General features: G+C 42.3%; 2 protein-coding genes, 1 non-coding gene and 1 pseudogene across 7 annotated transcripts; 1 reads left to right on the forward strand and 3 right to left on the reverse strand.

Moving 5' to 3' along the window:
* Positions 1-3582: 3582 nt before the first annotated feature.
* On the reverse strand, positions 3583-55443 carry RPN2 (ribophorin II). Of its 4 annotated transcripts, none has more exons than XM_040247356.1 (18): positions 55402-55443; positions 51330-51523; positions 42516-42611; positions 41810-41985; positions 35034-35109; positions 33885-34019; positions 31578-31754; positions 30010-30128; positions 29177-29282; positions 19174-19265; positions 17354-17468; positions 14783-14977; positions 13418-13504; positions 11804-11899; positions 10395-10470; positions 8378-8507; positions 6698-6745; positions 3583-3904 (listed from the first exon to the last, which is right to left on the reverse strand). In XM_040247356.1, exons 1-18 carry the CDS (start codon positions 55418-55420, stop codon positions 3892-3894), a joined length of 1950 nt encoding a protein of 649 aa, XP_040103290.1. In that variant the 5' UTR covers positions 55421-55443; the 3' UTR covers positions 3583-3891. The 4 variants fall into 4 exon arrangements, with proteins under 4 accessions (XP_040103290.1, XP_040103292.1, XP_040103293.1 ...); XM_040247357.1 differs by having other exon boundaries at positions 3589-3904; positions 55124-55436; XM_040247358.1 differs by lacking the exon at positions 6698-6745.
* Positions 44040-44170, reverse strand: LOC120869598. The gene has a single exon (XR_005722569.1). It is a non-coding gene; the product is annotated as a small nucleolar RNA SNORA38 (small nucleolar RNA).
* Positions 54984-111784, forward strand: MROH8 (maestro heat like repeat family member 8). Of its 2 annotated transcripts, XM_040247353.1 has the most exons (23): positions 54984-55270; positions 59844-59962; positions 62253-62398; positions 66367-66489; positions 73846-73925; positions 74691-74835; positions 75945-76040; positions 79930-80034; positions 84915-85050; positions 87008-87126; positions 89806-89958; positions 91629-91789; positions 95670-95805; positions 98445-98635; positions 100172-100309; positions 100770-100884; positions 101196-101336; positions 101683-101847; positions 102898-103053; positions 105151-105273; positions 106759-106858; positions 107116-107181; positions 111582-111784. In XM_040247353.1, the coding sequence occupies exons 1-23, from the start codon at positions 54984-54986 to the stop codon at positions 111728-111730; spliced, it is 3150 nt and encodes a 1049-aa protein (XP_040103287.1). In that variant the 3' UTR covers positions 111731-111784. The 2 variants fall into 2 exon arrangements, with proteins under 2 accessions (XP_040103287.1, XP_040103288.1); XM_040247354.1 differs by lacking the exons at positions 79930-80034; positions 98445-98635; positions 100172-100309; ... (6 more) ...; positions 107116-107181; positions 111582-111784 and having other exon boundaries at positions 95670-95817.
* Positions 94458-95043, reverse strand: LOC120868638 (annotated as a pseudogene).
* Positions 111785-121503: the final 9719 nt, after the last annotated feature.

Genomic DNA, 121503 nt, shown 5'->3' on the forward strand with positions numbered 1-121503 from the left:
CCTGGTGGTCCAGTGGTTAAGACACGGGTTTGATCCCTAGTCCGGGAAGATTCCACATGCTGTGGAGTAACTAAGTCTATACACCGCAACTACTGAGCCCAAGCTCTAGAGCCCACATACCAAAACCACTGAAGCCCATGCACCTAGAGGCCGTGCTCCACAGCAAGAGAAGCCTGAGCACCGCAAGGAAGAGCAGCCCCCACTCCCTGCAACTAGAGGAAGACTGCGAGCAGCAACAAAGACCAAGTGCAACCAAAAGGGAATTTTAAAAAATTCCATGTATATGTATTTGTGTTTCCCTGTGGCTCAGCTGGTAAAAAATCCGCCTGCAATGTGAGTGACCTGGATTCGATCTCTGGGTTGGGAAGATCTCCTGGAGAAGGGAAAGGCTACCCACTCCAGTATTCTGGCCTGGAGAATTTCATGGACTGTATAGTCCATGGGGTGGCAAAGAGTCAGATACAACTGAGTGACTTTCACTTTCACTTCACTTTCAAAAGAGACACAGATATAAAGAACAGACTTTTGGACTCTGTGGGAGACGGTGAGAGTAGGACGATTTGAGAGAATAGCATCGGAACATGTATATTACCACACGTAAAACAGATGACCGGTTCAAATTCAATGCATGAAGCAGGGCACTGAAAGCCGGTGCCCTGGGACAACCCAGAGGGACAGGGTGGGGTGGGGGGGGTTCCGGATGGGGGAACACATGTATACCTGTGGCTGACTCATGTCGATGTATGGCAAAAGCCATCAAAATATTGTAATTATCCTCCAATTAAATCAATTTTAAAAAACCCCTGTATTTGTTCTAACTTCCAAGGATACTCTCCTCCTTGCTAACTCTGCCCTGTTTACACTGCCCTGCTTTCAGAGCCTTCGCATAGGTTGCTTCTCTGCCTAGAATGTTCTTCCCCAGCTCTGCAGACTGCTCCTTTCCTTTCATTGTCAACTTAGTCTTCCCAACCCCTCTAGATAAAAATTCCTTTTCAGATTTGGGCTCATTCTGCTCCCTTTCCCCTGTCCCCTCTGGGATATAAGTGAACTGAGGGCAGAGAAGGCATCCATCTTGCTCACTGCCACAGCTCAACCAAGCCCAGAACCCGGCATGTAGCAGATGTCTGCTATGCTTTTTTTAGTTATTTATTGATGGCTATGCCGGGTGTTTGTTACTGCACACAGGCTTTCTCTAGTTGCAGGGAGCAGGGGCTACTCTCTAGCTGCAGTGAGCAAATTTCTCGTTGCAGAGGCTTCTCTTGTTGCAGAGCACAGGCTCTAGGGGTGGTGAGCTTCAGTAGCTGTGGTACGCCAGCTTAACTGCTCCACCACGTTGGATCTTCCTAGACCAGGGATTGAACCATTGTCCCCTGCACTGGCTAGCAGGCTCCCAATCATTTAATCACCAGGGAAGTTCCTCTGCTGTGCTTTATTCTCCAGCCCCTCTGGCTCTGCAGACCAGCCCCGAACCAGTCATGGCACCCCTGAGCCCTGCCAGCCCCTTTTCCAGACAGTTGTTTCCTTACTTCCTCCCCTCCATCCACTATATTTCTGTTCTCAGGCCCTACTGCTCTGGCTCTACACCTCTGTCCAGCAGGCTTCAATCAGCGTCTTCCAGAACGGTAAACATCTGGTTTCAGTGTGAAACTCCCAGGTGGGTGGGCTCTCCTGCTTTCCCCTCTTCCCCACCACTCTGAGCTGTTGAGGTCCCAGCATCCTAAGTAGGGACACCAGGAGACACCCCTTGGACAGCAAGGAGATCCAACCAGTCCATCCTAAAGGAACTCAGTCCTGAATATTCATTGGACTGATGCTGAAGCTGAAGCTCCCATACTTTGGCCACCTGATGCGAAGAACTGACTCATTTGAAAAGACCCCGATGCTGGGAAAGATGAGGGCAAGGGAAGGGGACAAGAGATGGTTGGATGGCATCACTGATTCAAGGGACATGAGTCTGAGCAAACTCCAGGAGATAGTGAAGGACATGGAAGTCTCGCGTGCTGCAGTCCATGGGGTTGCAGAGTTGGACACGATTGAATGACGGAACAACAGCATGGGAAACCAACATCACCTTTTCCCATCAGAGTGGGTCTCCAAGTCATACGTCTACAGCAGCCAGGCAGGTGCCAATCCCATGAAGTTGGTGGGACGAACAGGGCCAGGGTAGGTGGAACTGACACCATTTGGGGTCTGGTGGGGGTGGGGTGGGACTCCAGCTGGCTGGAGAGTGCAGGCTCCACTCAAAGGCAAGAGCTATTCAGCTTCAGCTGATTGTTGCCATTCAGAAATCAGGCCCAATGTTGCCAGCTCCGATTTGCTTTTTCCAGAGAATCCTAAATGCTAGACCTGGATTTTTATATGAATTTTCTCAATTTGTGAATGTTAGCAACTGACTCAATTTTTAAAAAAATTATGGATCAAATAAAACATGGGTCACAGGTTTGCAACCTCTGGGAAAGGTGAAGTCACCTTTCCATCTTAGAGGCAGTCCTGTAATTGCCCATATGGGCCTCTCCCCTGCAGAATCCCATTCAGAACTAGCCCAGAGTTCCCAAATCACCTTTCCTCTCCCCAATCAAAATTCCCATTCCCTCACTGTAGCGAAGTCCAGCTAAGTTGGAAAGCAATCTGATTAAAATCATTTCTCCCCCGACCCCAAACTCAGTAAATACTCTGAGGATTACCTGTATTTCAAAAGTCACCTTTTATTATGCTATTTATTTAGGCTGTGCTGAGTCTTCACTGCAGCTCGCAGACTTCTCCAGTTGCAATGCACGGGCTCAGAAGTTGCAGTGCTTGGGCTTAGTTGTGGTAATGTGGGCTCTTAGTTCCCCGACCAGGGATCGAACCCGGGCCCCCAGTACTGGGAGTGCAGAGTCCCAACCACTGGACCACTAGGGAAGTCTATTATTTTCAGTTAATGGAAGTAAAGGCAATGAGTCCAAGTGTGTAACCATGGGCCAGTTTGGATAGATGCCAAGTACTAGGCCAAGATTTCAGATGCATGAAACTCCTTCAGTCATCCAAGAAGGAATCGTCATTATCTTTTACAGAAGGAAAAAAAAGGAAACTTAGCGACATTAAGCCACTTGCCCAAAGTCCTTCACCCTGTGGTGAAGTAGGCTTGCCCAACACTGAAGTTTGCACACTTGGAATACACAGTTCAGTATTACTTTCCTAGGTGATACCATATGACCTCTGTGCAACGGCGGTCCTGGGCACAACTCCAAAGGGGTATTTCCAAGATGCGTGTGTCCGTCTCAGCACCTAAGATGGTTCATGGACTCATCCTTAAGATATTCCCTTCCCTTGCCCATTGCATGCCAAGACCAAACTTTCCAGAAGGCAAAAGCAGAGGGGCCTTCAGGTATCAGCAGGGCATAGTTGGTACCCAGTGCTAGACATGAAGAAAGGATGCTGGCTTTTCCAGGCAATTCTCAGTTCTGTTAGGAAAACAGGACCAATGTCAAAGGTCCTGGAGAATCACCCCGCCATCATGTCAAGCATACTTTCCAACTAAGGCCTCATGTCATGTGTCCTAGAGACCCCACCAGACCCAAAGTACCAAAAAACCCTCTCAGGTCTTTGTTCCTGTTACTCTCTTTATTCCATTAACAGGTTAAGTACAGATTTCAACTTTTCAATGCAACAAGTGGGTAAGTTAGAATATTCACAGCATCTTGCTAGGGCACCATGCCAAAGAAACGGAGTATCTGGGTACCTGCTCTGTGCTGGGGATATAGAAAAACAAGCAAAAGTATAACCACAATTTTGACTTTCTTCTTTTTAAATAAAGGGGTTTTTCATTCCTCTTTTCAAACTGTGAATTGTCCTTAACTCCTTTTATCAATATTCACTTCAGCTTTCAGAACTTCCTTCCTTTTTCTGGAACTAATGTGCTGTTCTGAAAGAAAATGGAGACAAACACAAAATTATCAACAGTTCCAACTCACTGTCACAGCTCCTAACTTGGTGACGACAGAGAAGCCAAGATCCTCTCCCACTATGAGGTCCCATTTGTAAGGGGATAATCACTCCTCTCTTAGTCCTATTGATTTACTTCCCATCTCATTTCATGAAAAATGAAAGACAGCTCAAACTAAAGCTGATGACAACTTAAATAAACAATGAAACACACCTGATGATGCCTAAGTAAGCGTGATAAGTGAAAACACAAGATGAGGTAATTAATTCCAGGCACACCCCTCACAGTGTAAGGCCAAATGGACAGTGTACACTTCAACTAGATGAAGGGTTTAAAGAATGCTCATCTTCAACTTCCCAGACTCTGGGTCCACCAAACACATGGCCCTCATGTAGCTTGGAGACGACATTCCGACCTTTTGGTACAGAAATCTGCACCATATTCCTGCCATGTGGTCATGTTCTTGTCAATGATCAGGCTGGATGTCTAAGCTTCACGAAAAAAATTAAATCTAAATCTCACTAAGTCTCTTTAGCCTCCCCTAGACTTCAAGAAGTAACAGGGCAACACAAGAAGGAAAATGATAATCTGGACAGATATTGTGTGATCAGAGGGTGACAGCACCCAGGAGGTGATCAGGACGGTTCTGGTGAGCAGAGGCGAGGGGCTCACACACACGCTCTCCTCACAAGCAGCTGTCCCCAGTGGTGAGAGCTGATGCGAGGACAAGGAGGTCTTGCAGAATGGCATGCTCCAAACCCAATAACCAACAGCCCCAAGGGGCACACACGCACAGGTGTGGAACTTATCCTGAGTGCCCCTAATTCTGTGCCAACATTCAGAGGTTCCCAGGTACATCAAAATGTGTGTGGCCCAGGAATTCCCTGGCGGTACAGTGGTTAGGACTCCTCACTTTCACCACAGGGGGCGTGGGTTCAATCCCTGGTCAGGGAACTAAGATCCTACAAGCCACATGGTTCAGCCAAAAAAAAAGTGTGTGCTCTGAAATATTTATGCAGAGAGGACAGTATAATTATGAAATAAGACCAGGTGAAAGGGTGGTGACCCACAAGCTTTCACTGTGGCTAAGAAGATAGTCCTCTCTTATGCCTAATCAAATCGATACCTGTCCTCAGATCAAAAATGCTTGGCTACCAGGGACTCTCCAATAAAAGAAGAGGGCCCGACATCAGGAAGCCCCAGATGTCCAAATGATCAAGCGACTTTCCTCTTTCTCAGGCAGCACAGTTTGGGGGTAGTAGGGTGGGGGGTTGACTATCTAAAAATCAAGAAAAACAAACAAACCTAATCCAGTTAGTCTGAAAGAAAGAGCTCAATATGCAGGACTAGTTCCAAAAGCAAATCTCAAACAGAGCAACTATAATTCAGGACAAAACCAAATGGGTAACGCTGAGGAATGGGGCAGGAGGGGCAGGGAGGGACAGACCACAAAGGGACATGGATGGAAACTTGCTAGAGGGTGGAAATAAGTTTGTACCTTGTTTGACATAGTGTTTACTACAAGATTGTCTTCGTTTTTCACGATTCACAGAGTATACACTAAAAATGGGGTGAATTTTACTGTATATGATTTAATACTGAAAAAAAAAATCAAAACGTGGTTGCTTTCTATGTTAAGAATGAGATGGTTCAGCTTCTGTTCACACATCAGTGCAAAGGCTCTACATTCTATGCTCTTGTGAATTTCTCCTGTTTCCAGAGGAGTGAAAATTAGATGGCTCCATTGCTTTGGCAGGGAAAGCCGTCTCCATGGCAAAGGACAAAGGGGAACATGACCTGAAAACTCAAATACCTCCCCTCTCTTTGTTGTTCCAGTTCAGGGGTCAACACGTTGTGCCCCAGGGGCCAAATAAAGCCCACCCCCCGTTTCCGTAAATAACGTCTCATTGGAATATGGCCACGCTGGTTTGCTTACGTGGACTGGGCTGTCCTCACGCTATGGTGGCAGAGTTCAGCAGTTGTAACAGAGACCGAATGGCCTACAAAGCCTAAACTACTACCTGGCTCTTTCCAGAAAACTCCTGCCAATCCCTGGACTACAGGAGCTGATCAGTGAAGCATCAGACATTCTTCTTCCCTCCTTTCACCTTGCCTCCACTCCATCCTCATCTGAGGACATGACAAGATGGAGTACAGGTGGTACTTCACTGGGCATTGTGGTCACGCAAGGAGCACCCCGAACCATATCCTGAGCTCTAGGAACGTGAGTTTGGATGCTGGCTTGGATCTGTGGCCATCAGTCTTCATAATTTAGTGTCTTACCAAACCTCTCTGTTTGGCCCAACCAGAGGATACTACTACAAAAAGGCCTAGAGCGTGACCAGGTGTGCCGGGATTTTCCATGGGACTATCATGTAATGAATTTAGATGTCCTGAGTCGGGGGTGGGAGGGGTCCCCTTTAAGAAGTCCTAAAGTTAAATCAGTCTTTTCCTCAACTCTGCTCTCCTATGAACACAGAAAGGGGCTGTGTCTATGAAGCACCTGTGGGACACAAGTGAGAAGGAAGCCTTACAGTCAAAGCCAGGTCCAGGCTGCTTCACTGCCAAGTTACCACCAGCTAGTCTAACTCAGGTGGCTTTGGTTTTTGCCCTGGTCCAGGAGGTGGGGAAACGGCCTCACAATTCAGCTCTGGGGTAGGGAGAGATGGGGAGGAAGAAGTGAGCTGAAAATAGGGAAGTAATTGACATGCATGGACGTGGGCAAGATGGAAAAGGGGCCCTGCTCCTGGGGTGAGTGCCCCTCATCTTTACCGTAGTGTCCTATATTTTGCCAATCTACTGCTCTGCTCTGCAGCGATCCTGCCAAAGGAAAGAGGGTTTGAGAGTCAAGAAAGGACAGTAAGAAGAGAAATAAGCTGAGGAAAGAAACGGCAAACAACCAACCAAGAGTTTCTGTTAAAGTCACCGCTTTCGCCAGGGGTAGAGCCTGATTCTAGAACTCGTGAACACAGCAGCAGACAGCTGCAACTTTCTATACAGGATGGAGGGGGCGCGAGAACCATGGTCTTCCTCCCCAGATAATGTACTTGATTTTATCTGTATTAGGAACTCCTGCTGAGTGGGATCTAAATAAAATGGTTTCCACTCCTATCTCCCCTCAATCTTGTTCATCGTGTGTGAGCAACTTCCAGAAAAGAAAGAGCTCAGCAGAGGACAGCCTTTTGGCTCCCCGGGGCCTAGACGGGCTGCTCTGAGAGAACAGGGTTCTGCTGAGAGAAAACAGCTGAGCCCCTGGTTCTCTCTCAGATGCAGCACAGAGCTGCCAAGTTAAGGCTGCTGGAGGGGCTGAGAAATAAGCCAGCTGCCACTGCTGGCGCTCTGGGAAGCCCCAACGGAATGCGGGCGACCCCAGGAGAGGCAGGGAGCACCCTGGGCCGGTATCCCCAGGGAGACCCTCAGAACACTTACAATGGATACCCAGGCAGGAAGGAGACATGTGGCTCTCCCACCCATATGGCTCTGAGAAAGCTGCTCTTTTGATCTGCCCAACTTAACCAGCAGCTGCACTGAGGGTACATTGAGGGTACTAAGTTATACTCTTCTAGCAAGAGTCCTGGAGAAGGAAATGGCAACCCACTCCAGTGTTCTTGCCTGGAGAATCCCAGGGACGGGGGAGCCTGATGGGCTGCCGTCTATGGGGTCGCACAGAGTCGGACACGACTGAAGCGACTTAGTAGTAGTAGCAGCAAGAGTCCTGGAGAGAACGCAGGGCACGTCTGAAATTGTTAACTTCCAAAGGTGAAAGCAATTCTGACCTTTTCTTATTGACCTTTACGTGGTTTAAATCACCCAAGTTCTAATAAAGTCAAATCAATGAGAAACACCAATGTGACATTTAAATTTACTTCTAATCCAAGTTCGAAAGTCAAGCTGCCAGGCAGCTGCCATCACGTCGGGCCCTGACTCTTTGTGTGAACCGAAGCTGTCTGGTTCTCGGGGACATGATGTGGGCCCCTGAGCGGTGCTCCCTGCCAGGGGCCTCTGCCCGATGCTGTTTCTTGTCGGGGAAGAGAATGGACCTCATGCTTAGGGGGAAAAGCTCTGGGAGGCTGTTGGAGTTACAGAGGAGTCCCTCTCTGGGGCATGGGAGAGGCGTGGAGAAGGATTCTCTGTGGCAGCAGAGGAGAAAACAGTTACACTGCTAGCTCTTTAACCACAATCTTCTGCCACCTGTCCTGATCCACTTTAATCTTCACGAAGCAATTATTTTCTTCTCTCACTCTAATATGTCAGGGCATAAACTGTTGTGGTTTTAATATATTGAAAACTTATCATCACAATGATTTAAAAGGCTTCTGTTTCAGGCTGGACTGAGGTGTCACAATGGCCCCTCAGGATATGAATCTTTTCACTACTCAAAGAGCTGGGTGGACAGAGCTGACAAAAATATTTCTAAACCACTCTGGGCCCCTGACTTGCCCCCAGCCTTACCTCTTGATTGCCTGCTGCGCCAGCATCCGATTGCCAGCCAGAAACGTCACACTGCCCAAGATGGCCAGGTACTTCAGGGTTTGGAACATGTTGAGTTGCGTCCAGTAGACATACATGAGCCCCAGCATAGCTACAAGGACAGGCATCATGAGAACCAATTGAATCAAATAGTGACATTGCCCAGGGCAGAAGACAACTAGAAGCCAGTAATTGCGGAGCCCGAAAAGGTTTGTATTTATAGACCAGCTGGTTTTATTCCTTTCCTCTGATGCCAGAAAATATGTAACTCAATATACTTGCTTCTCAGTCTTGGTTACCAAGAAATTCAGAGGTAAGAACCAGATCTCAGTGATCTGGTTCCACGTTTTTGCATCTCTGTGCTTAAATGATGGTTTTGTATTTGTTTTTTAAAATTGCTATCAGGTTATACTGGGTTGGCCAAAAAGTTCGTTCGGATTTTTTTGGTACCATCATCTAGAAAACCTCCAATGAACTTTTTGGCCAACCTAATAACTGGCCAAATAATTCAGCTATTGGCCTAATAATTCAGCAGATTTTTCAAATTCTGAATGAAAGCCCTCAGAATTAAAGAAATAAATCCTTTTCCTTTTTACTAAAAGTGAGAAATAGAAAAAAAATTAAGGCTAATTTGCCACTGAGACTAGGAAGGAAGCAAGGAGGGCAGCAGAAGGGTTTAGTCCAAAGGGCTCAGGCCCAGGGACTTCCCTGGTGGTCCAGTGGTTAGGACGTCACCTCCCAATGCAGGTGGAGCAGGTTTGATTCCTGATGAGGGAGCTAGGATCCCACATGGCTCGTGGCTGAAAGACCAGCACATAAACAATGCCAGCAGTGTTGCAACACATTCAATAAAGACTTTAAAAATGGTCTGTATTAAAAAAAAGGAAAATATTACCCCCAAAAATCAGCTCAGGTCTGGGCACTGAGAACCCTGGGTTCTGACCCAGCCTCTGCCCTTCACAGCCACTTAATTTGTCTGAGCCGAAATTCTCTCACCCGTCAAACCAGGATCATAACTCCTGCCCTGGTCACCCCCATCAGGGTTGTGATGAGTCAAATGAGGGAATGTGCGCAAAAAGCACTCTGGCACAAAAAGTCATGGCTCTAAACAAATTTATATTCAGGTTTTGTTCTCCCTGACCCGGGAGGGCTATCACTCAAATTCAGTTACTGGGCTGGAGAGAAAGGTCATCCTGTCAATTCTGCCCAGAAGGATGATGGATGAACTACAGTAGAGGTTCTTAGCCATTTTTGAGGTCATGGACCATTGTCAGAATTTTGATCAAAGAGACAGACTCTCTCTTTCCCCAGGAAAACAGAGATACACATTTGCCTAGTTTCAAGGGGTTCATCTGTGGACCCCTAAGGAATCTGAACACTACAGAAACGTAGAGGGCTCCTACAGAAGTCAAAGGAATCAGAAGAGAATATTGAGGTCCTGGTGAAATGCAGGGGCCACCAATCCAATAGTGTCGGAAAGTTTCTGAAACGCTTAACTAATTTGTGAATTTACTGTCTTGTAACGTTTAGGTCCTAAGTTCTCTAGAGGACAATGCAGGACAGCGTGTTTGATTGTGGAAGGGACTGTTTTCTATTACTGTCCGGACATAGCCACCAGCAAATGTGAAGATCGATAAGGTGGGGGAAGATAATCTTTGGAAACTGCATTAATGCTCTCCATCCAGGAAGATGGCTTAACGTAAAGATGCGATAAGTGAGTAATCTCTGGAAATGAACAGAGCTATTAACTGAGGGTAAAATGGTCTGCCAATGGCAGCCTCATACAATGAAACCCGATATAATGACAGCTGTTCTAAGCTGATGGGCCAAACAGGTTTATCATCATATTAACTGTCGTAAAAGGCCAGGAGGAAGAGGGAAATGTTACACTATTAAGTCATTATAGTTAATAGGTTGTGGGTCTACTTAACAGGGTTTTTGTGTGGGCAGGCGAAATGTCAAAGGAGGTCAAATGGAATTAGCAGCCTGGGGCGCTTACCAGCATGCCCCAGGTGAAAGACAATCGTGCTGGGAGCAAAAGTGAAGTTGGAGACATTGGCACCAATCCGGATCCACTGAAAGATGGGGAGAAATAAATTAAGAAGACATTAGAAATTGAAACGGAGGCAACCCACACTGTGCCATGCTAATCCAAAAAACAGCCCTAAGGGCTTCAAAATTCATACATACCTGAAGGACAGGGAATTTCTCCAAGTGACAACCACCCTATTGTGAGTCCTAAGGAAAAACCGTTCCCTTTTTTTCTTTAGAAAGGCATTCCAACACCTGTTCGCAAAAGTGCTTGACAATCATTTTTAATGACAGCAAACTTTTCTATTTTAAAACAGGTGAAGCCATGAAACTGAAAGGTCCAAAATTGTATTGATGATGAAATAACTAGCACCCCTGCTAATGTCTCTAAGTTTTGGTAAGATAAACCCACCGGCAGCTGGGAGGAGGTGCGCTCACTATGGGTTCTTGCCTTTTGAAATTCTGATTACTCAAAATAACAGGTGCCTAGGATTGGTTTCTGAAAGCTTGTGGCATGCCTTTCAGATTTTGACCAAGCAATAATTCTTTTATTAAAATCAGAGGATTAGGAACATCGACAATTTTCCAAAAGTAAGATCTAATGAGTTTTCTATATGGTTCTCAAAATTCTCTGAACTGCATCTATGTTTATAGATTTTAAAGAGACAAGGGGAAAAAGAGACGGTTAAAAAAAAAATTCAAATAGCATGTTAAAATGGTAAAAATGTCCTTTCTCTATACTCCCTAAAAGGCCTTCTCCTTAGAGGTGACCAACACCAATAGTTAATGCCTTTTTAAGGTTTTTAAACATAGAAGATGATACTAAACACCCTGTCCTACCACTTGCCTTCTTCACTCAATAGGACATTTTTAACAACCCTGTCGTATCAGTTGACAAGTACATAAATTTATCCATTGTTTTAATGAGCTGCATATTATTCCATTGTGTGGATGTACCATAATTTATTTAACACTTTCTTTTATGAGGACTTTAGGTTGTTCATAGTTTCAAGCTCCAAAGACTGTTGAAACGCATGGCCTCTGTACTCATTTTTTTCTACAGCTATCAGCATCAGGTCTTGCTTTTTTCACACTCGGCTTCATCTGAACATTTGTACGGAGCACCCGTGTCCATATTTTGACCATTTATAATGGCTACACATCATGCCCCTTGTTAAGGGATCAGTTTTTTTGGCAGGTCCCCTATAGCAGGTAATTTTATTTATTCTAAACATTTTGGACCGTCGGTTCGGGTCACAGCTGCTGGACCCCTTTGGAGCTGTGCTGAGGCCAGAGCACACAGTCTCCTTTGGAACGGCTACATCTGTAGAGTCTGGCGCCAGACACACACTGCCCATGCTAATTACTGCAACTCACCAGAGCAAAGAGCAGGAGCAGGGGCGAGAGGATCAGGGCGGTGAATGTATTGGACACCACTGTGGGGGGCCTCTTCTCAGGCTCGCGGAACAGGTGCTGCCAAAAGAAGACACACCAGGAATATTCTACCATGTGTTCTTCCCAGCAGGGACTGCCATGTACACTAGGAGCCAAAACCCCAATGACAGTCAAGAGGAGGAAATGCCTCCCAGAGGCTGAGACTTCCTGGCCATGAGCACCCAGTTAGCCTTTTCCCTCTTCCCAACACTGGCCTCTGCTCCCACTGGTCTCCTTCCAGGGACATTACACCAGTCCCAGCTCACAAATGCCCAAGTCTTTTTTCCCCTCCAAAACTCATTGCCATTTAGAGGCTAGAGGATGCAACCTATCAAGCGGCATCCACCTGGTAACAAAAATGGTACCCAAGCATCTGGATGACTGTGGTGACACATCCCAGGCAGGACGCTGGATTTCACAATGTTTCTGGGTTCCCAGGGTGGTGTCATCATATTTTGCTGACTTAAGTTAGCTAACTGCTGTATTAACAATTTTAAATTTTGAAATTTTCTTGCTTGCCAATGTCCAGTCAACCCAGCTCCATGACAAGGCAGCTCCATGTGAGATTCCTAGTCCCAAATTTTTAACCTCAGCTCCTCTTTGCTGTCACTGCCACGAAGGGACTTCTAACATGGCCTGTGGCAGCTGCTACTGCCTACCCCACCCTACAAAATCAGTCAGCACCCTTTGTCATCATGGTTATACCTTCCGGTGTTTAACTGCATTCTACATTCTTAAATGATGCTATAGCAACATCAGGAAGAATTTTAAAAAAGAATCCTACTTCTCTACCTTTGGGGCCCTTGGCCTTTTTCTAACAGTGGAGTAAGAGTCAGTAGTCTGCTTGGAACACTTCAACATTATTTCAGATGTGAGTTTCCCTGTTACTGCAGTAGAATCATTTCTGAGGACTCCTCAACAGTCCACTGAGTGGATCCATTCAGTTTCCTTAACCAGGGATCCAACTGGTTAACAATTATTGTGTTCATTTTGTACACTGCTTTAGAAACTTTTCAAAGCTATTCTTTCCTTATCTGGGAACTATTTTGAGCCTCACAACAGTCCCATGGACTGGGCTGGGCAGGGATTTCTAATATTTGTGTGCAAGGAAGGTGAATCCCGGGAGAGAGGAAGGGCTGGCCTAGAGGGTGAAAGCCCTGTGCTCCAGTTGAGTTGCCCACCTGTGGGGTCCACTGGCCCTGGTCTATGCAGGAACACAGAGGAGCAAAGTGAGACCCATCTGTGCTGTGGCATTAAGCAGTGATCTGAGGACTGAACCTCCTGCATGTTTAGGAAAAATAGACTCAGGTTCTGATTTTGTCTCTAGTTATCTGCTTTCTGGGAACTGGCTGGCAGGCAATCTGAGCCTGTTTTTTTAAGCTCCAGGATGGGGCTGATATTTGCCCTGCCTGATCCACAGGGTGACAAAGACCAAGCTACAACGTATCATATAAACAGGTTAAAAAGGGCACCAGAGCCAGCGCCTGGGGCTCTGCGGCCCTCTCTCATGTGTCCATTTTTCCTCTGTGTTTAGCGAAGAAGCCCTTTGGGATGTACCTGAATTTCCTGTTTGGGGGTGAAAATGTTCTTGGACAGGACAGTTGATGGAACATCATCTTCAGGGAACCTGATGACCACATCAGCCTAGAACAATAAAAGCAGCAATGAAAGGCCCAGGGGCAGAGAAAGGCGTGAAACTCATCACAGGACAGTATCTCCCAACTCCCGTCCAGGACTGTGACTGAAAGGAGCTCCAAGCAGTCCAATCACTTCTGAGTCATTAGCCAACAAATTGAGGCAGTAAAAATTTCAAGAACAAAACAAGTATTTGTTGAAAATGCTTTTTAGAGCAAGAGTTCCAATTTTCTACTGATCTGGTGAGCCCCACAGAGCTGCTTAATACAAAAATCCCAGTTGGTACTCAGGCTGTTACAGTAACAATCAGAAACTGCTCCTGGGGAAGTATAATTTAGTCTCAGACAAAGAAAAAAAAGAAAAAGAAATGAAAAAGTGCTCTCATACAAAAAGCAGCCCAAAATCCAAGAAGAAAAGGAGCTTTGAATACAACATAAGAAAATGCAGCTGCCCCTTTGTCTTGCACAGGGAGCCACCCCTCATTCAAGGCCTGGAATCTGGCCTCTGCTACCTTCCCCACCTCACCGCCTCCTGCCCGTGACCAGATTCAGGTGCTCCAGCAAAGCGGACCCACTCATATTTCACTGAAAGCACCTCCAACTTTCCTGGAGGCTGTCCCCGAGTGATCATCCGACAGCCCCTCGGATACAATCCTGAAAAACCCCCGCAACTCTCCAACCCCTGGCTCAAATGTCATGTCTTTTAAGAAGCCTCCTCTCATCCCACCAGCCCAAAGTGAGTTATGTAAGTGAAATGCACTATGCAAACTATGAACACACCATGCAGATGAAGGGTATCAGTTTATCCTGGTTATCCTAGATGGTTATTAGAATACCCTGCAATTCATTAGTCCACACCATGATGAATTGGAACTGGATTCCCAATCTCAGGCCCCTCTCCAGCCTACCCTGCAAGGGCACACTGTACCTCAAAAGCTAGAGCCTTTATCTCTTATATCTGTGTATCCCCTGCAGCGTTTTGCCTGTAATATGAAAACCTTTTTCAAGTACAACTTTTAAAGAAATCTGCTAGAACCCATTAGGGCAAATCTATATACTTCACTCATTCACTCAATCACTATTTATGAAACCCCTATGACATGCCAGCCAGGCCATGTGCATGCCCCTAAGACTACCAATGGGACCAGCATGATGTGTACTTATTTATGGCCCTCTGGGTGGCATGGGAGAGGCCTGGGTACAAAGCCCACACCCTGGAGAAGGGCCATCTTTGTCTGACTGTGGCATAGCCACTCTTGTCTGGGTGAAGATACAAGGAGGCACATACCACATTCCACAGGATTGGGTTCTTCAAAGTTGCATCTCCAATGATCAAGTAGAGAGTGTAGGTGCCAGATGCGGAGTCAAATTCGAGCTTTCTCTCGGAGGTGTCCAGTTCAAACTTGTACACATTCTTGCTGTCCGGCTCTGCAACAAACACCACTTCCTGGCCAGTCTTCTGGTTGTGGAGTCGGACAAATGTCTGGATGGGATAACAATGCAATTTTTCATCTGATGATTTCAAAACTCCCTCCGGGCCCAGATCCCTGAGGCAGCAGGCTATCAGCTCTTCTGTCCCAGTGGGAGTTCTGGGGTCAGCCAGGCCTGTCTGAGAAAGCAGGAGGAACGGCCACCCCACCCTGCTTATAGCTCCGAGATCAGAGAGTACTTTTTACGAGTACAAGAAATTTAACTTAGGGGTCCGGCCAAATCTCAACAACTCGTAGGCTGAATGCCCAGTTTGTGAATGATTTAAGCCCTTTGCTGAGGCTGTAATTTCCTCTTCCTGCCAGCCTTTTGCTGCCCAATTAACTTCTTCACTAGAGGGTGAAAAGAAGGGAAATGAGATGAAACTGTAAGAAGCCCATTTTCAACTTCCTAATGCCTCCAGCTAAAGATTTAGGAGAGGAGACATGGGGATGGATAGCAAGGCAGAGTTCTCATCGTGCAGGGCAGCCCAGTGTCAGAGAGAACACAGGCTTGAAGACAGTCAGATCTGATTTCACTACTTAAAAGCTGAGCAAGTTATTTAACCTCCTTGAGCCTTGATTTCCTCATCTTTAAGACAGATTTAACTTCTACACGTGTTGTATCTGTATGAAGACTAACAATAAAGTACACAATGCATTTAGCATAGGACCTGCTATAAACTAACTGGTCAACAAACATTTATCAATAAGATGATACAAGTCTAACCACGTTATCCCCCCAATGGCATAAGAAACTAAGGTTTCTGCACAAAAGATGCAGCAAAACTTAATACATTCAGCTTTGCTTTCAGAAGTTTCCAAATAAAGAATTCAGCAAAGCCAGTAGATTGGTTCCATTTTACAGACCATAAGGCACGGAGGATTAAATGAGTTGCTGTGGTCACAGAGGCAGTGCTAGAGCCACAAAAAAAAAATCTAAATCTCATTCATTACTCTACACCTGGGCAACAGACAACAACCATCTAAGTATTTAGGGAAAGAGACCCAGAGTTGTGAAGCCTCCTGGCTCCTGCAACTGTGGCCAAGAATGGGATATAGGAGCCTGGATGCATGATCTTCCTCCTGTCACAGCCAAGTACAGGCAAGCAGCCAGGCTCACCCGCAAAATGCCATCTCTACCTAGGAGGTCTGTAAGCCAGGCTTTCTAGGATCTTGGATGAGACAAGTCTTCAGTTCAAAGGTTTACTTCCCTCACTAGCTCTTCCTGCACTAATCCTAATCCCACCAATTTTGTTTTGTAAAATAATGACTTCTCTTCATATTCCTTCTTCCCTTGGGCTTTCATTGGCAAGGGTCATTTTGACAAGGACCTGGGAGCTGCTATGGACTTGAAGCGATAGTCATGGCTAAGTGGGACTGACTCAGCTCTCTGGAGATTGGGGGTGGAGGGGAGAGAAGCCGAGAAGGGCAGGGATGGTGGTGCCAGGGGCAACCACTCTGGGCCTGGGCACAAGTGCAGCAGCTGCAGCAACGAGAAACAGAAAGCAAAAAGGTTTCCAAGTAATCCACTCACCTCCATGGTCTGTTTTGACGCTGCCTCTCTGCATGGATTTAAGTCTGCTAGCTCCAGCTCAAGGACTACTACAAAGTACCTAAGCCAAGGCCACTAGGGTCCAGGTTCCTTCCTATTTTTCCACACTCAAAAGTATTTCTGGCATTTCCCTTTACAATACAACCGTGGATGAGGCAGTGCACAGAACAGTTATTCTCAATCAAGTGGGAAGACAGAGGCAGGAAAGGAGGGAGTCTGAGAGGACAAAAGCCGTATCAGATTCTCCGGGAAAAAGATATGGTTTGAGAATCTTTTCAATAATAATCATTATTTTACATATGGAAGACAAAAATGAAGCCTATTGCTTTCATCATACTTAGTAGGCACAAGTTAAAAAGTGCTGTTTTTGGACTTCCCTGTTGGTCTAGTGGTTAAGACTCTGAACTTCCAACTGGGTGGGGGGCACTCCAAAAAAAAAAAAAGTGCTAGTTTTCAGATTCTTACAAAATAGAAAATCTGCTTTAGCCAGAGCAAGACATACTGTGGGTACACTGCCTAAGTTTTCCTTTTTGCAAAATTATTTCAATATATGTTTTTATTACAGTCAGAAAGAAAAAAGCTTCAATTAAATGCTAATCTGCCTTAAATATATCTTCCCTACCCCAGCTAATCTCTCTAAAAGAAGGTTCAGGGTTACACCCAGTATGAAAGGGCAGAGTGTCACAGGGGAGAACCTGATGGACTGTGAGGGTTCAGAGTGAAGATCTGAAAGCAGGGATTCAGAATTTTCTTGACTCGGTGTTAAAGACCACGTCCACACAACTATCGTGTACAGCAAGGTTTCAGGCGAAGAGAACTGCCTGGGCTTTTTCCTGACCTGGTGAGGGGTGAGTTCAGCACCAGTGTTCACATCTACCAGCTGGAAGAACAAGGCAAAGTTCTGGTGGCTGTCCGCGATGAACGTGCCCTTGGCTTTGGCTGGGTAGGTCACCCTGAAAGAGACATTTATATGGTAAGTCTTCAGAGAGGATCTGCAGATCTCTGAGAACAGAGGGAAGGAGACCAACTTCGCTTCATTGCCTAATCTTCTCTCTCCCAACTCTGTCTCTCAGTTGTAACACTTCTGTGGAGAACTGTCTACGGCCTGAGGGCAAACAGGACTGAGTTTTTATAAAGCTAAGATGGAGAAAAGCACAGAATCAGCTTCCATCAGGGTCTGGGGAAAATGCTTTCACTTCAAGGATCTAAGGATTCAACCAAGCCAGGCATCAGAGAGACTCACACGCCCTGCTGGAGGCTCCCAGGCAAACTGGAAAGCTGGGCTAGCAGAACCACAAAGATTAAAAAAAAAAATAACAGGATGGACATTAGCAGCGTATGTGAGCATGGTTGGGAGACCAGGAGGTGGGAGATGCAAAAAATGAGGGCTATTGACAGCTTTTTCTTTTTTTTAATGCTGCATCTTTTTTTTTCCCCCTTTCACACTGTTTCAATTTATTTTTCTGCCTGAAATTGAGCTTTAAAAAGTCATTCGCTCCAAAGGCAGGAGTGATGAGAAAACTTTTTTCTCAGCTATCCCCTGGGATTTTAGGTTAGGATGGCCGGAGGATAAAAAAACAATCCAAATGGTTATAGAGCTCACAACTGGCCATATTTCCTGCTTATTTACTTATGAGTAATACCAACTCTTCATCTATATAGAGCATTAAACTCTGGAAAGCACTCTTACAGACATCATTTCAGTGGATTCTCAACAGTGCTCTCATATCTAATGTCACTATAAAAATATCCAAGCCAGAGACAAAGTCTAGCCCTTTCACATGACTTAAAAAGAGTGAATGCCTGGCTTCTAGTCTCTGGCTAACATCCCATTTTCAAAATGACCTTGAGGGTCCCCCTCCTTTTTGTGGGATCTACAGCCACCCCAGTTGAGTAAACTTGGGGTATGAACTCTACCCAGAGGTCTAGATGGGCCTTCTACCAAGGATCTGGAAGAGAACTAAGAAGTGGGCTTCATACAATGTTCCAGACCAACTCTGATCAATTACTAATGGTGACCTAGAAGTGTGTGCTGAAAAAGATGCTGAGTTACACAATCACCAATGCTCTGACTGATCAGTGATCTCCATGGACCGGAGGAAAGGAATCCCAGCCCTAGCGCTGGGTATCTGCCATCTCATCTCTAAGGACCTCTGAGACATACAACTGATTTCAGGCCCACTGTGGCCCACGGAGTGTGGCCATGAGGACCCTAAAAGCAAGTTCAAGATTGTGAGGAAAATCAGATAACACTAGAAAATCAATTAATACACTGCTTCCTCCATCAATAAAGTTTTGTTTTTTTTTTAATTATCATCTGAACTAAATAGTGTGCTTGGGAATAAGTCTGATGCAGACTTACATTCTGAGGCGAGCTCCTTCCCAAATTGTGGACTGTTAATAGTTTGCATAATGTATACAATATACATACAATAGTTTGTTCAGGGACTGATTGCCAATATAGACAAACCCCAAGTTTGTCTGGATGCCAAGCAGCACGCCTGGTGCATTCCCAGAAGAATAACAGCCTCTTTAATTTGGAGTACAAGCTGGGTCACTGCTGACACGGAAAAGACGGCTGGAGGGCCTCAGGGCCTTGGCATGGTCCTCCCAGCTCAAGCCTGGGTTCTCCCTGGGCCCAGGGGGCATCCCACCTACCGCGTTGTTTTGGGGGCGATGCTCTGATCCTTATCCACAGTGGAGAGATCAACATTTGTGATACCAACTTCAGTGGAAATCTTGACTCTGAGCTAAGGTGAAACATGGAAGAAAACCACCAAGTCAACTGGTGAATATGCCAGTAATCAACACACATATCCAACGTTTTCTCTTACTGGTGAGTCAAGGCATGAAAAAAATCCTAGGACAAGAATCTCCAATAATTTTAGTAAAACTGACCCAGCTAGGTAGTATTGCCATCTCTTCAATCCAAAGGCCTAAAAGTAACTCCTGGATTCTTATCCTACCTTCCGTTCTTTGGCTTTGGATGAATGGGATGTATTAAAAAAGAAATGAAAAGAAACAAAGTAGATCTTTTCACAGGTACTTTAAAAAAAATAAGGGGGTAAAAAGTCCTTAAGTAGTAACCTTCAAATAATTTAAATTAACAAGTACTCAATTCTAAGCCACTGAGATTTGGAATTTATTACAAGCATAACCAATCCCTCTTGACTGTATCAGTGTTTAAATTCTACACACTCCTTATAAACATTTTCACAAAGAGGAGCTAGCCAATGCTATTAAACAAGAAATTTTTTTTTAAATTAGATTCGAATAAATGTAAATTTCCAAAAGAGAAAACACGCTAAAAGTCTACTCAGGGGAACTTTTTTATTTGCAATCCCAAAGCACTTCTAATCTGTAAACATATCTATGAGACTTTCAAATATTTGAAAAACTTGAATGTAATGCTCAAGGTAATCCTTGCCAAATCCACTGGTTTACAGCCTAAGTCAGGATAAAGGAACAGACAGAGAAGTCTGGGCAAATAACTGAAGCAAAGCTTCAGCATTTTTCTCAAACACACTATGAAGGTGTGACAGCCTCAAATCAAGGGCAAAGAAGAAAAATTAAAAAGGGATAAAGCTAGCTATCAAGTAATTCTTTTTAACAGCCTCTCTCCTGCCTCCATAATAACTATTTGGTGACAATAACCTCAATTATCAGATTGAATGGGGGGGGTGTTCTGTTTGGCTCAAAAAGAAAAAAAAGAAAGCCCTAATAAAAGATTTATTACCAAAGGCCATAAGGATATTATTATCTGCTACTTTTGAATACAAAGCCACCTATTGGCAGAACTATATTTAGCATCGTAGTCTGTCACTGAATCTAGGCAACAGGGTGAATTATGGTAGGGGGAGGGGAACCGCTGGTCTTCAAGTTGAATAAACCACCAAGAAGAGAGCTAGAATCCTCTACTTTGGCCCTTGGGTGCTCTGCTGAGCAAACAGCTTCACAACTCATACAGGGCTCGGAATCAGAGCCAACTTTGCTATTACAAAGCTCAATCCAGAGAGGCACTGACAGGACTTCCATTTGGAGAAAACCTGGAGTGGAAGGCTCAAGCGAAGTAGTCAACGAGCTTTGGTTAGCAATACACCCCACTGAGATCACTTCCCCACAACCCCCAAGAGCATCTGGAGCGCCCAGGTGCAGGGAGAGACAGAGACAGCAGGATGCACTTCCTGTCCTAGAGTGAAGCATACAGGCAGAGCTAAATTGCAACAGAGCAGGCTGCTGCTTTGGTGGAGGGAGGGACAAAGCACTATAGAAGCACAACAGGATCAGTGACCCAAGTCGGCAGCCTTGGATGGGGAGGGAAATGGGTAGCAGGAGGGCTTAGGCAGGCCTCCAGTTTAGGGAGAGGCAGGACCTGAGCAACCACTCCATGCTATAATCTGTTTTCATAGGTAATTACTTTGCAATCTTCATCAACTAGATAATTCCCTCTTCACTTCTCACTCTCTTACAGACTCATTTAATCTGTAAATGTGCTTTTAAAATCATCCCACCTAAATGTCCATAAACAGGAGACTAGTTAAATAAAGAATGGGATATTCACATACACTTTGAATTACTCTGGAGCAATTAAAAAGAACACAGTAGGTATCTATGGACAGATAGGAGATATATCTCCTACTTTTGAATACACAGTCACTGATTGGCAGAATTATATTTAACATTACCTGTCACTGAGTTCTGGCCACTGGGTGAATTATATGGCAAGGAAGCATGGGGGTGGGGAGTAGTGGGAGGCCATGAAGCTGAACAGACCCCAAGGGGTAAGCTGGGAACCTCTACTTTGTAACAAAAGCAAAGAATATAACTGTTTATAGAATGATTGCTTTTGTGTAAATAAGAAAGAATGTGCATACATTCAATGATATGGGCATTCTTCTTTTTCAAAGTAAATACAGTTAACTGTTACTAAAGAAGAGGGACTGGATCGAAGGGATGAGAGAAGGCTTTTATATTTCATTACATACTTTCTTACACTTTGAATTTTTAAACTACATGCATATTCCACTATTAAAAAAAAAATAGGGGTTACCTGAGCAATGACACTGTGTGACAAATACTTTCTTCTTTGTAAACAGTTTTGTATTAAAAAGTACCACCCAATAAATATAATTTAAAAAAAAATCACTCTCCCTTTCAACAGATGGATAAATACAAACAGATGGTTAAAGATTTGTATAAGGTTCCTCAATGTATCCTAATTATAGTGATAAGGAAGCCATCAACTTGTGGGGTTTTACTCAGAATCCTGACTATAAGCTTTCAATAATAACATGGTCACTAAGGCCTGCTAATCAAGATTCAACTGTGTGTTCATTCGGAAGACTTAAAAGCATTCACAACGGAATAATGAAAGGGCAAACTGCAGTGAACTCCAGTCCTTTTGGGATTGCTCTCAGCCCTAATTTTAAAAGGCCCCCCCAAGTTACAGCTTCCTGTGTTGCACAGAAACCATAGGGCTGCTCTTAAATAGGGAACAATTTAAAACAAGTCCTTCTGCCCCTAAAATCTTACTGCAAATGGTTCTCTGGAAACATTTAAAAGAAAAGCTTTTTTATGCTACTCTCTTAGAGCAAACTGAGAAATAAAAATCACCATAACTTGTTTCAAAGCCCTGTTGTAAAGGGTTCAGAGGAGGATCCCTGTCGATTAGCCGCTCCTTCTTCCTTCAAACTAACACTGCAGGATTCATTTTTTTTTTATAATAGGAAAGGGACTTGTTTAGCTACTTTAAATGCCACTAAGCCTGCTTTACAGTGAATCCACCAGTCCTTCCTTTGCCTGTGCTGCACACCACATACACCTCAAAAAGTTTTAAGGCCAGGAAATGCAGTCTTTCTGCTGAGAGTAATAGCCTCCCTGTTTAGCTCATTACTGTCAAAAATAATGGTGCATTAGGGGCAATTAATGCTAATGACAGCTTCTAAAACCCATGCTTCCCCTGACAGCAAGTCCAATGTCAATGAGTGCTATTACAGGCCGTCCACACCAAACCACTGTTAATGCACTCTGACCAATGTCAAGCATCTCTCAGGAGAGTAAACAGGACCTGCTGACCTGCTCTGAGGTTCTAAGTGTGACTACTACTGAAATTACAAAGTGAAGTTGCGTATGTGACAGAAGTCAGAGCATGCACACAAACACACACACACACACACACAGATAAAGCTTAATAAAATGAAGAGTAAGAGAGGAGATTTGTAACACTTATTCCATCACCGAGAAGAAAAAGGACAGCAGTGGCCTCAATGGGAGCTTATTATCATTGCATGAGTAACAGAGCTATAAGGCATTTCTGCTATTCTGTACTTACTTAATTTTTCCACCAACCACAGAAATATTTGCACAAACACCAAATTTGATGTTACAAAAAGTCAAGCTGTTCTAACAATCAAGACAGCATAGTACTGATATAAGGATAAAGGTATAGATTAATGGAATAGAACCACAAGTCTAGAAATTAACTTTATATTTACAGTCAATTGGTTTTTGACAAGGGTGCCAAGACGAATAGAGAAAGAACAGTCTTTTCAACAAACGGTGCTGGAACAACTGCTCATCTACATGTAAGAGGAGGATGCTGGATCCCTACCTCACACCACATAGAAAAATTAATTCAAAATGGATCAGAAACTTAAATGTAAAAGCTAAAATGATAAAATTCTTATAAGAAAAATAGGAGTAAATCTTCATGATCTTGGATAAGGCAACAGTTGATTAGACATGGCACTTAAGTCAGTGTTTCTTTCAGTGAAAGAAACAATTAAAAATATTGGGACTATTGAAATTAAAACCTTTTGTGCATCAGAAGACAACATTAAGAAAGGGAAAAGACAACCTACAGATGGTGAGAAGATACCTGCGAATCATATGTCTGACAAGGAACTTGTATTAAGAATAGACACAGAACTCATATCTCAGGAATACAAAAAGACAATGGAGTAAGAAAAGGAAATAAGAGTTCTACAGATTAGGAAGGAAGAAATAAAAAGACAATTTTTAATGGGGAAAAGATCTGAATAGACATTTCTCCAAAAAAGATATACAAATAACCAATTAGCACATAAAAAGATGTTCAACATTATTAGATATCAGAAAAATGCAAATCAAGTCACAAGATACCAATTCACACCCACCTAGGAGGGTCAAAATGAAAAAGACAGAAAATAAATAACAAGAGTTGGTGAGGATGCAGAGAACTTGGAATGCTTATACATTGTTGGTGGGAATGTAAAGTGGTACAGCTTCTTTGAGAAACAGTGTCAGCTCCTCAAGAAGTTAAATGTACAGTTATCACATGACTCAGTACTTCCATTCCTAGGCATAAACCTAGAAGAATTGAAAACAGGTGTTCAAACAAAAACCTGTACACGAACGTTAGCAGCAGCATCATTTATACTATCCAAAATGTGGAAATATCCCATGTCCATCAACTGATGAACGGATTAAAAAATGCAGTATATCCACACAAGGGACTATTCGATTATTTAGCCATAAAAAGGAATAAAGTACTGATACATGCTATAACATGAATGAACTTTAAAAACATTATGCTAAGTTAAAAACACAAAAAGCAAGATATTGTATTATTCCAGTTATATGTAATGTCCCAGATAGGCAAACCATAGAGATACAAAGTAGATCAGTAACTGCCAGGACAGAGAGGAGGATATATTCTTATAGAACATGGAGTGTCTACAAATAGACACAGGGTTGCTTTTGGGGGTGATAAAAATGCTGTGGAATTAGATGGTAGTGAGGGCCACACAACTCTAGATATACTAAAGATGCTGAATTATCTACTTCTAAAAGGTAATTTTCTGGTATATCCTCAATAAAACTTGTTTGAAAGAAAAAAGAAAGCTGCTTTGTACAGAATAAAAGGCTCACCCCCCACTAAAAGATGAATTACCACAGTTCTAAGGGCCTTGGAATGCGGGAAAACATCTTTAATCTTCAGACCACTCCATCCTTTTCTTCTCTTAAGTGGGCTGAGATGGAAGCTAAGCACTGAAAAAACAAGAGTTGGTCTCTGCCCATAGGGAGCACCCAGCTCAATGAAAAAGCAATACTTACAAGCAAACAATGGTAATACAATGCAGTAAAAACAATTATGGACACAGTATAAAATACTATAGCAACAAAATAAGCCAAGTAGACTGCAGCCCTAAATATAAGGGGAAAATAACTTAAAAACTCTTGGAAGAAAATACTAGGGAATACTTTTTGGATCTTGGAGCAATGTAGAATTTTTAAAAGAAGACACAAAAAAATACAAACAATCTAGGGGGAAAAAAAAAAGACTTTTAAATTAGGCTTCATTGAAATTAATTTCTGGGCATCAAAAGACGCCATAAAGGAACATTAGGGAATTATATCTGATGCTTATGACTAAGGATTTACTAATACATACTGCTTCAGAATATATGCAGCGCCTAAAAAAAAAATCAATAACTAAAAGACTAACAAATGAAAAGAAAAAGACAAGAGAGACATGGCAGTTCAGAGAAGGAACCTAAATGGCCACTAAACACAAGACAATATGCTCGATCTTACTAGTAACCAAAGACAAACATTAAAGCAACAAGATACCATTTCATATTTAACAGATTATCAAAACTCATCATACCAGATACTGATAAGAATATGAAGGAAACAGCAACTTGGCAAAACATAAGAGAGCTGGAAGATGAGCATACCCTATGATCCCACAACTTTACTCCAGATAAATAAAATGTGCACGAAAAAATGTACCAAGATGTTTACAGCAGCACTGTCTGCACCAGTGAAATTCTTAAGTGTCCATAACAGAAAATGAATTAATAAATCTAATGCACTCATAAAAGGAAGACAATTTTATGACAATTATTTATATTTGTGCATATAGCTCTAAGTTTGACATGCATAAATATGGCTAACTGTCATAAAATTAATATTGAGTGAAAACAAGCAAATTGCAAAAGGATGCATATAATGAAGCATATAAATCTGGGGAAGATGCAAATCAATGCACTATACTGCTTAAATATACATATGTTGCAGAAACGTAAAAACTGGCGTTGGAACATACACTTCAAATGTGGGGAGAGGGGAGAGAAAAAGAACATACAGAGAGCTTAAGTTCAATCTACAGGGTTTTATTTCTTACCAAAATAAAACTAAATGAAGGAGAGGGGTTTCCCTGGTGGTCCAGTGGTAAAGAATCCACCTGCCAATGCAAGAAACACGGGTTCGATCCCTGCTCCAGGAAGATCCCACATGGCAGGGAGCAACTACGCTGTGCGCCACAGTTACTGAGCCTGTGCTCTAGAGCCCAGGAGCTACAACTACTGAGTCCGTGAGCTGCAACTACTGAAACCCATTTGCCCTAGAGCCCATGCTCCACAACAAGAGAAGCCACTGCAGTGAGGAGCCTGCCTGCCACTACTCAACAGTCCCCCCACTCTCCACGAGCAGAGAAAGCCTACGCACAGCAATAAAGACCCGGCACAGCCAAAAATGAAATGAATGAATAAAATAAAGGAGAAAACATAGCAAAATGTTTGGGTTTGAGGGAGACAAATAGCTGGTAGGTATATAACAATGATACTATTCTCTATTCTCCTCTGTATTTTTATTAGTCTAAACTGAAAAAATAAAAATAAAATTCTAAGGGAGCACCGGAGAACAAGATTTGAATTAGATCTTACAGGATGAGTACTTCAGCAAGGGAGGGGAAGAACATTCCCCATGGAGGAAAGAACAGATGCCTAAATGCATGTGCACGTAGAGTACAGATGAGGACCAGTATGCAGCCGAGAGCAGCTAGAGCTGAGTGGATGAGGATGTAACCACAATGAAGGACGCCCGTGTGCCTCGCGTGGAGGGCCTTCAAAAGGCACACCGAGAAGTCTAGACCTTACTCATGCGCAATAGGGAACCAAAGAAATGTCTAACCACAGGAACACTGTGATTTTGATCATTCTAGTGGTGTTTATGGCGCTTATGAAGTGAAGGGGGCAGAGACGGAAGACAATGAAACTTGCTGGAAACTACCTACCGAAACTATTTATTTGGGATCTACCGAAGTGGGACCAAGGAACGAAGCAATCATGGAAAAGCCACTTAAAGGTGGACTCAGCAGGACTCGGTGACTGACTGAAGTCAGAAGTGGAAAGGAAGAGAGAGATTAAGAACGGCTGTGATGCATGGGTATGGCACTTAAATTGGGTATATCGGTATCAAGACTGTACAGGTAGAAGAAGGAAGAGGTTTCAAGCAAAAAAAAAAAAAAGCCTGCCTTTCAATGAGTTCAGCTACAAATAACAAAAATAAGGCCCCTTACAGAAGGAAATTAAAAGTGAAAGAATCTGAATTTTAAAGGTTCAAGGCACACACTACAATAATTTCTAACCAAATCCGTGTTAGTGAATGGACTAGGATCAGATGTCTCCTGCCTAAAAAGGTCAGACATGAGGTAGAGAAAAGGCAGAGAGATTAGAGTTCCAGAAAACATCCTCCTTTCTGCCAAACTTTTAATCTAAATGTTGAATCTATGTTAAGTAATGGCCCACTTTTGAAAAGGTCAAACTTTCTAGCTTTGTGTCCTTTCATTAAAGAAAAGTGACACCAGGCCAACCAGAGGAGCTCTCCGAAGGCCGAATTTGGGATAAAATGAGCTAAAAAATAAATGATGACAGTAACGGATTATAAAATATAGAGCAAAATAAGAATCCATGAATAACTAAATGCAGGGAGAGGTGGACATTTTTTTCTTACAGTGAAAGTCCAACTAATAAATGTAGACAGAGTGAAAGGGAAAAATCACCTTTTGGCAAACACCGCATTAATAACTCTTGCAGGCAAAATCATCAGGGTTATCTACATTCTCAAAATATCACTTCAGCAGACACTTAATTACAAAGCAGAAAAACAGCAACTTTACAATAGAAAAACCTAGCAGACGCCACCTTAACCAGGAGATGAAGGTTAACATCACCAGCAATGAGACATACCAACAGCATATACTTCCTAACACTATACACTGAGAAGGAAAATTGCTTTTAAAGTATTTTTGCATGACCTGAATACAGCAGACAAAATCAAAGTAAGGAACACTGTACAAACTAACTGGCCAGTACTTTTCAGAAGTGTCAAGGTCACAAAAGACAAAATACCCAAAATACCCTGAAGGAGGGTAAAGGGTCATGGCAACTGAAGGAATATGTGATCCCAGGTTGAATCTGGGACCAGAAAAGGGACATTAGTAAGATACTTAGTGGAATCTGAATTAAGTCTATACAGATCAGTTGATAGTATTGTATCAGTGTTAATTTTCACATATTGAAATTGTATTAGTTATATGAGGTATACATTTGGGGCAGCTGGATAAGGGGTACACAGGAATTCCGCATACCATTTTCGCAATTTAAGACTGAAATGATTTCAAAATGAAAAAGTTTAATTAACAAAGAAAAGTCAGTAGAAAATGACATTTGAATAGTGAAGAAAACAGCTGTCACAAATAGCATATAGATAACTATTGAAAAGGCACCGTAACACCACAAGTTCCCCTGACCCAATAGAATGGGGGACAGTGTGGCCACGTAGATGCAACAAAGACAGTGGCAGAAACCTGAAGAAATGACAGCTCTCAGGACAAAGCAATATTATGAACAGGCCGGCAGCTACAGCTGCACACAGGTCTCAGCCTCTAAGCTAGCTCAACAGTCACCAGGGCACGTAACTAAACCAGTACTGTGCAGGGGATTCACCCAAGCACAGATAGGCTAGAGGTTCTGGACAAATTACTTTACCTCTCTGAGCCTCATCAGTGAAAGGAAAAGGACTCCACACATCTGTTAGGACTGTTGTAAGAATAAAATAATACAAGCAAAAGCACAGAGAACTGTGCTGTGCATGTCACATGTTTTTGTGCTGATGACCCTAAGCCAGAATAAGAAAGGTTAAACCGTATCTCATAGTTCAAGAAAGTAGGAAAATGTGTAATTCATCTTCAATAAACTTTTATCCAAAAAGATAAAAATGAAAGCCACAGTGCCTGAGTGGCAAACTTCAATTACCTGAGAAAACCACTAATGTGAAATAGCTCATTCTCACAAAGCATCAGATAAATAAGGCAGAGCTTTCCACCCTTAAAACCACTCGGATCTTCAACACAACTCGAGACAGCTAAACATCTGAAACACAGTTCATTAGGAAGGATTACTGATTTCCTTTTGTACTTCACCCAGACAGCCTCGCTATGCTGCTACAGGTCACTTGATGCTTCTGGTCCCCTTAATTAGCACCAAGCCCATTTCTAAATCTATCAAGGCCAACTGCAGCAAACATCTTAAGAATATTTATATCTCAGGGGAATTAGGGATGATTTTAATTTTTTTCTACTTCCTAAATTTTATGTTAAGAGAGTAATGCTAAGTTACAATGCAAAATGAATAATTGACAAATCCAGCTGCCTATGATCAAGTTCTTGGCTGAGCCTGTCAAACAGCATAGTTCAAACCTACCTCTCTCTTAACATATTCATTTTAACTGGGTCATAAGTGAGGTCAACACATGTAAATGGTTAATGCCATGTGCCTGTATGGTCATTTCCTTGGGTATATTAACACGGCAATGGGGATGACAAGAAAGCACTTACCTCTACAGTATTTGCAATGTAACGGTTGTCACCTTCAACTTTGACAGAAAAGTCATAATAACCACTGGAAAATTTGACATTCATGAAGTTCAGCTCAAAAACATCCCTGTTAAAAATGACAGTGGGGTTAGCGACAACTCACACAGGAAAATCACAAATGGACACAACAAACAAGCTGCGAAGTGCGGCATCCCAGGGTGTTCCACGTTTTCACTTTTCCACTTCCCACCCATCTTGGGCCACCTCCTGTTCAATCACATATTATTATGAGGGGCAAACTTCAAAACCACCTAAAATGACCTTCTCTTTCAAGTCTCCGAACTCTTCTTTTTCTATTCCCTACCCACCCCTCCTCCCAGCTCCTAAAAATCCCACCTTCTTCGGGCAAGTCTTCCACAATTAAATGCAAAATAGGTAAGTCTATAGTAGAATACCAATTACATTTTTTTTTAAGTGGAAATGTTCAAAGAGGTGGGCGGAGGGTAGTATAATTGTAGGTAATTTTCTGTATTATTTCTCTTTTCCTGTGCTTTTTGAATTTCCTTAAAAAGGGCATATCTTACTTTAACTTACTAATTCAAAACTTAAAAGTTTCCTATAAAAACTAACCCTTAATTTTTTTTAAATTACCTAACAATAACTCACAGCCACTGAACAGAAGACTATGGAAGTGTTTTAAGCCTATGGGGGAAACGTTCCTGACACACTGTTATTAATAAAGCATAATCCTAAATGTAGGCAACTTTGGTTTTATGATCTGGGTTATACTGGCTGCAGGCTAACTTTCCAAAACAAGTGTGTTGGCACTCTGCAGAGATATGCTCAGGACTTACCCGATGGGGGTGAACGATGTCTTCTGGAGGACTGTAGCTCTGGAAGCAACAGATTTCGCATGTTCTAGTTTAACAGTGGCCTGAGTCAAAGGCTGGGACAGAACGTTGGTGACCTGCAACTGGAAATACATTTCAAAATTATCTGTAGCCACAGAAGCTGAGGGAGTACAGATTTTCGCTTCTAGGGGTGAAAGCTTTATCCACAGGGAGCGAGCTCTGCTGGGGGAGAACCATTTCATTTCAAGAACCGTCTCTGACCTGTGGCCTACTATCTCTGGGGGAATCAAACAGAAGAAAACACAATTAGTTCGGAATGGCATAGATTATAGAATGTTAGGGGCGGGGGAGATCTTAAAGATGATTTTACCCAATGATCTCATTTTTCAGGTCAGGAAACCAAAGTCTAGGGAAAGACAATGACTGGCTTCAGATCCACAGGCAACATTTCCTTCTCTCTGATCCCCTGATCTTCCCACTCTACTGCTCTACTACAGTACTTAAAAAAAAAATTATTAGCAAGAAAAATACTTTATGAAGGTATGGGCAATGAGAAAACTGAAGAAATATGGATAATGTTAATAACAGTCATCTGTTGAAAGTAGACTATTTGCCAGATACCAGGGTAAGCACTTGTATCTATCCTATCACCAACTGTCTGAGACAGCTGGTATAATCTTCACTTTACAGATGAAGAAACTGAGGCCACAAGAGGATATGGGGCAGCTGAAGGCCACACAGCTAAGGACTGAAACCCCAGGCTATCTAGCTTCAAAAGCCAGTACTGTTTCTACTTTGCTTTCTTAGCTCCCCTGATTCATGGTGAACTATATTACCCAGGTGAGTTCTCACCCCAGTCTTTGCTGAGGGGACGTGACATTTAAGTAGAGGAACAAGAGGCAACTCTGGAGTCTGGGGCACTTCTCCTGGAGAGTATCTGAAGGGCCCTGCAAAGCACAAGAACTGATGGGACAGGTGGACAGTCCGATGTGAACTTGTGTATTTAGATACAAACAAGATGCTAATTTCTTATGCAGATTTTAGTTTCTCACTGGTTTCCAAACAATAGCAACAAATCCCTCATTGGAATGGAAAACTCTTAAAGTGTGTGCATTTTGCTCTGTTCAGACAGTTAACACACACAACCGTCCTTGCTTACTGCTGAGGGGACGGAGTGCTATGTTATGAAGAAGTGGAAAGATACACTGTCGGCTCCAAGGAATAAGAGACCTGACATTGATCTTAACAATGTAAAAGAAAGCTATCTTAAAATAATGGATTTAGAAAGTCTGGGTATAGGAAAATACAATTTAGAAGTAAGACTTCTCTATACATCTGGACTTATGAATCCATAAATGCAGTTTTCCAGCACTTCATTGAAAGCTATACTACTTCAAATACTACCCCCCCAAAAAAAGATCCTATGACTAGTTTACAGAGTGGTCATCCCCATTTGCTCTTCATTTAAGAGATCTGTCCTCGTGGGGGTTATCACTGGCTGTGTAGATTTCTGGAAGCCTAACACTGGAAACGGCAATCAGAGCAGCACTCTGGGGACATGGAAGTCATACCCGCAGGATAGCCTGTTCCTGAGTGTAGGAAGGAGAGCCCTCGGGCACAACCACAACGGGCACGTGGTAGCGATTCTCAGAGAGCGCAGCAGCAGCAGAGGCCACACTGAAGGCTTCAGAGAGTGACTCAAAGTTCTTCTTGCTGAAGATGGCATTCATGAGCTGGATGACCTGATCCTGCAAGAAAAGGAGAACACAGCTTGAGATCTTCCTCAGTCAGGCAGCGGGGACAGCCACCCCTCCCTTTCCACTTGGGCTCAGTCATTCCTCTTCTGTTTCCAAGTGTTCACATGAGAAGTCTTTCAGCCACTAACCAGTTTGGTAGGGGTGGGGGAAGCAAATATCCTGCATTTAAGCATAAAACTTGAATTTGGTTGGTTTTTTGCATCTTCTAGTACAAACTGAAAGGGATACATTTCTTTGTCAACCATTTATGAATGCTTGCTGTACAAATGTAAGCAACTTCTAGACAACTACTGAGATGTAAAAGTTACTATACTGTACCTATCGCAGTACCCATTTGTTCCATGTCTATGTGTGCCAGGCACTGTTACCGGTGTATTAACTCAGATCATGACAAAGAGCCTGAAAAGACTGCTCTCAATCCTTTCCAAATAAGGAAACTGAGGCTAAAGGAAGTTAATTAACTCTTACAAGTTAAGACAGAAAGAAAAAGAGAAGAAGAAGGACCAAAATTCACATGTAGGTCTGTTTGTCTCTGAAGTCTTTTCATAATAAAGTATGTCCTTTCCTATTTCCCCTCACCCTCCCAGCTTAGCTCCCCTCCTACCCAGCCCACCTCCACACAGGATGCTGGGACTAAGTTGGTGTTTACAAGACCAAACTGCACAGCCAAAATGTACATTAGAAAGAAACTAAAATAACTCTCCATTAAGAACTAATGGGCTGCTTAGAGAAGAGGACTGAAAGCAATTTTAAAAAAAAGTAGAACCTAAAAGGCATTATTAAAATTCTAGAGGTTGTTTGCTTAAAAGGAAACATTTTCCATTTCAATCAGTTTTGTTTTTTAAAATCTACCATCTAACAAAAGAGCTCCCCTTGTTCCCGACAGTGTTATTCACAGTCGACATGAAATAATTTTCTTTAATTGTACCAATTACATTTTCCATCACTAAGCTGTTGACATGTTAAAATGGGGGACTGTTCACCAGAATGGTTATATCAAAAGCAGTGACAGCAAAATTATCCCAGCCAAATATCTGGTTGGTAGAAGCCTGGGAATAAAGCAAAACAAAGTTTAAGTTGTTTTATCCAGAATATCACCAATTCATCAACTGCACTGTGTACAGGAAAATCTCTAAATGATTTGTACCATAAGACCCATGTTCTTGTACTTTCACCCATAATGGAAATTTAATGTACTTTCACCCATAATGGAAATTTAATAAGAGTTGGTATCTCTAGACCTCTAAAAACTGAGGATGAAGGAGAAGACCACATAAAAATGCTAACATGTGAATAAATTATTAGATCACAGCCTCCAGAGAAAATACAAAATTAACCCAAATTACTCGAGAAAGGTAATTATTTACTGCTTAGTTGAAACTCGGCACACAACTCACAATGCATTTCTACCACACAAAAGAAGTGGAAGTTCTAACTGGGGACCCAAATCTTTCCTCCTCAAATTAAAACAGCAGCAGCTTGTATTTGAAGTCCTTGAGATCAAGGGTTGGTCACCTTCTTACAAACAAGGGGTATCAAGAGGGTCCCACTCTTAAGACTTCCCACACACATTTCAACTAAAGGTTCCTTCAGGTTAACAAGCTCCTCTTGAAAAAAGAAAGAAAAGAATTAACTCTTGGTGGATGTCTGGTAGACAAACGCCTCTCAGTGAACTATGTCAATCAGCACAGATTAGCTCTGATTGAGCCATTGCCGAGGGTCGGAGGGAGAGAGAACAGGCAATTTTGACATATAGGGCGCTTCTCAAGAGAAACAGGATGTGCACAGGCCACCAGCGTGGAAAGAATTCACGAGACAAGCAGTTAGGAGCACTGGGAAGGAAAGGGAGGTGGACAGAGAATAATGTACTTGGCCTTTGTGCCACTACCTCATGACAAAACCATATTCCATTTAAAACAAGTGTAGCAGTTTGCTTTCATGCCTGTCCCACTGACAACCAGTTTCTCAAGAACAGGCTTCACATTTTTCTTTCTCATTTCCATGCTGAACCCAAGATAGCCCAAAGCGAACCAAATAGCCCTCTCTGAAAAGCTATCGTTAGGAGATAATGTCAGGACGCCTTTGAGTTTCATGTCAGAGAACCATGACGTAGGCAGGCACCTCCTTAATGGATGGCTCCGTCTCCACATGGTCCAGAAGCCTGTAGGTGGCAGCTATAAACAATGCCGTTGTTTCCAGTCCTTCTTCAAACTGGAGATACACACCTCCCAGTTCATCCAGGCGAGCAACAAGGTCCTGTCATGACAAAAACGGAAGCTGGTTGGAAGTCACGGTATAAAACAGGTAAGATGGACAAACCACCGTCACCCCAGTGCAGACAAGGTTTTGGGAAATGTCAGTCTGCAGACCACTTCAGTCACTCAGTGCTTTCTCAACAAAGGTGCTTAGGCAGAAAGTGAAGTACAGCATACAGGCATCTGAAGAGAACGGTATCTTCTGTGGCTCTGAGAGTGCTCCTTTCCTGACCCCTTCAACTTATGCCCAAGCCCAGGAGTCAGGACACTCAAGGCACCAACTGCTCTGGGCAGAAGGCCAGTGGGCCAGGCTGCGGTGTAGCCAGAAAGCATTGTGACATGGATGGATTCAAAGGCCATCCGTTTGGATACAACCTCTAGAGCTAAGCCTTTCTCCTCCTTAATCAATGCTCTAAAGGATGGAGAGAGACACACTGCTCTCCTGTGGAACATGATGAGCCAGCTAACGTGCCTGCGGGGCAACCCAGTGACAACACTGTCAGACTGCCTGTCATCACTGGCTATGCGGTCCATGAGAGCAGGCTCTGAGCAGCACGAGGGCCTGGGCAAAGGATGGAAGAAGAGCAAAAACCACAGCGACCACTTGCTGAGTGTCAATTCTGTACTAGGCACTTTAGAACTCCACTTGTTCCTAACTACCACCATGTAGGGAAATTAAGGCTCAGGCATTAATAATTTGTCCGAGATAACAAAGTAGTAAGTAAAAAAAAAAAATCGAATTTCAGGTTTGTTATGTTCTAAAATCTGTGGACTATGAGACCATACCTACAAAAGTAGGATGAAGTAGTTTGTTGTCTCATTGATGGTGTAACTATACTTGCCTAACCAATATTCCCTATGAAATATTGCTTTGATACAAAGAACAGAAGTGTGCCATGGATATGAAAAGAAAGGTAACTGGCTGTAACAAATGATTCATGTTTATCTGCAAGACCCTTCTAATGGGTTTCAAGGACAGGAACTGGGAGATTCCCTTGGCAAAATAAACTTATACCTCAATCTCCTCCACGATGCTTCTCAGGTCAGCCTGCTGGGACAGGTAGGAGGCCGTCTGCAGAGCCTGGACTGTTCTGGAATGTAAAGAGTAGAACCCCAATGAATGGCAAGTCTCTATGCATCCCTTCCTGTATCAGGATATCTGCAAAAATATCCTGCTCTTGTTCTTTAGAAACGTAAGACAGTCTCGGGCCTGAAGGAGCTGGTTTATAATCTATATGGGAAAGAGGCAACAAAGACCATTACATTACAAGGAGTTCCCTGATGGTCTAGTGATTAGGACTCAGCGCTCTCATTGCTGGGACCCCAGGTTCAATCACTGGTTGGGGAACTAAATCCCCTAAGCCACATAGTACAGCCAAAAAAATAGACCATTACTATCACAAAGTTCACTACAGCTAGAGAGAAGGCAATCTGGGCAACAGGATCCACAAAAGTACTGAAGGCAGAGAGAAGAGATGGAGCACTAGTGAAGCCCCTTCTGAACCTCCGTTTGGTTCCTAATAGCACTGCACTGAGAACACTAGACTAAGACTTCATTAGCTCTAGAAGAGATACACTCTGAGAGAGAATGGGAGTCAATTCAACCAAGGTATATTGGGCATCCCCATGTCATATGAGGTACAGTGCCAGGCAGAGGCTAGCTACCTGTTAACTTTCTACTTTTCTTGCTCCAAGACCAAAGAAACTCTGTGGAATGTACATATGTAGGTTGCTGGTAGAATCTGGAGCAACTTTTCTGAAACCAGATGAATGCAACTGAAACAGGAAGCATTTGGTAAACACATAGCTGACACTTTTGCTGTCGCCATCCTGCTAGGAGACCTGAAAGCTGCTCGTCCTTGAGGCATTAAATCAGGTGAAAGGAATAAAAGATCTGGTTCTCAAACCAGAGTCTATTCTTTTTTTTTTTCCTTTTCTATTTCTATTACCATTTATTTCTGACTATAAAAGTACACATTTGTCAAAAATTCACATAGATTACTAAAGAAAGTTACATTTCTTTAGGTTATTTAAGAAAGTTAAAATTCTTGTAATGCCTACCCCTAAAAGATAACTGCTCTCCAATTTATCTTTAATTTAATAGACTGTACACACTTTTCCATGAGTACATGTAAATGTATTTCATCCTTATTAACAATGACAAAGTATTATATTGCTTAGATGAACCATAATTTACTCACTTAATCTTCAACCGATGCATTTATGTTTTACTAGGTCATATAGTGATGTAACTGTTAACCCTCATCCATGGTTGTATATGTATATATACAATTTAATTCACTGAAGTGAAATTCATGTGAAATTAGCCATTTGAAAGTAATCAATTCAGAGGCATTTAGTATGTTTGACAATGTTGTATAATCACCACCTCTATATAATCTTAAAGCATTCCCATTAGTCCAAAATATTACCCCCATATCCATTAAACAGTCTCATTCCATTTCCCATCCCCACTCTCTCCCTGCCCCCTGGCCCTGGCAATCTGTGTTCTGTCTCTAAGGATTTACCTATTCCGGATATTTCATATAAATGGAGTCATACAAACGTGACCTTTTGTGTTTAGCTTCTTTCATTAGCATAATGTTTTCAAGGCTTGTCCACTCTGTAACACAATCAGCACTTCATTCTTAAGGTGCGATGTAGTATGTATGTAGTATGTATGTCCGACAAAGGTTTGCATAGTCAAAGGTTACGGTTTTTCCAATAACTACTGGAAAACTATTGTATGGACGTGACAGCTGAGCGCCAAAGAACCGATGCTTTCAAAATGTGATGCTGGAGAAGACTCTTGAGAGTCCACGGGAATGCAAGGAAATCAAACCAGTCAATCCTAAAGGAAATCAACCCTGAATATTCACTGGAAGGACTGATGCTGAAGCTAAAGTTCCAACACTCTGTCTACCTGACGTGAAGAGCCAATTCACTGGAAAAGACTCTAATGCTGGGAAAGATTGAGGGCAAGAGGAGAAGGGGGTGACGGAGGAAGAGATGTTTGGATTGCATCACTGACTCGACGGACGTTGAGTTTGAGCAAACTCCAGGAGTTGGTGATGGACAGGGAAGCCTGGCATGCTGGGGTCACAGAGATGGGCACGACTTAGTGACCGAACAACAAACAACAAGTAAGTAAAGTATGTCCATGTAAGATATTTTATTAGGTTCTATTCTCTTAATGTGGATAACTTGGAATGGAAATGGTGCTTTTAGAAGAGAAATGGAGGGAGCTGAGGACCCCTGGTGGTGAAGCTGATGCTGCTCAACCCCAGAAAGGTTCTCTAATTCTCAAGAGATGACCAGGCCTTTGTGTAAAAACACCATTTATCAAGTCAGTATTTTGGGGGATGTAAGGAGATTGGTCCTGGGTGTTCTTTGGAAGGAATGATGCTGAAGCTGAAACTCCAGTACTTTGGCCACCTCATGCGAAGAGTTGATTCATTGGAAAAGACTCTGATGCTGGGAGGGATTGGGGGCAGGAGGAGAAGGGGACGGACGACAGAGGATGAGATGGCTGGATGGCATCACCGACTCGATGGACGTGAGTTTGAGTGAACTCCAGGAGTTGGTGATAGACAGGGAGGTCTGGCAAGCTGCAGAGTTCATGGGGTCACAAAGAGACGGTCGGACATGACTGAGCGACTTAACTGAACTGAACTGAGAGAGAGAATCTGTCTGCTTTCGTTGTGATCATAACAATTTAGATTTTCTAAAAGCAAAAATAAACAAATGGGATCTAATTAAAATTAAAAGCTTCTGCACAACAAAGGAAAACATAAGCAAACTGAAAAGACAGCCTTCCGAATGGGAGAAAATAATAGCAAATGAAGCAACTGACAAACAACTAATCTCAAAAATATACAAGCAACTCCTGCAGCTCAATTCCAGAAAAATAAACGACCCAATCAAAAAATGGGCCAAAGAACTAAATAGACATTTCTCCAAAGAAGACATACGGATGGCTAACAAACACATGAAAAGATGCTCAACATCACTCATTATTAGAGAAATGCAAATCAAAACCACAATGAGGTACCACTTCACACCAGTCAGAATGTCTGCGATCCAAAAATCTGCAAGCAATAAATGCTGGAGAGGGTGTGGAGAGAAGGGAACCCTCCTACACTGTTGGTGGGAATGCAAACTAGTACAGCCACTATGGAGAACAGTGTGGAGATTCCTTAAAAAATTGCAAATAGAACTGCCTTATGACCCAGCAATCCCACTGTTGGGCATACACACTGAGGAAACCAGAATTGAAAGAAACACATGTACCCCAATGTTCATCGCAGCACTGTTTATAATAGCCAGGACATGGAAGCAACCTAGATGTCCATCAGTAGATGAATGGATAAGAAAGCTGTGGTACATATACACAATGGAGTATTACTCAGCCATTAAAAAGAATACATTTGAATCAGTTCTGATGAGATGGATGAAACTGGAGCCAATTATACAGAGTGAAGTGAGCCAGAAAGAAAAACACCAATACAGTATACTAACACATATATATGGAATTTAGGAAGATGGCAATGATGACCCTGTATGCAGGACAGCAAAAAAGACACAGATGTGTATAGCGGACTTTTGGACTCAGAGGGAGAGGGAGAGGGTGTGATGATTTGGGAGAATGGCATTGAAACATGTATAATATCATGTAAGAATCGAAATGCCAGTCTATGTCTGATGCAGGATATGACACGCTTGGGGCTGACGCGCGGGGATGACCCAGAGAGATGTTGTGGGGAGGGGGGTGGGAGGGGGGTTCATGTTTGGGAACGCATGTACACCTGTGGTGGATTCATGTCAATCTATGCCAAAACCAATACAGAATTGTAAAGTAAAAATTAAAAATAAATAAATAAATTAAAAAAAAAAAAAAAAACAATTTAGATTTCCTCCATGGAAAAAAAATTCCATTAAGGTGGCAAGCTGGAAAACAGAGGAGTCAGAATTCACGGAGATGCTTGTTAGAATGCACGTGAGAAAAGGAAACCTGAATTTCCAAACAAGACAGAAATCCCACATCTGCCCACAATAAAAGCTGAGCCCAGAAGAGACTGCTAGGAGAGCCAAGAAGACAGAAATCCCACATCTGCCCACAATAAATGCTGAGCCCAGAAGAGACTGCTAGGAGAGCCTAGAAGACAGAAATCCCACATCTGCCTGCAATAAAAGCTGAGCCCAGAACAGACTGCTGCTACTGCTGCTGCTAAGTCGCTTCAGTCGTGTCCGACTCTGTGCAACCCCATAGACAGCAGCCCATCAGGCTCCACCGACCCTGGGATTCTCCAGGCAAGATCACTGGAGTGGGTTGCCATTTCCTTCTCCAATGCATGAAACTGAAAAGTGAAAGTGAAGTTGCTCAGTCGTGTCCGACTCTTAGCGACCCCATGGACTGCAGCCTACCGGGCTCCTCCGTCCATGGGATTTTCCAGGCAAGAGTACTGCTAGGAGAGTCTGGAAGATAGAAATCCCACATCTGCCCACAATAAAAGCTGAGCCCAGAAGAGACTGCTAGGAGAGCCTAGAAGATAGAAATCCCACATCTGCCTGCAATAAAAGCTGAGCCCAGAAGAGACTGCTAGGAGAGCCTAGAAAGAACTTTTCAATTAAGGTATCATTTTTCTCTTCTTCGGAACAAGAGAGCGTCACGCTGGTAACAACCTCAGAAGTTTTCAGAATGAAATTAACCCACTTAGCTTTTATCATTGGCTTCACTTATTCCCCAGTCAGCAACTTCTCTCCCTCTGGAGCACTGTATGCAAACACTAAGAAAGCAGATCCTGTCTCACTAATATACTGTTGATGATTCAAAGACACTGGCTTATGAGAGACCACAACAGCATCTTTTTAGATTGTTCACTCAAGCTTACAATGTTCTTTTCCTGTTCTAGACAAGTTTATGAACATTCATTTCCTAGAATAAGTTCAATTAAATGTAGAAGGCCCATTTAGAAAAGTCTTAATTTATATAAGATTTCCTAAAACAGGCCAATCAAGTAGTAATATTATACAAGGCATTCTGCCAGTTTGATCTTCACAATAACCCATGAGACAGATATCATTCTCCCTGTTTAACATATGAAAACACTGAGGTTTAGGGAGGTTAAACAGCCTGCTCATGGTCACAAAGACATTAAGTATAAGAGGCTGGACTTGAACATTTCTCTCGCATCCCAAGCGTGTGGTCTTCCTACCTGAAGTTTTTTACAAGAGGAGAGAACAGAAATATAAAAATATTGTTTTGAACTTAATTCTTTCTTGGGCACCTACCATGTACCAGGCTCTCTGAGCACTACAAATAAAGCTTACAATCTAATCCAGAAAAAATTACAATACAATCAAGGAAGTAACCAGCTCCCTAAGAAAGGGCCCTGAGAAGGACATGCTCTAGCGAGCACGAACTCCATGTGGCCCATGCCCACTAAGACCAGGCACTGCACTAAGCTCTTCACAAGAACCATATTATTGAACCTTGATATTTGTTCTATGATGTAAGGATTACTGATCTCATTTACAGATGAGGCTCAGAGAGGTTAGTAACTTGCCCAAAGTCACACAGTAAGAAACAGAGCTAGTATTCAAACTCAAGTCTAACAGACCCCAAAATGGATGTACTTTGTACTTCTTTCTGTTTGGAGTTTAAAGGAGGGAGATTTCCCTTTTTCCTCAGAGGGCAATGGAAAGATTTTTCTGTAGAAGATGGCATCTGAGTGAGGCACCGACAAATGGATTCATGACAGGAGACACAGCGGTGGTACGTCCTGTGACCTAAAACCAGAGGACCACAAGGGCCAAGCCCTGGGCAAAGTGTGCACAAAATTTCATTCCTAGGAAAAGTCCCGGCCCCCAAGTCACTGATTACTGACCACGTGAAAATGAGTGGGATGAGAGAGTGACAAAGAGAAAGGCAACTGACTGTGAACCTGCTCTTAACAAAGCTCCAAGTTTAGAAACATTTCAGTTCTTAGCAAAAACCAAAACCAAACCAAACACTGGGAGACAACTGAACTATTCTGCAGCAGGGCACTGTGTCACTAATGTCTTGCTGACGATAAACAGGAGTCCAGGTACTCCAATCCCTCTCAGGGTTGCAATTAAATGGGGGACATGTAGAAAATGAAATATACATATACTGTGATTAATGAGGAGTTTCAGGATCAAAGGGGGAAAAAAACCATGTGCAACTTTTAAGCTTAGTAAACAAGCTGAAGTCAGTTACAATACATGTATAATAAATGTATAACAAACAGAGAAGTTGCTCAGCGTTCCTTCCTAGTGGGTGCTTCTCCTTCACCTAAGCCTTTTGTAGATGAGCAGGGTTGGATCCCTAGGATACTCTCCCCTCTGAGCCTCTACTCCCCCGCTGGGTGCTGTCACCCACAGCTCTAAGGGACCCCATGAGCCCTCCTCCAAGGCAGTCTCCACCATCACGCTGTGGCCTGGCCAAGCCTCAGCATGAGACGCACATGGCTCCCTGGCCTCCCTCTCCCTTGGTCACTCATACCCTTGCTTCAGCCCCTAACCTCAAATGCAATCGTGTCTCTCTGTAGCAGCACGCTTATGTTCTGACGCAGTATTTGCCCTGGCCAGAGCAGCTACGGGGGACCATGTCTTGGGGAGCTGCATGATGACATGGACCTTAGGACAATACGATGTCTGCAGTGCCGACAGAGCGCCTGGAGCACAGCAGGTGCCCGGACGACACCTGCAGAAGCAGTGCACGAAGCCTCTTGGGGAAGCACCTGAGAAGCGCTCGAGATGAGGACTTACGCTAGCACAGTCTCCTCCTTGCTGAGGCGGGCAGTAAGGGCACTGAGCGCTTCCTGGGAAGCCAAGGGGAGGCCAAAGCCACTCAGGGCTGCCACTGCGTGGTAGATCTGGGCCACCGAGGAGTCTTCACTCACAGCTGCCAGCAGCAGGTCTTTGGTCTCGTTTGAAACAGAGATCTAAGAAAGGACAGGTAGACCCAGAGTTTAGAACAAGTGAGGGCAGCCTGTGGTGGCAGAGCAATCGCCACAGCCACATCACCCACTTGGTCTTTGATCACTCTCTTCAACATTTCAGAAGCCAGAATTAAATATCTGGGAAACCTCAGCACAACACTTTTGAAAATATTCTGGCAAGTCACTAGCCTACTGATAGGGTTCTCCTGTGATCAAAAAATGGATTTCTAGAAATCTGGTGTGGGGGTATTCATCTTTCACTTTAAACATTTTGAAATGTTAAAGGGAGACTGTAAGAAAAAAAGCAAGACTTCCCAGAAGAGAGGCAACTCGAGGAAGAAGTTACGTAAAAATTCATGAAAAGTGAAAACTTGAGAAACATAAACCAAGGCCATTTCTTTAGAAAAAAAAAACCCACAAGAATGGAATTCCAGTAGTCTCCTTGCTAAAAAAAAAATCTCACGTGACCACCTCTCTTTAAAAAAGGACTTGATAGTTTAAAGAAAACACAAAGATGAAGAAGCTGAACTCACCTCACACCCTGAGAGGGCCTGGCTGGACTGGGCGGCATAGAAAAGGGAATCCACGTTGCTGGGATCAAGGTTTGATTTAATGAAGGTGCACGCTTTCTAAACAGAGGGAAAATCAACGGTAAGTAGTGATACACATGATGACTGGGTCAACTGTACCTTTTTTTTGAATGATGAATAAAATTCTGAGCAATCTATGATGGCTTAAAGGACCAATTACACAATATTTCATTTTTTAAACGTATTTTTCACAGGAAGCTGTCTTACTCCCAAATGCTAACTTCATAGGGCTTCCCAGGTGGCTCAGATGGTAAAAAACCTGCTTGCAAAGCATAAGACGTGGGTTTGATTCCTGGGTTGTGAAGACCCCCACCTGGAGAAGGGAATGACTACCCACTCCAGTATTCTTGCCTAGAGAATCCCATGAACAGAGGAGCCTGGTGGGCTTCAGTGCATGGGGTCACAAAGAGTTGGACATGACTAAGCAACTAAGCATACACACACACAGTCCTTCTAAATCTGGAAGTAAGGAAAGACAAGGTGGTCACTCCACTGACCACCTGCTCTGGCTGCAACCTGTGCAGGGTGCTTATGATGCTCTTCCTCTTAATGAACATGAGCACCCCGTGGCAGATATTATCATCCCCAGTGAAGAGAATAAGAAACTGAGGTTCAGCATTGGTAAGTAACCTCATGAAGGTTACAAAGCTAATAAGTGGCAAGGTCTTCACTCAGATGTCTCCAAAGGTAAGTCAGTTTCAACATATCTAAAAAGGATTTGAAGAAGAAAACAATCTATTCAAGAAATCAGCGGAATGTGGCTAATTGATGTGTGCTTTGTCACCACCTGGTGCTTTAACAACAGAACAACATCCAAAGGCCCAAATGATGATGGTCATTGTTACCACTTTTTGAGCACTTAAAATGTGGCAAGCAGTGTTGACAAGCGCTGTATAAGTGTTTCTCCTTTAATAAGAGCATCTATGCATTGCTGCTAAGTCACTTCAGTCGTGTCCAACTCTGTGAGACCCCAAAGATGGCAGCCCACAAGGCTCCCCCATCCCTGGGATTCTCCAGGCAAGAACACTGAACTGGGTTGCCATTTCCTTCTCCAATGCATGAAAGTGAAAAGTAAAGTGAAGTCGCTCAGTCGTGTCCGACCCTCAGTGACCCCATGGACTGCAGCCTTCCAGGCTCCTCCGTCCGTGGGATTTTCCAGGCAAGAGTACTGGAGTGGGGTGCCATTGCCTTCTCTGATCTATGCGTTAGGTCCTCCTATCACCTGAATTTTACAGCGAAGAAAACTGGGGTATAAGGTCACTCAGCTCTTAATGGAGTAACTGGAATTCAGACCCAGGCAGCCTGGCTTCAGTCTGAGCTATACAATCTTTCTAGCGACTACAAAAAGGACCAGTTCCTGTGTAAAACCAGCATCATGCCTACTGTACTTGCTTTGCAGAGACAGATCTACCAGCAGTCTGTGATTTCAAAGCTCAAAATGTCAGCAGCTTGTTTTTGCTTTCTTTCCTATGTGGGATGGTTGATCTTGAGCCTGCAGGAAGGAAGCTGGCCCCAGACTTCTCCAAGTCCACATTTGTTTGCCTCCAATTCTTACGTGTCTAAAGACAGGAAACCACAGACACGCCTTTGTAGGAGGGTCATGCATGCTCAGTCATGTTCCATTCCTTTCGACCCCGTGAACCACAGCCTGCCAGGCCCCTCTTGGGGAAAATTCCATGAATATGGAGGCAAGAATCCTGGAGTGGGTTGCCATTTCCTCCTCCAGGGGATCTTCCCAACTCAGGGATCGAACCTGCATCTCCTGCATCGGCAGGCAGATTCTTTACCATGGGGTCACCTGGGAAGCCCTGCATATACAGTGCTTGACCCAGAAATGAAAGATGTTCATAACACCGAAAATCAACTCTCACTCCACACTCCACTGTCCCAGAGCTGTGCTCTCCTCTCGTACTTACTTAACCCCATTCCTCTCAGTTTTCCGGCTGAATCTGTTATGACAAAATAACCAAAATCTCCCCTAATGATCTATCTATGAGAGCAACCAACTCAGTGGATCTAACAGAACTGAGGGAGTTCTCCCTACTCACTGAAATCAACAGCTGAGCAGGATACACCCCTCTACAGTAATAGAGACTCTTTCTCAATTGGTTTATTTAATGTGTATCTCTAATAAGGAAATCCACCAGCTCCTAAATGTCCATACAACTCCCTTCCTTCCATGGCTTACAATGTACACATCACACCCTCACCACAGCATGTTTCATAAGTGATTAGAAGAATGAAGTATGTGATTAAGCCATTTATTTTCTGATTAAGAGGCACATTTAGAGAGCTTTCATTTCTATTACACTAAAGTTTACAATTTATTCATTCAACAAATATTTGTGGAACAACTTCTGTTCAGTAGGCATTAAGCAATGTGGATGGCAGTTTGATAAAAAAAATAAGACGTCAATGTACATGAACTACCACTATTACATAATAGTACTTTTAAGACCTAATACTGATTACACACGTATTACCTGCCATCACCATACTAACCACCCTACATCCATCACCCGTGAGCTGCGTACTCTAACTATTTCCATGTTACAGATGAGAAAACAAAGATTCTGAAAGGTTCGGTAAGCAGCACAGGTCCCTCAGTGGTGTGGTTGTGAAGCCAAGATCTTGAAGCCAACCACTGAATTAGGAAGAAAAAGCCACAGCTAAACGTACAATTTGGAGAAGGAAATGGCAGCCCACTCCAGTATTCTTGCCTGGAGAAGCCCATGGACAGAGAAGCCTGGCAGGCTACAGTCCATGGGGTCCCAAGAGTCAGACACAACTTAGCGACTAAACCACCACCACCACCAATCACACAATTAGCTGTGGTTCTAGAGAAGACTCTCGAGAGTCCCTTGGACTGCAAAGAGATCAAACCACTCTATCCTAAAGGAAATCAGTCCTGAATTATTCACTGGAAGGACTAATGCTAAAGCTGAAATTCCAATACTTTGGCCACCTGATGCGAAGAGCTGACTCATTTGAAAAGACCCTGATGCTGGGAAAGATTGAGGGCAGAAGGAGAAGGGGATGATAGAGGATGAGATGGTTGGATGGGATCACCGACTCACTGGACATGAGTTTGGGTAGACTCTGGCAGTTGGTGATGGGACAGGGAAGCCTGGTGTGCTATAGTCCATGGGATCGCAAGAGTTGGACACAACTAAGAGACTGAGCTGAATCACACAGTTACCCCCGAATCACAGTGCACTGCAGCTGTCTGGATGGCTTTAGCCTATACCTTCAGCCTGGGCCAACATCCACTCAAACTTGTGGTATCAGCAGAGAACACCCGCAGGGGCAAGAGTCCAATCTAAATCCACATGCAGCTCCAAATCCTAGGAATCTGCCTGTCAATGCAGGGGACTTGTTGGGCTCAATCCCTGGACTGGGAGGAAGGATCCTACAGGCCGCAGGGCAACTGGGCCCGTGCACCACAATTACCGAGCCTGCACTCCAGAGTCCGTGAACTACAACTACTGAAGCCCACTTGCCTACAGCCTGTGCTCCACAGCAAGAGAAGCCACCGCAATGAGAAGCCTGCACACCACAGCTAGAGAAAGCCCGCATGCAGCAACAAAGACCCAGCACTGCCAAAAAATACAGAAATAAGTCTTTTTTTAAAAAAGGTATCATTCAAGTTAGAGTAAGACCACCCCACTCCCTGGATTGAATCCTATGGTCCCACAAATGTTTGAAATCCATCAGTAGAAACCACTCATCTGCATTCAAATCCGCCAAAATGTAAAATTAACCTAATAATCCCATTTTCTCTCCTATACCTGATGATACAAAACCTCTGCTGGTCAGGACTGCTCCACCCTATGCCTCCCAACTGTTCTCTCTTCCCAGGCCCTTTACAGACACCATGGGCTGTCCATACAGTATCTACACCAGCCCCGTCTGAACTCTCATGAATAAATTATAAAGAACAAAATTATAAAAGCAAACGTTTTAAAATATTAATTATAACAATAGTTAACAATCAAAGGGCCTTTCATGGGCCTGTTACCTATTAGCCATAACATGATTTCACATTATCTTTTTAGTGATCCCAGGAGAAAGGCATCATAACTTCCATTTTACCAAGATGGAGCCAAGATCAAAAGCTTGGGCTAACAACTCTGCTACCTGTGCACTTTCTTTTGAGCAAAACTAATTTTATCAGGTGGTACCTTGACCTTGAGGGTTTACAACAACATGAGGAATGCTGGTTTCAACAGTTACACACAGAAATACCAGGCAGGAACAAATAATAGCTATCAGGAAGATATCTGAATTTCTGAATAAGTGCAGCTCTCATACAGCAGGGATTAGCAAATTTTCTACAAAGGGTCAGAGAATAAATAGGCTTTGGGGGCCAGATAATTCCCTTTAATAATTACTCAACTTTACTGTTAAAGTGCAACAGTAGCCATAAGCAATATATAAATGAAGGGTCTAGTTGTGTTTCAGTAAACTTTTATTTACAGAAACAGACTTCAAGCTGGATTTGACCCTAAGGGCCATTATTCAGATGATGGTTGGCAGACACAGGGCAATTTTCTTAACCTTTCTGAACTTGCGTTTTTTCCACTATTACAGGAAAATATTTCTGACCATATGGAATTAAGAACTGTGGAAAATTCTTAAAGAGATGGGAATACCAGACCACCTGACCTGCCTCTTGAGAAACCTGTATGCAGGTCAGGAAGCAACAGTTACAACTGGACATGGGACAACAGACTGGTTCCAAATAGGAAAAGGAGTACGTCAAGGCTGTATATTGTCACCCTGCTTATTTAACTTATATGCAGAGTACATCATGAGAAATGCTGGGCTGGAAGAAGCACAAACTGGAATCAAGATTACCAGCAGAAATATCAATAACCTCAGATATGCAGATGACACCACCCTTATGGCAGAAAGTAAAGAAGAACTAAAGAACCTCTTCATGAAAGTGAAAGAGGAGAGTGAAAAAGTTGGCTTAAAACTCAACATTCAGAAAACTAAGATCACGGCATCCGGTCCCATCACTTCATGGGAAATAGATGGGGAAACAGTGTAAACTGACAGACTTTATTTTTCTGGGCTCCAAAATCACTGCAGATGGTGACTACAGCCAAGAAATTAAAAGACACTTGCTCCATGGAAGAAAAGTTATGACCAACCTAGACAGCATATTAAAAAGCAGAGACATTACTTTGCCAACAAAGGTCCGTCTAGTCAAAGCTATGGTTTTTCCAGTAGTCATGTATGGATGTGAGAGTTGGGCTATGAAGAAAGCTGAGCACCGAAGAATAGATGCTTTTGAACTGTGTGTGATGTTGGAAAAGACTCTTGAGAGTCCCTGGACTGCAAGGAGATCCAACCAGTTCATCCTAAAGGAAATCAGTCCTGAATATTCATTGGAAGGACTGATGCTAGAGGTGAAACTCCAATACTCTGGCCACCTGATGGGAAGAACTGACTCATCTGAAAAGACCCTGACGCTAGGAAAGGTTGAAGGTGGGAGGAGAAAGGGACAACAGAGGATGAGATGGTAGGATGGCATCACTGACTTGATGGACATGAGTTTGAGTAAACTCCGGGAGTTGGTGATGGACAGGGAGGCCTGGTGTGCTGAAGTCCATGGGGTCACAAAGAGTTGGACACCACTGAGCGACTGAACTGAACTGAGAATTAAGAACACTCAAGATAATATGTCCAATATATCTGGTGTATATCAGATATTCAACAGATAGTAGCAATTACTAATTCTAGTCCCACCCAGGAAGGATAAACCGAGGACATCAGAAATTCTCAAAGACTACCAGTTCACAAAAACACACACATACAGAAACATTCTGGCCCACTGGCAAAAATGGAACATTTTGAGCATCAAAAAAAATAACAATTGCAATGGACTGCAAGACATCAACTGGGACTACCTATTCTGACCAGGACAGAATTAAAATATTAAACTGCCACATATAACTATAAAACTGAGCAAAAGGAGATGTTGAGACACCAGACAGCACAAGGCTGTGATCCTTGAAAAAAAGTAAAAAGTATGACAGTAGTACAAATGATGGGAGTTTGAAGAGAAATATTTTGTTATAAGGTCCTTTCCTTATTCATGATGTGGCAAAATAATTCAAAATATACTGTGATAAGTTAAGATGCATATTACAGGGACTTCCCTGGTGGTCTAGTGGTTGAGAATCCACCTGCCAATGCAGGAGACATGGGTTCAATCCCTGGTCCAGAATATTCCATATGCCACAGGACAACTAAGCCCAGGCCACAAATACTAAGCTTAGAACCCATGAGCTGCAGCTACTGAAACCCGTGCTCCCTAGAGCCTGTGCTCCCCAGCAAGAGAAGCCTCCACAATGAGAAGCCTGTCCACCACGGCTAGAGTAGCCCCTACACGCCACAGCTACAGAAAGCCCACAAGCAGCAACCAAGACCCAGCACAGCCAATTAAATAATACGTTTTCTAAAAAAAGATGTATATTACAATCTCTAGATCAACTGCTAAAAAACTAAGTAAGCATAAAGTCAATAAAAGAGATAAACTATTTTTAAAAAAAGATTCAAACTAAGAAAGGAAAGGAAGAGGAAAGGATGGATAGACAAATAGAAAATAACAAAATGGTAGACTTAAATCCATAGTTACAAAAAATATAAATGAACTAAATCCCCAACTAAGAGACTGAGATTGTCAGAATAGATTAAAAAACAAATCCCTGCTATATACTGTGTACAAGAGATAAACTAGTGTGACAACACCTGAATCTAACTTTACCATAACTAAAAATGAAACAACCAGGTATTATGCATCCACTAACAGGAGGTACACAGCGCTGCCTACAAATTGACCCTGAATATAAATAAGCCTCAAGAATTTTCTGTTTATAAGAATCCAAGAAGTAAGAAAATATGTTCCAAAACAACATGAGGATATAATCAATCAAAGGCAGAATGTGGAAAATTCTCCAGGACAAGTGTCCTGGCTTGTTCCATAAATAAAAAATGGGGGCGGAGGAAGACTGTTAAAGATGCAAAGGATGTGAGAGTCTGGGAGGATGCCAAGACAGGCCTTAGCAAAGGGAATGAGCAGCTAACTGGACACGTTACCACTCCCTAAAATGCACTGTCCTCTGAAGATTACATTGCCCTAATCTGTTGAACCCAGGCATAGCTACTGGACTTGCTTTAGGCAAAGAAATGAGAAAGAAAAAACAAGTGGCAAGTATCTCTTCTAAAGAGAAGTTGTAAAAGTCACACTTTCATCTCTATATCAGTCCAAAAAGAGACTACTCCATCAGGCTAAATCTTAGCCTGAAGAATATGAAGCAAAGCCCCAGCTGACCATTGATGGCTGTATTATAGTACAAGTGAAAAATAAACTTTAGTCATAAACCATTTAAACGTGGGGCCATTTCCATGCTAGTATAAGAAAGGCAGCATTCTAAAGATGTCATCGTCAGATTTCCATCCACTGATTATATATTTAAACACTAACCTAAGAATTGCTATGAAGGGATTTTTTAGGTGTAACTAAAGCCCCAAAACAGCAGACCGTAAAATTTAGAGATTTTCCAGGTAGGCCTGACCTAAAAGGTAAGCCTTTTAATTGCAGAGAGTTTTCTCCAACTGGTAGCAGAAGAGGAAGTCAGAGAGATTTGAAGAGCAAGAAAGACTCAACATGCCATGACTGACCTAAATGGGGACAGGGCAAGATGAGAAGAAAGGAGGTGGCCGTGAGGAGTGGACAGCCCCCCTTGGCTTGACAGCGAGAAAATGGGGACCTCAGACCTACGACCACAAGAAACTGGATTCTGCCAACAACCTGAAGAGCCTATGGTTAAGAGCCAAGCCTGGCCAACACCTTCAAAGGGACCTATGAGACATCAAGCAGAAAGCCCCGCCAAGCCTGTCTGGACTTCTGACCTACAGAACTCTCCATTCATAAATGGGTGTTGTTTTAAATCCCTAAGTTCACAGTAATTTGTTACACAACTATAGGAAACTGACACACAAAGCCCTAACTCCCTACCCCAGGCTGTCCATGTTGCTGTAATGAATAAAATGTAAAATCACAATTTAAGACTTTTCCTAAATCCAGGAAAGGTTTCAGTCATGATGCATTTTTCCTGATCAAAGACCCAAAAAATATATCAGAATTGCCTGATGCTGTAACTGTCAGTGTTTAATAAAAGTGAATCCCCCCCATCTTGAACTCCTTTAATATTTATTAGCCACACACACGGGGCACTTGACAAGTACAGCCTCACTGTAAGTGAAGTGAAATGAAACAGAAGTCACTCAGTCGTGTCCGACTCTTTGCCACCCCATGGACTGTTGCCCGTGAGACTCCTCTGCCCATGGGATTCTCCAGGCAAGAACACTGGAGTGGGTTGCCATTCCTTTCTCCAGGGGATCTTCCCCACCCAGAGATCAAACTGCGATCTCTAGCATGCTGGCAAATTCTTTACTGTCTGAGCTACCAGGAAAGCCCAGCCTCACTGTAAAAGTTTCAATAAAAGCTACAGAAAGTTCCTAAAGGATTTATGACTTGGTCTTCTTTATACTTTAGTAAAACAACCAGCATGGTACTAACATACATTAGTCATTCAAGGAAAAACAGAGGATATGTCAGATTGATATAAATATTTATGATATTGGCTTAGCCTTGGGTATTCTCAAATAAGCAAGAGTTAGGTCTGAAGTACACAAAAGGAAGACAGTGAAGGAATGAGGCCACCGAGGCAAAAGTGATCTCACCTTTACATCTGGCACCTGGGCGCCAAGGCTGCTGAGTCCCACAATGGAGTAGAAAGCAGACTCCAAACTTGTGAAAGGGCGGTCCAGCGAGGCTTTCAGTCTCTCCACATCATGCTTGGTGAGGTAGTGAGTGGGCGTCAAAGCCTGGGCACTGGCTATGATTGTCAGGGCCAACAGGAAGACAGTGCTTGAACCTTGGGGGGAAATAATTGTTAAATAAATACACTCCACACTATTCAAAGTTTTATACACAGTTCCAATGATGAGGCGCACCAAGGTCTGGGAACCAAGTCATGTGAGGAAGGGTGAGGAAATGGGAGGTTCCACCTGGGGAACCAGTGGGCACAGTCTTCAACTATGTGAATGACAGCCCTCCCAGCAGCTTCTGGGCATCTAAAGCAAGGAGCTCATCATGCCATTCCTGTCTCACATTACGTTTGTAGCTCCAGTGCCTCCTACGACAAATCCAAACCCGAGTCCTCACGTGGCCTTGCCTGTTTCCCAGTGGGATCTCCTCCCCAACTCTTTCATCTGTGGCTCTCTGCCCTCCTCTCTGTTCCTTTAACGAGTCTTTCCTATTCAGCTCTTTGGCATGTCTTCTCCTGCTTAATTTCAACTTTCAGATTTCAGGTCAAGTATCTCTTCCTTCAGAGAAGGCAATGGCAACCTACTCCAGTACTCTTGCCTGGAAAATCCCATGGATGGAGAAGCCTGGTAGGCTGCAGTCCATGGCGTCGCTAAGAAGTCCGATAGGACTGAGCGACTTCACTTTCACGCACTGGAGAAGGAAATGGCAACCCACTCCAGTGTTCTTGCCTGGAGAATCCCAGGGACGGCGGAGCCTGGTGGGCTGCCATCTCTGGGGTCGGACACGACTGAAGTGACTTAGCAGCAGCAGCATCTCTTCCTTAAGAAGCCCCCTAGCAGCCATCCTCTGGATGGGGTCCCAGTTCTATGGTGAAACAAAAGGTGTCCGGGGCCAGGTTTAAATCTCGGCTCTGTCACTTTTTAGCCAGGTGGCCGTGGCAGTTACAATGGGACCAGTCTGTGCCTCAGTTTCCTCAAGTGGGATAATACCAGTATCTACCTCAGGGTTGTTAGGATTACATGCATTAAGTTAGAATACGTATGTTAGTGGCATGTTAGTGGCACGTATATAAATGAGGGTTACACAAATGTTAGCTGCTCCTGCTCTTACATTTTTGTTGTTGTTTCTATATCCGCTCAAAGCAACTTGCAATTCTATGTAGTATTTTTTACAACTGAATTTAGTAATGTCTGATTCCTCTGCTAAACCATAAGCTCCACGAGGATAGACTGTTGCTTTTATTCATCCCAATATTTCCAAGCCTTGCACATGGTAGTACTGAATTAATATTTGCTGAATAAATGGGGCAAAAAAAAAATCAGTCCTTATCTATTATGCCCCAGGGGACAGAGGGAAATGCCAGGAGTCGAACATTTCTACTTTTCTTTGGAATAAAATCCTTTTAAATGGGCAGCTTCATGAACAGTCTGCCTTCCAAGTAACAGTAATCACAAGGTTAACATTTATAATTAATGCCCCTTTGCCTATATCGTCTACTTCAGTTTGAACTAGAACCCCTTAAGAAAGGTATTTTACAAATAAGAAAGACAACCAGAACAGCCTAGACACAGCCAATCTTGGACACATACCCAGGTCCATCTAAAGAGTTCTCACTCCACTATTTTTGGTAGAATGTTGATAAAGGGATGCCTACATTAGGGATATGAGTGTTTGTGCTACTTAAGCCCTTGTGTGTATTAAATAACCTAAAGAATGTGAAAGCGCTTTAAAAAAACTAGAAAGAGATCTGTAATGTGGATCATCATTCATCAAATGTTTCTGAATAACTACTATGTACCAAGAACTATTTTTGGTGTTAATGCAACATGAAATGGAACAAAACCCCCTAACTTCATGGAACTTACACTCTAGTGGGAAAAGACATGACACAAAATAACTAAGAAACATTATTCATCATCTTAGAAGGTGAAAAGTGCTGTGGAGAAAAATAAAGAACATAAGGGATATCTGGGAAGAGCTGTAACTTTAAACAAGGCAGCCTCTGAAGGCCTAACTAAGAAATAGAGATATTATGTATAAATCTGAGGGAAAAGAAGGAGCAAGTCATGAAGATATCTGGAGGGAAACTATCCCAAGAAGAAAACCAAGTACAAAGACTTTCTGCACTAGCCAGGACAACATGGCTGGAGAGGATTAAGCAAGGGGTGAGAAGTAGGACAAGGTAACAGACACAGCAAAGGTCAAACCCGGACGACCCTATGGGCACTCTGGCTTTTACTAAGCGAGAAAATTTTGAGCAGAGGAGTGATCTGACTTACATTTTAACAGGAACTTTGTGTTGAGAACAAACAATACTGTGCTGAGATTATAGAGGAGCAAGGACAGAAAAAGAGACACCAGTCAGGAGAGCACAGCCATACCTCAAGAAAAAAGATGGTGATGGTGGTCTAAACCAGGGGACCAACTGGTTGGAGTCTGGCTAGAACTCAATGAGAATTGCTGATACGTGTAAAGATGTAAAAGAGGGATCGAGATACTAATGCTGACCCAGTGCCTTGAATACATGCATGTACTCAGTGCATTAAGATCTAGTAACTGTGACTAGCATTTTCCCAGCTAGACTGCAGGTTCCTCTAACACAGCACTTGTGCCAGTATCCTGATCTTCCCACCTCATATCAACGATATTAACCATACATCTTTGGGGACTGTAATCTGAGCACTTAACACGTGCCTGGTATGCCCACACAATACTAAAGAACTCTGTGTGCATTTAGTCATTAAATCCTCACAATACCCAAGTCTGTGTACTTTACAGACCAAGAAACTGAGTCTCAGAAATAGTTACCTGCCCTAAGACAGGTTAACCAGTTGAGAATCAAACTGCAGGAACTCTATTATCTTCAACCTGTCAAATAATGGAGCAGTGAGCCCACAGATTTATTCATTGTTACCTTGGGCAAGTTACCTGTCTTCTCTGAGATTCCGTCTGTCAAGTGGAAATAATAAAACAGTACCCATTTCCCATGCTGCTGTGAGACTACACGAGGTTGCATCTTGCAGAGTCCTCTCAATACCTGGCAATATAGTTCAATTTACTGAGTGCTTACTGATTGCCGCGCACTGTTCTACACTATGCAGGGAGTTGGTCTCATTTAACTCCCATCGTAATTTACGCGACTAACCTATTTAACAGATGAGAAACTGAGGTGCAGAGGAGTTAAGTAACTTGCACAGGGTTACTTTACGAAAACGTGGCACACTGCAAGTCTGTACCCGGAGACATCTTCACTTCAGAACTCACGCTCGTAAGCTCTCAAAGAGGTGTGACTTTCTCACCCCTTTCACTGAACAGGAAACTATGGTCCAAAGAAGGACGATTTAGCCAAAAGCTCACTCTTAGGCCACCTGGCCCGGAAGCCCGCGCGAGTCAAATGAATGGGTGAAGCCAGACCGCGGGTTCTCCGCGGCTGCGGTCCCTGCCTGGGTCTCGGGGGGACCCGTAGCCCGCGCCGCACCCACCGCCACCCTCTCCTCCACTCGCCCGCAGTCCCAACCGCTGGCCAGCCCCCCGTCAGACGCCGGACCCCCAAAGAGCCCGAGCTCATGCCCCTGCCCCGCAGGGGAAGAGGACCTCTCCTGGCCGGCCCCCGAATGGCGAACACTAGCCTCCCGCGGGCGACGACCCACTCGCCAAAGCGTGTGGGCCGCGGGACCCCGTTGTCGAGCCCTGCGCAACGCCTCACCCGGCAGCGCCATTCCTCCGAGCAGGTCCCGCCAGGGCCCGAGCCGCAGGCGGACTTCCGCTCGGGAAGGTGGCTCCAAAAGGGCTCCAGAGGGGACGCCAGGGACTCGCGGCAGACCCCGTGTGCTGGGATGGGCTCCAGGCACAGGTCAGTCCCCGCCGTTCCGCTGCGCCGGGCGGCGCTCACCAGCTGCACAGTGCTGAGCGCGCAGTGCGCCACAGCCCTCGCGTACAGGTCCGCTTTCCCCCCCCCCGCGCCCCGGCCCACTTGGAACCGACCTCCTCGCAACGGTCCCATTCCGGAAGCCACCGGCAGGCGGTTGGACGAGGCGTCGGGGGGGCCCGAGACGGGGCCTCCTGTGATTGGCCGATCGTACTGTCACTCAGTCGTCTCTCTGCAACCCGGCCGATTTTAAAGGAATGGAAAGGGTCTGGTGGAAAAGGGCCCGCAACATTTGAGCGGTTTGCGGGTGGTTTTTTTTTGTTAATAAGAAAATTATGACAGCTTTCCCTGAAGATTGTTTCGGTTGTTAGTGACTGACTTATAAGTGACTTTTTACCTGATCTGCATACGATTGTGTGAGGAGAATATAAGTCCCAGTGGAAGTGACTCATCTAAGATTTTATTAATTAGGTAATTCAGATTATGGAGCGTTTACGGGATAGCCAGACAAGGTACTAAACGCTCCATGTACTTTGTTTCATTCACTGCTCATCCCCAGTCTGTGAGATATGTACTATTAATATTTCCATTTTATAGAGAAGAATATTTAAAAATGTGAACCGGGACAGTCTGACTATAATCTGCTTTTAACTGTTACGAACACAAAGTATTCACAATGCGATGTAACTTTTACAATCATTAGTGTCCTGGATATTACCGTCTATTACTGTCCCAAACAAGGAAGAGTCAGTTCTTTCTCTGTTTGGTAGTGTGCTATTGTATGGTATACTAGCCATTAAATATGTGGATAGTTTAATTTGAATTTAATTAAAATTAAAAATTAAATTTATCATTTGTATTAACCATATTTCAAACATTCAGTGGCCCCACGAGGCTGGTGGAGATGATACTGAACTGCGCACAATTATAGAGCATATAGAACATTTCCGTGGTCACAGAATATTCTATTGGACAGCACTGATCTAGAATATATAAAGAACTCCTCCAACTCAGTACAAAGACAACCAGTGGTGTGCTGAAGCCTCATACCAGCTTGTGAGAGTCAACCGTTAAATTTCTCGGGAATTTTGATAAACCGCAAAGTCCTACTGGGATCCTGGCAATTGGATCTCTGGTGCCTTTTTTTAAATGGCCAAATTTGAAATAGTCAAATTGTCTAGTCCAAGCTATGGTTTTTCCAGTAGTCATGTCTGAATGTGAGAGGTCGGACTATAAAGAAAGCTGAGTGCTGAAGAATTGATGTTTTTGAACTATGGTGTTGGAGAAGACTGTTGAGAGTCCCTTGGACTGACTGCAAGAAGATCAAACCAGTCAATCCTAAAGGGAATCAGTCCTGAATATTCATTGAAAGGACTGATGCTGAAACTGAAACTCCAGTACTTTCGCCACCTGCTGCCAAGAACTGATTCATTGGAAAAGACCCTGATGCTGGGAAGGATTGAAGACAGGAGGAGAAGGGGACAGCAGAGGATGAGATGGTTAGATGGCCTCACTGACTCGATGGACATGAGTTTGAGCAAGCTCCAGGAGTTAGTGATGGACAGGGAAGCCTGGTGTGCTGCAGTCCATGGGGTTGCAAAGAGTAGGACTCAACTGAGCGACTGAACTGAACTGAAAAGTCCTACTGTATAGCACAGGGAACTGTATTCAGTATCCTACAGTAAACTAATGGAAAAGAATATATATGTATTTTCTGTATATATCTATATATTCTCTCACGTTGGTGTACACCAGAAACTGACACAGCATTGTAAATCAACTATGTGTGCATACATGCTCAGTCGCTTCAGTCATGTCCAACTCTTTGTGACCCCATTGACTGTAGTTCTCCAGGCTCTTCTGTCCATGGGACTCTCAGGGTAGAATACTGGAGTGGGTTGCCATGCCCTCCTCCAGGGGATCTTCCTGACCCAGGGATGGAACCTGAGGTTCTTATGCCTCCTGCATTGTTAAGATGGGTTCTTTAGTACTAGTGCCACCTGGGAAGCCCATAAATCAGCTATGCTGCTGCTGCTGCTAAGTTGCTTCAGTCGTGTCTGACTCTGTGCGACCCCATAGACAGGAGCCCACCAGGCTCCTCCGTCCCTGGGATTCTCCAGGCAAGAATACTGGAGTGGGTTGCCATTTCCTTCTCCAATGCATGAAACTGAAAAGTGAAAGTGAAGTCGTTCAGTTGAGTCCAACTCTTCGTGGCCCCATGGACTGCAGCCTACCAGGCTCCTCCGCCCATGGGATTTTCCAGGCAAGAGTACTGGAGTGGGTTGCTGTTGCCTTCTCCCTAAATCAACTATACCTAAGTAAAAAGTATATAAGTGAAAGGAATTTTGCAAATTGGTTGTTAAATACAGCTATTAGAAGAATTAAATTTTGTATACTTGAAATAAAGTATATTAAAAACAAAATTCATCATTTCCTAATTATTTTCCTTTATTTTACCATTGTCTGTGTTTTTGTGGTAGCTTGTATCTACTGTATATGAATGGAGGAAATATTATATCATGCTGTGCTACTACACATCTCTTCCCAGTAACATTGGTAGCTTGATTTGGCTGCAAATGGAATATTTATACCATAGAGTCAGCAAATGCTACAAACCAGGGCTTGACTTATTGCTTTGTTATTGTGTAAATTTAATGTTGGAAATATGTTAATCAAGATTAAACTTAAAAATATATTGCATCTGTAAATTTTACATTATAAATAGCACAGAAACTTGAAAATATTTGTGTTTTAAAATTATTATCTAATTCAGAAAATAAGTTACTTTTAAAGTTTCAGTTACATGTTTATTGTTGTTTTTCAGTCCCTAAGTCATGTCCCACTCTTTTCGACCCCATGGACTGCAGCACGCGCTAGACTCCCCTGTCCTCTATTATCTCCTGGAGTTTGCTTAAATTCATTTCCATTGAGTCAGTGATGCTATCTAACCATCTCACCCTCTTCCGCCTCCTGTTCCTTTTACCTTCAGTCTTTCCCAGCATCAGGGTCTTTTCCAGTGAGTTAGTTCTTTGCATCAGGTGGCCAAAGTATTGGAGCTTCAGCTTCAGCATGGGTCCTTCCAATGATCAAGACATTTTGGTAGAAGGATAATGATGATAAACAATATCATTAATAAGTGAATGATAGATGGTACTGTGTGATAAGAAGAACGGAAAAGTAGGAAAGGGTAAAGGGGGCTGAGAGAGGGGCAGCATTCTGCCTCAGTCTCTTTTATCAGTGGAGTAGTATCTTTTACCTAGCCATTCACTTCTCATGAGACTGCCAATATGTTAGATACTGAGGATGAAACCACAGAAATATGTTTCAGGGGCTCCAAAGAGCCCCAGTTCTTTATGTCTCAACACAGAAAGAATTGACTGAGAGGCAATGTTATTTTAAGAAGTGATTTATTAGAATAGGATGCTTGTGAGGTTTACAAGCAGATGGGCAGGAGGGCGCAGGGCTCAGAACATACTGCCCTACAGTTTTATACTCAAAGGAAATGTGGGGAGGGGGAGAAGACCACCTTCTCCCTCATTCTTTAGTGGACATCAGGCTTCCATCGTCAGCTCCTCCTCTGTATCAGGTGGGGGAGTTTTCTCATCTCTACGTGTTCAAACTGAGACTGTCATGGTACAGTGAAAATGAGCAAAAAGATGGTTTAACGAACCCCATAAATGGTAAATCAGCTCAGGTTTCAGTATAATGTCACCTTATCCCTTTTTTAGTGTGTGCAGAGGAGCATGAAATAGGAATCATTAACTTACTGACCTCATTGGACAGGATGTGGGTCTCATTCCACTATTGTTTTATTGTGCATGGGTATACCTCATGCTTCTATTGCACAGGTTTCTGGTGGTGTGTTTTTTTTGTTTTTTTGTTTTTGGCTGTGCTGCATCTTCGCCGCAGGGTGTGAACTTTCTTTAGTTGCTATGCATGGGGCTCCTCGTGCTGTGTTGCAAGGGCTTTTCTAGTTGCAACACACGTGCATAGTTGCCCCGCAGCATGCAGGAACTTAGTTCCCAGACCAGGGATGGAACCTGCATTCCCTGCATTAGAAGGTGGATTCTTAACCACTGGACCACCAGGAAAGTTCCCTGCTGCACAGTTTTGTTGCTCAGCTTTGTTCTTGGTTTTGTCGTAAGTAAACCTGCTTTCTTGAGTGACTGTTAACTTAGGGGTCTCCCATACTTTTTCCATTACTTATGATTCCTTAGTGGGATTACCTATTTAATCACTTACTTTGTCCCTTTACTCTGTCCATATCAAATATACAACTGTGACCAGGTCAACAAGATTTCTTCCCTCATGGAGTTTATAGTCTGATGGGAGATGGTTAGTAAACAAACACACATGAACTTGATAATTGTAGGTAATAATTAAATACTATGCAAGAAATGAACAAATAAGTATGAGACGGGATAGGGAGAAGCTACTTAATCTAGATTGGTGATCAATAAATGCCTCTCTGAGAAGGGGACATTTAAACTTTAATTTGAGTGATGAGACAGAAGCTGTGCTGAAAAACTAATTTTCCCAATCCCCTCTTCATTCCTAGGATCTGTAGTCGAGAAGTAGTGATGCCTTGTGCTTCTGACAGTGATTCAGGAAGTGTGGATTTGCAGCTGGGCAACTTAGAGGATATTAAAAAGCAACCAAGTAGCCTTGAACTTACAGGTGAAATGGGGCAAAGATGAAAGAGTGGGGCTGGGAACAGGGAATCTCTTGTCAAGTGACGTTTCAGGATGACCAGCTGCCAACTAGATTTTGACAGTGAGTTTGGTCCCTGACTTTAAGACCTTGGAATGTGATTGGTAAAATGAGATGATACATTATTCTAGGTATATAGAAATCTAAACTTGGTCCTGAAACAGATCATCCTAAAGGCTTGTACAGAGTCTAAGTGCTAGAAGGATTCTGAGAAGGGAGAGGTAGATGGGGATGGTTGCTGGATTGGGTTACAGCATAACTATCTTTCATTTATTCTACAAACATTTATTGAGGACCAGTTGCTGGGCATACAACAATGAACAGGGCCAATGTGACCCCTGCCCTCATAGGATTTACATTATAGTGCTTTTTGAAAATGACCCCCCAAAAGTAAACAGACAACAAGCAAGTTGTAGTAAGCACTATGAAAAAGTCGAACAGCTACAGTGTGTTTGAGGAACTACATTCATTCATTTGTACATTCATTCAACAAATATTTATTGAAGCCCTATTGTTCTCTCAACACTGATCTAGCTATAGAACAGTGTACTTATAAACAAATGATTGGAGCTCAGTATAATGTGTGTGATTAAGGGTTGGGGAGGAAGTAATGAGCAGACAGAGAAAGGTTTATTAGTAGCTCAGAGGATACTTAGCCAAAATGGGCAAAGAGGGGATTTGGGAAAGGGATCCTGGAGTCGAGCTCTGATGGATGAATAGGGGTTAGCTAGGCAAAGAGAGGAAGGGAAGGTGGGGAGAGGAAGAAGAAACAGGCAGGCAGAAGGAAAGCCTGTGCAAAGATAACAGGTGAACAGGAACATAGGCTTCCATTGGACGACAGACACGTGGCAGGAAGTGGGAGAAATGTACAGAAGACAGTAGTCAGGAAACCACTAAGTGAACAAAAGTAGAGAAACCCTCAGCTGATAGGTGTGTTAGGGAGGAAATAGGAAGGCTGTTTGCCCAATAGGAATAAGGAATTTGGTATCAGAAATGGAGGAAGCAAGAATATAAAACGACCTGAATCTAGGAAGGCCCGAAGGAAAACGCTATATTCCTCACTGGCAATAAAATTATTGTATTTCCTCAATTATAAGATACATATTGTCACACTGTATCATTTCTAATCATGATATATTTATTTTATAATCACTGTAATTGGTATCATAGTGTTCCTTTTTTCCTGAAAAGTTTATTAAACAGAATTGGTGTATTTTATAATCTTAAAAACTACATAAAGAGGAAAATGATGCCAGCAGAATCCTTGTCACTTGATAAAGAAGGTTGTTATCATCCCCATTTTGGAAATGTAGAAACAGGCCCAGAGAAACTAAGGTTGCGTAAAGTCAGAAAGCTAGAAAGAGGCAGAACCGGGATGTGAGCCTAGGCAGACTCTGGAGCCTGTGCTCTTAAAGTATTAGGTTGGCCTAAAAGTTCATTCAGATGTTTCTATAAGATGGTATGGAAAAACCCAAACTAACTTTTTGGCCAACCCACTATATCTCAGGTCAAGGAGGAGACACCTCAAGCACTTACTTACTCAGCTACCTGCTCCATTTGGAAAGAGATCATCAGCACAAGAGGCCACTCTATTTTAATCTCTAGTCACTGCAGGGTCAAAGACTTTTGGATTTACAGAAGAATATCTGCCATTGAAGTGCTTACTGTGGGCCACATACTGGGAAAGTCTTCTGTATGTACTACCTCACTCAGTCCCCAACAATAACCCTGTTTTATTGGTGAGGAATCTAAGCTTCTAAGAGACAGACTAATTTAATGAATGTCATATAGCTAGTAAGTGGTAGAGCCAGGATTCAAACTAGTCTCAGACTGAGAAAAATCCATGCTCTCATATCCCTCCTGCCTCATCCCAACCTTAAAGGGGTTTGTAGTTTAGGAGGCCCTTGGAGAACACTGGAGGCCGTTGGCCCTTGGAAGCCTTGGAGAAGGAAATGGCAACCCACTCTAGTACTCTTGCCTGGAGAATCCCATGGACGGAGGAGCCTGTTAGGCTACAGTCCATGGGGTCACAGAGTCGGACACGACTGAGCGACTTCACTCACTCACTGGAGAACACTGGATTTGTAATTGAGAAAACTGATACTCAGGAGGGGAAGAGACTTGTCCCGGGTTGCAGAGGAAATAGGAAGGGTGAGAACAGGACCTATCTATCTTGATATCCAGGGGTTCTCCCCACTAAACTGTATGACTTCACACAGTACAGAGGCAACATCCAATGTCTTTCTTTCCGTGTTAGACTCAGACATCTCAGAAATCCCCGGACTCCCCAGGGAATCCCTCACAGACACCTCCAGACAGCTGACCCACCAAGGCCCTCTCGGTGAAGTCGTTGTTGAGCAGCTGATCCAATCCATCCAGAAGGTTTTTGATGGTGAACTAAAGGTATGCACAAGCAATCTTCCAAGTCATTCCAATTATTCATCTACCAAATATCTTAAATTTTTTTATATAGAACATTTATACTATAGGCTATAAAATTGATTTATATGTATACTGTCAACTGAAAAAAAAAGCATAACCTGCAAATGAAGAGTTCGGCTTTTTCAGAAGTGTTACTAAGGACAAAGGGCTTCCCTGGTGGCTCAGAGTCTGCCTGCAATGTGAGAGACCCAGGTTAGATCCCTGGGTTGGGAAGATGCCCTAGAGAAGAGAATGGCAACCCACTCTAGTATTCTTACCTGGAGAATTCCATGGACAAAGGAGCCTGGCAGGCTACAGTCTCTGGGCTCACAAAGAGTCAGATAGGACTGAGCGGCTAACGCTAAGGACTGTAATGACAGTCTTTCAGATAGCTCTGAGGGACTGTTGGTAAGGGAGGAGTCAGGATAAAAAGGAGTTTTTGACGGGGGAAAAAAACTGTGTAGTGAAAGCACCAAAAGATGGACTGCTAATCACAAAAGCAGACATTTCAGATTAATCATTTTAGTGCGTGTGAGAAGGTACGGAGCATCTCCAGTGGCTGATGGCTTGACGGGCGCAGCACCGTTTGTTCAGTGAAATGACAGGTGCAATTCTTTATCCACAATACTTTTATATTTGTGTTTTGTATTTATAATAAATATATTTACATATTCTTCTAAATTATTTTTATGTTTATAATCATGTTTATAAAAATTTTAAATTTCCTATAAAAATGAAAACTGTAATAAAAGGTACAGGTTAATCTTCCCTAATCCCCCAAAGATTTAAGTTATCCTAGTTTTTCTCCTAAGATAACGTCTGTTAACATTTTGGTGTATGTATTTTCAGACTTTTTCTTGTGCATACAAATGCATGTAATTATAGAAAAGCACACATCAGAGATAGTGGGAAAAAAAATTTCTTGGTCAATAACTATAAATCTGTATTATCCTACTTAATAATGCAGTATTCATTATTTAAGTGAAACATTCATTCATTCTGTGGGAGCATATAACAAAAGACTTTGTCTTGACCTGGGGGTAAAGGGAGGCATTCCTGAGGAAGTAACCTCTCAGCTCAAGTCTAAGGAATGAATAGGAGAAAGTAAGAGAAGTTAAAATTGGAGGGTTGATCTCTGAGTTGGGAGGATCCGCTGGAGGAGGACTTGGCAACTCACCCCAGAATCCTTGCCTGGAGAATCCCATGGGCAGAGGAGCGTGGCGAGCTACAGTCCATAGGGTTGCAGAGAGTCGGACACAACTGAAGTCACACCACACACGCACGCATGTTCCAGAAATAGGAAATGAAATATTTAACAGCTTTGTGGCAGAAAGGGTCAGAGAATGTCTGATGAACTCGGAGAAGCCTGGCACGTCTAAACCAGTGTCCAAGGTCTCTGCCGTTTGTCAGCAGACACTTGGGTCATTTCCATGTTCACATGTGCTCAGCTGTGTCTGACCCCTTTTGACCCCGTGGACTGCAGCCCACCAGGTTCCTCTGTCCATGAAGTTCTCCAGGCAAGAGTCCTGGGTGGGTGGCCATTTCCTATTCCAAGGGAGCTTTTCGGCCCATGGATTGAACTCATGTCTCTTGCATCTCCTCCATTGACAGGCAGGTTCTTTGCCACTGTGCCATCTATCTAACCGTGAATAATGCTGCAGTGAGTATGTGAGTACAGATACCTCTCTGAGATCCAGTTTTCATTTCCCTTGAATATATGTGCACAGATGTTTGGGGTTTGTGAACATTCAACAAGTTTTATATTTTCTCTATGGATAATGCCAGTAAAAAAAATTTTTTTTTAAGACTTAAAGGCAGAGTGTTGGTCTTCACTTTTGACTTGGACTTTTCTTTATACTTCATGTCAGTAGGGCTTTCTAAAGGATTTCTTTGTAATTAATAAAGAGCTTGGATTGCTGCAGTGAATTGAAAAAAAAAAAAAAAGCCCATTCCCTGCCCCGACCTAAATCCACAGCCAGTCAGGGTAATAGATGAGTAAGAAGGCAACTTTATCACAGTATCACAAATACCACGTTAGCAATATATACATGTAGTTTACGGATACACTTAGAAGGGTACTTGACTCAACTTCAGGAGAGAATGCATGATCTAAGTCTTAAAGCATATATAGGTTTCAGTCAGTAAACAAAAAGTGTAGACAATTGAGAAGGCAGAAAGGCTCAAAAGCAAGAAAGGTCAGCATGAAACTTAACTGGGCTAAAACTCAGTATTGCTACCAGACAAGGCGGAAGATGAAATGGCAGAGGTTAGTTGCAGTCACTTTGAGAAGGGCCTTGACTTTAATGGGTGCTGTTGAAAAGAGTATCAGTAAAGAGTGAGTTACCTGATCAAATTTGCATTTTATTTTATGAAACTGGTAATAGCTGGGTGAATAGATTCAGTTCAGTTCAGTTCAGTCGCTCAGTGGTGTCCAACTCTCTGCGACCCCATGAATTGCAGCGTGCCAGGCCTCCCTGTCCGTCACCAACTCCCGGAGTTCACCCAGACTCATGTGCATCAAGTCGGTGATGCCATCTAGCCATCTCATCCTCTGTCGTTCCTTTCTTCTCCTGCCCCCAATCCCTCCCAGCATCAGGGTCTTTTCCAATGAGTCAACTCTTTGCATGAGGTGGCCAAAGTACTGGAGTTTCAGCTTTAGCATCAGTTCTTCCAATGAACACCCAGGACTGATCTCCTTTAGGATGGACTGGTTGGGTCTCCTTGCAGTCCAGGGGACTCTCAAGAGTCTTTTCCAACACCACAGTTCAAACGCATCAATTCTTCGGCGCTCAGCTTTCTTCACAGTCCAACTCTCACATCCATACATGACCACTGGAAAAACCATAGCCTTGACTAGATGGACCTTTGTTGGCAAAGGAATGTCTCTGCTTTTCAATATGCTATCTAGGTTGGTCATAACTTTCCTTCCAAGGAGTAAGCATCTTTTAATTTCGTGGCTGCAGTCACTATCTGCAGTGATTTTGGAGCCCAAAAAAATAAAGTCTGACACTGTTTCCACTGTTTCCCCATCTATTTTAGAAGGGGACAAAACTGGAGCAGAGCAACCCAATGTAGGCTTGTTCTACTAATACAGGTGATAGAAAATCAGGCCATTGCTATATATTGCTACTATTGCCACTTGCTATCTAGAGGGCTTATACCAATTTATACCATCTACATGTAGGCGAGAAAAGACTGGAAGAAATTTTCTCATGACATGTAGAATTATTGGTGTCTTGCTCTCTTCTTAATACCTTATTTTTTCAAAGTTTGTATGATAGATATTGCTTTTATAATCAGAAAAGAAAACAATACAAAAGATTTTATTCTTCAAATCAGAACTTGTATTTTAATAGAAAACAGAGACTCAAAATAATGAATTTTTAATGACATCAGGAGAGCTGGATGTAACAGTATCAGAGGTCACCTTTAAGAAACAGTAAACAGGGAGGGCTTCCCTGGTGGCTCAGACAGTAAAGAATCTGCCTGCAATGTGGGAGACCTGGGTTCGATTCCTGGGTTGGGAAGATCCCCTGGAGGAGGGCATGGCAACCCACTCCAGTATTCTTGCCTAGAGAATCCCCATGGACAGAGGAACCTGGCAGTCTGTCCATGGGGTTGCAAAGAGTCAGACACGACTGAGCGACTAAGCACACAGCACACAGACTGGGAAGGTGGGTGGAGATGCAGATTAAAGGTGGATAGAGCCGGGAGTACTTAGTAAAGTCTAGCTGAGAGGGAAAATGAAGACCCAAACTCAGGCAGGGCCACTGGCCAAGGAATTTTATTCCTCTGTAACTTCTTTATTCCTTGTAATAAAATGCTAATCTTGGGTTGAATGAGATGTCAGTCGTTTAAAACATTCCAAGAAGCTTTTCAAAAGCCTTTGACAATTATCAAATGAGATTGTAATGTAGCATTGTGTTTTTATCATTTTCCCACAAACTCAGAGTCAACTTGAGAAGCTGACAGCCCTGAGATCTTTGTCTTCTCTCAGCCTAACTTTACCTTCTGATGAAACCACAGAATCGTTCATTCACAGCCACATAGCAGACATTGTGCATCTGCTAAGTGTAAGTATTATGGCCTGACCCCAGGTTATTGGGACCATGCAAATTCTGTGACAACAAAGTTTTTAGTGGCTTCATCTATGTTATCAGTTCCCTCAACTTCTTTTTCATATCAGTATTTCTGCATAGAGGAGAAATACCCAGGGTACTCCACTAAGAGAATCAGCCTTGAAAACCAATTAAAAGAGCAGCAGTAAGGGAAGGAACAGCATTTAAACAGGCAAGCAGTACTGAGGCAGATTCTATAATCAAATGTCTAGGTTCAGTGCCGCTTCTGCCTCTTTCTAGCTGTGTGACTTTGGGAAAGTACTGCACTTCTCCGTGCCTCAGTATTCTCTTCTATAAAATGAGAATAGCTGTATCTATTGGAGTGGCCAAAAATTTTGTTTGGATTTTTCCATACGATGTTATGAAGCTTTGAGCCAACCCAGTACTTTACATAGCTACTGAGAGCATTAAATAAATAAATGCCAGCCGCAGAACACAGTACCTAACACATATTTTGCATTTGAGACACATGATGGTATCCTTTTTATTGTTGTCCTGTTTGTATTTAACTCTAGCCACACTCTGCCTCTAACTCATTCATTCACTGCCTTGTTATGTACTTGACAGTTCCAGACAGTGCCCTAGGCATTGAGGCCACAAAGATATAATCTCTGTTCCTGCAGCCAATCAAGTGTCACCGAGACTATAACAAAAGTTTAAATAAGTCTAGTAAGGGCACAGAGGAGTAAGTGAGTGGTCTGTTCCATGTCAAAGAATCCAGATGCACTTAGACAAGCACTTAACTTTTTAAAAAAATTTTTTAATTGAAGGAAAATTGCTTTACAGAATTTTGTGGTTTTCTGTCATACATCAACAAGAATCAGCCATAGGTACACCTGTAGGTACACAGATTTGTAAGGCTGATTAGATTGATGATTAGTTTTCAGAACTGAAGGCTAACCTGCTAACGGGTTTGTTAAGTGGTAGGCGTGGTAAAGAATCCACCTTTCAGTGCAGGAGCCACAGGAGACATGGGTTCAATCCCTGGGTTGAGAATGTTCCCTGGAGAAGGAGATGGCAACCCACTCCAGTATTCTTGCTTGAGAAATCCCATGGACAGAGGATCTTGGCAGGCTACAGTCCATGGGGAACCAAAGGGCCAGACACAACTGAGTGAGTGAGGCCACAGGCACGCCAGACTATATCAAAGATCTTCTGTACCCAGAACACTGTGGTGCTTTGAAAAGAATACAAATTTCCTGGAAGGGTTATTCCTTGCCCTTCAAGAGTTTACAGTTTAGTTTGGAAGTGATACACCTCATAAGTAGGTTGAGAAAAATTCCAAGTAATAGATCAAGTAGAACAGAATGATATGATGCAGATTTAAGGGTGAGTGAACTTGTCTCTACTCCATGGAAAGAGAGTTATATGCAGCCATAGGACTCAGCCAAAATGGCATGATTCCACAGTCCCACCTCTACAAAAATTGGCAGCAGTGGGTTGACACATATTTCAACCAGTCAGCTCAGAAGATCCACAAGCAAAAGCATGCTGAATTTCCCCATGCTTTGCACCTGAATCTGTCCAGCCAGTAGCAAAATACCTACTGTCAGACATCAACCCAAGTTTGGGCTGGCAAGGGGTTCAGCCCCAAAGAGTTAAGGAGAGTCAGTGTCCACCAGAAAACTCCAGGGGTCAGTATATCATTGTTCCAGACCATGTGCAGGAGCTAAAAGAGTTCTGAGGAGAAAATCAGGGTCATTCTAAAGAAAGAAGTTTCATGGCTTTTCAGTATCCAAATAAAAAGAGCAAAGGAAGCTGAGAGCAGAACATGGAAAAGAAGGGGGACAAGAATCTGTTACAGTACTTCACCAGAGAAGATTTACAGATAAGCACATGAAAACATGCTCCATCACTATGATTAAGAAAAAGCAAATTAAAACCACAAGAGGGACTTCCCTGGTGGTCCAGAGGCTAAGATGCCACATTGCTAATGTAGGGTGCTTGGGTTCAATCCCTGTTCAGGGAACTAGATCCCACATGCTGCAACTGAGAGTCTACATGCCGCAACTAAGACCCAGCACAGCCAAATAAAGAAATAATACGTATTTTTTTAAAAAAAACAGAATGAGATTCAACTGTGCACCAACTAGACTGGCTAAAATAAAAAGAAAAGGATATCCAATGTTAGTGAGGAGGATTTGGCACAACTAAGACTCCCATGTACCCCACAGCCATTTTGGAAAACTGGCAGTTTCTTAGAAAGTTAATATATATACTTACCATAGTGATAGTGATAGTGAAGTCACTCAGTCGTGTCCGACTCTTTGTGACCCCGTGGACTGTAGCCCACCAGGCTCCTCAGTCCATGGGATTCTCCAGGCAAGAATACTGGAGTGGGTTGCCATTTCCTTTTCCAGGGGAATCTTCCCGACCCAGGGATCAAATCCAGGTCTCCCACATTGCAAGCAGATGCTTTAACCTCTGAGCCAATATGACCCAGCAATTCCATTCCTAGGTAAAATGAAGCATATGTCCATACAATGACTCGTATGCCAGTGTTTTATAGCAGCTCTGTTTGTAGAAACTAAACACTGGAAACAACCCAAAGACCCATCAACAGGTGAGTGGATCAACCAGTTTTGCTATATCCATACAATGGAATACTACTCAGCAATGAAAACGGATCAACTATTAATACATTGTACAACTTAGATGAATCTCAAAATAATTATACTAAGTGAAAGAAGCCAGATAGAAAGAGAATATACCCTGTGATTCCATGAAGTTCCAGAAAATTAAGACTTATCTATAGTGATATCACATCAGAACTTTCCTGGAGGTGGGAGTAGAGTGGGGACAGGTGGGAGGGAGAATTTACAAGGTAGCACAAGAGAACTTTTGGGAGTGATCCATATCCTGATTGTGGTTATGATTCCATGCATACATACCTATGTTCAAAATCATTAAACTATACACTTTAAATATTTACAGTTTATTTTATGTCGGTTACTTAAAAAAAGATGTAAACAATACGTGGGGAACTTTAATAGAAAAGAGAAGAACTACAGTGACAATCAGGATATAAAGTAATGACAAGATTTGAGTGAAATTAATCCAGATAGATCTCCTGATCTAATCTTAAAAGGAAGTGATAAATAGATTTGAAAGAAAGAACCAGTGAATAGGGGCTTTGAGGGGTAAATTAGGATCTGGCTATGCAAAGTAGTAATCCTGAGTTATGGCAGAATTATTCATAACCCTGGGGGCTTCTCTTCTTGTGGGATGCAGGCTAACTTGCCTCATAGGCATTTGGGATCTTAGTTCTTCAACCCATGTCCCCTGCATTGCAAGGTGGAGTCCTAACCACTGGATAACCAGAAACGTCCTCCTGTTGCAGAATTTTAATGTAGCTGGACTTGTCCGTAATTCCTCTTAAGTTTTCCTCTGGCAGCTTGAGACTCCACCCTAATTCTGCCTTGAGGTGCTCCACAAAACCCTACTACTATGCCATCTGGTAAAGAGTATACTCAACATTGAAGAAGCACTGTGTTACTTGGGCAGCAAGGTAAGAAATGGATGAGAGTGATGTTTTAGGAAGACTCTTCTATGATACGAATAATGCATGCTGAAGGAGTACGGAGGACAGGCAGTTCACGGTAGACTGAACTAATAAGAAAATAATCTGTCCTGTTGTCCAAGTGAGAGTTTGAGCTCCCTGAAGCAGAAGGATGAAGAGGGAAGGGACCTGTTTTAGAAATCAAAGGACACAGTTTCTAGTTCTAGATCTGTCAAGCACAACTTTTGTGATTTTAGACAAACCTCTTTGCTTCTCTGAACCTCTAGCTCCACTTGGAAAATGGAGATAGTAACACCTGTATGGCTTTGATTAAGACCTTCGAAACAAATGTCTCATTTTGTTAAGATTGGTTAAGATTCTTCTTGAGGCAAGCAACGAAGATCAACTCTGGCTCACATTAAAAACAAAGGGATGAGGATTTCCTTGGTGGTCCAGTGGCCTCCTCTACCCAATGCAAGGGGCCCAGGTTCAACCTGGTCAGAGAACTGGATCCCACATGCCACAGCTAAGAGTTCTCATGCCACAACAAAGACCTAGCACAGCCAAATAATTACATATAAAGTTAAAACCAACAAAGGATGCTGGAATATCTCACTTAGAGTCTAAGGAAGATGTTTACCTATCAAGCCTCCGAAAGAGCCCATTCCAGGACACCTCCAGGAGTCTCAAAGGCAGGGACTGTTCCACCATCACTATGACCCGAACCTCTAGCAGCTCCCAATCTGTCCGTGTCTGTCAGTCCTTAATTCCACATTCTGGAGGAGAGAGTCTGTTTGGCCCAAGCTGGGTCTCTTCTCCACTCCTGCATTAATCGGGCGTGTCAGGGGGCAGCATGGTATCATGAGGCCATGACTTCTGGGCATCCCTCCCTCCCTGTGAATTAGAGGCAGCTCTCAGAGAAAGGGTGAGTGCTGTGATTTGGATAGTCACCCCGAGATGTCCCTGCTACACAAGTACTTTACAATCAAAAAGCCTCTCAGCTTCTGACTCCACATAGTGGTTAGCAGAATTATGAATATATAATGAGCCATTCATACCTTACTGATTTAAAAAAAGAAAAGACATACTGGGTGAAGTAAGTTAGAGAAAGGCAAAAGATACAAATACATGGAATCTATAAAAGAATACAAATTAACTTATTTAAAAAACAGAAGTAGAATCACAGATACAGAAAACAAACTTATGGTATCAGAGGGTAAAAGGGAAGAGGGATAAATTGGAAAATTGGGGTTGACATAAATACACTATATAAAATAGATAACTATTAAGAACCTACTGAGGGAATTCTACTCAATACTCTGTAATGACCTGTATGGGAAAAGGAGTGGAGATATGTGTGTGTGTGTGTGTGTGTGTGTATAACTGATTCACTTTGCTGTACACCTGAAACTAACACAACACTATAAATCAACTATTCTGCAATTAAAAAAAAATTTTTTTTTAAGATTACTCTGACAGAAGTGGTCAGGTAGATTGAAATCAGAACTGCAGGCCTGGTGTTTTAGCTAAAAAGCACTGCCTTCATCCACGTGGGAGTGGCTACAGGAATATGTAGGAATATGGGTACAGGGATGGAGAGTCAGAATCTGTGCAAAGCAGGAAGGGGCTATCACTGTGATAGATTGGACATGGGAAGTAAATAGAGGAGAGAAACCACACATCATCTCTCTTACAAGCCTGGGAAAGGATGCCATCCTCAGTAATTGGAGGCAGAGGGGTCCTGTCCTTTGCATGGGAGAATGATGAGCTCACCTTTTAACACCCAAATGCCAGGTTGTCCCTGTGACTTTAGTGATGATGCTCTTGAGAGAAGTAGATCTGAGTGAGTAGAGGCCAACTGTCAGCCTGAAGGCCAAGTCTGATGCGTTGTCCCTTCCAGATTGTGAACCATACAAATAAGTAAGAAAGCTCCATGAGGAAATCAGAAAGAAGTAGTAGTCCATCTGCGAGATCTGACCAGAGTTGGAAAGTGAGACGAGAAAAGAGAAAGAGAAAACTCAGAGAAGGGCACAAAAGAGAGCCCAGGCATGTTTGTGGAGTGCTGCCTCCTGGGCACCGTCCTAAGTTCTCAATGAGATCTCTTGGGTGGCAGGCAAGAGAAACCTAAAAGGGGAGATCTATTCTTAGGATCACTGCATGTTCTCTATAATCCTGTAATAGGAAGAGCATCTTGCTCCAGAAAGGAAATAAAACCACACACACACACAAAATAATTTCCTCAGGCCCAGTGAGAACATTCCACCTCTTTTCCTCCTTTGTGTGCATTTCCATCTCCCTCCCTCTCCCTCCTCCTCCTCTTTCCTCTCCCCGCCTCCCACCTCTGTCCTGCCAAAATTTGCTCTTTTGGTTACCCCATCCATAGGGCAGTGCTCCCAAATTTTAAGTTTTCTCCTTTTCATAGACCAGCCAGCCAGAGATTGAGGCTCCTTGTCTCAGTTCAGCATTCCTAAGAGAGAGAATCTAGTGAGTTGACCTTGTGGTGTGTACTCCTAGACAGATGAGTTGTGGTTAGTGGAACAAAAGGACTTAGCAGAAACATGGCTGTGTGCGGACTTCCCTGGTGGTCCAGTGGCAAAGACTCTGTGCTCCCAATGCAAGGGACACAGTTCGATCTCTGGTCAGGGAACTAGATCCTATGTGTTGCAACTAAGGATCCTGCATGCTGCTACTAAAGATCTTGCGTGACACAATGAAGATCGAAAATCATGCTTGAGGCAGCTAAGACCTGGCACAGCCAAATACATACATATTAAAGAAACGTGGCTGTGGAACACCCACTGTTGATGGCCGAAGGCAGTTGCCAGAGAGGCTGGGTAGACGGTCCTGTAAGGAGGTCCCTACAACCATTTACATCTGTTCTTCAGCTCAACTCCCTGAGACAGAGCTCATCTTCTCCATCCGGATAAGGAAACTCAGGCACAGGAAAGTTCAATATGACACACAGGGTCACAGAGAGCGAGACAGTCAGAACCAGTGCTCAAACCCAGGTGTATCCAGCTCCAGAGCCTCTTTTTTTCCTACCACTCTGCAGATTTATTTAGTAATGCAAAGCTGCTTTCCCTCTGCCAGTTTGGAATCCGTGAATTTATTTGTTTTCCAGGACAAGCAACTTAGAATAAGATTAGGCACTAGAGAAGAAATGGCTGGTTTAGTAGCAAGAAGAGTTAGGAAGCCTAAACTGGAAATAATCACTAGTCATGAAAATAATGACTAACAGACACCATCTCACAGTTACTGAGGGCTACTGAGTATTATGGGCTGGTCCCAGTTGGCTCAGTGGGTAAAGAATCCACCTGCAACGCAGGAGATGTGGGTTTGATCCCAGGGTTGGGAAGAGAAGATCCCCTGGAGGAGGGCATGGCAACCCACTCCAGTATTCTTGCTTGGAAAATCCCATGGACAGAGATCCCTGACAGGCTACAGTCCGTAGGGTTGCAAAGAGTTGGACACGACTGAAGCAACTGAGCACACACACACTGAGTATTATGAATTAGCTCATTTAATTCTCATAACCAACTTATGAAGGTAAATAGTACTGTTATCTTGTTTTACAGATAAGGAAACTGAGGTGCAGGCAGGTATCCACTCAAACAGCTAGTAAGAGGCAGAGCCAGGCCTCAGAGACTAAACTCCTAGCCTGGCCACAGTCCTGCTGCCAGCCCAGTGGAACCCAGGAGCAGGCCCGCCAGAGGACCTGCCGTGGTTATTCCAGGCCATTCACGTCTCCTGCCATCTGGCCTAATGGCTCGGCCCATTCTCGACTCTCTAAAGTTCTTTTCCTCTCACTGCAGACACTGGTGGAGGAGGAGCCCCTGCAGTCTCTCTTCAGCCCTGTGCTCCAGGAGGTCTTTATCACCATCACTGACTTCAGGTGAGGCCCGCATGCCCCCTATGCGTGCATCTTGCTTCCTCATTCAGGGCCAGTGCCAGAGCCAACAGATGTGCTTCCTATTTTTAACTCCTGAAAACTGTTTAGAAAGAGAAGGGGAAGTCAGATCCATGTTTCTGTGTAAGAAGTTGGCTTTCGTGTGTGCTCCCATCTGTATCTCAAAGACCTACTAGAACCTCTGTGGAGCTCAGTTGTGTCCAGAGTATATTCAGTGTAAAGATATTCCCATATATGCTTCATGACAGCAGAAGTCCATGGCCTGAGAAATTTGGAAGGGCTGTCTGCTATTTACCTCTCTTAGAGATTAGTACAGCACATTAACTGATTAAAGGTCCCAAGAAGTCCTGTAGTTAAAAGATTTTTAAACTTGGGTCTGTCCACCAGTCCCCAAACTCAAAACCAAAAACTAACAAGCATTCAGCACAACACACTTTGGAAAATTGTGGTTTGCTGTATCAGACTAGCTGGCTTCCTTCTGTGGTTGAATTGGAGGAAAGCTTGAGGAGTCACTCTTGTGGGCTGGGGAGGGAAAGGAAGGGACCAGGTTGGAGGCCCTGAGCCTGAAACTCCTCCTCTTAACCTTTGTGAGGTTTGTCCAGACAGACTGACAAGTGTGCCATTGGTCTCCTCCATTAGAATGATATACCAAGCAGTCTCTCCTTCTCTTTGAGGTTACTTTGATTCCTGCTTATCAACATCAAATCAGATTCTTCCCAGCTAGCTATTCCCAAACTGTCTTTTTTTTAGTTGCCAAGATGTCTACTTGCTGTTTGGTTCTGAAGATCGAGCTGACCTGTTCAGTCTTGTCACCAAAAGTGTAATCGCTCTGCCCTCTATCAAGACCCTTACCCATCTGCAGGAAATCATGCCCGGTGGATCCTGCAATTCAGAGGTAACTCACACCTTACTAGAGTAACTTGCCAGCCAGAGGGTCAGCTGATTTTGGCTTTTTGAAAGTACATTCGATTTTTTGGAACTCACCAAAAACTATTTAAGCAAAGCCTGGTGAATAAAATAGGTGGCGCAGCCAGGTGGCGCAATTGGCAAAGAATCTGCTGCCAATGCAGGAGACGAATAAAATAGGTTGTTAAATAGTTTTTTTTTTTTTAATCCCATTTTATTTTGTTTTCTTCCCTTCATTCCTTCTTTTCCTGCTTTTGGCTTTACAATTAGAAGGGAACGTTCATATGCCTAGTTTTTCAATAATATCTTGTGGGAAAACCAAATGAACTTGTTGGCCAGCCCTATGCATCAGATGGCCAGAGAGAGGCTTCCTGATGAGGTGACAGTTGCAGAGAGGACGTGTAAACATCTCTGCAAGAAAAGGTTTCAAGCAGAGAAAAGAGGAAGGGAAGGGCCAAGGCTGGACTTCCTTCTGCAGCTGGTGAACTGGAAGGTGAAGCAGTTGCCAAAGGGGACTTTGGGTTTTAAGGTATCGGAAAGATTCACAAGTCAAGCTTTAAAAGTATGTTGATAACCCGTAAGTAATTCTCACATGTAGTGAGAATCAGTTAACTGGGTTCCTGGTAAGGCTGAGATGTCCATTTGAAATGAAGATTTATTGTTTCACCTCGAGTCACATACTGCCTGCTAGTGCTTTACCCAAAGGTCCTTTACCTTTGAGTAAGGTCTAAGATGGAGAAGGCAATGGCACCCCACTCCAGTACTCTTGCCTGGAAAATCCCATGGACGGAACAGCCTAGAAGGCTGCAGTCCATGGAGTTGCTGAGGGTCGGACACGACTGAGTGACTTCACTTTCACTTTTCACTTTCATGCATTGGAGAAGGAAATGGCAACCCACTCCAGTGTTCTTGCCTGGAGAATCCCAGGGATGGGGGAGCCTGGTGGGCTGCCGTCAATGGGGTCGCACAGAGTCGGACACGACTGAAGCGACTTAGCAGCAGCAGCAGCAGCAAGGTCTAAGATAACCAGGAGAGCCTTAAAGTGTGCAGTGTGGGAGAACTTCCCATGGGGTCCTCACTAACCCTGTGCCTTTGCAGTGTCTCTACAGGCAGACATTTCAGGCGTTCGTTGAGACGCTCCAGAGTTTGGTGATAAAAGACCAACATTTGGAAAATTTTGACATCATTTTTAAGGTAAACAGGATATTAGGAGAGAATGGGTAACTATTCCTATTAACTGGTGAAAGTGGAAGAAAAAAATATGGAAGGGTTAAGTTTTAGGAGGCAACTTAATAGGCGAGTATGGGCTTCCCTGGTGGCTCAGACGGTAAAGAACCTGCCTGCAATTCAAGAGACACAGGTTTGATCTCTCGATCAGGAAGATCCCTTGGAGTAGAAAATGGCAACCCACTCCTGTATTCTTACCTGGAAAATTCCATGGACAGAAGAGTCTGGCAGGCTACAGTCCATGGGGTCGAAAATAGTCAGACGCAACTGAGGAACTAACACTTTCACTTTCACTTTATGTAATAGGTATCAGCTCTGTGTGTTGAGTCAGATGTGGGTTCAAATTCTGACTCTCTACCATTCATTGGTTAAATACATTCAGCAAGCAATTTAATCTTGCAGTCTTCACATTTTTAAAATACTTACCTATTTGCTTATGGCTGCACTGGGTCTTTGTTCTTCGAAAGCACAGGCTTTTTCCAGTTGTGGTGAGCGGGTCTACTCTGCAGTGCATGGGCTGCTCATTGAGGTGGCTTCTCTTGTTGCGAAGCACAGGCTCTAGGTACATGGACTCAGTAGTTGCGGCACACGGGCCTAGTTGCCTCAAGGCATGTCAGGTCTTCCAGGACCAGAGATCAAACCTGTGTCCCCTGTGTTGGCAGGCGGGTTCTTAACCACTGGACCACCAAGGAGGTCTGTCTTCTCACCTTTATATGGAGATAGTAATTACTACGAGTATTGAATAAATGGCCTTCAAAAATGGTTTAAATGCTTGCTATAATTATTCCTTAAATTATTTTTGCTCATTACTATAGAAGGGCTTCAATAAGTGATCAAGAGAACAGAGTCAGCCTCGTGAAGGAGTAAGTAGGCAGCTGCCTACCAGGCAAGGTTGTTCATAGCCACCTGCCATCACCTGTACCCTTTCCAGTAGCTGCCATTCCACCAATAGGGTGTTACTCATTGGAGTGCATTCACTGCAGGTCAAGCGTCTTACTCTCTCCTTTTTAAGATGTAGCTATTCTAGAAAGGGATAATCGTTTAAACTATTATTAATCGTTTGCACCTTTATACAGATGGATACTAATCTTTGCCACAACAGACCTTAACGTTATTTTTCATGCCTGTGCTTAATCACGTCCAACTCTTTGTGACTCTATGGACCGTAGCCTGTCAGGCTCCTCTGTCCATGGGATTTTTCCAGCAAGAATACAAGAATGAGTTGCCATCTCCTCCTCCAGGGGATCTTCCCAACCCAGGGCTCGACCTACGTCTCCAGCATTGGCAGGCGGGCTCTTTAGCACTGAGCCGCCTGGGAAGCCAGACATTATTTCTCATCCCTCTTCTATTTATACATCAACACTCCAGCCACGTTGGGTTTCTCTCATTTACCTGGTTGTGCCTTGTACCTTCCTGCCTTCCTAGCTTAATTCAAGCCATTTCTTCTACCTGAAATGCCACCCTTTCTGTGAAGTTCCTCCTCCACGAATCCTTCCCTGACTGTTTCAGGCAGATACAATTTCCCATTCTCAGTTCAGTTCAGTTCAGTTGCTCAGTCATGTCTGACTTTTTGCGACCCCATGGACTGAAGCATGCCAGGCCTTCCTGTCCATTGCAAATTCCTGGAGTTTACTCAAACTCATGTCTGTTGAGTCCGTGATGCCATCCAACCATCTCATCCTCTGTTGTCCCCTTCTCCTCCTGCCTTCAATCATTCCCAGCATCAGGGTCTTTTCAAATGAGTCAGTTCTTCAAGTCAGGTGGCCAAAGTATTGGAGTTTCAGCTTCAGCATCAGACCTTCCAATGAACACCCAGGACTGATCTCCTTTAGGATGGACTGGTTGGATCTTCTTGCAGTCCAAGGGACTCTCAAGAGTCTTCTCCAACACCACCGTTCAAAAGCATCAATTCTTCAGTGTTCAGCCTTCTTTATAGTTCAACTCTCACATCCATACGTGAACACTGGAAAAACCATAGTTTTGACTAGACAGACCTTTGTTGGCAAAGTAATGTCTCTGCTTTTTAATATGCGGTCTAGGTTGGTCATAACTTTTCTTCCAAGGAGCAAGCATCTTTTAATTTCACGGCTGCAGTCACCATCTGCAGTGATTTTGGAGCTCAAAAAATAAGGTCTGTCACTGTTTTCCTATCTATTTGCCATGAAGTGATGGGACCAGATGCCATGATCTTTGTTTTCTGAATGTTGAGTTTTAAGCCAGCTTTTTCACTCCCTTCTTTCACTTTCATCAAGAGGCTCTTTAGTTCCTCTTCACTTTCTGCCATAAGGGTGGTGTCATCTGCATATCTGAGGTTATTGATATTTCTCCTGGCAATCTTGATTCTAGCTTGTGCTTTATCCAGCCCAGTGTTTCTCATGATGTACTCTGCATATAAGTTAAATAAGCAGAGTGACAATATACAGCCTTGACATACTCCTTTCCCTATTTGGAATCGGTCTGTTGTTCCATGTCCAGTTCTAACCTCCATACAGATTTCTCAAGAGGCAGGTCAGGTGGTCTGGTATTCCCATCGCTTGAAGAATTTTCCAGTTTGTTGTGATCCACACAGTCAAAGTCTTTGGCATAGTTAGTAAAGCAGAAGGAGATATTTTTCTGGAACTCTCTTGCTTTTTCAATGATCTGACAGATGTTGGCAATTTGATCTCTGGTTCCTCTGCCTTTTCTAAAACCAGCTTGAACATCTGGAAGTTCACAGTTCATGTACTGTTGAAGCCTGGCTTGGAGAATTTTGAGCATTACTTTAGTAGTGTGTGAAATAAGTGCAATTGTGCAGTAAGTAGTTTGAGCATTCGTTGGTATTGCCTTTCTTTGGAACTGGAAAGAAAACTGACCTTTTCCAGTCCTGTGGCCACTGCTGAGTTTTCCAAATTTGCTGGCATATTGAGTGCAGCACTTTCACAGCATCATCTTTTAGGATTTGAAATAGCTCAACTGGAATTCCTTCACCTCCACTAGCTTTGTTCATAGTGATGCTTCCTAAGGCCCACTTGATGTTGCATTCCAGGATGTCTGGCTCTAGGTTGGTGATTCAGGCAGATGTAATTTCCCATCCTCAAAGCTCCTTAAGAGCACATCATTGATTTTCTTTCTTTCCTAAATAGATTTCATAAGGCTGATAACATACAGAAGTAGAGAATACATAATTGAGGAAAGTTGAATGAAGAGAAAATAAAGTCTAGAATATAGGCACCAATAGAAGCTGGACCACCTGACTCCCTAGATCTTTGTGGTGGTTTGTCATCGCACTACTTTCATTTGCAACCAGAACTGGTTTGTCATTTAAGAAAATGTTTTCAGACATGGTAGTGACATGTGGCAGACTTCCCAGAAGGCACAGTGGTAGTCCAGTACAAGAGAGACAGGAGATGCAGGTTCAGTTCATGGACTGGGACGATCTCATAGCGCAGGAAATGGCAATCCACTCCAGTATTCTTGCCAGAGGAGTCTGACAGGCCACAGTCCATGGAGTCGCACAGAGTTGGACATGACTTAGCAACTGAGCGTGCATGCACAGTTATGTGTGGGACTTTTCCCTCCTCACTTCTTCTAAAAGAATATGGTGTTATCACAGATCTTCCTGATAAACCATTATTTTTAATGTAAAAAGTTAGTTTCAAGTTTTCCATTTATACTCTGTAAAAGCAAATTGAATGCCTCCTGTTATGCATAAATATCTTAAGTGATAAGATTTTCTAGGATTATAATAGAAAACCAGTTCTATCAGAAAGTCTTTGAGTACCTACTAGAGAAATTAAACAATGTTAGTAAAATATAAGCTTGTGACTTTTGGGTTATTTTCCTAGATCAAGCTGCTTAACCATTTATTTTTTCACAGCACATGGACCCCTGGTTACAGTCAGACAAAGACCATGAACGGGAACGGGCCACAGCCAGCATGGCTCAAGTTCTGAAGTGTTTATTCAAACATCTCAGCCTGCAAGTAAGTTGACCTCCAGTTGAAGATGCAGGATCCAGAGCTATCCTTTGAACTGCCCAGTTCCCCTCCTGTTTATGGCTCCCCAGACTGGTGCCTTCTTGGTGCTCATGTAAGAACATTTGGCATTATTCACTTATCTGCTCCTCTCCCCTAAATGAGCAGCTTGAGGCCAGGTACTGTGTTTAGTAATCTTGCATACCCAAGGGGATGCACAAGAGTTTGAAGCAGTAAAGTGTAGCAGGCAAATATAAGTATGTAAGTCAATTTAAAGATCTCCCAGCATCTCAGAGAAAATGGTTCTACAATACCTCTTTTTAAATCCTCTCATTTCCCTTTTGCATTCTCACTTTCCAGTTCTGAATTCTCTCCCATAATTCCTAAAAAGAATTCCCCAAACACAGATCCTCTTTCCTGATCTGATCCTTTTTGTCATCTACAAAACCTCTTTCTTCTTTCCTCAGTAGATCTTCTCCATACTGGAGTCTCTTCTGTTCTCATCCATCATTTCTCCAATCTGCATAGTAAGGCCCAGGAATTGGAAGAGAAGTTGGGGGAGAGTAGGAATAGTAGATCTTTATGAGAATTCCTCAGAGAATTTACCATTGATGTGAATATTCTAACAATCAAAAGGACAGCATGCCACTACCTTTCTTATTTCTCCCTTTGAAAACACATCCAAACTTGCCACCTCCTTACTGAAGCTCAGCCCCTCAAACGATGCTACTTGCCTTGTTCTCTGTTTAGTCGAAGAGAGCACATGACTTCTGGCCATCACTGACTACCTTATTATTCTGTGCTCCCTGGCTACCCTATTGTTTGACCACAATGCATGCTTCTTCCTCAAACTCTAATTTTGGCTGCAGACTAAAGACAAGAGTTTCAAATGACTTCTTCCTATACATAATCTCCCCTATGCTTGGCAGAACCTCCTCAGCGTTTTCTTCCTGGCAAGAATTGCTGACATAAGGGTGCTTAACTTAGGTGGCCAAGGGGTCTGTGAACATCCGGAAAGGTCTATGCAGAATTTTGTGTGGTGCAGTCTTCTGGATTTTTCTGAGGAAGGTTCACTGTGTCTCCAGCGACAGTCCAAATGCCTTATCCGTAACTGCTATAGTCATAACCAGTACCTGGCACATAATGGATACTCAGTGTTTGTTGATTGAAAGAATGAACATATTATCAGAGAATGAAAGATCTTACACAATTTGCATGTTTCTCTGCGTAGTATACATAGGTTGTAGAAGCTGTTGTTTCCACTATCTCCATGTATTTTTCTGAAAAGCCACAGTGGAAATTTCTTTCTGCCTCAGTCCTAGGAACAGGCGTGCTGCCTCTGTATGGCTATTTGCTTCTTGCTTTACGGACAGTGTGAATCCTCTTAGGTGCGTGAACCCTGAGAAAGTCTGAAGCCTAGCTCTGTGGCCTAGTTTGAGTAAAAAGATGATCATGCATTCTGCATGCTAACAAAACCCTTAACTTCATTTATCTTTTCTGCCTTCATTTTTTTAAAAATTGGTCCCACTAGCTTCACTATTTATTTTAAATTATATTTTTTTCTGGTAGGTTTTGACCAGCTACTTGACTTTTTTTCCATAATTTGGTAAAATGTCTATAAATAAGATTTTTAAATATTGTCAGTTGGTATATCTCAACTTTGTATCTGACTTTTTCACTTAGCAAACTAGCACATATTCCTGAAAAAAGGGAAAAGTGAAAGTTAGTCACTCAGTTGTATCTGACTGTTATCCCATGGACTGCAGACTGCCACACTTCTCTGTCCATGGGATTCTCCAAGCAAGAGTGCTGGAGAAGGGTGCCATTTCCTTCTCCAGAGGATCTGCCTGACCCAGGGATTGAACTCAGGGACTGAATCTTCATTGCACGAAGATTCTTTACCATTTAAACCACCAAGGCTAATTTATTCTCAACTTATTATAAATTCTTGGGATACTTGTTTCCTAATGGTTGTATTCATAGTTGTTGTTGTTGGTCAGTCACTGTGTTGTGTCTGACTCTTTGCGACCCCATGAACTACAGCACACCAGGCTTCCCTGTCCTTCCCCCTCACCCAGAGCTTGATCAAACTCATGTCCAATGAGTAGGTGATGCCATCCAACCATCTCGTCCTCTGTCGTCCCCTTCTTCTTCTGCTTTCATTATTTCCTAGCGTCAGAGTCTTTTGTAATAAGTCAGCTCTTCACATCAGGTAGCCAAAGTATTGGAGTTTCAGCTTCAGCATCAGTCCTTCCGATGAATATTCAGGATCGATTGCCTTTAGTATTGATTGGTTGGATCTCCCTGCTGTCCAAGGGACTCTCAAGAGTCTTCTCCAGCACCACAGTTCAAAAGCATCTGTGTGCAGCCTTCTTTATGGTCCAACTCTCACATCCATACATGGCCACTGGAAAAACCATAGCTTTGACTACACGGACCTTTGTTGGCAAAGTAATGTCTCTGCTTTTTAATATGCTGTCTAGGTTGGTCATAACTTTTCTTCCAAGGAGCAAGCATCTTTTAATTTCACAGCTGCAATCACCATGCAGTGATCTAGGAGCTGAAGAAAGTAAAGCCTATCACTGTTTCCATTGTTTCCCCATCTATTTGCCATGAAGTGATGGCACCAGATGCCATGATTTTCATTTTTTGAATGTTAAGTTTCAAGCCAGCTTTTTTACTCTCTTCTTTCACTTTCATCAAGAGGCTCCTTAGTTCCTCTTTGCTTTCTGCCATAAGGGTGGTGTCATCTGCATATCTGAGGTTATTGATGTTTCTCCTGGCAATCTTGATTCCAGCTTGAGCTTCATCCAGCCAAGCATTTCACATGATGTATTCTGCATCATAACTTAAATAAGCAGGGTGACAATATACAGCCTTGACATACTCCTTTCCCTATTTGGAATCGGTCTGTTGTTCCATGTCCAGTTCTAACCTCCATACAGATTTCTCAAGAGGCAGGTCAGGTGGTCTGGTATTCCCGTCTCTTGAAGAATTTTCCAGTTTGTTGTGATCCACACAGTTCAAGGCTTTGGCATAGTCAATAAAGCGGAAGTAGATGTTTTTCTGGAACTCTCTTGCTTTTTCTCTGATCCAGTGGATGTTGGCAATTTGATCTCTGGTTCCTCTGCCTTTTGTAAATCCAGCTTGAACATCTGGAATTTCTAAGTTCACATACTGTTGAAGCCTGGCTTGGAGAATTTTGAGCATTACTCTTTGCTAGCATGTGAGATGAATGTAAATGTATGGTAGTTTGAGCATTCTTTGGCATTGCCTTTCTTTGGGACTGGAATGAAAACTGACCTTTTCCAGTCCTGTGGCCACTGCTGAGTTTTCCAAATTTGCTGGCATATTGAGTGCAGCATTTTCACAGCAGCATCTTTTAGGATTTGAAATAACTCAACTGGAATTCCATCACCTCCACTAGCTTTGTTCGTAGTGATGCTTCCTATGGCCCACTTGACTTCACATTCCAGGATGTCTGGCACTAGGTGAGTGATCACACCATCATGATTATCTTGGTCATGAATATCTTTTTTGTACAGTTCTTCTTGTATTCTTGCCACCTCTTCTTAATATCTTCTGCTTCTTAGGTCCATACCATTTCTGTCCTTTATTATGCCCATCTTTGCATGAAATGTTCCCTTGGTATCACTAATTTTCTTGAAAAGAAAATTATTGTTTTCCTCTATTTCTTTGCATTGATCACTGAGGAAGGCTTTCTTATCTCTCCTTGCTATTCTTTGGAACTCTGCATTCAGATGAGTATATCTTTTCTTTTTTCCTTTGCCTTTTCACAGTTATTTGTAAGGCCTCTTCAGACAACCATTTTGCCTTTTTGCTTTTCTTTTTCTTGGGGGTGGTTTTGATCACCGCCTCCTGTACAGAGTTATACATCTCCATCCATATTTCTTCATGCACTCTATCAGATCTAACCCCTTGAATCTATTTGTCACTTCCACTGTATAATTGTAAGGGGTTGATTTAGGTCATACTTGAATGGTCTAGTCATTTTCCCTACTTTCTTCAATTTGAGTCTGAATTTGGCAATAAGGAGTTCCTGATCTGGGCCACAGTCAGCTCCCCGTCTTGTTTTTACTGGCCATATAGAGCTTTTCCATCTTTGGCTACAAAGAATATAATCAATCGGATTTCAGTGTTCACCATCTGGTGATGTCCATGTGTGGAGTCGTCTCTTGTGTTGTTGGAAGAGGGTGTTTGTTCTGACCAGTGCGTTCCCTCTGACAAAACGTGGTCCACTGGAGAAGGGAATGACAAACCACTTCAGCATTCTTGTCTTGAGAACCCCATGAACAGTATAGTTCTTATTGCTATTGGCAATTATTTTGAATATGCGGTCTTTAAAAACCATGCTAGAGAGACTTCTCTGGTGGTCCAGTGATTGAGCCCACCTTCCAGTGCAGGGGATACTGATTCCATCCCCAGGTGGGGAACTGTGATACCACATGCCCCAGGGCAACTAAGCCTGTAAGCCGCAACTACTGACCTGGAGAGCCACAGCTAGAGAGAAGCCTGTACACCACAACAAAAGATCCCACATGCTGCAACTAAGACCCAATGCAGCCAAAAATAAATAAATATTTAAAAGGAAAAAAGTAATAAAAACAGTGCTAGAGTGAATATCTTTATACACAAAGCATTTTTCAGATTGCTTACTTAAATTAGAATTTGTCCTGTGTAATAGCATCAGCTGGATATATTGTATCTACACATTTTAAATGTTAACCCAGAAGATCCAAGGGTGGATAGAACACTGGCCCTTCTCTTGAGCAGGAGGTTCCAGGAGAATTACTTCTACAGTTGAAATTTGAGGCACCAAATGCAGTGCAGTCTAATGGTTTTTTTTTTTTTTTTTCCTTCCTAATCAGCTTCCAGTGCGATTCCAAAGACTTGGACACCTGGTGGCTCTGCTGGCTCTGCTGTGTGGGGACCCACTGGAAGAGGTGGCCGAGGAGGCGGCGGAGGGCATGCACTACCTGCTGCACATCACCCTGAGGCTGAAGTGTAAGGCGCTCCTGGAGGCATTGAGGCCCTGAGTCAATTCTCCAGCATAGCACAAAAAGCACCAGGTCTCCATGGGCACTCACTGCCCACGTTCTAGAAAGACTTTTACCCTGGTTCATAGAGAGAAGGGTACCCCATCCCTAGGCAAAGATAGAGCCACACTGACTTAATAATCAGAAGGATAACACTGGATCAGACCCGTCAGCATCAGCCATGTGCATGCCCATGGAGTTGGAGCAGAAAACCTGTGGCCCTGTGGACAAGCTGGAGTAGTTAGTTTAGTTGCAAGTAGAAGAAGTTCTTGCCATCCCTTGGGCCTGCCTTTATGTGTTTATCCCAGAAACGTTGACTGAGTCAAATGGCAACCCACTCCAGTACTCATGCCTGGAAAATTCCATGGATGGAGAAGCCTGGTGGGCTACAGTCCTTGGGGTCGCAAAGAGTCGGACATGACTGAGCGACTTCTTTCACTACTCAGATCTAACAGTAACCAGAATATGTGGTCCAATCCTTATGTGGGCTTTGCAGGGGGCGCAGTGGTAAAGAATCTGCCTGCCAGTGTAGGAGATGCAAGAAACATGGGTTTGATCTCCGAGTCGGGAAGATCCCTTGGAGAAGGAAATGGCAACCCACTCCAGTATTTTAGCCCAGAAAATGCCATGGACAAAAGAGCCTGGTGGGCTACAGTCCGTGGGGTTGCAAAGAGTCGGATACAACTAAGCACACACACACACAACCCTTAGAGGTAACACACAATCTAGTGGGGGCATCAGAGGATCAGAGGGTCAACAAGTAACTGTTCTTATAAACATTTGACTGCTATGAAGGGAAATTACAGAGGCCATGAGTAAGGATCAAATCTAGTTGTGGGGTTCAGAAACGGCCTCTCTGAAGATAACCTAAAAAGTAACATTTAGTCAGGTGAAGTGATAAGAAGAGTGTATTAGGCAGAAGGAACAGTGTGAGCAAGGACACTCAGCAGGTATAGGCTTGGGGAGTTTGAATAACAAAGAGAGGGCCATGGTGGTCAAGGAGTGAATCACTGATCCCCACAGTTGGAAGAAACTTCAGAAGATATCTGACCCAGACTTCCCCCAGTGTTGAGTCTGAGTCTATTTTATCCCTACCCAGCAGTTGCCCAGCCTGGGCTTGCTTATACCAAAGACAGCATAGTGCTCTACTTCCCAAAGCAGCAGTCTCATTTCTGGGCAGCTCTGAGTATGAGCTTTGTCTGCCGAGACATATAGCCACGGGAACACAGCTGGTTGTTCGTTCAGCAAATATTTATGAAGCACTTCTTGTTCGAGGGATACGTTGGTGAGTAAGACAGGCAACGTCCCATCCCGCAAAGAGCTTATAGTTAGAGAAACAGTATCCTCAGCCATGGGCTCAAATACTTCCTATAGATCAACCATAGGCTCAGATACTTCCTAGAGATAAATTTCCAGTGAAGATGACTCACAGCAAAACAGGAGGAAGGCAAAGCACTCTTAGGGCATCTTGGCAGACTCAGTATCAGCAAAACTAGACTCATAGACAGTTCTGATTACAGAACTATCAAACTCAGTACAAAACTGTGTAAATTTTTGTCAGGACCTAAGCTTCATAGGAAGGAAGACTCCTCAAAAGTCCTCACCAGTGGGGAAATAAATGGTTTAACTTGCCTCATTTGTATTCCCAAATCACTCAAAAACTCTTACAAAGAGCTCTTATTTTTTCTTTCAGCTCTTTTTATATATTGCTCTTCCACAGAAGATAAGCAAATCAGATTAACATCCATTCCTTCCCCCATTTTTTGGGGAGGGGGTGTAAAAAGTAAAAATGAGCATTTTTACTCAAGTGAAATAGACAAAAATAAGACTGGGGATCCACTTCAACCTGAAGATCAACCAGACTTGCAAAATCAAGAAAAGGGAAATAAGTCAGAAAGTATTAATATGTTATATTATTTTCTCAGGTATCACTTACGACAAGAAAAATCGCCAACGCTTGAAAACAGCAGTGAAAAGATGTCGAGAACTCCTAGAACTCTGCAATATTAAACAGTTCTATAGTTGTCCCTTCAGAATTGCCCAGGTAATCAGAATGACTAAAATTTTAAAGACAGACAGCTTGAAAATGTTGGAGAGGATGGGAAACAACCAGAAGTCTCATACATTTATTCATGGGAATGTGAAATGATAAAACTGCTTTGGGAAAAGGTCTGTTAATTTCTTATAAAACTAAACATACAAGATTGCCCAGAGAATTTGCTTTCTGAACATTTCATAGTTTGGAGATGAGGTAATGGCCATAATTGTTACACACTTTGCCCTGTGAGTTTAAGGGATTTAGGTCAGACTGCCAGTGAGGCCAGTATCACTGTGTGGACATTTTTTCAGACCAGCTCTGTGCCCGTTTGCTCTCCTAACCCCACCCAACCCCTTGCAAATGTAAATCCTTGTCACAAAAAGAAACCTCAAGAGGGTGAATTTGAGGGACTTCCCTGGTGGTCCAGGGGTTAAGACCACCTTCCAAAGCAAGGAGTGCAGATTTGATCCCTGGTTGGGGAGGTGAGAGCCCACATGCCCTGTGGCCAAAAAACCAAAACATAAAACAGAAGCAATATTGTAACAAGTTCAATAAAGACTTAAAAGAAAACTCTAATTTTAAAAAAAATGGGTGTAATTGATCCAAATACAACTATTAAAAAGCCATACACTTCTTTGTTAATGTAATTATTCAATGCTCCACAAATACTAAACATCTTCTAGGTATCAGGGTCTTCCCTGGTGGCTCAGTGGTAGAGAGCCCACCTGCCAATGCAGGAGACCTGGGTTGGGAGGATCCCCTGCAGAGGAAATGGCAACCCACTCCAGTATTCTTGCCTGGGAAATACCATGGACAGAGGAGCCTGGGGGCTACAGACCGTGGGGTCACAAAAGAGTCGGACACAACTGAGAGACTAAGCAACAGTAGGTGATACGCAGAAAAAAAGCCTACAGATCTTATTCATGCATGGTCTAAGGTATCAGGCAAATTGTCTTTACATCAGTTTCTTCATCTATATATGAAGATCTGTAAAAATTAGGGTAATTCAGTTGTGAGAGTCAAATGAGATACAGTACAGAAAATGCTTTGCTTGGTACCAATCACTTGGTAAGTACCTAGTAGATTATACCTATTATAATTATGTGGAGGACTTTATTCACTGTCACATACAAACTGTGGAAAATTCTTAAAGAGATGGGAATACCAGACCACCTGACCTGCCTCTTGAGAACTCTGTATGCAGGTCAAGAAGCAACAGTTAGAACTGGACATGGAACAACAGACTGGTTACAAATGGGGAAAGGAGTATGTCAAGGCTGCATATTCTCACCCCACTTATTTAACTTAGATGCAGAGTACATCATGTGAAATGCCTGGCTAGATGAACCACAAACTAGAATCAATATTGCCGGGAGAAATATCAATAATTTGCAGATGATACCACCCTTATGGCAGAAAGTGAAGAAGAACTAAAGAGCTTCTTGATGAAAGTGAAAGAGGAGAATGAAAAAGTTGGCTTAGAACTCAACATTCAGAAAACGAAGATCATGGCATCTGGTCCCATCACTTCATGGCAAATAGATGGGGAAACAATGGAAACAGTGACAGATTTTATTTTGGGGGGCTCCAAAATCACTGCAGATGGTGACTGCAGCCATGAAACTAAAAGAAGCTTGCTCCTTGGAAGAAAAGTTATGACCAACCTAGACAGCATATTAAAAAGCAAGAGACATTACTTTGCCAACAAAGATCCGTCTAGTCAAGGCTATGGTTTTTTCAGTGGTCATGTATGGATGTGAGAGTTGGACTATAAAGAGGGCTGAACGCCAAAGAATTGATGCTTTTGAACTGTGGTGTCGGAGAAGACTCTTGAGAGTCCCTTGGACTGCAAGGAGATCCAACCAGTTCATCCTAAAGGAAATCAGTCCTGAATATTCATTGGAAGGACTGATGCTAAAGCTGAAACTCCAATACCTTGGCCACCTCATGCAAAGAACTAACTCACTGGAAAAGACCCTGATGCTGGGAAAGATTCAATCTTTCCCAGCAGGAGGAGAAGGGGACGACAGAGGATGAGATGGTTGGATGGCATCGCTGACTCGATGGACATGAGTTTGAGTGGGTAAGATCCGGGAGTTGGTGATGGACAGGGAAGCCTGGCGTGCTAAATGGAATCGCAAAGAGTGGGACACAACTGAGTGACTGAACTGAACTGAAAGTACAATGAGAAGCAGAATGACACATTATTTTAATAAATCATCTCCAAATTATTTTAGCTAAGCTTGGGTTCCTGTCATCCATAGAGCTTTAGGGCCTTTCCTTAATTCTTATTTCTATAAACGTATCATGTGTCACTGTTTCTGAGGATCACAGTAATCAAGCTTTTTTATCTTTGGCCATGATCCACAGCTTGCAGGATCTTGGTTCCTCAACCAGGAATCAAACACATGCCCCCTGCAGTGGAAGCACAGAGTCCTAACGACCCGACTGTCAGGGAAGTCAGTCCAAGCGTCTTTCTAAAAGTCAGAGTTGTAAGAAACCATGCACAGTCCCTTGGGACACTGGTTTGCTTCCAATTTTTCACTTCTGTAAACAGTATAGAACTAAAGAGCCCTGAACGTCTTTGTATGCTTCTCTGATTGTTGACTTAGAATTGTTTCTTGTTCAGGACTCTTCCTGTTAAACCATCCATCTTGAAAGTTCATTTTCCCTAAATCATCTCAGGTCTTTGAAATTTTTCTAAATTCCAACGAGCTCTACCAGTTTGTAATGGCTACCCTGGATGGCCTGAAAAACCTGAAGCATCCGCACACGCAGCGGTCAGCAGGGGAACTGCTGATAGCATTGATGAAGAAAGCACAGTCCCGGTTTGAGAAGGTAAAGCACTCAGCGGACATTTCCCAAGTTTAAAATGCAGGCAGAGAGCTGTCCCCATCTACAGATGCTAAGGTCTCTCCTGCTGTTCCTATTCAGCAGAATACAACTGAGAACAACCACTGAAAGACCATGGTCAAAGCCTTAGTCTATTTAGTTAATGCTGAAAAATCATGCATTCAACAAGCATATACAACCACTGTGTATGCAGCTAGGGATGGCAGGTTTTCGTTTGTTCTTTTTAAATCTGAGGTATGGCCCCTATTTTCCAAAAGATTGTAGTTTTTTTTTTGGAAAATATAATTAACATACATGAGAATGTTAACTCCAGTTTAGATCCTCATTCGGGTTAGTTAAAGGTACCAAAATTTTAAAAATCAAGCCATCAGTGATCCTAGAGGGAGGCTAACTTAGTAAATTTAAAATCAAGAGAATTTATTTTAATGAAATTGATACATGAAGAAATAACAATATGGTTATATCATCTATAAATGTGGAAGGATATAGTGGAAGAGATAAAATGGATGAAAGTAGTTGTCTCTGGAGTGTGGACCTGAGGAATAGGCCGGAGAGAGCCTTGAATACCACTGGACTTTTAAAATTGTGTGCAGGTTGCCCTTTGATAAAAGTTAAAGTAATTTAAAAATGATGAAAACCCATTTTTTAATCTATTAAAATAGCAAAGATACAAAAAGATCAGTACTATTTTGGAAGATGGTGAAATGGGCATTTGTATCTTTTGGGTGCTTTCAGCTGTAAAAAAAAAAAATTTGTGAGAAGATTATACAAAGGGTTTATCAGCTCATATATTAAGAAGTCTGGAAGTAGGGTATATTTTCTAGGATGGGTCCAGCAACTCAACAGCTTTATAAGAGAGCCAGGGGTTTTTCCATCATTCCCACTTAATCTGTTCATATATTCATAAGACAGCCACCACAATTTCCAACTCTTTAAGCAGATAAGACTACCCAGCAAGGAAGAGAGAGGTTGCCTGCCTTTAATCAGAGAGAAAAATCTTTCCCAGAAGCCCCCAGCTCATTTTCCTCCATGTTCATTGGCCAGAATGTCATTACATGCCCATCCTCAAACCGTTCTTGGCAGCTGGTGGGAAGAACAGCTATTTTATATAAGGCTACTAAGGACTGCCTTTTGAAAAGCTGACATTTTCCCAGAGACCTTGAGCCACAAGTCTAGGAGCAGGAAGAGCAGTCCAAGCAGAGAAATGGATCAAGCCCAGTGGCTCTTGTTTAATTTACCTGAATATGATAAACTTCTGCAGGAGGAAGGCAGCTATGACTCCCCTGCCATTCTCAGAGCCCGAGTGAGGGAAAACCAGCCTCCTTCCAGCTTTTATTAGTTTGTCTTATTATAAAAACAATACATAATCTTTAAGGAAAAATTAGGAAAAATATATAAGCAAAAGTGTAAATATCCCATCACTCAAAGACACATTAATATGTTTGGATATATGTTTTTCCAAATCCTTTTATGTGCATATACATTCATACAGGTATACTTTAAGTAGTTTTGATAACAATAAACTTTTTGAAAAACAATAAACATTCTGTATTAAAAGTCACCCCCAGGACCTCTTCAAAATAACTACAGTATCCTCAGTAACTATCAATGTCCCACAGCAGTAAGGTCTTAAGCGATTTCTTTTCCTTCTTCAGGTGCCAGAAATTATGGGCGTTATCTGTGCCCTGCTCTCTACAAGCAGCCAGCCTAATGTTCGCCAACAAATCACAAATATTGTGAGTTTGCTTATGTCCAGGCCCAAGTACACAGATAAAGTGATCGACCACCTTCTGTGTTACCCAGTACCATATGACAGGTAACAGAATCTGGCACAGCCTTTGGATTAAGTAGGGGTGTGTGCTACATCTCTGAGTACTGTGGAGCAGGGTTGCCCTCAAAAATCTAAGGATGTTCTTGTTGAGATATGATATAGACAGATGTCTGCAGGGTAAATCAGAACGTAATGCCTAAAATAAGGAAACAATCCAGAATGAAGAACATTTTACAAGATAGTTGGATGAACTCTTCAAAAAAATTATCATGAAAGAAAATAATTGTGCCAAAGGCACTGTTCTAGATAAAAAGACACTAAAGTGACATCAGTTCAGTTGAGTCGCTCAGTCGTGTCCGACTCTTTGAGACCCCATAAATCGCAGCACGCCAGGCCTCCCTGTCCATCACCAACTCCCAGATTTCACTCAGACTCACGTCCATCGAGTCAGTGATGCCATAACCAAATGCAATAAATGACTTTGATTGGATTCTGAAAGAAAAGCAAATGCTATAAAAGAAAATTTTCAAGAGATTTAAATATATATACTAATTACTAATTAATGTAATTTTAGTTGTGAAATAATAATATGTAGAAAATTTCCTTATTCTTAAGAGACAGATAATTTAAGGGAGATTTAGGAGTGAATGTCATGATATCTGCAATACATTTGAGAAAAATTTAGCCAAAAAATAGATATATATGTAAAAAAAAGTATAAATATATATATATAATAAAGTATAAATATATACATAAATAAGAATAAAATCACAGAGAGGGAACAAAGAAGAAGCTTTTTTTATGGCTAGTGGTTTTGAGTTGGAGGCAAGGCACCCTGGAAGTTCCAGGAAATGCTTTATGGGGAAGGCAATGAGGCATCCAGGCCCCATCCCACTTTAACCAGAGCAACCCTTCTACTTATCTGCTTTATATACTGTCATTCTGGGTAATTACTATTTTGAAAGAAAGATTTCTTAGCTTTTTTAAAATTGAAGTATATTTGACTTACAGTGTTATGTTAGTTTCAGGTACACAGCAAAGTGATTCAGTGTTTGTATTCACATTTTTTCTAGATTCTTTTCAGATTCTTTTCCATTATAGGTTATTACAAGATATTAAATATATTAATAGTTCCTTGTGCTATACAGTCACTCCTTGTTGTTTAACTATTTTATATATGGTGGTTTTATAACTGTTAATTCCAAACTCCTAATTTATCCCTCACCCCCTAGTTTTCCCTTTGGTAACCATAAGTTGTTTTCTATGTCTGTGAGTCTGTTTCTATTTTATTAAAAAGTTCATTTGTATCATTTATTTAAAGTCTGTATGTAAATGATACTATATAATGTTTATCTTTGGTTTACTGCACATAATATGATAATTTCTAGGTCCATCCATGTTGCTGCAAATGGCAATATTTTATTCATTTTTATGGCTGACTAATATTCCATTGTGTATATATACCACATCTTTATCAGTTCATTTGTTGATAGACACTTAAGTTGTTCCCATGTCTTGGCTATTGTAAATAATGCCACTATAAACATTGGTATGCATATGTTTCCGAATTAGAGTTTTTATCTTTTTCAGATATACACTCAGGAGTAAAATTGCTTGATCCTATGGCAACTCTATTTGTAGTTTTTTAAGGAACTTCCATACTGTTTCCATAGTGACTGCACCAGTTTACATTCCCACCTACAGTGAAGGAGCGTTCGCTTTTCTCTACACCTTCTCCAGCATTTATTATTTGTAAACTTTTGATGGCGATTCTGACTAGTAGGTGTGAGATAATATCTCATTGTAGTTTTGATTTGCATTTCTCTAATAATTAGCGATATTGAACATCTTTTCATGTGCCTGCTGGCCATCTGTATGTCTTCTTTGAAATGAGTATTTAGGTCTTCTGCCCATCTTTTGATCGGATTGTTTGTTTCTATACTGAGCAGTATGACTGGTTCATGTAATACATTTTGGAAATTAAGCCCTTATCAGTTGCATTGTTTATAAATATATTTTCCTAGACTGTACGTTGTCTTTTTGTTTTGTTTATGGTTTCCTTTGCTGTGCAAAATTTTTAGGTTTGATTAGGTCTCATTTGTGTATTTTTGCTTTTATTTCTTTTGCCTTGGGAGACTGCTCTAAGAGAATATTGCTACGATTTATGTCAGAAAATGTTTTGCCTATGTTCTTTTCTAGGAGTTTTATGGTCTAGGAGTTTAATGTCTTATATTTTAGTCTTTAAGCCATTTTGAGTTTATTTTTGTGTATGGTATGAGGGAGTGTTCTAATTTCATTGATTTACATGCAGGCTTCCCAGCACCACTTGCTGAAGATTTCTCAGCTTTAAACTGTTTGAAAATTGTTTCAAAACTGGTTTCAACGAATGGGTTTCATATAATGTCTTGGTGCAGTGCTAATGTTTTCTGTAAGCTGAAAGAAAATTTAGTTACTCAGTCGTGTCCGACTCTTTGTGATCCCATGGACTGTAGCCTACCAGGCTCCTCCGTCCATGGGATTTTCCAGGCAAAAGTACTGGAGTCCGTTGCCATTTCCTTCTCCAGAGGATCTTTCTGACCTAGGGATCGAACCCAGGTCTTCCACATGATAGGCAGACGCTTTACTGTCTGAGCCACCAGGGAGGCTGAACTTAGACGTTTTACCCCACTGCATCAAATAAAGGAGAACTTTTTTTTTTTTTACTTTTTTTGCACTTATTTTTTGCAGCATTTATTCCCTGGCCATAAGTTTTTGTTTCTTCAGTTTCTTCTGGGATATATTTTTCTTCTGTGCAACCTCCTCTTCTGGTTTAGGAACAATCTGTTCTTTTTCAATAAGGATCATCTCAATGTGGCAGGGAGAGCTCATGTAGGGGTTGATCCAACCGTGAGCTCTATAAGTCCTGCGCCACATTTTGGGGACTTTGTTCACCTAGATGTGCTCAATGACCAGACAATCTACATCTAAGCCCGTAAGTTCAGCATTACTCTCTGCATTTTTGAGCATGTACAGTAAAAATTCAGTAAAAAATACAGTAAAAATTTTGGGGGTCACCAACCCTGCGTCCAGCCCCACTGTTTGGCCTGTGCATGCCTACCAACTCAGCCGTTGTAACAGTGGAATGGCACACATTGCTTCTTTAAAGTGATATCCTTCAGATATTTGGTGGCTTTTTGGGTATGCATATCCTTTATGGCCTGGGCAGTTTCATGAGTGTTCTTAAAGTGAACACGAAGATTTGAACCTCTTTATGTGCATAATTTTGTGGAGTTTTCTGGATCGAGTGAATAGCGCACCATTTTTAGAGGTCACCTCAGGCCACTTACCGGAAAAGGAATAAAGGAGAACTTTTACTCATCCAGAAGAAAAATGAGTTAATACAGATTGTTCAATGGTCTTAATTTTGTGTATTTCTCTGGAACATTGTTTTTAAATATTTACTACTTGCTTCAGCTTACCTATTAATACACTAGATTCTTACGTAAAATATATGATTTGGTATAAAGTATTAACTATATTCGGTTGATTTCAATGTGATCTTAGCATTATTATATTTGTTTGTGTTTGTTCTAGTTCTTGGAAAACTATTGCTTTAGGTCAAGTGAGAACTATAGACTCTGTTAGAAATGAAAATGATGTAGGAAACTTAGAGTACAGAGTATGTGATAAGGAAGTTGTGAGATTGAAAAGATATGTTAGGACTAGTTTGGGAATGGTCTTAACATCCATGCTGAGGTTGTGGGAACTTGAGTCTATGAAACCTTGGGAGTTACTGTTGTGAAATCAGATAGCAATTCTGAAGAACCGAGCCTCAGAGAGGAAAACCTCTTACAGATTGGATTCCAGACGGATTCTGGGAAGCTCGTGGTCATGGTTGGCCCAGGATAAGCCATTCTTCTGAACCCTCTTCCTCTGGGATTTCTAGGCATCTGGCTGAGTTGTGGAGAACTCTGGAGGTGGAGCTGCCCAAAACGACCTGGATTCTATGGAGACTCCTGAGGAAGCTGCAGAAATGCCATGATTCTGGCACCCAGGAGAAGATGGCCTATGTGGCTGTTGCTGTAAGCCCTTGAGCTTTGCCCCTCCAACTTTAGCCCACCATGGCCCTCCTGGATAATTGGCCCAGCACCATCTGGAGAGTGTTCCTTTTGGTTCCTCTCAAAGTTTGTTTCCCTCATCCATTTATAAATCCACCAGTGTCGCCACCAAGGGATGGATGTAGAGGAGGCTGAGATGAGTGGAGGAGTCAGTATGGTTTCATCTGTCTTAAACATTCTTTTTCTCGTCTTTTAAAAAATGGGTATCATCATAGTCAAGAGAGTACATACATTTTAAAGAATATAGAAGAATATAAAATAGAAACCAAAGGACTTCCTTTGAAAAATTGTTTTTATTTTCTATTTTTTATTTAATTTTTTTTGGCCACACCTCGCAGCATGCAGGATCTTGGTTCTCTGACCAGAGATCGAACACACACCTCCTGTATGAAAGGGCAGAGTCTTAACCACTGGACCACCAGGGATATCTCCCAAAGGCCCACCTTGAGCAGAGGTTGGCAAACTTTTTCCGTAAAGGACTAGGTGGTAAATATTTTAGGTTTTTCAGGTCACATAGAGTCTCCAGTCTCCACCACATATTTTTGGATATATTTTTAAATAATCCTTTAAAAATCAATAAACTATTCTTAGCTCATGGCTATACCATGTCCCTAAAAATGAGCTTTCTGCAAGTGTTTATAATGTATAAACTTCTTGACTATGTACTTGCCATACTTTTTCCGTCTATATTTTCCTTTTAAATAAATTTTTTTTAAAGCAGTTTTAGGCTCACAGCAGAACTGAGCAGAAAAGTACAGAGAGTTCCTATATATTCCCTGCCCCTCTGCATGCACAGCGTCCCCATATCCATGTCTATTTTATTTCATTTTATTAATAATGTATTAATTTCTACTATATAGGAAGGTGATTCAGTTATTCATATATATTTGTATATTCTTTTTCATATTCTTTTCCATTATGGTTTATCACAGGATATCAAATATAGTTCCCTATGCTATACAGTAGGACATTGTTGTTTATCCATCCTGTATATAATAGTTTATATTATTAAAGCAAACTCCAAACTAATGAAACTTCTAATCCACCCCTCTTCCACCCCACTTCACGACTACTTTTTTACTTTATTTTATTCCCTACCAGTTTATAGTTCTGCTTTCTCTGACCTAAGTTATTATCATACTTTTTTTTTTAGCTTTCAGAATTACTTTGAAGTCTCTAATCTGCTACTGTCTTCTCTCTTATGCTCTCTGTTCTTGTGGGTTTATGCCCTTTTTTTTTTTTTTTACTTTATTTTACTTTACAATACTGTATTGGTTTTGCCATACATTGACATGAATCCACCACGGGTGTATACAAGCTCCCAATCCTGAATCCCCCTCCCACCTCCCACCCCATATCATCTCTCTGGATCATCCCCATGCACCAGAAATGTCCTTTTAGTGCAGTTTTAGGTGTTAGGGCAGATAAAGGTATATATTTAATCTGATTAGTCTATAAAATTCTATAACTGTATTAATAACATCACAGCACATACCATTTGATGACCTGCTGTTTTTCATTTAACCATACACAAACTACTTTCTGTATCAATATGTAGGGCTCTCTGTTATCCTTTTCATAGCTGCATAGTAATTGGTTTTAATTACCTTTAAAAAAATAGGTAATACATGATGCAGAACCATTTATTTCATTATTGTTGCCTATTAGTAAACATTTGACACTTTTCAAACTTTTGTCATGAAAACAGTGCTATAGCAAACTTAATCATGCTTGCATCAATTTTGTTATACATACCCAATTATTTTCATAGGATAAAGTCCATTGAAGGGGAATTTCTGGGCCAAATGGTGGGCTCATTTAAACTTTTGGTACTGTTCCCAAATGACCCTCTAGAATACTGCCCTTCTGTCATCACATGTGAGCATGGCCTTGCCACACCGAACATTGTTGTCTAGCTGCTAGGTGAAAAAGGAGCATATTCTAATTACAGTTCCATCACTGGCAAGGTTCAACATTTATGTATGTTTTTCAGTTGGTCATTTATGTTTCTTCTTTCTTCTGTCCTACACACCAGTGCTTCTCAGTTTTAATACACATGCAAACCACCATCATCTAAGGATCTAATTGAAATACACTCTCCAGTGCAGACATTCTGGGCTGGAGGAGGGGTGCTTGCGATTCTCCAAATATTTCTAATCAGCTCCAGGTGACGCCAGGGCTAGGTGGCCTACACTTCCCACACTTTGAGTAGCAGGCCTTTTCATTTGTTCCTCCTGACATATAAAGGCATTGTATATATCAAAACTATCGCATTTCTGCAAATTATCTGTCATCTGACTTTGTTTATGGACAATTTTCTTTTTGCCCGGGCTTTAAATTTGTATGTGGTCAAATATGTGAATGGTTTCCTTACAGTTTCCTTGTGGATTTCAGGATGCCCCTCACTGTGGCAACTTTTAGTGACAACTTCACTCCTATCCCATTACCCTGTCACTTTCATGTCCCTGCATGGCTTACCACTGCTGTGCCGCCTGTGATTTAGTAGAACCAGAAAGCACATTCTGGAACAAGCAGAAGTAAAACGAAAGCAAGACTTAGGACTAGTGGGTGCTCAGCTCCGCTGTGTGTGCTTTTCTCCACAGGCGACAGACGCCCTTTATGAGGTGTTTGTGGGGAACAGACTCCGAGCAGCTACGTTCCGGCTCTTTCCTCAGCTTCTCATGACACTGCTCGTCCAGGTTCACCACGCCATCGGCCTCACCATGTCTGATGTTGCCATCCCCAGTGGCCTGTACCCAGAACAGGAGGTGTCTTCAGAGGTCACCCCCTTGTGGTACTGTCCATTGTGATTTTGTTGACCAGGAATCATCCTGTGCTCTCACTGGCTCTCTTTGGTCTTATTGGTGAAAGTCGCTCAGTCATGTCTGACTCATTGAGACCCCGTGGACTGAAGCCCATGAGGCTCCTCTGTCCATGAAAATTTCCAGGCCAGAATACTGGAATGGGTAGCCGTACCCTTCGCCAGGAGACCTTCCCAATCCAGGGATCGAACCCAGGTCTCCTGCATTGCAAGCAAATTCTTTACCATCTGAGCCAAGGAATATTGGGAAGCCCAAGAATACTGGAGTGGGTAGCCTATCCGTTCTCCAATAGATCTTCCCTACTTAGGAATCAAACAGGAGTCTCCTGCATTGCAGGCAGATTCTTTACCAGCTGAGCTACCACGGAAGCCCAGTGTTACTGGTGTCAAGGCAAATTTGGCTATCTGAGTTCAGATGCCCTGCAAAATAATGGATGATAGCATGCCAGCCCTTTCTTGATAAATCAGGTAGCGACAAGAGACAAGCGAGACTGATCCAAAGCTGAGCATTTTCTCGTTTCTGCTTCATGTATAGGGAGGTATTTTTAAATTTTCCTTTAGGGTCTCAATAGAAATTTCTCAATATTTCTGGGGCACATGGGTTTCTTTCTGAGGAAGTGCTCTAATGTGGAATATTTAGGAATGCCTGAGTAAGAGGCAGAAGAACTTGAGTTCTGATTCTCATTCATTGTTTGTTTAAGTATTTATTTCAGGTTCTGCTGGGTCTTTGTCGCTGCATGCAGGCTTTCTTTTGTTGCAGCAAGTTGGGGGCTACTCTCTAGTTGCTTCTCATTGCCATGGCTTCTCACTGTGGAACCCGGGCTCTAGGTGCATGGGCTCAGTGGTTGTGGTAGCTCGAGTGCAAGACTCCACAGTTGTGATGCACAGGCTTAGTTGCCCTGCTGCATGTGAAAGCTTCCTGGAGCAGGGATCAAACCCTTGTCCTCTACACTGGCAGGCAGATTCTTAACCACTGGACCTCGAGGAAAGTCCTGATTCTCATTCCTTTAAATAGCTCTGTACTCTGGGCAAATCTTTCTGTTGTTCTGTGCCTATTTTCCTATCTGTAAGTGAGGTCAGGCTAAGTATTCTCCAAGGACCTTTCCAGCTTCAAGATTCTCTGATGTTATGTCCAAAATACTAGTTCGATAAGTAGTTTTCAAAAGCAATTGAGTAAATTTTAGGGGGGTATAAATTCTATCCAAATAAAGCTGTAAAGAAAAAAGCAGTGACTCTCAGTTTAGCGTCCTACATCATTTGTTTTACCATAGACTCCTTCCCATTCTCCCCGGGAAACACAATTTTATCGGATTTCTTTATGCTTAGAGTTTGTGTGAAGGGCCTTTCAAGTATTAGAGCACTGAGCATCTTTAGGAAAATCTAGAAAGAAGAGAATTACAGTCCAGCAGCTATCAATACATGGCCTTCGTTGGTGAGAGCAGATGATTTTATGCTCTTGGGTTGGAGGGACCTGTACTGTATTTACTTGTACTATTTTTGTTGGATTAGCTTCGCCATACAGGCTACAAAGACTCTCCTCCTCAGAACATTCTGCTGGCAGGAATTCAACATCATGGAAAAGAATAAAGGATGGACCCTTCTGGAAGGAAACGATTGCCATCTTCAGGGAGTATCCCTCCTTGCCAAGTAAGACTTCCTTGTCATGCATCCCTGCTCTAAATCAGCTGTGTTTTAAGGTAATTTTCCCCCCTTTTAGTTATCACAGCCACCAAAGTTGAATAACCTTCTCATTCCAGAATGGGCAAATGCCCATAATTCCAGCTAAATTTTTCAGCCCTGCCTTACCGTCAGGAGGAGAAGGGGATGACAGAGGATGAGATGGTTGGATGGCATCACCAACTCAATGAACATGAGTTTGAGTAAACTCCGGGAGTTGGTAATGGACAGGGAAGCCTGGCATGCTGCAGTCCATGGCGTTGCAAAGAGTCGGACACAACTGAGTGACTGAACTGAACTGAACCTACCCTCCTGTGCACCTGAAGCTGAGGAAAAACTTGAGGGCCCCCTCACCCCCCACCCCTGCCCTGGGAACATTGCTCTCTGAATAAGAGCATTTCTGAGAGTTGTTCTGTGTTCTGTTTTGCAGTGCATTGCTGGAGAGGAATCACCTCCTTGCACATAAGGTCATGTACCTGTTAGTGCCTTTTCTTAACCGAGGGAATGAAAAACATAAGCTCACATCGGCAGGCTTTTTTGTGGAGGTAGGACTTCTTCAGAGGCTGTATGTATTCAGGAAGCCTATAAGGCAGCTGTACCAGCCTTTCTAGGCCATGTCCAAGTCCAATTCAGACACAGGATAGAAATGGTCCAAATTTAACCTTATTGAAGTTCTTTTGTCCACATATTCAGTGTTCCTTAGGTCCCTGCAGTGGAAGCATCATCCTGTAATGTATGTGCTGTAGAGTAGAAGTTTCAAAGGAAAATACGTGTTTTGGAGTTGATGGGAAGCTGGCTCCCCCCATGAAAAAGGGCTAAAAGGTAACTTCTTTGGCCACTTTCTGGGTTCTTTCAGCTTCTTCAGAGTCCAGTGGCTCGGAGATTTCCCAGCATATACTGTGTTGCCCGCTTGAAAGACTGGCTACTTCTTGAAAATAATCCCTTTAAAATTCTTGCCCTGCGGGGACTGTACTATCTTACCAGACAGGAGGAAATGGTAAGACCACCGATTCTATTTTTTTAATTAATTATTTAATTTTAAAAATTATTTATTTTTAATGGAAGGATAATTGCTACACAATATTGTGTTGGTTTCTGCCACACATCAACATGAATCAGCCACAGGTATACATATGTACATAAGTTCTTTTGACTTCTCTATGTATCAGTCCTGCCAATACTGAGAGATGGCATCAGGCCCTCTTTAATTCTCTGTTCTGGGCTGGCCAAGACAACCAAAAACTCAACAAGCACCAAGGACAGAGCACAGGCAGGAAGCCCTACTCTGGTAACAAAGGCAGTGCCATCGGGAGGGGTGGTGATTCGCTGTTTTGGGTACACAGAGGGAAGACATCAAGAGCCTGCTGCCGTGCATCCTAGACCTTTTATGTGAATCCGACGAGAAGATTGTTTTGTTAGCCATTCAGATACTCCTGCAGTTAGTCAGGACGATGGATTTCACCACCCTGACTGCCATGATGAGGACCCTCTTCTCCTTATTTGGTGATGTAAGATAAGGGGAGAGGAGAGACTTTTCTAGGGGGAGGGTAATTGGCATAACAGCAAACCGAAGTTGGGATGGTAATAACTCTATTTTAGATCGTACTTTTTTGTTAAGAGCACTTTCACATCTCTGAAGACCCTTCTAGGTAACTCGTGATGTTGGTAGGGCTGGTGTTACTGTTATTCAGATTTTAAAAAACTGAGGCATAGAGACTTGCCAAGGTACTCCCCTACTTCCTGGGATGAAGGAGTTTCTATAAGAAAAGACATTGTCTTTTCTTTCAAGGAACAATCAGGACTGGGTCAGGATAGTGGACTAAACCTATGTCTCCATCCCAGATCCCAAAGATTTGTCAAAAAAAAAAAAAAAAAATACACGAGGAGACTTCCCTGGCTGTCTAGTGGTTAAGACTCTATGCTTCCACTGCAGGAGGTGTGGGTTTCATCCCTGGTCAGGGAACTAAGATCCTGCATGCTAAGTGGCCCAGCCAAAAATAAAAGAGAAATATATGTGGCACAATGAACCACATTCTGAAGAGTCAAATATGCCACGGCTGGAATTTTTAATTTCAGCAAAACAGCATGTGCTGTGTACGTGCTAAGTCACTTCAGTCGTGTCCAACTCTTTGTGACCCCATGGACTGTAGCCTGCCAGGCTCCTCTGTCCATAGGATTCTCCAGGCAAGAATACTGGAGTGGATTGCCATGCCCTCCTCTGGGGGATCTTCCCAACCCTGAGATCAAAGCAGCATCTCTTACATCTCCTGCATTGGCAGGCAGGTCCTTTACCAGTAGCACCACCTGGGAAGCCCAGCTTGAGTGGATGGTTGATACTAAGAGCAGATACAAGCGGTGATGACGCATTCTTAGAGTGAGAGAATGAGCCATGCAAAGCAGCAAATGTGACTGTCTCCACGTATATTTGGTTTCTTGCCCTCAGCTACCAACATCTAAATATCCTCCTGTTAGGACTGGCATTTCAGCCAAACTAGAGCTCTTATAAGTTAAGCATGAACACATTCAGTAAGTTGCTTCCCTTTGAACATCCTCCATAGGTAAGACCAGATGTTCATCGTTTCTCCATGACCCTCTTTGGAGCCTCCGTAAAGTCTGTGAAATACACAGATAAGAAGGGTGTAGAGAGCCAAGTCCTGGACAGCTTGGTCCCACTTCTTCTGTATTCTCAGGATGAGAATGATGCAATCGCTGCGGTAATGCCTACTGTTAACTTCTTTCAGCCCTGAATAAGTTGAAATCCAGAGCCAACTCTGCAAACAGGCACTCATTTCTCCAAGGGCAGGGACTCTGTGGTACCATCTTTATTCCCCATTTCCTCTGGCATGGGCTTCCTTTCAATTATTTTACCTAAGTGAATTGGGTGAAAAATCTTACTCCCTGTTTCTGTGGAGCAAATCATGATCCTATGTGGGTGAGAATCATGTATTATTATACCTCTCTGTAGCCCCTCCAATATTCAGCCTAGCCCAGAACTCTCAACACACTGCCCAATTCAAGAAACTCTTTCTGTGAATGATGATCACAGTCTGTTGTCTTTTCTCTTTAATTCAAGAATAGCCTTAATAGACTAGTGTTGAGGCTAAATCAGGAAGAGAGAAGCTTCTCTGAAATCTGGAGATTTCTTTGAAATCTCCTTAATCTCCCAGAGGTTCCTCCATAAGAGTTGTGGGAGGGATGGCATCATCTTTAGTACTGTCCCATACCTCAGAAGCTGATCTTTTTCAAGGTCCTGTGACCACCAGTTACAGCCGACTAGAGAGGTGGGTTTAGGCTGTGAGGAGTCTGGGAAAATGCTGGAGCTACCACCCACCTATACACTTCCTTACAGAAGATTCAGAAATAGGACTAAAGATTACTATGGACCTTGGCACCTTGTTATGGGGGAAGTGTTATGGCCTTGTAGCCATAAATATAAAATATTTCAGACCTCAGTGAAGTATAGGTCAGAGCTTCCCAACCAAGTGATGGGAAATTGTGCCCCATAGAGGTCACAGGCATGGGACAGACAGTACTGATCCCTAACCCCCACCCTGCACCCCAGCCAGCTTTTGGCGATCAGGCAAAGCCTAGAGCAGTCAAGACTCTAGGCTTATTTTCCTTCAGACTTTGAACACCTTCTAGCCAGCCTGTCAAGGCTCCTCAGAAGGTAACCTAATCAAAGGGGAGGGATCTACCATAAGGTTAGGAATCACTGGCACTGACAACATAATTTAAAACATCACTACACCTACCACCTAGGCTGAGAAATAAAACTGGAAAAAATCAGGCAAAATCTCAAATTTTGTTATCATTTCTGAGGTATTATTTTTCATGTTTTAAAACTTTATCTGAAAAAAATTTTATACATTAAAAAACTTTGTTCATATCATTTGTAAATCCTTTCAGCAACTTGCTTTTCTTTGTTTAACATATTTGTAAGATTTATTCATGTTATATAGCCCTAATTTATTTATCACTGCTATACAGAATTTTGTCTTATAACCACAACTTATCCCATTCTTTTATTCCTGGACACTTAGATTACTTTTATTTTTTCCTTATTATAATGCTGCAGTGCGCATTTTGGTAGATTTCTTTGGGTACATGTCTGAGAGTTTCTTGAGGGCATCAACCCAGAAATGAAATATCCGGGTATCTTTAACTTTACTAGACACTTACAATTCATAACAAAGTAACTGAACTAATGTGCATTCCCATCTGTCCCCAGAGGAATTTTAATGGCCCAGATGTCTAGTGGAACTAGGACCAAACACTTGCTTGGAGACTTACCAGTGGTGTTACATGGTGCATGGGAGCCTTCTGAGGGCAGTGTGTAAAGAAGACCACCACTTGCTAATTTTGCTTAAGTATCAGGATCAAGAGAGGATCAATACTTTCCAAAGTCTCTTCCAAGCTAGAGATTTACAAGGACTGTGAGATGGGGAGCTACTTTCCTGTGTGTAGTGACAGGAGAATAACCTAGGAGCAGCGAGTAGGCATGGGAGCCCTCTGTCTAGAAGCATGGGGTAGTGGGATGCCTGCCCAAAGCTCTGATCCGGGTATTACACTTGATGTTAGTAGCTCTCACTTATCCCCTTGACCAGTGGTTTCTCTGTTTTCCCCAGAATCCTGCAGATTTTATGGGTTCTCTGTAGAGACTGTTTGGGAAAGTTGAAGGAAGGCACCTTGCCCTCACTTTTAAAAAGATAATTCTGAGTTTATCATATTAGACTTTAGCGTTTTATTTGAAGAAAGGTAATCTCAGCTAAAACATGTTTGAAAATGCTAATCTCTGATCATCCTTTTCATAGGAGAGCAGGCAAGTGCTAACTATATGTGCCCGGTTCCTGAAATGGAAGCTGCCCCAAGCAGTATACTGCAAAGATCCCTGGTTCATCAACCCTAGTGATGTTGCAACAATCTGCAAGTTCTTTGTATGTGAGCAATAATGGCTTTGTTAACTCCTTAATATGCTGACATGCTTTTTTTTTTCAGACATACTTTTTAATGAAGGAATATGACATAAAGGAAACATTTCCCATTCTTCTCACATCAGCACTTGATATCTATGACTGGTTTTGTTCTACGAATCCATTTTTCTGTAGTTTCCTCCCAAATGAATCAAAATTCACTTTCTTTTACCACCCTTTCTCACCAAAAAACCTGGTAAACTCTTGGGAACTCCACTAACCTGACTTAGGGGCTGCAGAGTCAGGGCGATAGTACATGCTCAAAAACTACTTATGGGGTGAATGGAAATGGGGTTATGTTTGGCCTTTGCAATGATCTTTAATCCTTTCTTTGGATATAGTGGATTATTTTACCCTCCATTAGAGCATGAGCCCCAAGCAAGGGCTGCCGTGCTGTTGTAAGCCTTGCAACACAATGGCGGCTTGCCACTGGCTCTGAAGGCCCCACAGGGCATCCTTTCTCTTTACAAACTTGAGAGAGGCTACTGTGACTCATCTTAGCGGCAGGCTTGAGCCAGAGCAGCCCGAAGAGGCCCATCCATGGTTTTCTAGACAGCTGAGTCTAGAACCACTGGGATCTTATTATGAAGACCCCATGACTGACTCTTCCCAGGGATCTTCCATATGCGTAGCCATTAGGGACCCAATAGGGCCTCCTCTGATCAGACTTACTGGCCTAGGAAACCCCACAGTGCCCTTGTGTAAGGCTTAACATGCAGGATTATCTCTGACCTGCAATCAAACCTATCACAGATGCACTAATGACAGTCATTTTTGCAGCAAGAGATTCAATGCTGTCAGTCGATGAGACTAAATATTGTCCATGTTAAATCATAGGTTCTATAAAGAACAAAATCCTGTCCTCTTCCTGTCCCCGAGGTGCCTGGTAAGAGATCCACTGAGGAGTGAATTCATTCATCCAATAAGCGTAACACGCTCAATGTGCAACAGGCCGCAGAGAACCCAGAAACATGCCCAAGATGAAAACTTGGCATGAAAACGAGCTTACAAGCTCGTGAGGGAGATTAAACCTCTGTGAAACACTGAATGGAAATGCAAAGTGGAAAATGATGTGTTGCCAAGACAGAAGGACCTGCAAAACACTCAAGAGTACAGGGTTAGGTCAGGACGGAAAGAGCTGTCAGGGAGAAGCTATTAGGAAGGCAGAGCTCAAGACTGAGCTTAGAGACCTGAGAAGACTTATATACAGAAAAGAAATGACAGAGTAGAGGTACTGCAGGCACAATATGTGGGTGTGAGTGAGGTATATTCAGAGGATTTAACATGGCCAAGGGCCTCATTATTGTGGCATAATTCACTGAACGACTGAAGTTATTTCAACCACTATACTCTGTATGTATATCTGACATAGTCCCTATGTAGTGAGGCTGATAAAAATAGTGCTGCTACTTCACTCCTTCATAGTCTTTTTTTCCCCCCACCAATTAGGGAAAAAAATGCAAGGGGAAGGTCAACATCTTAGCCCAAACATTGATGTTCTCCAAGAATGCAAAACTTCCTATCAGAAGAGCAGCAGTCTTATTTGTAGGTACAGAGAAAATCCTTTCATTTCTACAGTCACTTTTATCCTGTGCTTTCCCAAATTGTGTTTTTGGGTGTCCCCATTCTTTACGAAATGACCTTGAAAATACTTCTTTGGAGAAGGGGGCTATGTTATCTGTAGGTAACTATCAGGCACTTGGAGGAATTCAGTTTTCAGAAAATCTGATTATCAGAAGGTCAGTGGTGCCAGCTTTGTAAAGCCAGATTCAGATCACAGACTCACGGACTTTATCCTGCATTTAGGGCTCTTATCGAGGTACGTGGATCACAGCGAACTCGGGACGAAGAGTACTGACTGGATAGAGGATGGTAAGTGGTAAACACTTGGACTTGGGGTACCCCGAGTTTGGAAGGTACCTGAGGCAGGCTCTGTGGTAGAGATGAGACTGGGAACCAGAGAGCTTGACTTTTATTATTTAAAAAAAAAGCCCTTGGAGGCTTCAACCAAATGACAGTCTCCTTCCAGGCCAGTTCCTTCTTCAGGAAAAGACATGACCCTATTTGTCTTGGAAACTAGCTTTGATGAATGTCTCAGGGGCAATTTCTGAATTTCATTTGTCAGAAAATAAATTATGAAAATAATTATGAAATTAAGAAAATAAATTATGTAGAAATATTATCTTTGTAAGTTATGATGACACTTCATGAGTACTACACAAATTGACTGCAGCCCTCTTTTCTGTAAGTGGCTGTTGTCCTGTAACATGGGGGGACTTGCTAATAGAGAAGTTTTATATTCCTGTAGGGCAGTTGTCATGTAAGTGGATTTCTACAGTTGTACAGCTTTGGGGATTTGTCACTCAGAGAATATTTATTTTCATTTAATAAGTAGTCCTACAATTAGAAAGTGCCATGAAATGCTAAGTCTCACTATTCAAAAGCATGTACTTTGAGAACCAAATTAAAGTCCTGAACAGTTCATTGCTTTTAAAATAAAAATATGTAACTGGTAATAAGAGCCAGAAGCTGATACTTATTTAAGAAAGATCATGCCACTCTTCTCTATGGTGCTCTACTTCCGCATAGATATCAAAAGCAAAAATGAAAAAGAAAAGTCATATAGTTATTTTATTCTATGAGATGAGATTTCACATGGTCAATTCTGGTCAATTAAAAGGAAATTATTTTCTAATCTAAAACGCTGGGGAACCAAAGTTCTTTTTCCATTCCAAATTTATCTCTCTCTATAAAAAATGTATCTGTACAGATGATTTAGGGTGTGTGTGTGTGTGTGTGTGTGTGTGTGTGTGTGTGTGTGCACGCATGCTTAGTTGCTCAGTCATATCTGACTCTTTGCAACCCGGTGGACTGTAGCCCACCAGGCTCCTGTGTCCATGGAATTTTCTAGCCAAGAATACTGGAGTGGGTTGCCATTCCTACTCCAAGGACTCTTTCTGACCTAGGGATCAAACCCACATCTCCTGTATCTCCTGCATTGAGTGATGGATTCTTTACCAATGAGTCACCTGGGAAGCTCAAAGCTATGTATAGCGTTGGCCAAAAAGTTGATAGAAGTTTTCTTATTACATATGGAAAAACCCAAATGAACTTTTTGGCCAACCCAATGTGTAAATTATATACATATACATCAGAAGGAACCTTATTAAATTGCCATTTTGTAAGGCAAAAACAGTCAAATATCCACAATCTCCCATGGTTAAATCTAATGGAATAGTTCTACCCTCTTTCTTCCCTTACAGTGGCTTATCTGTCCTAGAAACAGGGTAGAACATCTTAGCACTCTTTTTTGGACAAGTTTATGTCATTTGTCACAGTTAATTTTAAGCTAAATTTGAACAAAAAAGTCACAAAAATTTAAATATGAATTGAGATGAGTTTCATGAGAAAAATAAGTTTCAGTTCCTTCGGATTCCCAAATTGATGTCTGCTCTTTCATATGTTCTGTGGAACACATAGATTTTCATGCAAGAACTGTAAAAAACTAGTCAAATATTCCATTTTTTAAATAAGCATGATGAATTTAAACTACTACTTAAATAAAAGCTCCAAACTATGAAAAGGTCCTGAGTATTTTTGAAGTCTTGGAGAATTAGAAATTAAAAAGAGACCTTTTTTCTTTTTTTTTGGCTTTGCCATGCTGTAAGTGGGATCTTAGTTGCCTGACCAGGGATCGAACCCATGTACCCTGCAGTGGAAGCGTGGAATCCTAACCACTGGACCACCAGGAAGTCCTGACCTTTTTCTAATATGATTCAAACACATATCCATAAAGTAAAATGATAGATATTTCTACATAAAATTTTTAAAAATCAACTTTGAAAAATACAGAAGCAGACCAAACTGCAAAATAGGAAATAATATGGGAGGAGTATATTTACATTAGGATAAATGGTTAATATCCTTAAAACACATCACTACTTCTGCCAAAGAAAAGTGGCAAACAATATGAATAAGTAGTTCATAGAAAGCCAGTAGCCAATAAGTATATGAAAAATATTACTAGTAATCAAAAGTTGGTGAAATAAAACAATGGTGAGATGACAGTATGTGTTTTTCTTTCAAAACAGCAAAGATTACTAGTTAATACTGAGTGTTGATGTGTTAAGGGAAAACTGACATTATCATACACTGGTATGAGCATAACTTTTTATGACATACTCTAAAAAATTTTGTTTGGCTGTGCTGAGTCTTAGTTGAGGCATGCAGGATCTTCAGTTGTACCATGTGGGCTCTTAGTTGCAGCATGTGGGATCTTTAGTTGAGGCATGTGGGATCTAGTTCCCTGATCAGGGATTGAACCCGGGCCCCCTGCACTGGCAGCACAAAGTCTTAGCCACTGGACCACCAGGGAAATCCCTATCAAAAGCCTTTAAATAAACATAACACACTGACTTATTGATCCCACTTCTAGGAAATTAAACTATGAAAGTTAGCAAAAATTGTTACAGGAATGTTCATTTAAGTGTTATTTAAAATGGCAAAAATAGGAAGCATCTAAGATTAAAAAAAAATAGGAAATTAGTTAAATAGAGTTTATCCAGATTGTAGAATCATATATGTAGCCATGAAAAATATTGTAGGAAAATGTTTAAATGACTTAGATAAATGATGATGCAATATTATTAAATAAAATAAGCAATGATTAGATAATATGTATATTATGGTTCCATCTGGACAAAAAATAGAAACATACCAGTGTAAATGAGTGAATGGAAATAGACCAAAAAAGTTAACAGTGGTTTTCTCTGTCAGGAGGATTTTAAGTGACTTTGATTTTCTTCTAGTGCTTGCTGCTAAGTCGCTTCAGTCGTGTCCAACTCTGTGTAACCCCATAGACGGCAGCCCACTGGGCTCCCCTGTCCCTGGGATTCTCCAGGCAAGAACACTGGACTGGGTTGCCATTTCCATCTCCAATGCATGAAAGTGAAAAGTGAAAGTGAAGTTGCTCAGTCGTGTCCTACCCTCAGCCTCCCCATGGACTGCAGCCTTGCAGGCTCCTCCGTCCGTGCGATTTTCCAGGCAAGAGTACTGGAGTGGGGTGCCATTGCTTTCTCCGTCTTCTAGTGCTTATATACATGTATTGTCTAAAATTTCCACACGATGAACATGTATTTCCTTTGCAATAAGAAAACATACACTAAAAAATTTAAAGAAAAATTAAAAGGAAATATTGATTTATTAAAAGACTCTTGCTCCTTGGGAAAAAAGCTATGACCAATCTACACAGGATATTAAAAAGCAGAGACATTACTTTGCCAACAAAGTTTCATCTAGTCAAAGCTATAGTTTTTCCAGTAGCCATGTATGGATGTGAGTTGGACTATAAAGAAAGCTGAGCGCCAAAGAACTGATGCTTTTGCACTGTGGTGTTGGAGAAGACTCTTGAGAGTCCCTTGGACTGCAAGGAGATCCAACCAGTCCATCCTAAAGGAAATCAGTCCTGAATATTCATTGGAAGGACTGATGCTGAAGCTGAAACTCCAATACTTGGTCACCTGATGCGAAGAACTGACTCACTGGAAAAGACCCTGATGCTGGGAAAGATTGAAGGCAGGAGGAGAAGGGGTTGACAGTATGAGATGGTTGGATGGCATCACTGACTCAATGGACATGAGTTTGAGCAAGCTCTGGGAGTTGGAGAAGGACAGGGAAGCCTGGCATGTTGCAATCCATGGGGTTGCAAAGAGTCGGACATGACTGAGCGACCGAACTGAACTGAATGATTTAAGAGTAACCTCAAAGACCAACGGGGCTTCCCTGGTGGCTCAGCGGATAAAGAACCTGCCTGTGATGCAGGAGACCTGGGTTTGATACCTGGGTTGGGAAGATGCCCTAGGAGAAGGGAATGGCTACCCACTCCAATATCCTGGCCTAGAGAATTCCATGGACTGTATCGTCCATGAGGTTGCAAAGAGTCGGGCATAATTGATCAACTTTCACTTTCCAGGACCAACACAGGAACTCACAAATTAACAGTGTTATATATGGTCTGCCAAGTCCATATAATTTGAACTTGGACTACGAGGCAGTTTGATTATTTTAAAGGAGTAAAATATTTGGCAACTCAGAAACAAGTAAGTTTTGTAAACGAAAACTGGAATTGATCCACAAGTATACAGACTTTCACACAGAGGCTTGGAAAAAGTTAGGTCTCCGTCTCAGCTGTTCTGGGCATACTGGGTCCTTTGTGTCTGACCAGTGATCGTTTCCATAGATTTTCACCTGCAATTTGTTTTCTTACCACTTAGATCTGAAAAAACTGCTGCATGACCCTGAGCCATCTCTGCGCATCATCACCTCCCAGGCTCTATTCCGAATCCAGAAGGCGGGGGCTGAACTACATTCCAGGCAGACACTGTATGGGCTGAGGAAGCTCATACGTTGTTTGCCTATCTAGAAGCCCAAGGCAAGCAACACTAAGTAAAAAAAAAAAAAAAAAAAAACAACCTAATCCCTTCAGAAGCCCCAGAAGCACTTGGTGCTCCATTAGCAAGAAACTTAATCACCTCACAACATATTTTCTGCTGTCAAAACCTTTAAGGAATGGCAATATAGAAGAGAGGGCAGCTTCTGGTGTACCTTTACAGAAACAGTGAAAACCTACTGAGATTCTGAGGCATGCCAGAACACCCATAAATTTCTAGTCTTGATAAACAGGTCGAGTAAAGCTTCGAGAGATTTTCAGTGTTCCTATTGCAGTGTTGGTAGTGTTGGCTCTTTTATGAAAGCTCAGTCTGATTGTCAGCCATCTTAAGAATAAGTAATGACCTGTTCTTATAATTTGATGCTAGTGATATATTTTTTATAAAACTCCTTATGGCCTTTCTCCTTCCTCTTTCTCTTAAAAACAAGCAAGAAGCAGTTTCTGAAGTGGTGTAATACTAAAGTATCTGATATATGTAAAGTTTCCACTCCTTACTTTCCCTCTCTTATTTTCCTGATTCCTCTCCTACAACAGCTATCAGATCCTCAGATGGTTCTAGAATGGGGACTGTTATTTGTTGAGGACCACTGTCTGTTTTAACCTTTAACCATAGATGGAAAAAATTTTCTTACAAGTAGACATTTTCTGAGAAAGAGATTTGTTTTTACTGAGAGAATACTTTGGTAAGCTGCATATGGAAGGTTGGGACTAGATTAATTAGAGATGGTCTCTCATGGGCTAATTCCCAGGCTCTTGTTTAAGGAACCTAAGTGGAGAGCAGAGCTCAGTTATTTAAGGCAATGGAGAGGCATCTTGGAGGTGGGATGGGAAAACAGAAAGGAAATGAGGCAACTGGCATACGAAGAAGAGACACATTCAATGGTGGATTGCATAAAGTTGTATGAATCCCTATCCCATCTCACATTCACCCCATCCCTCTGCCAAGACATCTTTAGGAACACATTTCTCCATGATTCATGGTAAGCTGGATATATATGTGACAGCCAAGTGTGGCTTCAAGAGCAAGATTCCTACTCAAGAGAGGTCTTCATATTTGGGACTAGCAGACAGGAGTTTTGAGCTAAAAGGCAGGCTCCAGCTGCCCATGGACTAACTCTTCACCCTCAAGCAGAGCTAAGAGTACACCTTGAGGGTGGCCACTGGATGCCAGCTTCAATGCATTGAGCATATTGGAGTTACGTGCACCCTTTACTGCTTTCTCTTTGGTCTCACTATGTACCACCAACTCCACTCTCCCCTTTTGAACTATCCATTTTGTCAGTCACGCAATGAAGATGATTAATGCATATTGAGTGCTTACAATAAACCAGATTCTAAGTACATTGTGTAGTTAACTCTTTTAATCCTCACTACCACTCCATGTATTATTATCTCCATTTGGCAGATGGGGAAGCTAAGGGACAGAACATGAAGGTGACTTGCCCAAGGTCACACAACTAGTAAATTCACAAACTCAAGTTCTGGCTCAAAAACCCACATCCTTGGCTGGCCTGCTCTGCTCCTCTCCAGTGTGCTGTTTCCCTTCATTGTGAATAAAGATTTCCTCTACAGTTCATCTCAGTTGTTGAATTCATGCCTGAAATTCATGTAATCAAACAAATGTTGTGAAATGTTATTGAGCCTCAGATTACAAAGTTTGAACACTTCTTACCTAGAAGTTAGTGCATCTTATCTCCCCCACCCCCACCCCCCACCCCCACCCCCGCCACCCGCCCCCAAAATAGGATAGAATGCACATGCTACAATGTAAGGAGTGGAGTTAGAGCAAAAAGTGGTGATTATTTTTGAATATTTTCTGAGTCCTTGGTTTAATCTCATGAGCTATCCGTGTCTCACGGCAGGAAACAGATCTTTTAGATTTAGGAAGCAGTTTAGACCCCCAGTGACATATAAGAGGTTGAGTGAATCCTTTCTCTATACTCATATTTACCCTAGAGTTGCCCTCCAGGTGGTATTTTATTGTCTGAGTAATACCACTAACAGGGAGTAGCAAGCACAACAATGCTTATTCTATTTTATTTATGTTTATTGTGTTAAAATCCACAGAGAGAAGCACCCGTTAAGAGAGGACTGCGCTTCACTCAACTACCTCAGTGGTTTGGGAAGGGCTGAAGAAGCACTTAAGAGTGATTGTATGAACAAGTCTGTTCTAAATATCTCCATGACTTTTACATAAGGCTCTCTTCACAGATAGGTTTATGTTTTTATGGAATTTTAAAAATATACAAAACAAATATTTCTGGACACTTAATTTGTTGTAATATGTTGAAATAAAAGTTTCATACAATTAAATATCATTTTGACTTTATTTTCATCATATACTTTTCAAATGTACTGTTTGTTATCCATTACTGGCCCAACCATGTCTTGATTATTTTATATTTTCCCTTTTTTAAAACTTTGAGTATCACTTTTCCTCCTTATTCTGAGATATGTATTCTTTCTCCTTTTTATTGAAGTCTTTCAGTCAACTACACCAAACCTACTAAATGCTGAATTTAAGCTCAGAACATGTATTAGTTGATCTTAGGAAATCACTTTTGTGGCAAGAGGGGCACAACACTAAGAAGGAAAAGAATTTCTAGGCAGTTCATGTGTTGTGACCTTAAAACTAAAGAAGTTGGTATTTCCAAGGATGTTTCCACTGCAATAGTTTTGGTGATTTTTTTTAATACTTATTTTTGTATATTTATTTTTCTAAATTTGTTTTTTCTATATTTATTTGGCTACACTGGATCCCACAATGTTGTAGCATGTGGTTTTTTAATTGCAGGCTGCAAGATCTAATTCCCCAACCAGGGATTGAATCTGGGCTCGCTGAACTGGAGGGGAGAGTCTTAGCCCCTGGACCACCAGGGTAAGTGCTGTCTTAGTGATTTCTAAAGAGTTTTTGTGTTGTATTCAGTTCAGTTCATTTCAGTTGCTCAGTCGTGTCCAACTCTTTGCAACCCCATGAATCGCAGCATGCCAGGTACTGCCCAGATTATCATTTTAGGTCAAGAGCCCTTAGAATTTATAAGTCTGGCCAACCAATTCCATTGCATTTTAGTATTTTATATGAAAAAATTTTTTTCAAACAGGTTTTAGGCCAAACACATTTCTACAACTTCCTTTGTGGTAACCTATTTTAGAGCTTTAAATAATCTTGTTACGTTTTTGGTTTTTCATGTTTTTTTTTTTAAGATTTCTAAGCCAAAATTTCTGGCAAAGTCATGTCCATCTCCTGCATTATTAAGATAATAAAAATAATAGAAACTTTTATTAAAATAATTGAAAATCTTTTTAAATTATAAAGGGATTTTCTAACTCAGACCTTCAAAGCTTTTCTTATTTGACAATTAATGAAATTGCCACAGTATCATGGCTGCTAAAGAACCTGTTAAGATGTTTGAAATATTAGTATCATACCACCACCCAGGTCTTATCACTGACAAAAGTGAAATAAAAGAATGAAACAGACCTTATTAGTTAAGTAGTCTTGTGTTGAAACAAAATGAGTAAATGATTGAATTTGAAAATAATCTCAAGATATTATCATCTCTGCATCTGATTCTTTATATGAAAGCCCCAACCTCAATGTACTTCTTTAAACTCAGGATATTAAGTCAGTTGGGGTTATTTGAAGTTAAAATACAGTATTTTTCAAAAGTTCAGAAAACCGTTTAGTCTTATTACAGATTAAAGTGGTAATGCATGTGTGTGTTCATGCATCAGTCATGCTAAATCACTTCAGTCATGTCCAACTCCTTGGGACCCTTTGGACAATAGCCTGCCAGGCTCCCCTGTCCATGGGATTTTTCAAGCAAGAATACTGGAGTAGGTTGGCATTTCCTCCTCCAGGGGATCTTCCTGACCCAGGGATTGAACCTGAGTCTCCTGTGTCTTCTGCATTGCAGATGGACTCTTTAGGCTTGAGAAGGTAATATTTGAGCAAAGACTTAAAGGAAGTGAGGGAGGTGGTTAGGCAGATCTAGGGAAAGAACATTCTGGGCAGAGGAAATAGCCATTTCTAAGTCCTAAGGCTCCAGGGTCCCCTAGGCTAGTCAAGGAACCACAAGAAGGCCACTATGACCAGGGTGGGATAGGAAAGCTGAGAGGAGCAAATGAAGACAGAGGGAAGAGACGTGATAGACCATGACAAAGAGTTGGGCTTGACTCTGAATGACATGGGAGTCACTGAAGCATTTTCAAACTTGTAGATTTTTGCCAATTTCAGAGTTTTTCTTTTTAATGGCTTTTCAGTGGCTTAAGTTTGCATTTTCTCTTATTAGAAAAGTTGAGCATCTTTTCATGTCTAAATGCCATCTATATTTCCTTTCAGTTCAGTTCAGTTCAGTCACTCAGTCGTGTCCGACTCTTTGCAACCCCATGAATCGCAGCACGCCAGGCCTCCCTGTCCATCACCATCTCCCAGAGTTCACTCAGACTCACGTCCATCGAGTCAGTGATGCCATCGAGCCATCTCATCCTCAGTCGTTCCCTTCTTCTCCTGCCCCCAATCCCTCCCAGCATCAAAGTCTTTTCCAATGAGTCAACTCTTTGCATGAGGTGGCCAAAGTACTGGAGTTTCAGCTTTAGCATCATTCCTTCCAAAGAAATCCCAGGGTTGATCTCCTTCAGAATGGACTGGTTGGATCTCCTTGCAGTCCAAGGGACTCTCAAGAGTCTTCTCCAACACCACAGTTCAAAAACATCAATTCTTTAGCGCATTCACCTGAGAAGGAAATGGCAACCCACGCCAGTACTCTTGCCTGGAGAATCCCAGGGATGGGGAAGCCTGGTGGGCTACCATCTATGGGGTCGCACAGAGTCGGACACGATTGAAGCGACTTAGCAGCAGCAGCAGCAGACTGTATTCAAGCCCTTCCCCCATTTTGAGATTTGTCTTTTTCACGTTGATTCATAAGAGCTTTTTATACTCAAGAAATTAGCCTTTGGCCTGTTACTTTAGTTACAAATTCACTTAACACCTTAAATAGTCTAGTCACCTGGATTTTGCTTTCCTGTGTTGCATTTCAAACTTTAGACCTTGGCAAAGATATTGCAATTTTATATGAAAATTGATTCATGATTCTTCACCCCTATGTTAAATCATATATACAGAAAATTGTTTCTGAAATAAAATGTTAAGAAGTTTCTAGAAGCAGTTTTTAATTAACTGTTTATCCATAAAAACAAGTATAAGAAAAGTATTTTAAGTATCACTGTATACATATGTGATGATCTATTTATTTTATAGCATACATTTTCTTTATTTAGTTTTTGGCAGAAGTTCAAAGTTTAAGATACAAAAAGATAACACACTAAAAGTAACTTTGTTCTCAGCTCACCACTATCAAATTTCTCTTCCCTTAAGCAACTACTGCTCCCACTTTCTCATGTATCCTTCCAGGTATTTTATACAAATACACAAACTCTGTTTGCTCTAAATGAACACATTCCCAATCTCAGTTAATCTACATTTAAGAATCAGTAATATTGATTGAGACATGACACACATGTGGAAAAAAAGTAGATCAGAGTTGATTGTAAGGCATCCATCTGTTTCTGATGCAGTAGAAAAGCAGTCGAGGAAACAGTAGTTATCATTGTTCTTGGTATAGAATTTTCATGTTTTTTTTTATCTTGAATTGATTGTGTAATTTAGATATTACTGTTATCACCATTTAACAAATGAGGAAACAGACTCAGAGAGGTTAAAGCCAGAGAGTACAAAATCAGTAGGATTTTGTGCTAATAGTGCTAGGACTAGAGAAGGCAATGGCACCCCACTCCAGTACTCTTGCCTGGAAAATCCCATGGACGGGGGAGCCTGGTAGGCTGCAGTCCATGGGGTCGAGAACAGTCGGACATGACTGAGTGACTTCACTTTCACTTTTCACTTTCATGCACTGGAGAAGGAAATGGCAACCCACTCCAGTGTTCTTGCCTGGAGAATCCCTGGGACGGGGGAGCCTGGTGGACTGCCGTCTATGGGGTCACACAGAGTCGGACACGACTGAAGTGACTTAGCAGCAGCAGCAGCAGCACCAGTGCTAGGACTTAGACTCAAGACACTTGATTCCAATTCTCTGAACTTTCTTCAGTAGCTCCATAGGTAATAGCCTTAGCTGTTTCGAAGAAGAAAAGGAAAATATCAACTTCCCTAAATGGAATGAGGAAATTGAAACGAGGAAAAAAGCAATAGGGATAGTCTTGCTGAGACTATTTGCTATTGCCATCTTTGGGTGTTACATGTATCTCTCTCATATGGCTTAATTTTTCCACCAAGACCTTCTCCTTAAAAGGCTTATACCTGGGGTGGGTTTTCACTAATGTTCAGTTTTCCAACTTCTCTGGGAACGCAATGGAGCAGGAGTTACCAACGTATGTATAGATTGAGGAAACAAAAGTGATCCTAAGTTTTGGTTCTAGGTAGAATGAAGTCAATGTCAGGACAGTCTCTTAGAGGAAAACTTAAAAGAAAATACTGTTCTGAAATTTCTTCTAGTGACTGAACTGAGTCCCCAGGAGACAGGTTTTGGTGGAGAAAGCCTCAGAATGAACATTTTTAAGTTAAATTGGGCTTTTCAGTTTTTAATTTCCTTATCTAAAGTCTGAAAGAGGTAGATAAAACCTGAATTGTCCTTGTGAGCAGGGCAGGCTCTAATTTCTCTCTAGGGACCCACTAGAGGACCATCACTTTTGCTTTTTCTTTGAGGAACAACAGTTGAGAATGATGAGGTCAGGTCTTGCCCCTCCCCCACAACTATTAACTGCTTTTTTTTTGTCTGTTAAAAGGTTAGGTGGTGAGTAGATTTTCCTAAGCGGGGCATGTGCCAACTAAGTAGTTGCTTAGGGCAGACTATCCCTGTTCCTTGGGGGACAAAAAAATTTGCAGGGGGGAAGAATTTCAAAATGAAATAGTCATGTTGGGGAAAATAATCAAAACTTCGTTGTACTTTCTTACACTTATTTTGGGGTTTGGAAATGTTTATATTTTGAATTATATTTGGGAGGGTGTAGATTATAATCTTTTTAGTCTTGGAGCCTCTAAAGGTCTGAATCAGGCTCTTGACACATGCTCCAGGGAACTCTGAAATTTTAAATCCACAACTGGGAAGCTGCTAATCATATAGATACTATGGGATTAAAATATAAACAACCTTCATGACATATCTGGATCAGAAATGGAGAGTAAATCTATCTCACCACCCATAATTCATTTTCTATTCAAAGAAGCTCAATTGAGTGTTAACACAGCAGGCCATTGGATAATAAAAACCAACATGTACCCTGAGAAAAAAGCAGGGAGAGCATATTGACAAAAGAGAAGAGAAAAAAAAAAAAATGAAGGTGAGGCTGGATCAGTGCTTACCTATCTAAATTTGATTCAACTGGTAATAGTGAAAGCCCTGAAGAGTCTTGAGAAAGAGACATGATATAAATGCTGCTTGAGAAAGACTAGACTAGTAAGTAAACATAAGATGGATTGGAAAAGAAAATATAACATGTTGAAAGACAACTAGAAATCTGGTGGAAGAGGAATCCACAAGATTTTGTGATTAGGTGTAGGGGATGAAGGAGCAGGAGAGTCAGTGATAACAAAAAGGACAGCATGGGCTGGGTTTTTTTGAGTTTGGCAGTCCTGTTTATTGAAAACCAATGACACAGTTTAACAGTCTGGGGCAGGGGGTTTAAATCTGCTTTATTTCATAAGGGGAAGAAGGGAAGTCAAGAGTATTTTCCTTTTCCTTTTATCTTGGCCTCATTTCCAAAGCTTGCACTTTCTAATAGTTCACTTCAGGATAGTCTGAGAATTACCACATGGCAAAAGGAAGAAGTGAGCGATTAATTGAATGTAAAGAGTTATAGATCAAATGAATCAAAAGACAGGAGAGGAAAATGGTAGGTTCACATAGACAGGATAATGACATATTGAAAATCCAAAGTTAGAGCACAGACTCACTCCGGAGGAGAAAAAAAAACCCAGCATGAAGTGTTTCTCATTTTTTGTTTGGTGGATGACCTTTGAGAGGTGTGTCTTTTATTTCTGGGTCATTTTCAAGCCAGCAGGGCCCCTCAGTTCAAATCTGGATGATCTGAAAGTCACAGCAAAAGAAGAATCAGTATCTTGCACATAGTAGGCATTCAGTAAACATATTTGGAATGAAGAAATGAAGGGTTTTCAGGACTTAGTGTGTATGCATGAAACAGGAAAACAAATCAGAATCATTCAGCTGCAAAGAAGAAATGGCCTTATAGTACATATACTGTAACTCACTGGAAACCCCACTGCTGACTAAAAAGATGACAAATGCAGCAATGACTCTCTGGTTTTCTTTGGCTTATAATTCCTGAGAGCTGTTTCCTTTTATCTTGGTTTGAAATTCAGATCTGGATAAAAAAGAGATTAATGAGTTATGGCAAAGGCAAAAAACTTGAGGTCTCTCAACTCTTATGATCTTGTCCATGACCAGCTAGGAAAGCCAAGACCCCATGGGGTAGTCTTATTTTTATTCCACTTTTCTTCAAAACATTCCAATCATGATGTCTGTGTTTAACAGAGTCAGGGATACTTCTCAACAAAGAAATATCCAAACCTTTATCACTGTCATCTCCCAACTGCATGTTGCTATTTTCCACTCACCAGGGTGCCTAGCAGGTCTGTTTAATCTAGATGTGCGGTGATAACCTTCCAGAAAAGAGCTGTGAAGAGGAAGACCAGGCTCTAGATCCCCGTCTTGGGAACCTTTTTCCAGGGCCTGGCTACATCGCTGACCTCTTTATCTTCAGTCTTTGCCTGTCCCTGATTATTCACATGCTTGCATTTTTCAGTCCTAGAAAATACCCTTCCATTTGGCTCTCCTCCACCAGACTACGTAAAGACAAGTGTTTACTTCGTATTCCAACTTTCTGACCTTCCTTCTAGCAGCCTCTCAACCACAGTAATCTGGCTTCCACTCCCACTGTGCTAAAGACAGCTGCTTCTGGCAAAGGTGACTGAAATCATATGAAAGATAATATAGGAGGTCTTCGCTGAATTCCTCATCCTATTTGAATTCTCTGCAGTGTTAGACTCTATGGAGTACTTCTCTCCCGGCCTCTGAAATACTGCTCCTCCTCCTTATACCTTCCTGGACAGGTTTTTTTTTTTTTTTTTCATTCACTCCAAAAATTTTGCCTATTGCTGAAACGTTGGTACTCCTAGAAGGTCTACCCTTGAGTCTCTTCTCGTGCCAACACAATCCCTGAGTGATATGAACCTGCTCCCTTAGCTTCAGGTACTGCCTGAAAATTCCCACATCTTCATGTCCAGGCTGCCTCCACTCCTGGAGCTCTTAAAGACAGATGCACAGCAGCTTAATTAGAAAACAAATGATCTAGGGACTTACCTGGCAGTCCAGTGGTTTGATCCCTGGTCGGGGAACTAAGACCCTGAATGCCAAGTGCTGCGGCAAAAAAAAAAAATCCAGTACAGGAAAACCGTCGTCCATTTCATCTCCACTAATCCTGACAGTTCTTTGCTGACAGGAAGTTAGGAAGAGGGACAATGAGCCCTGTTAGAGACTCCTTGACCCTGGAGACAGATCTCCCCTTACCTGCCCATAACCTCTAAGTAAAATCTCCTAGGAGTTGAGTCTCCATGCAGACACTACATGCCGATACCCCTTTCAGAAGATGAGATGGTCCTGAAGTTAGCTAGAAGAAAGCAGAGCTGGAAGTACCACATTTGCGTTTTGGGG

This window comes from Oryx dammah, unplaced genomic scaffold, assembly GCF_014754425.2.
Source record: "Oryx dammah isolate SB20612 unplaced genomic scaffold, SCBI_Odam_1.1 HiC_scaffold_10, whole genome shotgun sequence".
NCBI lineage: Eukaryota > Metazoa > Chordata > Mammalia > Artiodactyla > Bovidae > Oryx > Oryx dammah.

Coding starts and splice junctions, on each gene's coding strand:
- MROH8 (XM_040247353.1), top strand. CDS start 54,984: ATGCCCCTGCCCCGCAGGGGAAGAGGACCTCTCCTGGCCGGCCCCCGA. Junction 76,041..79,929: donor ATTTTGACATCATTTTTAAG/GTAAACAGGATA, acceptor ATTTTTTCACAG/CACATGGACCCCTGGTTACA. Junction 85,051..87,007: donor CATCACCCTGAGGCTGAAGT/GTAAGGCGCTCC, acceptor TTATTTTCTCAG/GTATCACTTACGACAAGAAA.
- RPN2 (XM_040247356.1), bottom strand. Junction 30,129..31,577: donor AGGAACAGGCTATCCTGCGG/GTATGACTTCCA, acceptor ATGTATTTCCAG/TTGCAGGTCACCAACGTTCT. Junction 8,508..10,394: donor CTTTCACCTGGGGCATGCTG/GTAAGCGCCCCA, acceptor CTGTCCTTGTAG/CTATGCTGGGGCTCATGTAT.